General features: G+C 38.7%; 3 protein-coding genes across 4 annotated transcripts; 1 reads left to right on the forward strand and 2 right to left on the reverse strand.

The window, feature by feature from the left end:
- Window positions 1-18,854: 18,854 nt before the first annotated feature.
- GLIPR1 (GLI pathogenesis related 1) lies at window positions 18,855-43,766 on the forward strand. Of its 2 annotated transcripts, XM_043968050.1 has the most exons (9): window positions 18,855-18,947; window positions 25,371-25,494; window positions 27,534-27,656; window positions 28,054-28,167; window positions 30,441-30,550; window positions 34,159-34,247; window positions 42,343-42,369; window positions 42,464-42,641; window positions 43,629-43,766. In XM_043968050.1, exons 2-9 carry the CDS (start codon window positions 25,483-25,485, stop codon window positions 43,639-43,641), a joined length of 666 nt encoding a protein of 221 aa, XP_043823985.1. In that variant the 5' UTR covers window positions 18,855-18,947; window positions 25,371-25,482; the 3' UTR covers window positions 43,642-43,766. The 2 variants fall into 2 exon arrangements, with proteins under 2 accessions (XP_043823985.1, XP_043823984.1); XM_043968049.1 differs by lacking the exon at window positions 18,855-18,947 and having other exon boundaries at window positions 25,243-25,494.
- Window positions 43,767-46,144: 2,378 nt separating this feature from the next.
- Window positions 46,145-62,979, reverse strand: KRR1 (KRR1 small subunit processome component homolog). Its single transcript, XM_043968048.1, has 10 exons — window positions 62,805-62,979; window positions 59,251-59,429; window positions 58,167-58,301; window positions 57,760-57,885; window positions 57,580-57,663; window positions 52,447-52,503; window positions 50,163-50,333; window positions 49,346-49,423; window positions 49,126-49,219; window positions 46,145-46,476 (listed from the first exon to the last, which is right to left on the reverse strand). The coding sequence occupies exons 1-10, from the start codon at window positions 62,887-62,889 to the stop codon at window positions 46,334-46,336; spliced, it is 1,152 nt and encodes a 383-aa protein (XP_043823983.1). The 5' UTR covers window positions 62,890-62,979; the 3' UTR covers window positions 46,145-46,333.
- Window positions 62,980-112,541: 49,562 nt separating this feature from the next.
- LOC122729111 (thioredoxin domain-containing protein 9-like) lies at window positions 112,542-113,307 on the reverse strand. The gene has a single exon (XM_043967786.1). The coding sequence runs from the start codon at window positions 113,270-113,272 to the stop codon at window positions 112,592-112,594; it is 681 nt and encodes a 226-aa protein (XP_043823721.1). The 5' UTR covers window positions 113,273-113,307; the 3' UTR covers window positions 112,542-112,591.
- Between the last annotated feature and the right edge of the window lie 30,872 nt (window positions 113,308-144,179).

A 144,179-nucleotide genomic window follows, 5' to 3' on the forward strand; every position in this document is an offset into this window, starting at 1 on the left:
AAAACTTAAGGAAGAAAATAATTCCTTGAAAACTAAAATTCATCAAGGCAAAAATAATGGCATTCTAAGATAACAATAAATCATAAAACAAACCCAAAAGAATGAAAAAAATAGAAGGGAAAGTGAAACATCTCATCAGAAAAACAATTGATCTGGAGAACAGATTGAGGAGAAATAATATAACTGGATTACCTAAAAATTATTATTAAAAAAAAGAATCTTGATATACCACTACAAGTAATTATCAAGGAAAATTGCCCTGAACAAGTAGGAAAAGCAGAAATAGAAAAAAAATTTATCAGAAATTATAATGCCTCTATTAAAATGTCATTTTCACTGATGAAATCATTTTTTATAATATTGAACTATTAACAGAGCCAAGGACTTTGTTAGAATAACTTTCTCCTCTCTATCTTCAGTAGCTGTGGCTGCAGCACCTGTAGGAGCAGTTGCCAGGTTCCATCTTCATCAGGGTCACTTCCCAAGATAATGACTCAGGGCACTGGTTTGGAAACATTGCCATTCTCTAGGCTCTTGGGTTCAAGGTTTTGGGCTATTCCATTGGGATCTGAGGGAAGATCATGGTGGTGGTTTAACTTGTCTGGCACTTGCTACCTTTTGTCTCTCCCTCAGGATGCTTCTATGCTTCAGTTAGTCTGCCTTACCTGTCCTGTATGTGGCAGTTGGTCGGCATTTGTTTGAAATGTCTTAACAGGGGGTAGCTAGGTGGCACAGTGGATAAAGCACTGGCCCTGGATTGAGGAGGACCTGAGTTCAAATCCAGCCTCAGACACTTGACACTTACTAGCTGTGTGACCCTGGGCAAGTCACTTAACCCTCATTGCCTTGCAAAAACAACAACAACAAAAAACCAACCAAACAAAAAGAAATGTCTTAACAGGAATTGTTTCCCTTTATGGTGATTGTCAGAGCTAGGCCAGTAGCAGATTTTGCGGGGCTGGGGGTGCGAAAGGGAAATGCTTCCACTCCCAAGACCATTATACTTACCTGCCTATTGGTCAGCAGTTTTTGCTAATGGTGATGCAGAAGATAGGCCCCCTCTCCACAATGATTTCTCCCCTAAGTGATGGCTGTAGGAACTGGAAGCAAGTCTAGTGATTTGGGGGAGGGAGGAGGCATTGCTATTTCCAAGGCTCTTGACCTCAGGATCCTGGGCTGTCTCCAACAGAGTTTGAGAAAATGGAGGTCAAGATGCTGGTGAAAGGGATGTGGCTTCTTTGGCACACCACTCTCAAGGTGCCCTGCTACTTCAGCTAGGCTGGCTTCTCTGTTTGTGTTTATGTAATGGAGTGTTTATGAAAATTGACTATTCAAAGATATCCAGTCCAAGCAAGGGGAGAGCCAGATCTAATCCTTCTGTATTTGTCCTTAAATAAGAAGGGGAAATCATAGCTCTCAATTTACCCCAAATTCAATTCCTAGTAGTTACTTTGAAGATCAACTGAGCTCTAAAGAGATTCTCTTACTTGAACTTGGAGGAGGCTTAGATTATCTGGCTGGAAGATGCAAGAACAATATAGATAAAAGATTAACTTCATCATACATTTCTTAAAGACCCCAGGAAAACTAATGCCAGCTTTTCTAATTTCTCTATTCCAAATGGACACAGATCATTGACATTCCAGTCTCCCAGGTGTAAAGGGAGTGGGGGTCACTTCACAGTAACAATCACCATCTCTGGAGGCATCACCAAAAGGATCTTTAGAACCATGGGCTCCCCAGCTTCTGCACTGTGGATCCCCCACTTCCACAAGCTCTTTGTGTTCCAAACCCATAAGACTACAACAATTGTTCTTGGCTGGGTCTGCCTCATGTCAACTATCTTGCTAGTCCAATTTCTATATTAGAACAAAATGGGAAACTCAGAGATCATTCAACAGTTAACAAAAGGAGATTCACTTAATCATAGAAGTAAAAAAGAATATCTAACAAAAGAAGCCCTCTTGCATTTTATTTTCCCTCAACCAAGAATCACATTGCTCCTAGAACTTTTTGTAGCTGCTTTGTAATTGGGCAAATGGGAAGTGGTATTAACAGTCTGAGGCTTTAGTCAGCTGAGCCAACCACTTGTCAAAGTTGTAAGGATAAACAAGCCTAACTTTCATAATAAGAGCAGTTAAGATATTGTTCCTGCCGTATCTATGGTATCTAGAACTGAATTTGGCACTTAGTGCTTAATAAATGTGTGTTTCCTTGTTTCTTCCCTATAGAAGTTAAAGATCAGGACTGAAGAAAGGCCATTGGATTTGGTTATTATATGGTTGTAGGTTATTGGAAAGAACAACTTCAGTAGATTGGTTATGGAAGAGAAGCAGACTACAAAGGATTAAAATAAAATGGAAGCCGTAATCTGACACCCACCTCCATCTTCAACTTCAGTTCACAATATTCTTCATGAATTTCATGTTTTATCCTAACTGGACTATTTCATATTTCCCCAACCTCATCCTGACTTCATTCATTAGGACAGGACATCTCTCATCATCCCTGCCTATGGAAAAATATCTCCTTTTCAGGCTTAGTTAAGCACCCATCTCTTTTATGAAACTCATCTCACCCTCATCATCCCTGTTGAAATATCCATGGAAATAGTTTATCTGTCAGATTAATGGACAGAGGAAGAATTTAGGACCAAAGAAGATATAGAGAGCAATACCAAATGTAAAATAGATAATTTTGACTATATAGAATTAATAAACTTTTGTACAAACAAAATTAATGTAACCAAGAGTATAAGGAAAATGAAAAACTGGGAAAGAATTTTTGAAACAAATTACTGATAAAGGCTCCATTTCTCAAACATATAGAGAACTGAGTCACATTTATAAAAAATACAAGCCATTCCCCAACTGATAAGTGGTAAAAGGATATGAACAGGCAGTTTTCAGACCAAAAAAAATATATTTATAGTCATATAAAAATGTCTAAATCACTACTGATCAGACAAATGCAAATTAAAACAACTCTGAGAAATGGGTCAAAGGATATGAGCAGGCAGTTTTTAGATAAAGAAATCAAAGCTAGGCTAAACAAGTTGTGGTATATGGATGTAATGGAATACTAATGTGCTGTGAGAAATGATGAGCAGGAAGAGTTTGGAGAAAACTGGAAGGACTTACATGAACTAATGCTGACTGAGAGGAGCAGAACCAGGAGAACATTGTACATAGTAACAGCAACACTGTGTGATGAACAATGGTGATAGATTTGGCTCTTAGCAATGCAATGATCCAAAACAGTTTCAAGGAACTCATGATAGAAAATGGTCTCAACATCCAGAAAAAAGAATTATGAATGCAGATTGAACCATACTGTTTCTACTTTGGGACTGTTCTTTTTCCTTCTTTTTTGAGGTTTTTCCCTTGTGCTCTGATTCTTCTTTCACAAGAGGACTAATGTAGAAATATGTTTAATATGATTGTACATATTGGACTGCTTTCTGTCTTAGGGAAGAGGGAGGGAAGGGAGGGTGGGAGAAAAATTTGGAAATAAAAATCCTGTGAAAACAAATGTTGAAAACTATCCTTATATGTAACTGGAAAATAGTAAAATACTTTTAAAAAGAAAGTTAAAAAAAAGAAATCAAAGCTATCTATTACCATATGAAAAAATGTTCTAAATTGCTATTAATTAGAGAAATGCAAATTAAAACAACTCTGAGGTACCACCTCACACCTATTAAATTGGCTAATATGACAAAAAAGGAAAATAATAAATGTTGGAGAAGCTGTGGAAAAATTGGAACACTAATGTATTGTTGATGGAGTTGTGAACTGATCCAACCATTCTGGAGAGCAATTTGGAACTATGCCCAAAGGGCTATGGGACTTACTGTGCATGTCCTTTGACCCAGTAATACCAGTACTTGGTCTGTATCCCAAAGAGATCATAAAAAAGGGAAAAGAAACCACATGTACAAAAATATAGCAGCTCTCTTTGTGGTGGCAAAGAATTGGAAATTGAGGGAATGCCCATCAATTAGGGAATGGCTGAACAAGTTGTGGTATATGAATGTAATGGAATACTATTGTGCTGTAAGAAATGATGAGCAAGCAGATTTCAGAAAAACCTGTAAAGACTTAAGTGGACTGATGCTGAGTGAAGTGAGCAGAACCAGGAGAACACTGTGTGATGATCAACTGTGATAGACTTGGCTCTTCTCAGCAATACAATTGATCCAAGACAATTCCAAAGAACTCATGATGGAAAATGTTCTCCACATCCAGAAAAAAGAACTGTGGATTCTGAATGCAGATTGAACCATAATGTTTCTACTTTTTTTGAGGTTTTTCTCTTGTGTTTTGATTCTTCTTTCAAAATACGACTAATGCAGAAATATGTTTAATGTGATTGTTTGTATATAACCTATATCAGATTGCTTTCTGTCTTGGGGAGAGGAGAAGGAAGGGAGTCAAGGAGAAAAATTTGGAACTAAAAATCCTGTGAAAACAAATGCTGAAAACTATCTTTACATGTAACTGGATAATAATAAAGTACTTTTATGATTCAATTTAAAAAACATTTCTGAGGTATCACCTCATACCTATCAGAGCAGCTAACATGAAAAAAAGGAAAATGTTGGATACTGGAGGGGATGTGGGAAAACTGGGATGCTAATGCACTATTGGTGGAGTTGTGAATGGATCCAACCATTCTGAAGAACAATTTGGAACTATGCCTAAAGAGCTATCAAACTGTGAATAGCCATTTTTTTTTTGGTGGGACAATGAGGGTTAAGTGACTTGCCTAGGATCACACAGCTAGTAAGTGTCAACTGTCTGAGGCTGGATTTGAACTCAGATCCTCCTGAATCCAGGGCTGGTGCTTTATTCTCTGTGCCATCTAGCTGCCCCCATAAACTGTGTATACCCTTTGATCTAGTAATACCACTGCTAGATTTATAGCCCAAAGACATCCCCAAAAAGAGCAAAATAACTTCATACTTCTATCATTCTATTATATGTATTTGCATATATTATAAACTCTTATCTCCAGAACCTAGTATAGTGCTTTTTCTGTAATAGGCACTCACTTCCTAAATATTTGTTGAAATTGAATTTGTTTTAGATAATCTTTTCCAAAAATTTGACAATGAAGTAAAGGAGACAGATGAGACAGTAGATAGATAGAGGTAGAATAAATATAAGGAAAACTTTTTTAAGAACCAAATATATTTGGGCGCAGTGGATAAAGCACTGGCCTTGGATTTAGGAGGAACTGAGTTCAAATCCAACCTCAGACACTTGACACTTACTAGCTGTGTGACCCTGAGCAAGTCACTTAACCCTCATTGCCCTGCAGGAAAAAAAAAGAAGAATCAAGGATATTTGAGTGTGCTGTTTGTTAGGGAAGAAACCAATTGGAGGTCAGAGGAAAGATGCATGAGAAAGAAGGAAAACTGTTGGAGCAAAGTCCTAGAAGGAGCAGAAGAAGATAGCATCAGAGAAGAGAACTTGGTTTTTGTAATTTCATAGAGCAAAGATTGATTATTAGAGTCCCTCCCTTGGACAGCGAATCAATATTAGTGGTGGCCATGACTAACTAGGCCCATTTTCAAAGAAAAAAACAAACCACTCTCCCTGAAGGAAGGAACTTAGGGAATAGTTGGTTAAGGGAAAACCACACCTCCAAAAAAGAGTGTTCTGTGTCACATCATAGTGGGGACAAGTAAGAGCAACTGAGTTTTGATTCCCTGGTCCATCTCAGCATACTGGGACCACACCACAGTTAAGTACTTTTTTCCCCAGTTCTGACCAGATTTGGTAAACACCCAGGTCCAAAACAGTGCCAGAAATAATTCTTTACTGGCATGTTCAGTAGTAGAAGTGATGCATAGAGGCATATGTTGTGTCTGTGAACATGTAAATGACAAATTAATATTAAAATTTTCTTTGGAGGGGGCAGCTAGATGGCACAGTGGATAGAGCACCAGCCCTGGAGTCAGGAGTACCTGAGTTCAAATCCGGCCTCAGACACTTAACACTTACTAGCTGTGTGACCCTGGGCAAGTCACTTAACCCCAATTGCCTCATTTAAAATTTAAAAAAATTTTTTCTTTGGAGTCTTTTTCACGTTCATATTATTTAGATGAAAAAAGGAATTATATCACACAGCAAATATATAAATGTGTGTGGTATATTACATATACATATTATACATACATTTATGTATATATAATCATTTAAAATATGCTATGCCATAAAAAAGGGACTGATATAAAGGTCATGGTTTTACTTTAAGAAATATTTCTAATATAAAATGCTTTATAAAATTTCTCACAACTTCCTTATCTTGTGACTTTTTTTAGTGGTACTCAAAAGTCTAATACCTATTATTATGTTTGATGCTCAGCTGAATAGTTCCCATATGAATTAATTCTTCACTTTCCTAATTTTAGGAACAATGAATCACTGTATCACCCTATGCATACTTTGTAATTAGATTTTTGAAGGTTTTAGATGAAAGAGCTATAGAATGGCACATTATTATCCAGACATAGTTAAGATTAAAGAGATGTCCTCACTGATGGATGTATTCATCTCCTCAAGAGTATTAAAGGAGACCAAGGAGACTTGGCATTATCTAAAGTTATTATGCCAAAATATATTTCTGATGACATGCTTTAGGCAGAATTGATTTATAATTGTTCTCTTTTCTGTGCCCAGAAGTAAAATTGCTTTTAAAAAGTTGTTTTTTGAAAGCAGTTTTGCAAAATTGGTTTCAAGTTTAGCATCTCTTCCTCCTTCTCCTCCTCCTTCTCCTCCTCCATAACCCATTCAGCTTGGTGATCCTGAGGACTTTGACCCAGGCATGGGAGTAATGTTCTATACCATGGGAAAACTTGGCACAAGCCTCCACAATGACGTTTCCAACCCTGACCTTGCTTCTGAGCTTGAGACTCTTATCTTCATCTTACTCACAGGATGTCTCCATCTCACAATAGCCCTCCAGTTCTTCAAAATGAAAATGTTCAAAGCTAAAGAATAAGATAATACATATTCCCCTTTTTTCCTACAAAATTTTCTGTGATACAACCTAGATCTTAGAATTGACTTTTCCCTTTTTCTTTCTTCTTTTTTTGCTTTTGGTTTGGGTTTTTTTTGCGAGGCCATGGGGCTTAACTGACTTGCCCAGGGTCACACAGCTAGTAAGTGTCAAGTGTCTGAGGCTGGATTTGAACTCAGGTCCTCCTGAATCCAGGGCCCGTGCTTTATCTGCTGTGCCACCTAGCTGCCCCAACTTTTCCCTTTTTCTTGCCCCGAGTCATAACCGTTCTCTCGTTTCTACTTCTGTTGCCACCACTCTGTTGTAAATTCTTATTGTCACCCACCTGGACTATTGCAGTAACCCCCTAATGTGGAGTTTGAAATTGTCCAATCTGCAAGAACAGCCACTGAAGTAGAGCCCCGAGCCAATGGCACCTTATTAAAGTGTCTATGACCCCCTCTAATAAAGTGGACCTCAAACCTTCCTCATGATCCGAGATGTCCCCTTTCTCCAGGGCCTGAGTTTTATAGTGCTTGATATCCAGACAATACAGGTGGAGCAAATCAAAAATACACCCAGATTGGTGGCTGGTCCTTACTCTTGGCCTTCCAGGAGGTGCTACACAAAATACAGAATCCTATTGGTTGACAAACCAACTAATGAGCAGACCTTGACAGACCTATCTTGACCTTTCAGGAGGTACTACCAAGCATACCCATTGGCTGGTGGAAATGTAGGCCAAGTACTCGTAGTCATCTCCCCATGTTGGATAATAGAGGGATGACAAGGGATGGAGGGGCAACAAAATTAGTTCAGGGACTTTCCATGTAATTGAGTCACCTCTGCCATGCTGGGCTTGGTCACCTTAACAAGGAAAAACAAGAGTGGAAGTCCTCTAGTTAACTTCCTATGACTAAGCAAGTGAATTTACATACAATCTGCTCACAGCTCTGAGGACTAATATATAGAATTTACAATCACCATCCCTATGGAATCACATCAAACTGATTAATATTGATTGGAATAGAATAGGGGTCCAATGAATCATCTATCACACTAATAGACCTTTCTCTTTCCATTCTTTTCCTGCTTCAACATTGTCGTTCAACACTTTTGCTCTCTAAATAAAGACTGAATATCTTGTCTGGCACTTAAAACTCTCCACCATTTGAAATCACTCTCCTCTGACAGCATTTCTCATACTATTACTCTCCATATACTCTACACTTTAACTGGACTAGCCGGCTCACTGTCTCCCAAACATATCTCCAGCCTCCATGCTTTTGCTCATACTGTTCACTATGTTATGTGTGATGTTTAAAATCTAATGTGTGGGGGGCAGCTAGATGGCACAGTGGATAAAGCACCGGCCCTGGATTCAGGAGGACCTGAGTTTAAATCCAGCCTCAGACAGTTGACACTTACTAGCTGTGTGACCCCAGGCAAGTCACATAACCCTCATTGCCCCCCCGCATAAACAAAAACAAAACAAAATTCTAATATGTGTCTTTACCTGCCCCATCCCAGTTTTTTGGGGGGAAACTAGCTAAGATTTACTGATAAATTCAGCAAGAGTTTAGGCTTTTAAGCATTTATTAAAGAGTAAAGATAACATATGGAGTACAGTAAAGCAAGAAAAGCCTACCTCTTTCTCTGCCACCAACCCAAAGTCTCAGAACAAAAAAAATGGATCCTCAGTGGCTCCTCCCAGAAGCCCCTGTGAAACAGGAAGCAGGGCAGTTCCCACACACCGCTCCAAGCATATGTCTTCAGTGTCCTTAGCCTACTCTCCCCGCCTGCCAAGGATTTCTGATCCTTTTTTTTTTTTTCCAGGAAATCAGGGTTAAGTAACTTGCCAAGGGTCTCACAGATACTAAGTGTCTGAGGTCAGATTTGAACTCAGGTCCTCCTGACTCCAGGGAAATAGCTTAAGAAGATCCAAACCTCCCACTACATCTAGAGCCATCTCTAGGCATCCTGATCTATATCTTGCCACCGAACCCAAATGGCTCCAGAGGAGAAAGTGAAGCTGGTAACCTTGCACAGCCCTCCCTCACTTCAATCCATTTCACTTGCAAGTCAGGACATCTCCTTCCTGATGTCATAGTCCTCTTAGAGAACAAAGGACAAACAACAATCTCTCCACAGTGCCACCTCACTGCCCCAGATTTCCAATCTCTTAAGATCTGACTGAAATGTCAACTCCTTCAAGAATATATTTTTTCTGATTTTTCTGATTAGTAATGACATTTCCCCCCTTGGATCTCTAGTAGCATTTGTTGCCTCTCTCTAATGAACTTCTCATGTACTGCTATGTGTTATAGTTAGTTTGTGTATGTGTCACATTTGCATAATCAACTGCAAGTTCTATCAGAGGAAGAACTGTGTCTTTTTTCCCTTCCCCCATTATCTTGTACAGTTCTCAATAAAAGTTTGTGTAATTGAATTAATAACAATTCAAGTTTATATAATGCCTAGTTTCTTAATTATATATAATTATTATATAAATAATATTAACTTATTTTGTTCTGAACTTAATATTTTCAAACAAGCATTTCCATAACATAGTATAATAAAAAAGATAATTGCACATGAAACAGTAAATCTATTGTGCACAATTTGCTATTCCTTTTAAATAACTTTATAATAATAATTTTATTATAAAAGTTATCATGCAACTTTCTTTTTTTCTGTTTTTCTTCCGTCCCCCCCCTCATTTTAGAGATAGCTACCAATAAACCCAAGTATAGATGTAAAATCATTCTCTACATACTTACATTTATCCGTTCTTTCAAAATTTAATGCCTTAAAGGGCTTCTTTATAAAAATCATGTGTAATAGGGATGATAGTACATATATTATTATCCACATTTTACAGATGAAACAATGAAAGTCTGAGAAGCTAAAAAGATTTCCCCATGTCCATACATGGACATCTAAGGTGGAATTTGAATCTGGGTCTCAAGATACCTGGCAGGTTTAACACATTCCAGTCCACATTGTTGCCTTCTTATTGAATTGAATACCTCCACTGAGGAAATCACATCTTCTGAAGTACTGAAAAAGTCTTTTGTATCTAAGTAGTATTATTGTTGACAGTTCAATATACGGGATATTTAAGAAATTGGTTTTGAGTGAGTGATTCAATATCTCTGCAGAATGCCTGTGCTACACATGTTGTAGGATGACCCTGATACAGGTAGGTCTGAGCCTTCAGGAAGAAGATAAGATACTCTCAAACCATTTAATAGGGCTTTTTTAAATTTGGGGGGATTTTTTGTTTGGTTAGTTTTTTTTGTTTTGTTTTGTTTTGTTTTTTTTGTTGTTGTTGTTTCTTTGTTTTTCCCAGGGCAATGAGGGTTGTGACTTGCCTAGGGTCACACAGCTAGTAAGTTTCAAGTGTCTGAGGCCAGATTTGAACTAAGGTCCTCCTGAATCCAGGGTTGGTACTTTATCCACTGCATCACCTAGCTGCCCCAGTTTTCACAGCTTTTAAAGAAAAACAAGCCCAGCCTCACATAATATATTTTGCTCCTACCACATCTTCCTTCCTATTCCTCATTCTTCTTAGCTCCTCTCTACCCATACCCTCTTTACTTAAGGAAGAGAGAGAGTAGACAGAGCTCCTTTACAGTGTCTGTTTCCCTCTAGGTCTTCTGACTTCTGCCCTTATAACTCCAGGACTACAGTTGAGTTCCTTGTTTTGGTGGTCGAACTATAGCTGAAGCCATCATTTGACTGGCACTATCACAGTTGCAAAGCTGGCTCTGGAGATAGGCATCTGGGCTAAGAGGAAACATACTTCTTCCTTCTTCCCTCCCCCTACCCCCTTGCAAGACTGAAAGAGGCCAAGCAGCAAGAAGTAATTTCAAAACAAAATAAAACAGAATACAGCAATGGAACGGAAATGTTTCAGTTACTGAAGCTCAATGGATTCTAACATCTCATGTCAGAAATACTCTAAGTGCCTCCTAACTGGGCTCTCTCTATAGATGACAATTCCCCCTGCCCTTTAATCCATACTGCCTACCCACTGCTGCTAGGGCAATCTTCCTCAAGTACTGCTTTTATGGTACACATTGCACGGAAAACCTTCAATGGTTCCCAAATCTACAGTATAAAGTAGGGCTTCATTAGCTTTTTTTGTTCAGTGTCCCTACAACCCGGCCTCAATCTAAAACAACTAAAAGCAACAATAAATCAGCATAGTTCTCCTCCTTCTCTGGTGGGTCCCACTTAGACATCTAAAAAGTTTTTCCCAGACACTCAGTGCCATCCCATAGTTTGTATGATCACAGAAGGGAAACACTTTGGGACTACTTTCTATCACACCCTCTCCATCAGAGTAAGTCCTGGAAAGAGCAGAGAACAAAATCTAGTTCTTTGGAATCCCCATATTCTGGTTTTAATCCCTCACCAACAACTATATACACAAAAGATGTATATAGTGTAAATAGGAAGTAAAATCAGAGAGAAGGGCAGGAGTGGGAAGGTGAGAGTTGAGCTGAGTCCTGAAAGAAGCCAGAAAGTGAAGGTGAAGAGGGCATGGGGGAGAGCCAGTGAAAGGCATGGAGTTAGTAGATGTCAGGGGTGGGGCAGGTCATGTTCAAGTAACAGAAAGGATGTCTGTATTGTAGACTTCAGTGAGGAGTAAGGTATGAAAAGACTAGAAAGGTAGAAGTGGGTTATCGAGGGCTTTAAATGACAAACATGACATTTTATATTTGACCCTGGAGATAATAGGGAGTCACTGGCATTTAGTGAAAAGGGGTCTGGGGTGTCAAACCCAGCTGACTAAAGCTGACCTTGTCCCCATTTCCAGACCCATGAATTTCCTGAGGCTGACCAGACACTAGTTATCAGTCTCTGATTATTCTGCAAACATTCCAAACTCTCCCCTCCTAGATTCCCAAGCTTTCTCTATGGGCTTGCAGAAAGTAGTTTTGTAAACTCCTCTTCTTTTATGCACAAATGAGAAAGAATGGGACTTATTTCTTTTTATCCTTCCTGAATTTGGGGAGTTTAATTTTCCAACCACTTCACAGTTGACTAACCACTGAGAAAGTCCACTTTGACCCACAATCTGACAAGAGTCTGAATGTTCACGATGGTGGGCTCACCCAGTGATAGCCACACAAGCAAAGGGTCTCTTCGTGTTTGCTAAAATAGTTAAAAAAGAAAATCCTGGGGCAGCTAGGTGATGCAGTGGATAAGGCACTGGCCCCTGGACTCAGGAGGACCTGAGTTCAAATCCGGCCTCAGACACTTGACATTTACTATCTGTGTAACCCTGGGCAAGTCACTTAACCTTCATTGCCCTGCCAAAGAAAAAAAAGAAAAGAAAAGAAAAGAAAAGAAAAGAAAAGAAAAGAAAAGAAAAGAAAAGAAAAGAAAAGAAAAGAAAATCCTGATTTGGGTCTCATCTTGATCAGTTAAAAGCAAACTCAGGAAATAAGACAAAAGGAAGATATTGGCACTCCAAGGCATCAGGCAGTTGGAATGGGGCTAGCCCCACTTGTCTTCTTTCCTGAGTTTTCCTTTAAATGACACGCGTGACCCAAACCAGGATTTTCTTTTCATAGGTCATTAGGTTTGGCAATTAAGAGATCCTGGTTAACTTTGGAGGGAATCATTTCAGTTGAATGATAAGATCAGAAATCAGATTGCAGAGGATTTAGATGGGAGTGAGATGAGAGGATGAAGATACCTTTCCCAAGGAGCTCAGCCAAAAAGGAGGAGAGATATAGGATGACAGCTAACAGAGATGGTAAGACTCAGTGAGGGATTTTTACTGATAGAGACATGGGAGTATTTACAGAGACCTATGAAGTAGCTAGGAGAGTAGTAAAGATTATTCATAAAGTGGGCATCATAAAGTGGACAACCTACTGGATCACATGAGCACATGGGGGGAAAGGGTGCCTTGGCAAAAATAAGAGGCCCATGTTCATGGAAGACAGGAGGAAAGAAGAGAGAGTAGTGAGAGGGAAAACATGTGAATTATGTAAGATATTTTCCCTTCCTCCATTCTTTTCCTCTTTGAGTTATTGAAGAAAAGAAAATATACTTGCCTCAATGGGATTATTAACTGAAAGAATAAGCTGTGGCAACCAGAATGAAGAGAAGGGCCCTGATGGTGAGAGATATTCTCCTCATATTGACTAGGGAAGGCAGTGCGGAAAAATGAGACTCACCTGCACTTTGCCAGAAGAACTGTGCTGGGGAGTGGGAAGGAGCGGGGGTTCAGGTCTTGATACTACAGGACAAGAAGTATCATGATGAGCGGTAGGAGGTTGGAGAAAGAGAATAAAAACAGCGAGATGTCTCTTCCCTTCCACTGGCTGGGAGCAAGCATGCCAAGAGAGGACAAGACGGGGAGTCTCTTCCAGAAGACCTGTCACACTTGTAACTGACTCAGGATTTGAACACATCTCCAGGATTTTGGTTTTGCTTTCCTCCTTTTAACATGTAAAGAATTAATTATTATTTGAGGTTTTTATGACCCCATCTTTTGGCTAGAATTTTTTTTTTAAACCTCGGCTTGCACACTGGCCTCTGGGGCTCCGCAAATGGCATGGTGCTCCACCCACTGGTTGTAGCCATTGCCATGGCGCTGGCACCTTACGTCATCACCACTCGCTGACGCCTACATGGGCCTGGCAAAATTATAATGATTGGAAGCCTAGTGAGGGCAGTCATGTGACTGTCAGAGTGGCCAGCCAATTGGCTGGGGGCTGTGTGTGGTCAGCCTGGGGTCTGCTGGGAAGAAGGGAGGAGATTCGCCATTCTAGCTTGAAGATGGAAGGTGACAGGACACTGCTGTGTTTTCTCAGCTGATTCCTGGGTGGTGGTGTTGTTCAGGTTGTATAATTTCCCTTTCCCCATTTTATTTCCTTTCCCTTGATCCTACTGATCCTGTTTGTGTTTTTTTAAGTTTGTTCTTGTTAAATAAATCCTGCTCTGTTTTGAGGGAGGCTGCTGGTCTCCTTCCTTGACCCAATATTGTGGCAAGCCGCGTAGCTAACACTCCCCAATTAAAAATTGGTGCCCAGAGGTTCAAATAAAACTTTCCTTTGTGTTATTGCTGAATTCATACTTGCAAGTATGGAGTGTGTCTCAGAATACTTGGAAGTACTATGGGTACAGGCTAAGAGTTGAATGAGAAAAATTATCGAAAACACACTGAGTCCTCTGTACCATGAGAAAACATCTAATATAAATTTTGCTTGCATATAAAGTCCTAAAGGGCTGGGACCATGTATAACATTTTCATACAAATTTACTCATAATAATTGGTATAATAACTGATATATAGAAGGTAGTCAATAAATATTTGCTGATCCAATTAAATTGAAGAGATCTGACTGCTCTAAAGCCAGTAAAGTTGGAAGTAGATTGGTGGAAATTTTGCCAAATGGAAAAATGAAATTTTATTATGAACATATGTTGATATGTTAACTAAATAACCAAAATACCTTATCAAATTTACATACTGCTTAGATGCTTAGAATTAGAACTAATAGAACTAATTAATACATTAATAAATTTATTCCCGATAGGCTTATTTCCAAAGCACAGAGAACACTAACATTTTTCTTCCATGAATGTATGTATATATGACATAAATACTAGTTGGAATTACACTGTGAACCAGTTGCCCCACAATAGATACACTGCAGATGGATATAGTCCAAAAAAAGAGTAAAGGAGTGTTTTAAAGGCATTCAGGTTCACCCAAAACAGGGGGCAGCTAGGTAGTGCAGTGGATAAAGCACCAGCCCTGGATTCAGGAGGACTTGAGTTCAAATATGGCCTCAGACACTTGACCCTTACTAGCTGTGTGACCCTGGACAAGTCACTTAACCCTCATTGCCCTACAAAACAAACAAACAAATAATAAAGGCATTCAGAAAATCTCTCATTTTGTAGAGGAAAGAGGAAGAGGAGGCACATTTCCTTTTTAATTACATGGCTGAATTGAAAATGAAACATTTTATTTGGCTTAACTAGACTTTTATGTTATAAAGGAGGGTTTCTACAGAAAACTGAAGCAAATGCTCTCTCTCTCTCTCTCTCTCTCTCTCTCTCTCTCTCTCTCTCTCTCTCTTTTTTGCAGGGCAATGGGGGTTAAGTGACTTGCCCAGGGTCACACAGCTAGTAAGTGTCAAGTGTCTGAGGACAGATTTGAACTCAGGTCCTCCTGAATCCAGGGCCAGTGCTTTATCCACTGCACCACCTAGCTGCCCCCAGCAAATACTCTCTTAAGGGAATTTAGATTTCTCTTTATCCAAAAGGGGAAGATGACCAAAGAGTGCAAAGGCCACTTTTTGAGATTTAAATTCCTCTTTTTCTTAAAGGGAAGGAAACCAGAGGAAGAGGATGCCTGTGAGTTATTTTTAAGAAGTTTTATTAAGCAGGGAAGAAAAAAAAAACATGCACATGGGTACTATACAGCCTATGCTGAATAGTATGCCAGGTAACAAAGTTCCTTTAAACAAAGTAATGTAAGGAGTTTGCAGGGAAAGGTGGGCTTAGAAAGGAATCAGTCAGTGGACCCCATTCTCAAGGGGAGGGGGAGTGAGGAATTCCAGGTGTCAGGGATGTGGCCTTTGATACACAAATCAGACGCCATCCTTTATGATGAGTAATTCATAGTCCAAGGCTGGATAAGGAGATGTCTCCAAAAACAGGATAATTCTTAGATCACCATAACCAAAGTTAGTTGCTGGAGATAAGGCTGTCTCCAAAAAGACCATAAACAAGATATATCCATAGTCTCATAACCTGTAGTCAGGTAAGTCTTTGGACATAAGGATGTCTCTTGAAGGTCCATAAAACACCAAAAGGCTCAGGGTCTGCTTCAAAGCTGGTATGAATAACTGCAAAGGATTGTTGATATGTCAGCCAATGTAGCAAGTCATCTTACAATTCTCATTACCTAGATAACTGGAGGGGCTCACTGAAATCAAGGTGGCCATTTTTACACTACTCAGGGAGGGAAGAGAAATGGGCTAGGAGGTAGTAATGGACTTAGAATAAAAGAGCATCAATAAAATATTTTTAATGCAGCAAGGCAGGAGAGGGTCAGAAGGAGATTCAAATAGGACAATTTTGTTACTCTATTAAACTATCTATCTAGGGGCAGCTACTTGGCACAGTGGATAAAGCACTGGCCTTGTATTTAGGAGGACCTAAGTTCAAATCCAGCCTCAGACACTTAACACTTACTAGCTGTGTGGCCCTGGGCAAGTCACTTAACCCTCATTACCCCTAAAAAAAACCAAAAAAACCAAAAACTATCTATCTATCCACACAGATATATATACACACATATACACATGTATGTGTATAGATGTGTGTGTCTGTGGGTATATACATATATACATATGTATGTGTGTATGTATATGTATTTGTTTTTTAAAATAAATATATGAAAGAAATTATCTATAAGTAACAGAAGTTTAAAACAGAAGTTATTTTGTCTATAAGTCTCTTTCCCATTCTCCTTTGTGTTTTGAAATGTTTGTGTTGATAACTTTTAAATTCAAGTTAAAAATAATTTTGAAAAATTAAGCCTTATTCAGAAGTTGTAAAAACAGCTAATAAAAATGCATACCAATTCAATTAAATAAACATTTATTTAACACTAGGAGACCTTAGTAAGTCTTCATTTAAAGGAATCATGATTCCCCCTCAACCCCAACAACTAAACTTACCTTGTATTTATTTGTATCTATTTTGTTTTACTAATACATGTATATATTGTTTTCCCTAATAAAATGTAAGCTCCAAGAGAGCAAAGGACTATTTCATTTTTTAATTTGTATCCTTACTGACTAGCGTAGTGCCTCAGACATAATAAATGTTTAATAATTGCTTGTTTGTTTGGTTGGTGTTTTTTTATTGCTTGATTGGTGTGTGTGTATGTGTGTATGTGTGTATGTATGTGTTTGTGCATGTGCGTGTGTATGTGTGTATGTATGTGTGTGTGTTCGAGTGCAGAAGTCAGGGAGGAGAATCTGGGAAAGCTCTGCTTCAAGGTACCACCAAAGTTGGGTTTGGAGGCGGGGGAGGTTCAGTAGGTGAGAAGGGGTAAACAAAGTCATTCAAGAGAGCAGAACTAGAAGGTAAGATGGTGACTGTATCCAATTTGATTGAAAATAGAGTATGTGAAAGACATCAAGGAGACAGGTGACTGGAAAGTTAGGTTGGAACAATATTATACAGCGTTTTCAATGCCAATGTAAGGGGCTTATAGGAAGCTGTCTCTGGTTGTCCAGTCTTATGTCTTGTCACTGGACCCAGACAGCTCCAGAAGAGAGAGTGAGCAGCTGGTGACCTTTCACAGCCCTGCCTCACTTAAATCGACTCACTTGCAAAACATCACCTTCCTGATGACATCGGTCCTTTTGGAGAAGGAAGGACAAACAACACAACTGGAACCTCTTGAGGGGAGAAGGGTGAAGTCATCATTGCTATCCTTTGGGAGATGATTCTGCCAGAGGTATGGGCTAGGTAGATTAGAGATGGAATACTCTAGAGGTAAGAAGACCACTCTGGACACTATTACAATAGCATAGGTTAAAAAAAAAAGAGGCAATGAGAACCTGATCTAGGGTGGCTGTATTAGGAGTGAAAATATGGGGATAACTGCTAAGGATTGCACACAGTCCTGAAATCAACAGGAATTAGCAACCAATTAACTGTTGTGTTAAAGAGAAGGGTGAGTCAAAGTTGGAGCCCATGAGAGGATTGTGGTTTCCTTCCACAGAGAGTCAAAAAGAGAAGTAAAGGAGTGTTTTTAAGGTGTTGCAAATTTCTCTTCCTGTCAAAGACGAAGTAGAGAAGAGGTGCATTTCCTTTCTAGTTCAACAAACCCTCTTAATAATGAAGCATTTTGTTTAGCTTGACTAGACTTAGTTGTTATAAAGGAGGGCTTCTATTCAGGGTAGGAAGGGAGATGGGTTAGTAGGTAGTAATGGACATAGAAAAAGAGCATCAATAAACTTTTTTTAATGCAACAAAGGGAAAAAAAGAATACCAAAGTATGTGGGAAGGGGAAACTTTTAAGGGAAAGAAAATTTAGTTTTGGACATGCTAAGTTTGAATAGTTGAATTGCTTGCAGGATATGAAGGTAGAAGTTTCCATCAGGCTCTGGGGTGAGGGTAGGGGGTCAAGATTATATAACATAAAGTTTACAAGTATTTATTAAGCATTTACTATGTGCTAGGCACTGTGCTAAATCCTGAGGATGCAAAGAAAGACAAAAACAGTCCCTGACTTCAAGGAGCTCAGAGTGTAATAGAGAAGATAACATGAAAACAATTATGAACAAAAAACATACACTCCTGTGTGTGTGTGTGTGTGTGTGTGTGTGTGTGTGTGTGTGAGTGATTAGAGATAATCAGAGAAGGAAGTCAATAGCACACAAAAAAAAGAAGTTGGTTTAGGGCAGAACCTTGGGAGATACGGTTAGTGGGTATGACCCAGTTGAAGAAGAACAACAAAAATGAATGGAGTGGTCAGGAAGAGAACCAGGAGAGATCAGTGTTTTGAAAACTTAGGACAGAATGTGAAGGAGAAAAGAGTGATTGACAGTGTCAAAGGCTGAGAATAAGAATGAGAACTGAGAAAACGCCATTAGAATTGGTATTTAAAAGATCATTGGGAAAAAAAAAATCATTGGTAACTTTGGAGAAAGGAACTTCATAATTATATGAATAATGAGAGAATGAAATCAGAATAAGGAGAGCAGAAGCCAGATTGAAGAGTTTAGAAGAAGTAAAGGCACCTATTATATTTGACTTTCTTAAGGAGTTTACCCACAAAAGGAAAAGATATAGTAGGGGGTTAGCACTGGTGAAGAAAAGGGCTGCTTTTTGATGTGAGACACATTTGAAGGAGGAGATAAGGAAGGAAGACATCTGAGTAATGTGAGGTAATGACAAGAGGTAGATTAGAAGCTTTATGTGAATGGCAACAATTTTTCCAATGAAGTATGAGACAAGATTCTCAGCTGAGAAATGGGTAAAGGGGGGGGGGGGAGTTTGGAAAGTTTGAGGAGGAATGAAATGGTTTCAAGAGGCTGCTCTGAGTGAGTATGGGTAGTGAATTAATTAGGGTGGTATAAAAAGATTATCTTACTGCAGTGAGGGTCCAGCTGAGATTATATAACACAAATTTGTCATGAACATGGTCAACACACTTTTGTGATTTTCTCCAGTTGTGTTCAATGATTCAAAAGTATGTGAATAGGAGAATACGCAGACCATGGTAGGAGTCAAATCAAAAAATCAACAAGCCTACTTTCAGGCACTGTTTTAAGTGCTAGTGATGCAAAGAAAGACAAAAGACAGTTCCCTTTTTTTTTTTTTTTTGCAGGGCAATGAGGGTTAAGTGACTTGCCCAGGGTCACACAGCTAGTAAGTGTCAAGTGTCTGAGTCCAGATTTGAACTCAGGTCCTCCTGATTCTAGGGCCAGTGCTTTATCCACTGTGCCACCTAGCTGCCCCTACAGTTCCTATTCTTAAGGAGCTCACACTCTAATGGGAGAGACAACGTGTAAATAGCAATTTGTCAGCAAGATACTTGCAGAAGAAATTGAAGATAATCAACAGAAAGAAGGCACAAGCATTAAAGAGGAGTTCAGGAAAGTCTTCCTATGGAATGTAGTATTTTATCTGGAATTTGGAAAAAAAACAGGGATGTCAAGAAGTAAAGATGAAGAAGGAGAATGTTCCAGGCACAGGTGACAACTAATGAAATACACAAGGTAACAAGATAGAATATTTTGTGCAAGGAACAGGAAGGGGATGATTGTCAATGCATCACAGACTATGAAGGGGGTACTAAGAACACTTAGAAGGGTAGGGAGGGGCCGGGGTATAAAGGGCTTTATAAATCCCAAAGAGAGGATTTTAGATTTGATTCTGGAGGTAAAAGGAAGCCATTGAAGGGTTTTTGTTTTGTTTTTGTTTGTTTTTCAGGGCAATTAGGGTTAAGTGATGTGCCCAGGATCACACAGCTAGTAAGTGTCTGAGGCTGGATTTGAACTCAGGTCCTCCTGAATCCAGGGCCAGTGCTTTATCCACTCTGCCACCTAGCTGCCCCCCCCCCGCATTGAAGTGTATTGAAATGGAAGTAATGATATAGTAAAATCTGTTTTTTTAAGACGAATAATTTGAACAAAAGTAGAGGATAGATAGAGGAAGGAGGGACTTTAAGCAGAGAGACCAACATCTCGAGGCAATTCAATGGTCCAGGTGTGAGGAGATGAGGGCTGCACCAGGGTGGTGGCAGTGTCACAAGTGAAGAAAAACAAGTGATCCAAAGTTAGAGCTTGGCAAGGCATGAACAGTGATAGTATGCGGTTCAATTTGTTCACCAAGGAGTTGAGATTAGATTAGAACAGCAAATGGTAGTTGGAATTGAGTGAAACACATTGATTCCATTTTGTAACTCAATACTGAAGCTAGCTCAGTTCCCTTTTTCTATTCAATTATGGGTCTAGTACATTTTGTATTTTGGCAGAAAACTTTACCCAATTATGGGAATTGTGAGAGGATTTTGTGAGAGCATGTTTGTACCTAGCTTTGCATGACCTGGAAACTGGACCACCTCTACCTATTTCTTAGAGATCCTTAACTTAGGACCTAGGTTATGGTATCCAACAACCCAGCCAGATCTGATGATGGATGCAAGAAGTCTTCTTACAATTATACATCTCAAGCAACCCATATGTCTTATCTGAAAACTGGCCCTAGACTGATAAATCAGTTATTATTTGCATGTTCTTTTGATTGAATACTTGAGGGCAGTAGGACACCTCTTTTATGATTTCAGAGAATTGTACCTGTTCACTCTTCTGCGTCCAATTTGTAAAGTCCCTTATCTTTCCCCCATTAAGAAATCAGATTACCGCATTTTGTATCTTTGTTCATTGTTTTCCATGATGAGTTGAGAGACCCTAAGAAACTTATGAGACTTTAAATTTTAGCAGAAGTGAAAAATAATCCTTCAACTTTGGATACTGAAACCAAATATTTCAGAAATAAAGAACAGTTCTTGTTTCCCACATCAGGAATGTAATTTTGCCAAGACCAGGGGATGCAGACCCTGGGATATTTACAGACATTTCCATCTATGATATAAACACTGATAAGCATATCAAGGTCTGCAAGGAACATAGATGATATGCAAGTTCCTTACTTGAACATCAGAAAGATGTGTACATCACTTGACCCACAAAACACCCCCTCCCTAGTTATTTTGTGATCTCCTTACTTGGTACAAAGCCTTCTTTGTCTGTAACTGTATAAAATGTCAGCTCTCCTTCCATTCAGAGAGACAGTCTCCATCATGACTCTTATCTCTCTATTTTACAAGATCTGATGTGAGCCTGCCAATTCTTTGGATAAGCCAACACCCAGAACCAATGCACATGCCATTTTCTTTTAATTAAATGGTTTGATTAATTGTCTTAAAACATAAAATCCTGTTTCCCCCTATATTTAGGATCCAGTGTTAAATCAGGAGAGCCTGGAAGTATTTTTTTTTTTTTTGCAAAATTGGCATGCATTGCTTAGATAACATTTAGAAACATTCACAAGACATAGTTTTTGGGTAATTTGATCATTTTATCAATAAGACCAGCAGGTTCTTAATAAAATGATGGTCATTTGTACATCTCTCTTAGACCAAAGACCATCATGATGGTGGACTCAGTTTATATACCTTCTGAAAGAGTAGGTGGTCAATGAGGGACTGAGAGTGGTCCTTGGACAGAGAAATTATCTCTACTCAGACCACTCTCAGCCTTGGGCTATCTAGACAAAAGAATCTATCTCCACCCAAGCTTGAGTAGAACACAATGGACTTCCCCATCTCAAATTAAATTCCTTGTAATGTTGTGTAGGGTCTGACCAATGTAGAGGAGAGTTAATGCAATCTCATTATCGGTAATGTCCTTCACAAAACTGAACTTGTTAAAATGAGGAATTTAGAAGAAGGGGAGAGCTCCAAATCTCCCTAAAATACTGGTTATTAATAAAAATTACTCTCAATAAATCTATATGCTTGAAAGTTTGAACCTTTGTTTCCTCAGTAATTTCATCTTTCACCTGCCACAATAGGAAAAAAAGAGGAGTGTAACTAGTACACAGAACATGGCTTGGGAAAGAACTCAAGGCTAGAGGTACTGGAGGTCACTATAAGGACCAAAAGTAGTTTTTAGGAGTCTTAAAACAGAGGGAAAGATGGAATAACAAAAGATCACAATCAGATAAGGGAATTTCTGAATTAACGAACATGGGAAGTGGAACACTTGTGAGTACCAACAAAATCAAGTATATGTCCATCTCTTTGTGTATGGCTGAGATGTACTGGAAAAGTAGGTCATGGGAATAAAACAAACTGAGGAACTGGGAAGTTACGGTGATAATACAAATGTTGAAATCCCCTGTTATGAAACTGGGTTAGAGAGGAAAGATTTAATGCAAGCAAAGCACATTAAGGAAAGAAGGTTGAAAACTGAAGGCAGGTATATAACTACTACCAGAATCTTGATTTGGTGATAAATATGGCTTGAATAACCCTAGAAAAAGAGGTTCCTGAGGGTGTTGGTAGAAGGAGGGCCTGGAATTAGTAATGAGGGTGGAGATAAAGATTTCACCTTTCTTGGGTTTCATTAAAAGAGCTCAAAAACTATAAACAAAGTTTGACCTAGAATCATGGGATCATAGATTTGTCTTAGAAATCATCTAGTTCAAGCCTCTCATTTTACAGATGAGGAAATGATGCCCCAGATTTTTTAATCTTGTGACCTTAATTAAATGAAGCTACTAAGCTGCAGAGCATGATTCAAAAAGCTATCTGCTTTGTGGAAGGGGTTTCTTTGCAAGGAACTACTGGAAAAAAAGTGTTGAGAGAAATGATTATTAATAACCAATGATTTGAAGAAATCCAGTTTCTCCTTTTTCTATAGTCCTCATTTCAAAGTTTAGTCTCTTAAAACAGGGCTTCTTAATTTTTTTTCACTTGGGACCCCTTTATGCCTGAGAAATTCTTTTTTTTAAATCATATAAGTATTTTATTATTGTCCAGTTATATGTAAAGATAGTTTTCAACATTTGTTTTCATAAGATTTTTTTCCAAATTTTTCTCCCTCCCTCACTTCCCTTCCCCCCTCTTTAAGACAGAAAGCAATCTGATATAGGTTATATATGTACAATAACATCAAATATATTTCTGCGTTAGTCATGTTGTGAAAGAAGAATCAGAACAAAAAGGAAAAACCTCAAAAAACAAAAAAGCAAAAACAAAAGTAGTACTTGTATGGTTGAATCTGCATTCAGAATCCTCAGTTCTTTTTCCTGGATGTGGAGAACATTTTCCATCATGAGTTCTTTGGAATTGTCTTGGATCATTGTACTGCTGAGAAGAGCCAAGTCTATCACAGTTCATCATCACACAATGTTGCTGTTACTGTGTGCAATGTTCTCCTGGTTCTGCTCACTTCACTCAGCATCAGTCCAGTTAAGTTTTTCCAGGTTTTTCTGAAATCTGCCTGCTCATCATTTCTTACAGCACAATAGTATTCCATTACATTCATGTACCACAACTTGTTCAGCCATTCCCCAGTTGATGGGCGTTCCCTCGATTTCCAATTCTTTGCTACCACAAAGAGAGCTGCTATAAATATTTTTGTACATGTGGGTTCTTTTCCCTTTTTTATGATCTCTTTGGGATATAGACCTAGTACTGGTATTACTGGATTAAAGGGTATGCATAGTCCCATAGCCCTTTGGGCATAGTTCCTAATTGCTCTCCAGAATGGTTGAATCAGTTTACAGCTCCACCAACAAGGCATTAGTGTTCCAACTTTTCCATAGTTTTTCCAGTACTTATTATTTTCCTTTTTTGTCATATTAGCCAATCTAATAGGTGTGAGGTGGTACCTCAGAGTTGTTATAATTTGCATTTTTCTAATCAATATTGATTTAGAGCATTTTTTCATATGACAATAGTTAGCTTTGATTTCTTCATCTGAAAACTGCCTGTTCACATCCTTTGACCATTTTTCTATTGGGGAATGACTTGCATTCTTATAAATTTGATTTAGTTCCCTATATATTTTAGAAATGAGGCCTTTGGGATAGCTAGGTGAAGCAGTGGATAAAGCACAGACCCTGGATTCAGGAGGACCTGAGTTCAAATCCAGTTTGAGACATTTGACACTTACTACCTGTGTGACCCTGGGCAAGTCACTTAACCCTCATTGTCCTGAAAAAAAAAAAAGAAAGAAAAAGAAATGAGGCCTTTATCAGAAAATGGCTGTAAAAATTGTTTTTCAGTTTTCTGTTTCCCTTCTAATTTTTTGCCTGAGAAATTCTTACATGGCCCCCATGTATATAGGTATATGAAATAGGTACACAACTTTTTACTGTTGCAAAATTTTTTGCAACCCCCACATTCAGTTATGAGACCCCCATATAGAGTTACAACCCTAAGAAGCTAGGTCTTAAAGGATATTACTGATAATGATACTGAATTAACTCTCCTCAATCTTGATCAGATCCCAGCCAACTTTCCAAGGAATTTAATCCCATTTAATTCCAATTTAAGGTACTCAGGTTCAGGTGGGGATACATTTTTTTATTAGATTGCCCAAGGTGTGTGTGTGTGGGTGGGGGAGAAGAGATTTAATTTAGAAGTAAATGACATAGGGCCAGCTAGGTGGTGCAGTGGATAAAGCACTGACCCTAGATTCAGGAGGACATAAGTTCAAGTCTAGCCTCAGACACTTGAAACTTACTAAGCTGTGTGACCCTGGGCAAGTCACTTAACCCTCATTGCCCTGCAAAAAAAAAAAAAAAGGTAAATTACATTATCAGAGTTTATTAGAATAGGTCCAGCCCCTCATTATAATATTCATTCTCTCTTATTGCTTGTTAACCAGTTGATTGCCATCCTCTGAGGGTCTTTGGCACACAAAAGTGCCACTGACCTCTTTCATTAAAATGCTAGCATTATTAATAAAATGACTAATTACTCAGAAATTATTTCTCTCAAACTTTTTAAACATCAAAGTGTTAAAAGTAAAAAGAAAAAAGAAAAAAAGGGAATTATATCCTTTTATACCATGTAGAGGAGTAACCACAGTTACCACTAACCTCAGATTTAGCTCCTGTTAATGCTCTTTTGCTTTCTGTTGCTTCACAATTGAAGACAGGACACACCCTACAAAGATCAACCAAAGGTCTGATGCCTCATTTCTCACAAAGTTTATTAGACACACAGGAACTGAATGGGCCATGGACTCTTGGCTTGGGATAATAATATTTTCAGTTTTTTTCATCTGCAGTTGGGCATATACAAAGGAAAATGTGCCCGATATCTATAATGAAGCTTTCATCAAAAAGTATATTGATGCCCATAACAAGTTTCGGTCAGAAGTGAACCCCGAAGCCAGTAACATGAGACGGATGGTAAGGAGGAAAATCAATTCATGGCATGTACAAAAGAAACAGGGGTGGGTTCTTGTTTCGGTGGCAGATTCCTGGCAACTAGGTTTCACTAAGTCATTGTGGCTAATATGGAGGGTCATTTTTCAAGACTGAGCTTTATGGGTGGGGGTAGGAGAGGAAGGAAGCTACCATTTATATAACATTTCAGGGTTTTCAACATCCTTTTTATAGCTATTACCAGGCACTATTATAAACCCCATTTAATAAATAGAGAAACTAAGGTTCAGAGAGGTTAAGTGACTTGTCCAGTGATATTTAGTTAGCAAGTGTCTGAGGCAGGATTCCATCTCGGGTGGTCTTGCAAACTGCCTGACACAAACCTCACAGTGGGAATGACCGGGAATGGCCCTGATATCAAGGCTTCAAGAACACTGTTTCATTACCCTGAGAATTTTCTTCTCTTTGCTCAGTGTTGTTATTCATAGGGTTTTTTAAACTTTTATAATTTTTTGTTTATAGGATTTTCACTAATTGAGTTGATATTTTCCACGTGTATTGTACTGTCTGTCCTTTAGCTTGTGATCTCTGTGACACTATGGACAACTGTTTTTTTTTTTCCCATATGGCCAAAGATAATTCAGTTGCAATGTTTCTTTGTTTTTCTAAAATGAAATTTTATTGGTATATTTTGTTTTCACATCACTTACATTTCCCAGTGTTTACTGCATCCTCTCCCTTCCCTAGATATTCCTTAAAATGGAGAGAGACAGAAACAGAGACAAAGAGACAGACAGGTACAAACAGAAAGAGAGAGAGAGACAGAGAGAGAGACAGAGAGAGACAGAGAGAATCAGGAAAATTAATCAACACATTTAAAAATTATATTATATACAGTGTTCCATAGTCATGGACCTCAAGCTCTACAAAGAAAAAAGGGGATGTACCTTACATGTTTTCTTTAGGGCTCAGCTGCTTCTTTATCATCCATTGACATTTATATTCAATTGTTTAGAATTGAGAAACTTATCAGAGATCTTTGATGAAAATTAACTGACAGTGTTTTGTATGTAACCCTAGGCTCAAAGGGTCATTGGTGGAGACTGATTACTCAATGTCCCATTGCTTGTGTTAGAGACAGGTAGAATTAGTGAGAGATAGAGAGAAGAGAGATCCATACCCTTCTGGCTTCCAGTGTCAATAAGGAAGATATACCATTCCAACCTTTCTTCAGGACTCTAGAGGGAGAATGACTCTGGGAAGAAGCAGACATGTAGAGGAACTGGCTGACTCTATCATGTTCCTATTCCTACTTTACTAAACTAGAAGCTTTGGGTGAGATCTCTCTTGTAGGCTAAGATCTGGGACTCTTTATCTTGGTTGAGCTGAGTTTTTTCACTCCCACAGGAAAAGCTCATGGAATCTGTAACACTGGTCATATATTCTTGTGTATACACTCTCTCTGATTTTTGTGTTGCTATCAATTTAGATAAATAGGTTTATCTGCTATTTGTTATGTGTATTCATTGTGGAACTGGTATCTGGTAGGAAGGAAACCAAGTCTTGGATCTGCAGCTTGGGCACCCCTTTATTAAGGGATAGTGACCAGAAGTAAAGCTTGAACATAGAAAAAATATTTCCCTTAGACTAACAATATTTAAGAGAACAAATAGATATAAATCTATACTTGTCTCTGAGGAAAGCAGAGTGGCCAAGCTCTGGTCCCAGCTTCCCGCTTTTCCTCCTGGCAGGAATCACAACCTTCTTCAGAATAGGGTGAGAGGAAGAGATGCTAGAGATGCCTCTTCTTGCTTCCCCATGAACCCTCTCTAGACACACTCATATGGGCAAATACAACCTACAAAAGCAAAAACAAAACAGCACCCACATACACCACAAAACCCTCTTACACACAGAAGATGTTCTAAGGTGTGGCAGGCCCTTCCCATGCTCCCATGAACCCAATCTCTCTACATCAAATTCTCATTCATTTACCCAACGAACCTATGAGTGACAGGTTCCTTGTGATTATCATTTACTGGAGCTTCTCTTTTCTTTTATAGAGCTGGGATCCACACTTAGCAAAGCTTGCTAAATCGTGGGCAGAAACATGCCCATCTGGCCATAATCCCCGGAGGATTCACCCTTCCTTCAGTGCAGTGGGAGAGAATATCTGGTTTGGACCTGTGGGTATATATATATATATATATATTTTTTATTTCTGATATATAATTAAATTTTATACTTATATCAAACAGATATAATATACACATACACACATATATGACAGATACAATATATATTTTCTACATTATTACATTTAGATATACCTCAATATATTCTAGTACATTTAACTTAGTATTTTAAATCCCTTCCCTTCCTTTTGTTTTTTATAAACAAGCAGTTTTCTTTTTATATATATATGTATATACAGATACAGATAAATAACTGTTTTATAAATAACTTATACATATCCATTTATATAAAAATATATGACAAATTTGTTTAAATATAATTACTATATAAATAAGACCTAAATAACTCACATATGTACAACATATATATTTATGTGTGTGTATATAGATATTTATATTTTTTGAAGATGCCGCTGTCAAGTTGTGGTATGATGAGTTCAGAAACTTTAACTTCGAGACTCAAGAATGTGCTCAAAAGAAAATGTGTCTCCACTATACCCAGGTAATTTTCTCATTTGACTTGAAATGACCCCAAACAATCAGTAAATATTTGTTGTCTGTTATGTGTACCAGGCACTAGGTTAAGGCACTAGGGGTTCAAAGGTACTAAAGAAAGAAGCCCTGTCCTCAGGAAGCTGATGCTCTATCTGGGAGACAGAATGGATATGTGTGAAGATTTAAAAGACTAGCTAGCAGCTGCAGGGACCAGGAAAAGTGTCTCATAGGAGGTCTTCCTAAAGCAGAGCTGGAATGAAAACTAAGGCATCTCAGAGGTGAAGGCAAAGAAGGCGTTTGTTACATACAAACATGAGGAAAGAGAAGATGCCAAGTCATGGATGAAGAACAGCAAAGAAAGATAGTTTGGCTTGACTATAGATTGCATAAAGGGGAATTACATATATATATATATGTATGTGTATATGTATATATGTGTATATGTGTATGTATATGTATGCATGTATATGTGTGTGCATGTATGTATGATCATTCTGTAAAGCATATATATACATATACATACATACATACACACACACACACACACATATATATATACCCCTCATTAGGTACAAAGACAGATTTTGTGCAGATTTTTATACATTAAAAGAAAATAATAAACAGACGAAATGAGATGCAGGATTAAGTGATCCGATTTTTTTTCTTTTCTTTTCTTTTCTTTCTGGGGGTGGGAAGCAAGTGAGTAGAATTTTCCCAAATCAGGTCATTTATAGGAAAACAACAAAATATTGTTCACAAAGTGGAGTCAGTGTTTCAAAGTTGGAGTCAGTTTGGTTGCCACAGGAGCCACTGATATTTATTGAACAGGAGAATTTATTGGATAAGTGACTATTGGACAGGTGAAATGTGTTAAATGATTACTGTTGTATTCAACTATATATCTATATAGATAGATTAACCTATATAGATCTATATAGATAGATAATGTATATAGATAAAGGTAGTAATATAATAGTAATGTATATATAGTAATAATAGATAGTAATATAGAATATAATCGTTGTCTAGTAATCTATATATAAATAGATATATAACAATAATGTTAATATAGACAGATATATTTAGATAGCACCAAGTGTTAGTTATTATTAAATGACGACATTAATCTAAGCTAATGCTTTAAAGAGAAGAGTCAAAGGAAGATTGCCAGGCCTTTAGAGTTTTTGACATAGAGAATATTTGAGCTGTAAGGGACTCTACATATCATGGTTGGCATCTAGTCCAGCCCCTTGATTTTAGAGATGAAGAAATGGAAGCCCAGAGAGTTGATATGATTTGTCTAAGGTCACACAGCTAATTAGTGGGACAGCTGGGAATTAAACTTAGGTCTCCATTCCTAGTCCATTGCTTAGTATAATTTAATTAGATATTAGATGGAGAGTTTGGGGTTCAGAAAATATAAACACAAAAATAAATCAGTCCCTGCCTTCAAGATGCTTGGGGGCAAGGGGAGGGGGGAGGGAAGAGGAAACTTGTACACAGAAAAATAAACACAGATGATTTTGATTTGCCAAAAAAAAGGTAAAAAAATTTCTGAGGTGGGGCAGGGCAAGATGTTGAAGACACTACTTATCTGAGGGAATGGAGAAAGACCTCTTTTGTAGTAGTTGGTAGCACTTGGGATGAACCTTCAGTAGAGTTGGGGATTCCAAGAGACAGAAATGCGGAAAGACAACACTCCTAGAATAGGGACTATCTTAGGCAAGGGGATGGAGGCAGGGGATGGAATGCCATGGATGGGGAATAGCAAATGAGTCAGTCTGACTGGAATATATAGTGAGTGAAGGGGAAGAATAGGAAATGTTTGAAAATTCCTACCCAATTCTATACCTACCAACAAAGAGAAGGCTGCTTCAGCAACTTGGAAAAAGCATATTGAGATCTTTGGGAAAAAAATGCCAAATGTAAAATAAATAATTTAAATGTAGTTTGGCTTCAACATCAAAGAGCTATGTGCTTGTCGGGCTCCAGGGAATACTCAGGCATACAAAAATGTTCTTAAGAAGGTCCAGTTAGACTCATAATAGTGATAACAAGGATTTATATAGTGATTAAAGTTTAGAAAACTCGACATGCATTATCCAACAACAATCTCTGGAGTATGGTATTATTATTTGCATTTTACAGGTGAGGAAAATGAGACAAGTAAAGGTCAAATGATATATTCAGTGTCATATAGGTAGCATTCCAGCTTATGTCTTCCTTATGGAATATTCTCTGCTATTACCTTTGTGAATCAAAGTCCTTATTTTCTTTCAGGTTGTTTGGGCACATACTTTCAAGGTTGGTTGTGCTCTTCACTATTGCACCAAAATTAAAGGTTATCCCAGTGACCACGGAGCACTTTTTATATGCAACTATGCACCAGCGTAAGTTCTTTTTGTTAATCTGTCTGAAAGTTATTTATTTTGATCCCTGAGGGTGGGTTTTAAGAAATCTATGAACCTCTATGAAATAATGCTGACAGCAGAAGTGGCACATCTTGAATGGAGAGCTACCCGTCTGAAAAGTAGAGGAGAATTACTATGTATGGATAGAAAACACACACACACACACACACACACACACACACACACACACACACACACACCCCACTAGGAGTTAGTGGCCAAAGTTCTAATCATATTGAAAGTAATTTAGTTGAGCTATGTATATGTGTCTAATTCTAATTCACTTTGTTTTTCTTCAAAATTACAATAAAAGAAAAGTGTGTGGCATAATTTATAGGATGTTCTATGAAGCACCAGTTCAAATTTCTCCTCTGACACACTTATGTGGAGTTTAAAATTGTCCAACCTACAATAACAAAAACAAAAACAAACCCAAGCCAGAACTCTGAGCCAATGACACTTCATTAAAGGGTCCATGGTCCCCTCTAATGAAGTGGACCCACAATCTTCCTCATGATCTGAGATGCCCATGGTCTCCAGGACGTTGTTTTTATAGGGTTTGGTACCCACATATGCAAAACAGGCATGGTAAAATACAGGATCTCATTGATTGCTAGACCTTGCTCTTGAGAGCCAAAAATTATGTATCAGCCAAAAAATTATATATCAATAGGAAGGTCTTAGGTTGGGTGAAGCACAGGGCATTTCCACAGATTAAGTGGTCATAAGATGGTCACCTACTCATGTTGGACAAGAGAGAATGGTCCAGAGGTAGAAAAATAAGTTGGGTAACTTTCCGGAGAATCAAGGGATCCCACCCATTGCTGAGGTTAGACATGGAAACTTGAGCAAAAAAGGATGAAGATATCTTTGTCAGCATTCTTGTGGTTGGGCAAGTAACTTTCATAAACAAGTTGCTAACATTACATTAAAGTTTGAGGCCTATTATACTATGAAATATCCTATCTTATCTAATCCTCCCTATATTATTTCTGTAAAAGACCAAACTGATTAATACTGATTGGAAACAGAGTAGCTGTTCTAATGAATCATATCTCACATTCACTTAGCGATACGATACAAGTAAATCATAGGATCATAGACTTAGAGCTAGGAAAGACCTTAGAGACCATCAATCAAATCCAACCTACTCTCTTTTTACAAATGAGAAAACCGAGTCACAACATCTCAGAGACTCAAGTAGTTTCCTGAGTTATAAATGAGTTTCAGATGGAGGGTGTAGCCAGTCTGGGAATTCCCAGACCAATTGAATCATGTGCGTCTTTGGCACTTAGGTATACACAGAGTGAGAAACAAAGCATAATCTGTGGGGCTATCTTAATTAATTCTACAAAGTATGGAATGTTGCTATGAAACAATGTGGCTGACTTTAAATAATTATAAGGATTTAAATAAATAATTAAATTTTACTAAAATATTTTTAAAATTAAAATAAGAGGAATATCGTTCACTGGAAAGCAGTCATCCCTTTAGGGCATTAGATGGTTGTTTTGATGGAGATTCCATCATTCAAATTGGTGGGGAAATTTCCTTTGATGTTGCTCCCTGAATCTGATGCAGTCCTTCCTTGTCACATTGACAGCGGTGGCAATTCTTCACCTTTAAAAGGGTTGGGCACCCTTTTGGGGCAATTACTAAAGTTTGATTTTCCTCAATTTCCTCAACTATGAAATGGGGATAATAATAGCATCTACTTCCCAGAATTGTTGTGAGGATTAAATGAAATACCATTTGTAAAGTGCTTAACATAGGTTCTAGCACATGTGGGTGCTCAATATAGGATTGTTCTCATTCCCGCCTTCTCTTCCTTGAAGGCAGGGACCATTTTTTTCTTTGTTCCTTGTTTTCCCCAGTGCCTGAGACATGGTAGACACTTCACTCATGCTTTTTTGATAAATGAAATGAAAAGTTAACCCTATGTTCCAGATTAAAAACAAAGAAACAAATGAAGCTCTGAAAAGTTGTGATTTGTCCACATGGGGGTGGATTTTGAACTTAGAAAGTCTTACACTTAATATGGCTCACTGAGCCCCTCAAGAAACATAGATAGATAGGAGGAAGCTACAAAGTCATCTAGTCTGATGACTTTATTTTACAAGTCAGCAAAAAAAAAAAAAATAAAAAAGGTCCAGGATATTGTGACTCACTCAAAACCACACAGGATGCTAAGTGACAGAGCCTCTTTCAACTCAGATCCTCTGACTCCAAATTCGGCATTTGTTCCCTGCACCACATACCTCAAGAGACTGGGTAGTTTTGATAAACTAAAGTGGCCCAACTACCAGTGATCTGAATAAAATAAAATTTCATCTGATTCCTCTCTGTGGAAAACAAACCATCCCTACAGAGACTGACTTGGCAGTGATGATACTCACTTCTTGTTTGTGATCAACCATGCTTTTGATTGGAAAGTTGGCAATATTATGGAGAGGAAGTCCTCAAATACAGATTTATATCAGACGTATTTGATGGCAGAAAAAAAAAGCAGGGAGGGAAATATCATCTTTCTATGCTTCCCCACCATCTTCTTTCCAGTCTTTACTCCTACAGATGTTAGGAAGTATCTTTGCCCCACACTCAACCCTGCTCCTTTAGCATATGACAAATCAGTCACCCTTCTCCTAGTTTTTGTTGTTGTTTGTCCTGTGTTTTTCAAGAGGACTCAGGACATCTTGGGGTGATCACTTGCACATGAATTATACTGAAGTGAGGCAGAGTGGTGCACTGCCTCACCCTCTGACTTCTGTCTCCCAGTTAAGTAAATCAGAGAAAGGATGGAGGAGGGAACTTCTGCACTGGTGTTCATGTTTCTCCCCTTGTATGAATGGACTATAAAAGGATAAAGTATCTTGTCCATTCAGGAGGGAAAGGGCTAAAACTAACTGCTTCAATTCCACTAACTTTTAATTCTTTTTTTTTAATTCCACTAACTTTTGAAAGTGTCTCCCTTCCCCCCAAAGTACAAGGGCCTCTAAGTATCTATCTAGAGAAACTACTAGATGGAAAATTGGGAATATAGACCAACTTTGCTTTTATGACTCATGAATTTGTTCTGAAGATATTTTCAGAAGAGTGGGTCCCAAACTGGTTTAAGCAATGGCAGCATAATAAAAAGTATATGGTGTCCCAAGGTGAATACATAGAAGGGAATGATATTCGCTTACACTTCAGAGTTCTGGCCAGCAGATTTTAAAAGCCTAAAAAACTATCTTACTTTTTGAATACATTGTGTTTAGAGGCAAAGAGGTTAGGCTCAAATGTTCCTATCTCATGAGCCCTTTTCATTTGGTAGGAGCTTTCTAACTAGTAGGATCAAGAAGAGTTTTCCACAACACGATAAATGAGCCTGGACCACAGGGATGGTTCAGTGTTGAGACTGGCTCACCTAGTGATGTTGGGTCTGGTAGTAAATATGCTCTAGTTTTCCAGGAGACACTGATCCCTCCCTGTCCTTCCTTCTATACTCCAGGCCTTTCACCCTCTTGTCCCTTTGAATTAGCTCAGGGGCTCATAGTACATTGAAACTATATGTTTCAATTAATCAACATTGTTTATCTACTCCATAGAGGAAATTATTTTCCATTGAAACCCTATATGAAGGGAAAATCCTGTGCTGCCTGCCCAAGTGGGGATACATGTGAGGACCGGTTGTGTGGTAAGTCAATCAATATATTCAGATATTCCTGACTCTAGGCCCAGTGCCCCAAATATAGTAGGAAATATAGCAATAAAAAATACCCATAAACATGCAGCATATTCTGCCATGAATATACAATATAATATTAGTAGATAAAGCTACTCTTTTTTTTTTCAGGGCAATGAAGGTTAAGTGACTTGCCCAGGGTCACATAGCTAGTAAGTGTTAAGTGTTTGAGGTCAGATTTGAACTCAGGTCCTCCAGAATCCAGGGCTGGTGCTTTATCCACTGTGCCACTTAGCTGCCCCCAATAAAGCCAATCTTGAAATACTATTTTTTTTTTTAGGCAATGAGGGTTAAATGACTCGCCCAAGGTCACACAGCTAGTAAGTGTCAAGTGACTGAGGCCAGATTTGAACTTAGGTACTCCTGAATCCAGGGCCAGTGCTTTATATATTGCACCACCTAGCTGCCCCCTCCATAAAGCTACTCTTAATGATTGATGATGATAATGGTGATGGTGGAGGAAGAAAGGGAGGGAGGGAAGGAAGGAAGGAAGAGAGGGGAGGGGAGAGAGGAAGCAAGGAAGAGAAGGGAATCTATAATACACTATCTGAACATATCACTGACAAACTGTTGGCTTTAAAAAATTAAGTAAAGGGGCAGCTAGATGGCGCAGTGGATATAGACCACCGGCCCTGGAGTCAGGAGTACGTGAGTTCAAATCCAGCCTCAGACACTTAACACTTACTAGCTGTGTGACCCTGGGCAAGTCACTTAACCCCAATTGCCTCACTAAAAAAAAAATTAAGTACAAGTTTAAAAAGTAAGTTAAAAGTTAATTATAAAAATCTCTTTGTACATTTTTTCCTATTTGTATTTCCTATATTTCTTCACTCAATGTATAGCTTTCTGTTTCCTGTACACAGCATGTTCCATTCATTTTCCTCATCTCCTCTTTTTTTATTTAAATATATAGAATTTTTATTTTTCCTAAATTACACGTAAAAACAAATTTTGACATCAATTTTTAAAACCTCGTGTTCCAAATTCTCTTCCTCCCTCCCTCCCTACCCCCCCAATGCCAAGAACTCAAGCAATTCAATATGTTATATATGAGTAGTCATGCAAAACATTTCCACATTGGCCAGGCTGTGAAGGAAAACAGACATAAACAAAACTTCAAATAAAGGAACTAACAAAAAAGTTATGCTTCAATCTATATTCAGATACCATACCATCAGTTCTTTCTCTGTAGATGGATTGCATTTTTCATAAGTCCTTCAGAGTTGTCATGGATCATTGCATTGCTGAAAATAAACAAGTCATTCACAGCAGATCATCTTACAATATTGCTGTTATTTTGTATACAGTACATTTCACTTTGTATCAGCTCATGTAGGTCTTTCCGGGTTTTTCTGATAGCATGCTGCTCATAGTAAACTGCATAGCATTCTGCTTATAGTAAACTACATTTATATGGTACTTTAAAGAGAGATTTCCTTACAATAAACCCATGAGGTTGATTATTGCAAAAACAGTAATAGATAACATTTATATAATACCTTATAACTGACAAAAAGTTTTCTTCACAATAGCCCAGCAAATTACCATTATATTTTATCATCAATCAATACTCATCAATCCTCATCTTCATCCAATTATCAATCTATCCACCAATCATCACCCTCATCCTTATCTTACCTCTTGCCTCTGCTTCAAAAAATTTTTTAGTTACTATTGTTAACTGTTTTCCTCAATCCTATTCCCTCCCCATGATATTGACACTATTTTCTATCTTCTTTCACATTATCCCTCCACAAAAGCATTTTGCTTCTGACTGCCCCCCTCCCACAATCTGCCCTCCCTTCTTTCACCACTCCCTCCTTTATCCCCTTCCCTTCCTGCAGGGTTAAATACATTATTCTACCCAATTTAGTGTGTATGTTATTCCCTCTTTGAACCAATTCTTTTTTTGGGGGGGGCAGGGCAATGAGGGTTAAGTGACTTGCCCAGGGTCACACAGCTAGTATGTGTCAACTGTCTGAGGCTGGATTTGAACTCAGGTACTCCTGAATACAGGGCCGGTGCTTTATCCAATGTGCCACCTAGCCGCCCCCTCTTTGAACCAATTATGATGAGAGTAAGGCTCACTCACTCCCTAGCACTTCCCCCATATTCCCCTCTACTCCATAAACTTTTTCTTTTTTCTTTTATGTAAGATACTTTACCCTATTCCACCTCTCCCTTTCCTTTTCTCCCAGTGCATTCCTCTCTCACCCTTTAATTTAATTTTTTTTTCTTTTTAGTGGGCAATTAAGGTTAAGTGACTTGCCCAGGGTCACACAGCTAGTAAGTGTTAAGTGTCTGAGGCCAGATTTGAACTCAGGTACTCCTGACTCCAGGGCAGGTGCTCTATCCACTGCACCACCTAGCTGCCCCAATTTTAAATTTTTTAAAGATATCATTCTTTCATATTCAACTCACACCTGTGCCCTCTATCTAAATATACTCCATCCACCTGTCCTAATAATTAGAAAGTTCTTATGAGTTACAAGTATCATCTTCCCATATAGGAATGTAAACAGTTTAATTTTTTAACTTCCCTCATAATTTCCTTTTCCTGTTTACCTTTTTATGCTTCTCCTAGGATCTTGTATTTGAAAGTCAAATTTTATATTAAGCTCAGGTCTTTTCATCATGAATGCCTGAAAGTTCTCTCTTTCATTGAATTCCCATTTTTTTCTCCTGAAAGATTATACAGTTCTGCTGGGGAGGTGATTTTTGGTTGTAATCCCAATGCTTTTGCCCTCTGGAATATCATCCTCCAAGCCCTCTGATCCTTTCATGTAGAAGTGGCTAGATCTTGTGTTATCCTGACTGTGGCTCTAAAGTACTTGAATTGTTTCTTTCTGGCTGCTTGTAATATTTTCTCCTTCACCTGGGAATTCTGGAATTTGACAATAATATTCCTGGAGGTTTTCATTTTGGGGCCTCTTTCAGGAGGCGATCTGTGGATTCTTTCAATTTCTTTTCTGCCTTCTACTTCTAGAATATCGGGGCAATTTTCCCTGATAATGTCTTGGATGATGATGTCTAAGCTCTCTTTTTTTTTTTTGATCATGGTTTTCAGGTAGTCCAATAATTTTCAAATTATCTCTCCTGGATCAATTTTCCAGGTCAGCTGTTTTTCCAAGAAGATATTTGCAATTTCCCTCTATTTTTTTTTCTTTTGATTTTTCTTTTTTTGTGTTTTGATTTCTCATAAAGTCCTTAGCTTCCATTTGCTAAATCCTAATTCTTATGCAATTATTTTCTTCAGAGAGCTTTTGTATCTCCTTTTCCATTTGGCTTTTCAAGCTGTGGACTTTTTTTTTTAATGACCCTTCTGCATCACTCTCATTTCTCTTTCCATTTTTCCCCTACCTCTCTTACCTTTTCTTCAAAGTCCTTTTTGAGTGCTTCCATGACCTGAGACCAATTCATATTTTTCTTGGAAGCTTTGGAGTAAGGATCTTTGACTTTGTTATCTTCTGAGGGTGTATTTTGATCTTTGATTTGGTGATCTGTCACCAAAGAAACTTTCTAGTGTCCACATTTTTTTCTGTCTGCTCATTTTGCCAGCCTATTTTTTTTAACTTTTAACTCCTTCTTAAAGTGGAACACTGTTTCTAGGATGGACTGTCCCAAGCTTCAGGTGGTCCCAGGTCGTATGATTTAAAGAGAGGCACATTCTATACTCCTCTGGCCTGTGCTCTGGTCTGTAAGTAACCACAGGCCTGTTTGCTCTTTAACCCAGGAACAGAATTCTATTTCACTGTGGTTGCAAGCTTGGGCATGCTTGCACCCCTCCCCCATCTGGGTTGCCACTCAGGACTGCTTCATGGTTCCAAGCATGGGCAAATCAACAGAGTTCTGCCTCAGTGCCAGCAGAGATCCCTGAAATCTCCCCCCAGGCAACCACTTGACCCCCTTACCAATCTGTGAGCTGAGTTTCAGAAGTAGCTGCTTCCTCAGCTTATTCCAAGGCTCCAGAGGCCTGATTCTCTGGGGCTGAGTCTTCATGGTGTGGCCTGAATCTGCACTCCACTCTCACCCCGGTAGAACAGACCTTTCCTGCTGACCTTCTAAGTCATCTTTAGCTATAAAATCATCTCACCCCATCCTTTTATGGGTTCTACTGCTCCATGAATTGTCTTATGGCATTATTTGAAGGGATTTGGAGGGATTTGGGGGAGTGCTCTGAGGAGTCACTGCCTGTCCTCTGCCATCTTGACTCTGCTCAGGAAGTCCCACCCCTCATTTCCTTTTTTTTTTTTTTTAGTGAGGCAATTGGGGTTAAATGACTTGCCTAAGGTCACACAGCTAGTAAGTGTTAAGTGTCTGAGGCCGGATTTGAACTCAGGTACTCCTGACTCCAGGGCCAGTGCTGCTCTATCCACTGCGCCACCTAGCGGCCCCCATCATTTCCTCTTAAGCAAAGACATGTACTATCTCGCATATGATAGCACAATGTGAAGAGGCCATATTGTGTGTGTGTGTGCGCACGAGCGCACGCGTGTGTACGTGTTCATGTGTGTGTGTGTGTGTGTGTGTTTTAATAGCAGTGATATTTGCACAGTTAATCACACTCTTTCTCAGTAGCTCCTCTTGAGCCCACAGCCTGTTTCTGGAATGGTCAGTAGCCTGGATTTAGAAATGGAAGGGGCATGACTAGTCCAATTACTCATTTTACAGGTGAAAAAAAACTAAGATTGGAGAAAGTGACTTGCCCAAAGTCACATGAATAGAAGAGACAAACTAGCTTTGAACCCAGATCCTTTGAGTTCAAACGTAGAGTTCTTTATACCATGTTGCACCCCCTGTGCTAAAACAGGGCACTGCACATAGTAGGTGCTTAATAATCTATTCAGCTAAAGTTCAGTAAGATTAGATAGACAGACAGACAGGCACGTAAGCAGGCAAATGGATGGACAGTGTATTTAGTAACCAATTAGTATGTGCCAAGCACTGTTGCCAAATGCCAGACATACAATTCTATGCCCTTAAGAACTTAAATTCTGTTTTTTTGTTTGTTTTATTTTGTTTTTGTGGGGTTTTTTGGTGGGCAATGAGGGTTAAGTGACTTGGCCAGGGTCACACAGCTAGTAAGTGTCAAGTGTCTGAGGTCACATTTGAACTCAGGTCCTCCTGAATGCAGGGCTGGTGCTTTATCCACTGCGCCACCTCGCTGCCCCAAGAGCTTAAATTCTAATGGGAGTGGACTGAGGTGGAGAGATGAGACATAAAAGAGAACTTGAAATGGAGCATGAAGATGGGACTGGGGAAGGAAGGGGTAGTAGGAAGAGTATTTCAACCTGGCATCCCAGGGTCATAGACCCATGTTCCATCAGGGGAAGAATCTGAGGGTTGTCCACCAGGGTTTTGAAACTGTAGCCATGGATTTCTGGAGCGGAGCCAAGATGCCAGAGGAAAGGCAGTAAACTTTCAGAACTGCCCACATTATCGCTCCCAAAACCTCCAAATAATGCCAGAGGACAGTTCCTGGAGCAGCAGAACCCACAAAAGAATGGGCTGAGATTATTTTCCAGCCAAAGATGGCTAGGAAGGTCAGCAGGAGGGGACTGCAGTGCCAGGGCAGGAGTGGAACCCAACCTCGAGGTCATGCTGACACAGATCCAATCCCAGGCAGGCCTCGCCAGAGAAAGAGACGCCCAAAGCCTCTGAATCAGCTGCAGTGCCGGTGTCTTCTGGACCTAAGCTCACGGTCTGGTGAAAGGGCTGAGAGGTTGACCAGGAGGAGATTACAGGGGTCTTTGCTGGCACTGAGGTAGAACTTGGGTGTTTCACCCCTGATGAGAACCGGGAAGTAGGCTTAAGTGGCAGTGGCCCAGGTTGGGTAGGGGAGAGGCTTGTTGGAGCAAACAACCACAGTACAGAAAAGTTTGCTGCCTGGTTAATTAGCAAGTAGGCCTGGGGTTATCTATGAATCAGAGAACAGGCCAGGCGAGTGAAGAACCTACCCCTCCTTATATACCACCTTAGGTCCCCTGAAGCTTGGGACAGCACATCCTGAAAGTAGTGGCCCACTTTAAGGAGTTAAAATTCAAGTAAAAGAGGGGCAAGATGAACAGAGAAAGATGCAGACCATAGGAAATTTCTTTAGTGACAAGGAAGATCTAGGTAAACCCTTAGAAGAGGATAGCAGGGGCAGCTAGGTGGCGCAGTGGATAAAGCACTGGCCCTGGAGTCAGGAGTACCTGAGTTCAAATCCGGCCTCAGACACTTAACACTTACTAGCTGTGTGACCCTGGGCAAGTCACTTAACCCCAATTGCCTCACTAAAAAAAAAAAAAAAAGAAGAGGATAGCAACATTAGGGTTCCTACATCCAAAGCTTCCAAGAAAAATATGAATTGTTCTCAGGCCATAGAAGCGCTCAAAAAGGATTTTGAAGATAAAGTAAGAGGAAGAGGGAAAAGTAAGAGAGGTAGAAGAAAAAATGGAAAGAGAATTGAGAGTGATGAAGGACGGTTGTGGAAAAAAAAATCAACAACTCGAAAAGCCAAACTGACCAAATGGAAAAGGAGGTACAAAAGTTCTCTGAAGAAAATCATTCCTTAAAAATTAGGATTGTGAAAATAGAAGCAAATGATGTTATGAGAAATCAAGACGCAATAAAGCAAATCCAAATGAGTAAAAAAAAATTTTAAAAAGAGAGCAATGTGAAACTGTAGCCACCTAAGTGATGTGGAAGGCCTAGTTCCACCCAAAGGGCAAAAGTCAATTGTGTCCTAAGAGAAGAGTCCAAGATGTTGATGAGAGAGTGTTTGGGGGAAGGGGATATGGGAATGATCACTGGAGTGGAGGCATTGTGCCTGAGAAGCAGTGTTTGGACATCATGCTCTTGTATGGTATGGTAGAAATAATCATGGATTAGAAGTCAGGAAACCTGGATTGACATCTGTGGTGTGCTGGGTAAAATAAACAGCTTTCCTAATTAATCTGCATTATTAACATTTTCTTAAGTCCAGGTGATCAACAAAATACAAGTCTGATCATTAGCGTTGGCTAATGAGCACACTAATTTAACAGGCCCCCTAATCCCGATTCTGCCATTAGCTTCTTGTTGTGACCATATGTATGTCACCAGCCTCTCCAGTGTTTATCAGTGAATAAGGAGCATTCTATCTTCTAAGGTTCCTTCTGCTTCATAATTTGTGATTCTGAATTTTTCCCAAACCTAAAAAACTGTAGCTTTTCCCACTTCTCATTGGCATACCATATTCCATAGTGGTTCAATTTTCCCTTGTATTCATCTTCACATTTTTCCTGTCCTACATTCAAAAGCAGGAACTCCTTCCTGAAAATGTCTTTTTAGAAGATTTTGGAAACCATGGTTCTCTTGTCACTGAATAATCATCACAACTCTATAGCCCCAGAGTGAACCACAGGATGCTAAAGATTGCAAAAGAGCCTTGGGAATGGGAAGTGCCTTGCTCAAGGTTATATAATCTGCGGGCTTCAGAGGCAGGATTTGAACCCAGTGCTTTTCTGCCTTCTCATCATACCAATGTCCTATTCACAAAACAATCATTTCCCTAATTTTAGGCAATCCTCAAGTTACTTTAAGACTACATTCTAGGGGCAGCTAGGTGGCGCAGTGGATAAGCACCGGCCCTGGAGTCAGGAGTACCTGAGTTCAAATCCGGCCTCAGACACTTAACACTTACTAGCTGTGTGACCCTGGGCAAGTCACTTAACCCCAATTGCCTCACCAAAAAAAAAAAAAGAAAAAAGACTACATTCTAAGGGTGTTGTGTTTATTAAAAGAATTTTAATTTTCAATGGGAAATGCCATATTTTTCTAAATGTGAATAACAGTCTACTATTACCTAAAATGGTGAAAATGAGGATATTATACATAATCTAGGACAAAGGAGACAAATCTCCGCACCAATAATTCTTTCTTGTCTGCTATCTTTTTAATGACCTATAGATAGCATATGTGCGATGTATACAAAGCAAATATCTGGAGAGTGAGTTAGCTTATAAAACAATGGAAATGCCAGTCATGCTGATCACACTCACCTGTTTACATTTCTCCCCCACAGCAAATCCAAAACGTGATACAGTTCTAGGTATGTACAACAAATATTATTTCAATAAAACCAGAATGAATGACACTGCCATACCATAAGAAACAGTGACTAACAAATGATGTCTGTTTTACAGCTATACCTTCCAAGCCTACTTCGAAGCCTATTTCCAATCTTATTTCCAATCCTAATTTCAATCATAAGGAGTCTACAGTCAAACATGAAGAAAACATTTCTGTTGTTCTCATCCTGCTGCCAATTTTTACTATACTCTCCATCATCTTGGCCATTGTGATAAAGTGTTATTACCCAAGGTAAATAATTTCTGAATACCTTTAATCAAAAAGGAATATGGGATAATATCCTAAAAAATGTCTGAAGCACAAAAGATTTAAAATTCAGAAAGGGAAATCCATTTTTGAATAATTTTAAAAATCTGAAAATGGGAGAAATATTTAAACTAAGTTTTAAATTATTTTCTTTCCTACCACTTGGTGTTGGAAGAGAAACCCAATACCTCAGGGGAAATGGGATGAAATGTCCAACCCAGGAAAAGTTTTGATAGAGCTTTAACCTTCCTTAACAAAAAAACAAAAACAAAAACAAAAACATATGGACTGTCTGGCTGCAGAAACCTTCGTACATTCATGTATTAATTTCCATAAAATGAAAGACATTAGAATTATTTTCCAATAGACTCTAACCTCCATGAGGGAAGGGACTGTCTTTTACCAATTTTTTTTTTATATACTCCATGCTCAGTGCAGTGCCTGACACAAGATAGGCACTTAATAAATGTTTACTGTTAATCAGATGTTGTTTACCATGCCTTTTACCATTAAACATCAATAGCTGATAATCTGTTTGCATTGACTAAGACTTATTTATAAAATGGGTATTGTATTTGAGACCCCTAGTTTCCTTTTGAAATATATGTTGCTCACTTTTGTCACATCCTTCATAATAGTCAATTTGAAGTATAAGAGTAGGAAAAAAAATTAGACATGTGGACTTAGAAACTATGTTGTTTTATACAATTTTATTTTATGGTTGAGAAAATGGACACCTAGACCATAAGGTAACTTTGCAAACTTTAAATCGGTCTATAAATGGGAGTGATTATCAGTTACTTTTCCAAAGTCTCACAAGAAATTGGAAGCAGAGCTGCAAGCAGAATCCTGGTCTTTGGCTTTCCAGTGAGGTGTTCTTTCCACTACTTTTTGCTGTCTGTACTCTGTAATGTTTTCACACATAGCCAAATATATCTGATTCTCTGGGAATTCATTTTATCTTACAATTAGGAATCCAGTGTAAGAAAATAATGGGCTTTTGCCAACGCCCAAAGGCCCCAGATTGATTTGGACTGATTGGATTGACTGAGGGTGATTGACTTTGCTGATTAACCCACTTAAAGTTAATTCAATTGAAGCCACACCTGCCTGACTCTGAATAGGGTATGTTCTCAGCTCACCTCAACACCGGAACCAATGGATTTGGGTGATGCTAGCCAATTAGCTTGAAGCAGTATGTAAGGATTACCTCTTCCAGGGACACAGGAAGAGCTTTCTGTCAGTTTGTCTCTTGAAAAGCTGGTGGTGGGAGAATTGAAGTCGCTGGGCTAGATGGATTTTTTTTTCTTGGCTTTCTGACCCAGGTGTACTCTCTTTCTTCTAATAAATGCTTAATACCCAAAAACTGGTGCTAAAGTTTCTAATTTATAAGTAAACCCTCGCTAGCTTTCCCTACACTTGGGATAGGAATAAGGCGACCACACATTTAGTTTTACTATTCACAATACAGAAAATGTTCATCAGGGGGAACTAAAAGTGTTGTGGAGTGGAAAGAATGCTTAATTTGGGAGTCACACTGAGTTTGAATCCCCTATCTATTACTTATTACTGAGTGATAATGTACCTAATCTCTTCCGGCCTGTTTCATCATCTATTAAAAAAAAATTGAGAGGACTGAAGAACTCCAAATGGATATAAGACTAGGAGTCATTCCCTAATCGATAATGGGTCAAAGAATATAATCAGTTTTTAAAGGCAAAAACTCAAACTATCAATAGTCATATGAAAAAATGTTCCACATCATTTATCAGAGAAATTAAATTTTAAGCAACAATGAGGTTTCTCTTCACACTTAGATTGGAAGAGTTGACAAAAAAGAAAAATGGCAACCGGTGTAGGGACTTTTGGAAAATATGAACATTCATGAAGTGTTGATGATGCAGTGACTTGGTCCAGACATTTGTTTTGTTTTGTTTTTTTGGCATGGGGTAATGGGGGTTAAGTGACTTGCCCAGGGTCACACAGCTAGAGGTCCAGACTTTTGAAAAGCAATTTGGAGCCAGGGCCAGAAAGTGATTGAACTGGGCAAACCCTTTCATCAGGCTAAGCCATTGTGATGTCTATGCCCATAAGATCAATGAAAAATGAAAAGGACTCAAGTATAAAAATAATTACAACAGTTCTTTGGTAGTGGCAAAGAACTAAAAATGAAGAAGGTATCTACTAACTGGAAAATGGTGGAACAAATTATGATATATTAATGTAATCAGGGGTGTGTTGGTAAATGTTTAAGAAATGGCTCTTTAAAAAAATAGCTGAGAATGACATACTTTTAAGTTTAATCTATATTTTTACTATTTTCTCTATCACAATCAACAAAACAATAAATTATGGCCCTGATTTGTAGCATTTGCTAATTTCTAAGTTGTAAATGCTCAGTGAAAATGTAACAATCACCTCTTGGGAACAGTTCAAAGCTGTCTCAAGCACAATCTTGAATGTAATGTAATACTGCTGTGCCATAAGAAATAATGAAAGGGATAGTTTCAGAGAAAGCAGTATGAACTGATGAAGAAATGAGCAGAACCAGGAAACACAATTTATGCAATTAGCAATACGGTGAAGACAGTGGCTTTGAAAGATGTTTAAGAATTCTCACAAATGCAACAATTAATGAAGACTCCAGAGGACAAATGATGAGGAAAGCTACCCCCTACTTGACGGAGATGTGAAAGACTAAAGATGCAAAATAAGATGTACATTTTTGGACATCGCTATTATTTTGCTTGTTTATGCATATCTATTGTGTCCCCACCTCCAGTGGCTGGGAGGGGGGGAGAAATGTGGAATGGGAAAATAAAACAAATTAATTAAAATTGAAAAAAAATGTAAATGAGAGGATTGGATTAAGACTTCTAATGGTCCCACACTTAATTCACCTTCCTTCCTCAGTTTCCTATGGCTGGAAAGCATTACCTTTCCAAACAACTTTTTCTATCTTTTAGTTTTCAATCTTTTAAGTTTCAAATACTAGGCTAGAAAGCTAGGGAAAGAGTTAAGACTAAAAGGGCTTCCCTTATTTCTCCTACATTATAAAATGTATCTGAGGAAAAGTAAAGAGACAGCAATTGTGTCAACAAAGAAATTAAGCAGAGTAAACAGTAAATTTAAAATATGATTTGCTATGGTTATGCCAAAAATGCAATTGATGACTTTTTTTTTTTTTGGTAAGGAAAATAGAAGTTTTTGATACTCAGAAAGTATAACATATCTTCCCCTAAAGCTAAGCAATAGTATGAGATAGGAAAACAAGTAGCAACAAATTAATTTTCTTTTACGAGGCAAGTTTGATAGCAAAACACATTAGCACATTTCAGATGTTTTTTGCTCTACCTGATATAAAACTGAATGGAAACTCATTTTCATCTAAACCTTCTCAGAATAGAACTGCCTTAAAAAATCTGTAAATTAAAAAAAACATGCTCTTTTTTCTTAGTTCATAATTTATTTTCTTAGCAAATACGTAAATGATAGTAACAGTTTGTATTATATTATAGAACTCCCTGTTCCATGAAAGGAGATTCATTTAAATTATCCAAGTGTGTCCCATTGCACAGCCTCACTTTTCAGATGAGGAAACAAAGGTCAAAACCTAAAAATCCTTTACAAAAGGAAAGATACACCAATCCTGTTCTAGCAAGTCCTTTTCTTGCTTCTCACTTTTTCTTCTTCTGTTTCTTTTCATCAGCTTCCATCTTCAGCTTTACTTCCTCGGCAGTCAGGGCTCCCAGTTTCTTTTTCTTTGCCTTCTTCACTTTTTCTTTGAGAGCAGCTATATCAATCTTTGTTTCAGCAGAAACTTCATGAATGGAAAGAATAAGATGAGTCAGTTATTCTGTGCAATTAACTGGAGCTCTAATAATTAGCACCACACCTGGCATTTCTGTGATCCTTAACAAAGCCTATGCCACTGATTAGGGTAGTAGAATCATTCTCATTTAATAGAATAGGACACTATGGTTGGGGAAGTTAGGTGGCCTGTAAGCTCACAGATCTAAGAAGAGCCAGAGCCAGGACTGCAACCCTGATGTTTGGAGCTTGAGCTTGGCATTCTTCCTAAAGGCTGCCCCTCATGCCCATTTCAATGTAGTTATGCTACAACAGTGCTGCTAGGCGGCTTCCTGGAAAGATGAGAAACAAGTCCTAGTGACCACTGCAACCTCCTTTCCTCTAGTTTTCTTAAGACAAGAACAACTTTTCATTATCTAAAGGCGCAAGTTTCTGTCTCAGTGGCCAATCAATACAATGAGCTGTTAGAGATAAGGCCCTTTATTCTCCTCTAAACTCACTTAAGAACTGTATTTTTCCCATCAAATTAAAGGGCCAAAACAGCATCAAAAAGCTTGCCTTGGAATTAGGAGGACCTCAGTTCTAATCCTACCTGTAAGACTGGACAAAAATGCTTAACCCAAAAGTGACCCAAGACAACTGTTGGAGTGAAGATGTGGCAGAGAAAGGGGGAAGAAGTGCATTGCTGAGGGCTTCTCCACTAGAGGACTTGAGACTAAAATATACTCTCCTTCCCATAACCATTAACATTCTTTTAGCATTTTCCCCAAAAGTACAAGTGCCAGTAGCATCTGAATCTTAAATAAATTTTAAAATTACAGAATCTCACAATCAGAGGGGACAAGACTCTCCCCTTTACGCTGATCTTGATGGTTTGAACCTTTCCAGTGACTGTTTTAACTTGTGAGTTGTTCTTGTTTATACTGAGCTGAAATCTTCCTCTTTACTTCAAATGGTCCTGGATCCATCCTCCAGAAAGAGAAGATCGATACTATCTTTCCTAGAAGACAGCCCTCACTGTCTGAAGGCAACTATGATATTCCCCAATTGTCTTCTTTCTAGACTCAAAATGACCAGTTTCTTTAAGAAATTCTAACTACAAAGTTTTGTTAAAAGCCAAGTTAATGAAAAATGCAATGCATTCCTTGGGGGCCTATGAATGAAGGTTATAAAGAACTGGCTCTTCAAGGTTCCTCAATTACCAAGCACTAAGCAAGGATGATACTGGTCAAATTCCATTTCACCCAAAAACAAAACAAACAAAAAACCCCTCAACCTTTAAAGCAAGGTTTCCAGGCAGCAGCCCAACTGTCCACTTATTTCAGCCCAAATTTTCATTGAACAAATTCCAGAGTGCCCCCCCCAAATTCCAGAGTAGAAATTTCAGAGCATTGTAAGAGTAATTAAAAAAAAATTCAAATTTACACACACAAAAATCCTACTGAATAAAATCACTTCTAAGTAAGAAGAAAGCAAGAGATTTAAGAGATGCTTTGCTAAAATAGGCAGCTTATGACAAGGTTTGAAGAGGGTGCAGGAATTAAGCCAAACAACTAACCAAATGCCTGATTAGAAAACCAGTGATCTGTATACAGGGTAATTTCAAAGCTGTTACTTTCACAACGAGTAATAACCTAAGAGGATTTTTGTTTTTTAATTATCAATTTATGTCACTGGACTACTGGTTTTTAAATCTCTGACATTCAAATTATAGCAGAGAGAAAAAAGATCCCAAAAGAGGAATACCAATGAAAACAGCATATACTTTCTATTCCTTTATCAAGGAATAAGGAGAAAAAAGCACCAGAAGTCAAAAAAGGGAAGAGCCAAAGGATATCTGAAACCATTAGAAAAGACTGTAAGAAACCAAAGAGAAACAAAAGAAATCCCCACTGCCATGTTTTAGATAGCTTCCTTTGTTGTCACAGTGTGGGGGGTAGGGAAGAAAGGAAGGTGAAGAAGAAATTCTGGACAAAGCATTAAAAAATAAGAAAAAAATTATTCAGTAAGTCCACAAGTATTTATTAAGTCCTTCACAACGTTCCAGGTACTGTGCTAAGCGTGGGGTGAAAACAGGGTCTTCACCCTCACAGAGCTCCTATACTAACAGGGGAAATGCCACTTGAATAACTATGTACAAATGAGATATATCCAAAGTAAATGGAAGGTATTCTCAGAAGCAAAAGAATAAAAGATGAGGGATCTGGGAATTTAAGCTGAGTCCTGAAGGAAGCAGAAAAGAAAGGGGGCAGTGGCAGTGAAGAGGGAGAGCATTCCCAGCACAGGTGACAGGAAAACAAGAAAATCAATCATACTCTGTTTTTTAACTATGGTCTTAAGATCTGCACTAGTGGGGCTTGGGTAACTTCCTGCCCATCTCTGTTAGCTGGGGTCCTGCTCTTCTAGCTTGTGTCTTATACAGTGAGCATTTTTTTGAAGGCATAGGTTTAGGGGTCAAACCAGGGCTGACCACAACCAATTCTCTGATCCCCTAAATCACGCACAAAGAAATCAAATCAATCACAAACAATAAAACACTCCGGCGTCACACATGGCCCATTATACTTTATGACAAATGTGAGAGGGCAGGCTGCTCAGGAACATTATCAGAGTTTACCTTTGTATCAAAAGTGGAAAAACAACATCCAAAAGACATTACCTTTCTTAGGTTTCACAGCTGGTTTTTCTTTGGGTGGGATAAAAGCCTTGTTTCTTTCCGCTTGTCTCTTACTGACCGCTTCAGCTTGTTTAGCCTACATTTGGAATATAGAAAAGTAGCCTTTTTACTACCATAAACATTGTTAAAATAAAGAGTTAAATAAAGAATAATTTTACTGACTCTCCTTTTAACAAGTAAGAATAAATATATAAAGGCTTACCTTTATTTGCTCCATTCTTTGTTGCTTCTTCTGACTTTCTTTCAAAAAGTATTCACCACTAGCCAATTCTTTATCAATCTGTTAAAAAAATTTTATATATATGTGAGGTTTCTACAGACAATGAGAAATGGATGATACTGCAGACACAGACATAAAAAAGTGTAAAAGGAACTGGGAAAGCAGGGAGAATGGTCTTGCTATAGCAGGGAGTTGGTACAGCTGAGAAGTGGGTGGTAGAGCTGAGAAGGTAGTCAAGGAGTGGACTGGAGAAAGCCTTTAATGCCAGGGCAAAGAGTCTGGAATTTATCCTGTTGTTAACAAGGAGCCAGAGAAGGTCTCTCAGTAGCCTAGTCACAGGAGAGCTTCAATGTTTTATGAAGCTTGATCTGGAGAGAAACCAGTTATGAGGTGAGCAACAATCTAGGCTTGTGGGAATAAGGGCATGAGGATGAAAAAAGATGAGATGGAGGTGAAGAGTCATGAAGGAAAAACGAGCAGAACAGGTGGACATCCACACGGGGATGTCCACCGATCACCTAGTGAGCCTAATCACCTTAACGAAATTTATCAAAGTCAGAAACTGCTTTCAGCCACCAAAGCAGCGGCAAGGTCTGCTATCACTTTCATCCTTTTCTCAAGCAAAAAATTAAAAAGTAATTCATTCAATAAAGACTTTTTAAAGTATCTGCTAGTTGCAAAGCACTTTGTAAATTTGTTTGTCCACAATAACCTCAATGAACCCTTTAGAACTGAAGTCCAGGAAGTTGCCTTTTTTTTCCCCCTCCTCCTTACGAAATAAATTAAGAACTGAACTCACCCGACTTTCTGGCTGAGGAGGTGGGAATGGTGTATACTCCTTCTTAACAGTTTTTTTCTTTGGTTCCTTGCGTTTATTCAAATTTTTGTGCTTGAACTGCGGCAAAAATCTTTCCCAATTTTGTGATCTTAATTCAGCATCCTTTGAGAGCTCTCGTTTAATCATCAATGTCTTCAATCATAGCAACACATGAAAAACATAAAAATTTTAAAAGCACACACTTCTCAAATGAGCCATAAAAAGAAAGGCATCCTATTAACAAAATTAGACACAATTAAAAAAAGTCTTGATTCTAAAAATGAAAGGAAAAAGATTTCTGAAACAACCAAATGACCAGAAAACTGTGGATAGCAAGGAATGGCAAAATGAACTGAGATGAAAAAGCAACTATTATGTTGCTTTGCATTCATTACATCAAAAACTAAAATAATGAAATCAAGAAGGAAAGCACTTAAATCAGCCCTATGTTCCTTGCAAGCAGGCAACTTTCAGTAACAGAGATGTTCTAGGGAATGAAATAAAGGGCATGGGGCTTCCTTGTTATGGCTGAAACAATCAGTCCAGTCACCTCATCCCTCTGTTTTTTTCTTCCAACTTCAGTGCTACAAATACTGGGAATAGCAAGAACAGCCAATAGAGGTCACCAAACTTTCTTTTTGTACCTTTCGTAACACAATCCTCTACTCCCACTCACCCATCTAATGATTAGATTTTTAGTATCATTTACTTCATGTAGAGTTCCTAAGAGTATCCGGTACTCAACAGTAATTCCCTATACTAGAGGGAGTCACATACACTGGTAGCAGGGAGCTGTAATAGGATTCAGATGTGGAGTCACAGGGCCTGGGTTCAAAACCCACTCCCCTATTTACTAGTTACTCTACCTTTCTGGGTCAGCTTCCTTATCTGTGAAATGAGATTGGATTAGGATCCGTCTAAGTTCATTTCTGACTGAATCTATAATTTTATGACCACAAAACTAGACTGAGAGAATATAGGCACAATGCCTTATAACCCTAAAGAACTATTATTACTGCCATGCTTCTACTAGGCTTTACCTAAGTGTGTATGAATCAACAACTTTTTTTTTTTATATAGCAATGAGGATTAAGCACTTTTTTCTTTCAGGTCAATGAGGGTTAAGTGACTTGCCCAGGGTCACACAGCTAAGTGTCAAGTATCTGAGGCCAGATTTGAACTCAGGTCCTCCTGAATCCAGGGCTGGTGCTTTATCCACTGAGCCACCTAGCTGCCCCCCAACAAAACATTTCTTGAGCATGGCACTAAGTGCTGGAATACAACTATAAAAATAGAGTAGTCCCTGTCCACAAGGAGCTTCTATTATAACAGGGGAAGATAGCACTTGTAGGGAGGAGGTGACAGCTAAGGGAGTATTGCTCTAGGGAGTCAAAGACATAGAGAGTTGGTGCTTAATGGAACATGTCATAAATAATGAACCTTTTCAGAAATCACCATCCTACAGAAGCAGAAAGTTTTAAGATTGGGGGGAAGGGGTTGAGTACATGGCTGGCAGCAGGAAGATGGTAAGATTGACATGTTCAGGGCCCAGCTAGCAGAAACAACAGGTTAAAAAGACTAGTCTGAACTTACTCAGTTATTCACCAACTAGGCTAGGCCCAAGTTCTGGAGCTCCAGAGACAAACAGATTAACTGCCCCCAGGGCTGGGAGCCTGGATTTTAGGAGTCCAGATCTAGTGTGTGGGATACTGGTCAAAATGCCATAGTAGATGTAATGTTGAGCTTATAGTTATTGTTATAGTTTTTTAACTGGGGTTAAAATCCTGTCTTTGACACTTACTAGCTCTGTAACCCTGAGCAAGTTATATAACTTCTATGGGCCTCGGCCAACATTCTAAGACATATAGGAATTTACAGATGAGTTGTGATCTATATTGATAGATAGAATTTCCACTCCAGGAATTGCTATGCTGACTAAATCATAAATCTTTGCATATTTGTGCTTATACTCATACTATAAATGTAACTTATCTGCTTTGTACCACCACTGATGCAGTATGTGAAAGCCTATGCATTAAATGTTGTCCTTATAAAAATATTATGAGGAGGTTACTCTATGTGCTTATGTATGTGTAAATATGTCTATATCACAGTTTTACATTAACCTGGAAATAAGAGATTCCTCTAAAATACTGCATCTTCATATATGGAGTCAGAGTAGGAGGAAAATTCATCAACCAGATAGTTACGCATGAAGGCCTTCGTGAATTTCATTTTTTAGTAAAAAAGTTATGTTGATACTCACTTTGATGTTATAGATTGGATGAATATTTTTCATAGTATCTAGGACTACTTTTCGAACCTAAAATTAAGGGGAAAAAGTTCACATTTTAATAAAATCTTTTCAATCTGTAACTTAAAAAAGTGACTTAAAAAATAAAGGCCCTTCCTTATTAGATAAGTGTTCAACAGAGATGACTAGTTCTCAAAAAAGAATTGCAAACTATCAACAACCATGTCAAAGAATGCTTAAAATCACCGTTAAGAGAAATGCAGAGCAACACAACCTTAAGGTTTCACCATCCACCCTCCAAACCGGCAAAGATGACAAAAGGTGGGAATAATCAACAATGGGGAGGGGGTATAGGAAGATAGACACGCTAGCACACTGCTGATGGGTCATTCTGCCGTTAAAATGATGTTAATAAAAACCCAAAATGGCACCAACAAAAACTTATTTTCAAAGAGGGAGTGGTAGTAGCATAATGAATAGAGGGTTGGCCCTGATGTCCTACTTCTGACACAACTGGCTGTGTGAACCCAGACATATCACCTCCATATGTGGTAACTCCATGCAACCCGATGACTATAACTTGCAGAGAAGGTCTAAGTTACTGGAATGCTTTGGGAGTCAGTCAACAAGCACAATTACTATTAAGTGTTTACTAAGTAGTGTTTACTAGGGACTGTGCTAAGTGCTGGAGATATAAAGAAAGGCAACAACAATCCTTGCCCTCAAGAAGCCCACATTCTAAATGGGGAGACAACATGCAAACAGCTCTGCATGTATAAGACAGAGACGGTGTAAGCTGGAGGGAATCTCTTCTTGCAGAAGGTAGGATCGGAGGGAAGTCATTAAATCCGGGGAAGACACGAAGTGGAGAGGAAGGAGAACACCCCAGGAATGGGAAACAGGCAGTGGAAAAGGCATGAGTGTCACATGTGAGAAACAGAAAGAAGATCAAGAAGTCCAATGTCCTGGATCGTAAGAGCGCATGAAAGGGAGTAAATGTAAAGACTGGAGAGGTAGGGAGAGGCCAAGGTATGAAGTACCTCGTACTTCACAGTAGAAGATTTTCTATTTGATCCTTGACTTAGCAATAGACTGGACATGTGGGGTGAGTGCAAACGAGTTCGGGACACATGGGTGTCGGGGAGGAGAGAAGGGGAAGTGGAAAAAGGGGAGACTTGAGGCACAGAGACCAAGTAGGCGTTTGTAATAGTCCTTGAGAGAGAAAAGGGATGGGAGTCCTGTGCTATGGATGGAAAGAAGAGGACAAATGAAAGATGTTGTAAAGGTAGGAACAAGATTTGACAACTGGCTGCGTGGGTTAAGTGAGAATGAGAACAGGATGATGCTGAGATTGCAAACCTCACTCAAGAGGAAAACAGCGGTGCCCTCCACAGTAATAGCAAAGATTGGAAGAGGGGAGGGTTCTGAGAAAAGGACGAGAAGTTCTACTTTTAGCACATTCCTTATTGGAGTCCTCTACACTGATGAAATCACACAAGTTTGGCAAAAAAAAAAAAAAAAAAACAGCACTAAAATGATGGACAGATTTCAGACAATGAATTAGGTATGGTATGGTATGGTACAAAGCCAATAATTCAGTTCAAACACTAGTTAAGTCCTCACCCTGTAAAAATCACTGAGCTATACATGAGGAATACAAAATAAAAATAAAATAAAATAAATAAAGTCCCTGTCCTCAAAGTATTTACATTTTACTGAGGGTGGGGATATGGGTACTAATCACAAGGATCTTTTTAAATGATTACTGGCAGGTAAATTTGCTAAAGTGAATAATAAGGTAAAGATTTTAATTAAGTTGGAATATGTAAAGGTGACAAGGTAAAGGGAGCTCAGTTGTGTAAATACTTATATAGAGCCTAGTTTCTTAAACTGTGGATCTCGATCCCATATGGGGTTAGTATACCTGAATGTGGGGGTCGTGAAAAATTTGCTAACAATAAAAGGTTATACATACCTATTTTATATACCTATATACCCAGGGTTGCATAAAAATTTCTTGGGCGAAAAGGGGTCATGAGTGGAAAAAGTTTTTGCCCATACAGATCACGATCTCTAAATAGAAACTGAAAACCTTGGTGGTAGTGGAAGTCTCAGAATTCATCTTGTTTAATCTGTCCCAATGCAGTAATCTCTTCTACAACTTTCCTGAAGGTAGTCTTCGGCCTCTCTGCCTAAATATTTTCAAAGGAGAGGGGTATGGAGTGGGGAGGAGAAACGTACTATTTTTTTGAAGGTAATGCCATTCTTTTGCTAGACTGCCTGAATTAATACACAATTCTTCCTGATACTCAGCAGATATCTGCCCTCAAATTTCCATCCCAGAACCAGTCCTTTAATCTTCATATTGGCATGGAGCTAAAGTATATCTGGATTTCAACAAGAATTTTGGCAAAGTTTCTTATCATAAGCGTGTTGAGAAGATGGAGAAATGTGGGTCGGATGAAAGAATAACAAGTTGAATGCAGGAACGGGCTGAATGAACAAATACAAGGAATGATAAGTAAAAGAATGTCAACTTGGTAGAAATCTCTAGTGATGTGCCCCACGACTTTGATTCTATTTTTATTAAAAATCTGGATAAAAGCCCTTTATCCAATTCTAGTGCCTCATTATGGTGATGATGTTACCCCCAGTTACTGAAGACTATGGTACAACAGAGTATGTTTAGACAGGATAGATAGATATATAAGTAGAAAGATAGATATAGATATAGATGATATATAGATATCTATCAAGCTGGAAAAGCCTCAAGTACAATCCCAGTTAAAAGCTGAGTTTGATATCCAAAGACCAAGTTAAATATGGAAAAAATCAGCATTAGACTTGTCAATAACAATGAATTCTTTGCCACAGAAACATATGAAACAAAGAAAATACAAAATAACTTAGTCCTCTCCTTTTCTACTTTTGCAGGGATTGTGATACAAGTGGCAGAAAAGTGGGTAGAAGAGGTTAAGAATGACAATTTTTTAAACATCTGCGAACAGTAATATAACTATTGTCAATCTATGACAGAAAATAAAGCATATCATCCATCCTCTTCTCTCTACTCACGTGGCCTACTCATATCTTAGTTCAGGGCCTCTTGCTATCTTGCTAGTCAATAGCCTACTAACTGGTCTCCCAGTTTTGAGTTTCTCTTCTCCAATTCATTCCTTTAAAAATTTTTTATTATTTTTATTTTTCAATTTTGAATTTAATACCTCTATAAAGATCTATTTCTATATAGACAGAACACAAAAAGATTGTTTACAAAACTTAGAATCTCCATTTCATAAGATTTTTAAAAAGCATATAATCATTATGTTATCTTTAAAACTGTTCTTGTTTGTGCTTCCTTCTCAACTTCCTGCTCTGGTCTGTGCATTAAAGACAACAACTTTCCAATGGCTCTCGTTATATTACTGTGACCTCTCCCTCCCACCTCAGTCCCTGGCTCCCAACTGAAAGCCCAGAGAAAAGGCAAGGGGGTAGGGGGGAATGAAAAACAAAGAAACAAAAATCCATACAGCAGCCATGTACAAAAATGCATGTCTCTTTTTGTCCTCTGGGTCCATCATCCATACAACTGGAGGTGGGTAGGTGCTTCAGGAAATGGTTGGCCACTGCACTGATCAGTTCGGTATTTCCCAGTTTTTTCTTCACAATATTGTATTTGTATAAACTGTTCTGGTTCCACTCATTTCATTTTCTATCAGTTCATACTATACGGGATTCTGTGAAACCATCTCTTTTGTTATTTCTTTGGTCTAATTTGATAGCATGTTTACATTTATGCATGGCAATCTGTTTAGCCATTCCCCAACTGATGGGTACACGTGAGTCTACTTCTTTTCTTTTATTCCCCCTTTCAGGATCAGGCAATTGGCTTTGCTTGAGGTTACTCCTTCTCCAGTATTATCATCCCTCAAACTAGCCTACTCTCCATATGTACTCCAAGCTCTGCAAGTGTGTTCAACCCTCCTTTGTTTCAGATAGGAGTGATGTTTGGTCCCTCATTAATTCCTTCATGTTTTCATGCTCTTCTTACGTAACTCAGTTATGAGAAATTGCTAGACTAGAGAGGATCCAGTATGAGGCTGTAGGCAAATCGCCTGAAAGAGCTGGGGATGCTGGGCCAGAAGAAGAGAAGACTTCAGAGGATCTGTTAGTTGCCTTTTAAATGTGGGAATGGATTTCACCCTCACCCAAAAGACGGGTTGAATCTGTTTTGCCTGGCTCAGGAGCAGAACAAGAAGCAGTAAGTGGAGAAGCAGATTTCTGCTAAAACCACAGAAACACATCCAAATAATGGTAAGCGGCTGCTACCAGAGGTAGCACATTCTTTAAAGGGCTGGAGTAAAAGCTACAAGCCTACTTGTCAGGGACACAGAGATCTCTGTCCTGGAGTATGTCCCTAGAGTTCCCTAAGTTCCACCTCAGATGTCCTATGGCACCCTTCCACAGATCTGTCTTTCAAACACTGGAAGACTGCCGTCCTGCTTTTCTAGTCCTTTTTCCCTTGGCCTACCTGCATCCAGTTAACCAAAGGACAACATTTTAGAGATGGAAGAAAACTCAGACGATAGCAAGTTCTGGCCTCCATTCTCAGTTTATAGGATAAGAAGTTAAGGACCAGAAAAAGTAAATGATTTCTGCAAAGTCATATGAGGCAGATGCAGAAAATGAACACACATCCAGGAACATTTTCTTAAAACTGTTATATAATTGTAATTGTCAGAAAGTTCTTTCTTTTAACTTCAAATCTTCTGACTGCCTCCTGATTCTGTCTTCTAGAAATACAAAGAAAAGTCTACTCACTTTTTCACATGACAGCTTAGTGCCAAACCGAAGATGAGTAAATAATTAGAAAAATAGCTTTCTAAGGGCTTAAGGGTTAAGTTACCTGCTATTTATTCAGCTTCACATGTGATAAAAGGATCCCAAATAACAAGGAGTAAAATATTTTTTAATTGATTTGAGCCAATTTAAGTAAAGAAGGCACAAAAAGAACATAATTTTCAGTGGGTGATATTTGCATTTAAAATATATCACAATGTTCCAACCAAATGTTAAATTACAATTTAATTTAATTTTTAAAAAACATGACAATTAAAAGTTAAATTAAAGAAGTTTTTTACTTACTTCTTTTAAACCATTAAATGGTCCAAGAGCTGAAACAGTGTTTCCCTGAACCATGATGTAACAGTTTGTTAACAGTTCCAATGCCTATACCACGGGAAAAAAGATGTGTGAAAATTAACTCTGTGTATAAAAATTAACACCAGAGAAAAATATACTTAAGTTTATGTTACTGAAAGTTACCTTTAGAGTAGATCCTTTTGGCCCAATAAGCCGCTGTCTTCTTTTTACAAATCTCTCTTTGTTTCTTACTAAAGAACCAATTTTGATGATGTCACATGCAGTGTCATCCTGAAGAATTCGTATTGCCTTTAAAAGAAAATAAGCATTTTCAATTAAAAAAAAAAAACACTTCCAAATTTAGAATAAAAAACTTCACATAAACATGAAACCAGCCTTGTGTTGCTTCAAAAATAGATGTAATATTTTTAACGTAAAGACAGTTTCTACTTTTAATTAACTTAATAATTTAGTCGACCTAATTTAGTTTTAATAAAAGTTTATAATTACAGAAGGAATATATAATTTCATAATATCTAATGTCACTAAGATCAATCTTTCTTTAATTTCTGGATTTCCTGTTTACCTACCTGTTCAAATGGGACACTTCTTGCTAAAAGCTTTATTAAGTCCCTGGCTCTGATGATGATGTAAGGATCAAAAGTCTTCTTACTTGTGCAAACAGTCATGCTACCCTCAATTAGGTCCAACGTTGCATTTATGTGCTGCAAAAATGGTTGAACAAAACATATTGGGAAATTATTAGTTAGGTCTTCATATGGAATTAGCTCTAATTGCCTCAAAGTCTCATTGCTTTTAAATCCATAAACAATTAACCCTTAATTAATCATACAAAGATTCAAATTCTTATCAACCCAGGCTGATTTGACCCTACAAGGTGTTTTTTTCTTACTGAATGTTGACCAGGATAAGGCTGAAGTTAGGAAAATGTCTATCAGACACCATACTGTGAAGCCTTGACTTGTGAAGCGAGCTGTCTTGTTTCCTCCTCCTGTACACTCCCCATCACCATACTCCTTTCCTGTTTTCTCTACAATCTATTACAGTATCGGACTAGATTTTCTCTCCTAAATTGCCCTCCAGTAGGGGTTTAAATGCAAAAGGGGAAAATATACAATAAGGAAGGTGTAATTGAGATTTATAAGGATTCCTTCATAACTCTACATACCTATTTATCTATCTATTAAAAATCCATTTAGTTACTGATTTTCCATACCCCAATGGATAAAATTTGGAAAATGCCAGTGATAGGCAAACATCTCCTCACAAGATTGATTTTCCTGTAGTCAAAGGGGCCATGTCAGTTCCCAACTATGACCTGAGAATACTCATGGCTTACTGGGTCACCCCACATAGGCCCCAGAGAATCCAATCCTTGTACCCAAACCCAAAATTCAGGGAACAGATTACTAACATATGTGAGTAACAAGCTACAGCAAGCAAGAATTAAAATATTACAACAGTGAGCCTTTATAGACCACTGGTCTACAAGATGTTTCTATGTTTCTGGCACTAGGTCGCTTGAGGTCACTAAAGAAGACAAATTGTACACATCATGTCAGCAAATTTAACTTAAAAACATATAAACATTTTAAGGTAAAGTCATGAGCAAGAGCAATAGTCTCATGAAAGAAATTCAGGAGTTATCCGTACATGTTCATGCAAAGCTTTTTGAACCAAAGGCCAACATTCCTTCAGGTAGGCTTCTCTGTATTTGGGAAACAAAGTTGCAAAACTGCTCTCTTCTAAAAGTCCTCTGGGGTTGTCATCCTTTGTAAATGGGGGTTCTTTCCACCCATCAGGAACAGTGAGGAGTTCTGATTCATCCACACCTATAAAATAATTTATTCATAAGCATTTTAAATCTAATCCAACAAACATTTATTAAGTACATCTCAAATTTGCTAGATCTAAAAGTGAATCCATCATCTTTCTCTCCCCAAACCCTAACTATCCTTCTTCTGACCTACCTATTTCTTCCAATGTGGTACACACCACATTTCCAGTTACTCAGGTCTGGTACTCAGCCTCAATTTTTCACTTTCCCCCAACATATCCACTTAGTTGCCAAATCTTGTCAAGCCCAGCTCCACGATACCTCCACCCTCTTTTCTCTACTCAAAAAGCTACCAGGGTCCTTTGTTCACCTATCACCTTAGACTACTGCAATGGTCTTCCTCTTTTCCAATCCATCTCCCATACAAATGCCAAAGTTAGTTTTCTCAAAGCCAGGTCTGACCATGTTGTTTGCTCTCTATTACTGTCAGGATCAAATATAAATATCTCTTGAATCTGAAGCCCTTGACAACCTGGCTACATCTTACTTTACCAGTCACATCACACATTATTCCACTCTAAGGACACTATCTGACAGACTAACCTTCTTACTGTTCCCCATAAACAGCACCTCATCTCTCACTGCTATTACTGTACTAGCTGTCTCTCATGCCTGGAACACATTCCCTTCTCACCTCCAATTACAGAATTCCCAGTCTCCTTCAAGGCTCAATTCAAATGCCATCTTCTACATGAGGCCTTTCCTGATCTCCCCCAGCAGCTAGGGCCTTCTCTCCCAAATCATTTTTGTATTTACTCTACAACTGCATATGTTGTTACCCCTGGCTAGACCATAAATTCTATGAGTGCAGGGATTGTTTTCAGCTGTGTCTTTCTAACCTCAGCACCCAGAAGTATGCACGGCACAGTAGGCACTTAATAAACACTGTGTTTAATGGACTGATTACTATGTACAGAGCAATATGTCGATCCATGTGCTCTCACCTGTTAACCTATGTAATCTTACAAGTGCTTGGCCTCTCTGGGCCTCAATTTCCTCATGTGCAAAATGAGTATTGGATTAAATGACCTTTAAGGTCTCTTCTATCTTTAAAGTAACCAATCTATCAACATAGGGCCTTTGATTTCACTGGCACAGGGAGCTCTTCCCAACAGATGTCAGGACCTTCTCTAAAACTAAGTCTCAAAAGGTTACCTAGAACCACCTCACACCTATCAGATTGGCTAATATCACAAAAAAGGAAAATAATAAATGTTGGAGAAGCTGTGGAAAAATTGGAACACTAATGCACTGTTGGTGGAGCTGTGAACTGATCCAACCATTCTGGAGAGCAATTTGGAACTATGCCCAAAGGGCTAAGGGACTATGCCTACTCTTTGACCCAGCAATACTACTATTAGGTCTTTATCCCAAAAAAGATCACAAAAAAGGTAAAAGGACCCACATGTACAAAAATATTTATAGCTGCTCTTTTTGTGGTGGCAAAGAATTGGAAATTGAGGGAATGCCCATCAATTGGGGAATGGCTGAACAAGTTGTGGTATATGAATGTAATGGAATACTATTGTGCTATAAGAAATGGTGAGCAGGAAAATTTCAGAAAAACCTGGAAGGACTTACATGAACTGATGCTGAATGAGAGAACAGAACCAGAACATAGTACACAGAATCAACAACATTGTGAGAGAATCAACTCTGACTGACTTGGCTCTTCTCAGCAATACAGTCATATAAGATAATTCCAAAAGACTCATGATGGAAAATGCTCTCTACATCCAGAAAAAAGAACTGTGGAATCTAGATGCAGATTGAACCATACTGTTTCTACTTTTTTTGGTTTTGCTTTTTGAGGTTTTTCCCTTTTGTTCTGATTCTTCTTTCACAGCATGACTAATGCAGAAATATGTTTAATGTGATTGTACATATATAACCTATATCAAATTGCTTTCTGTCTTGGGGAGGGGGGAGGGAAGAAAAAATTGGAACTAGAAATCTTATAAAAACAAATGTTGAAAACTATTTCTCCATGTAACTAGAAAATAATAAAATACTTTTATGATTAAAAAAAAAGGTTACCTTAGAATACTTAAAGGTGAAAAGATTTGCCCTGGGTCACACAGCTAATATGTCAGAGACCTGAACTAAGGTCTTCTTGGACAGAGGCCAATTCTCTATCCACTAAGCTTTACCTGAACTGTACAAAGATTAAATATGGCTCCTATTCTCATGAAACTTCCAGATTACAGAGATGTCTCTCATCATATGCCTCAACTGCAAAAGCCTGAAATTGTCCAAGTACTGCTGTCAGCAATCTTAGAAAGCAACTTTCATCAGCATGGAAACCAAAGGGTTCACAAGCCCGTGTCTTAAAAAGCTTACTGGGGTGCAGCTAGTGGCACTGTGGATAAAGCACTGGCCCTGGATTCAGGAGGACCTGAGTTCAAATCCGACCTCAGACGCTTAATAGCTGTGACCCTGGGCAAGTCACTTAACCCTCACTGCTCCACCAAAAAAAAAAAAAGAAAGAAAGAAAACAGAAAGCTTACTGAAGCTCAAAGGGTTAAGCAACTTGCCAAGGTCAGAGCAAGAAACCGTCAGAGACAGGACATGAACTCAGGTTTTGCACTTATGAGAATGTAAACTGGTTGGAGACAAACACTGTGCTTTTGCCTTTCTTTGTATCCCCAGAGCTAAGCACACAGCCTGATACATAAGAGACACTTAGTAAATACTCGCTGATCTTTATAATCACAAAAATTCCTTTGTATCCCCAGAGCTAAGCACACAGCTTGATACATAAGAGACACTTAGTAAATACTCGCTGATCTTTATAATCACAAAAACTGGCATTTATAGGGCTTTAGAAATAGCAAGCTGCTTTACAGGCATCATCTTATTTGATGTTCATAATAAAATTCAACCCCATAAGGTTATAATAACAAAAATAGCTAACATTTATATAGCGCCTATTACCTGCCAAGCACTTTACAATTATTAACTCACTGATCCTCAATTAAATTAACATTTATTAAATGCTTACTACATTCCAGGCACTAGATAGTGCAGTGGATAGGGCACTGAGCTTAGAGTCGGGAAGATCTGAGTTCAAATTCGACCTCAGACGCTTAATAGCTGTGACCCTGGGAAAGTCACTTAACCCCTACTTGCCTCAGCTCCTCATCTGTAGGACAAGGACACCATGGGGAAGGAAATGGCAGCAAACTACTCCAGCATTTTTGCCAAGAAAAGAGGCTTCTCCATTGCTAGCCTGGGCGCTCCCGGGCATGCGCAAAAACACCCGCGTCTCCAGACCCCCTAGTACCCGTCCGCCACCCCCAACCTCACCCCGCCGGGCGAGCACTTAAAGGTCGGACCACTGTCTTAAGGACAGACTCTGCCTTGGTCTTACCGCGGTTCCCTCGCTTCTGGTTCCGAAAGCCATTCTCCGGTGTTGTGGAATCGTTCTCCGCCCGTGAGGGAAGAGACGCAGCCATAGCAAGAATTTCCGACTTCCGGAAGTGCGGCACTCTGAACCGCTCCGGCTAAGGTACTCATCCCATACGAGATCAGTTCCGTGGAATCCCAAGTCGGAGAGACTTGCGCAGCCTCAGTGAAGGCGGAGACTTACGGTGCCCTTCCGGTTACTTACACCAATGAAGTGAAGAGCGTCCCGCATGGACTTCTGGGTAGGGTTTCTTGTGAGGAAGGAATAACCCGGAAAAACAAAAAACAAAACAGGGAAGCAACCGGAGCATGCTGGGAATTGTAGTTTAGATATGAGGTGCACGTGGGATCATCTGCTCTGCTGTTTAGCTAGCGAGTGTCTGCTTGGGCTCTCAAGTTATTGAAATTCGCAATTTAATCTCCACGCGACTCTGATATAATATAGTCCCCCAAGTTATTGATGTATTATTTTAAAGTTGCAGCATTGTAAATTTTACTCAAATATGGATAAAGTATTTGCATATTTACTATTTTAACCAAGTATAAGATTATTTTAAAAATCCTTTAATTGTGGCATTATTGGTAGGAAAATTGTCCGTGCAAGAGTTTAATAAATGCTTGTGGACTGAATGCTCGAATTCCTCCTTGCCTCTGCTTCTTAGAAACCCTAGCCTTCAAAGCTCAAGTTCTACATGATTTCCTGATCCCCGCAGCTGCTTCTACCCCTTCGCCAATTATCTATCTCCAATTATATTTATTATTAATAATTATATTTATCGTATCACCAACTGTGTTATTATTTTATTAATGTTATTTGTAATCCTATTTATTTTGTCATCCGATTATATTTTATTAATATTATATTTATTTTATCTTGTCATCCCCAATTATATTCATTTTGGAAATATTTATGGGAGAATATAGGAGCATAAATCAAGAGGTGGCAGGTAAGTATGAAGCCATTTAGACCAAAGCTTCTTAAACTGTGGGTCACAACTCCATATGGGTTCATGTAACTGAATTTGGGGGTCGTTAAAAAGTTGGCAGTACATTATGTTTGATTTGTATACCTATTTTGTATATATCTATACCTGGCAGAGAGTAAAAATTCCTCGGAGGAAAAGGGGTCAGGAGTGGAAAAAGTTTTAAGTCCTGATCTAGACCAACCCTCTCATTTTACAGATAAGCAGTCTCAGACTGAGAAAAGTAAAGAGACTTGCCTAATTTTGTTGTTCTCCCCCACCCCCCATACAAGTAGCCAGATGACACAGTGGATGGCAGTACCTGGAGTAAGAAAGACCTGAGTTGAAATCCTATCGGGAGACACCCTTCATTGGGTGTCTAAGCAAGTCATTTAACTTCTTCTAGCCTCAGTTTCCTCATTTGTAAAATAGAGATAATGATGCCTATCTCAGAGGTTTATTGTGAGAATCAAAAGAGTTAAACAGGTAAAGAGCCTTGCAAATTTTAAAGTGCTATGTAGGTGCTTATAATTATTGGTGTTAAACAGTCCTTGCCTTAATAATAACAGCTAGTATTTATATAGCCGATCTCTCTGCTAGGCATTGCTCTGCTCATTTCTTCAGGGTCAGCAGAGATATCTCAGCCACAACTTGCTAGAGTTTAGCTAAAATCTCTTACTGTTAAGAACAAGCTGCTAGCTCTTTAATCATAGCCACTATACAAAGCTAAGAAAAGTCTGGCAAAGTGCCTCTAGTCTAAGATTAGGTTTTGCCTTTTGAACCCCTATATTGAGTCAGAGATCTAACTAAGGGTTCTTAAAATCTTCTACCCCTCCCCCCAACATCTTCTCTGGCTTAGTTGAAAATTAGTTTAAACGTGGCAGGGGGCAGGGAAGCTAAAGAATATTTTCCCACTTAGCTAAAAACCAGGGTGTGTTAAAGCCAGCTCTAACTGGCTTACTGAGAGCCGACAGTTAAATTTTCAAGATGAGTGTATCAGTAAACAGCACAAATCAGTATTTGATTTATTGGTTTGTCAGTTATCTAGATTTAAGGAAGTGATGGAGTAAATGTTAATAATGCAGTGAATCCATATGCAAAATGGTTGTGAGGTTTTTTTGGTATTTGTTTTGTTTTGGTTTTTTTGTTTGTTTGGGATTTTTTTGGGGGGGAGGTGAGGCAGTTGGGGTTAATTGACTTGCCCAGGGTCACACAGCTAGTAAGTGTGCAGTGTCTGAGGCTGGATTTGAACTCAGGTCCTCCTGACTCCAGGGTCAGTGCTCTATCCACTTCACCACCTAGCTGTCCTCTAATATGCATACTGTTAAGGACTGTTTAAGGGGAACCCTGAACTTGTTTGCTTGTCTGTTTTTGAATTGATGTTTTTTCTAGATATTCTGGACCCAGAGCATGTGGGAAGCCCTCAATGTATAAAGGACCAACCTCCCCCGCTCTCAACCCAGCTGACATACTTTGTTGTTTGCATCCTGAATTGGACTCCCTCTATGTCTTTGGGAGTGCAGCAGGACCCTTGTAGATAAGGAGATCATCATATTTTCATGGTCTAGCAGTTCCTAAGGGAAAAGAATGTGGCTTTTGCTGTCACCTTGCTCCTCCCCACCTTTACTGCATCTTTTCCCTCCCATGCCACACCCCTTTACATAGAGATTATGGTATTGCTTCTTTCTTCTGTCTCACTTTCATAAATATGCAAACTTCTGTAAGGACTGTGGACTTTTTGGGTTCCCCATGCATGTTCATTTCTCTTGTAATAAACCTAGTTTACACATATAAGTTTCATGAAGTTGTGATTGCCTTTTTTCTCTTGTGTGGGGCAATGAGGGTTAAGTGACTTGCCCAGTGTCACACAGCTAGTAAGTGTCAAGTGTCTGAGGCTGGATTTGAACTCAGGTCCTCCTGAATCCAGGGCCGGTGCTTTATCCACTGTGCCACCTAGCTGCCTCCTGTGATTGCCTTTTAACAACACCAGACATCATTTTGATCTTCATTTAGTTCCAACAAAAATAGATCTAATATACAAAATCTAATACTCACTTATATTGGGTTTTTGTCATCATTATTTTATTGATTAATGGATCTAATGTTAAACTACTGTCATATGGTGGTTTACAAATATGTTTGATATATCAAAGGGGACCCTATACATAAACTTTTTGAGAATAAATGACATAGACAATTGGAGAAAGATATTCAAGACCATCCAATTGATTTAATTTTGACAATTAAGAAGTCAGCTGAGGGTGATTGAGCATTCCCAGAAGATTTAAATATTCCTTCCCTTTTAAAATCACCTTAGGTGACCATTAAAAGTAAGTTTAGGGGAGGCTAGGTGGCGCAGTGGATAAAGCACCAGCCCTGAATTCAGGAGTACCTGAGTTCAAATCCAGCCTCAGACACTAGACACTTACTAGCTGTGTGACCCTGGGCAAGTCACTTAACCCCAATTGCCTCACCAAAAAAAAAAAAAAAAAAGTAAGTTTAGTAGTCCAGTCAATCTAGGTTAGGATCCAGCAATAGAGGAAAAAACAGTTCTCTGAGAGGCTTGGGTTAGAGTTGCTAGAGCTACTCACCCAATAGGACATTAGAGTTAAAGAATCATATCAAAATCCTGTCATTTCAAGGGTCATTTCTATTTGAGGCACAGTTGAGAGAAGGGAAACATACAAACTCTTTAGAAAGATACAGAACCATTCACTTGGGGACAGCATTCAAGCAACTTTGAAAAGTAAGACCTCTGGCAGCAAAGAAAAGAGCTGGCTTGACCTCAAAATCAATGTAGCCCTGGCAGTATAGAGTCAAGCTAGGCAAAAGAGCAGATCCTGAGATCACAGCTGAGCAATAGTCCAGGAGAGAGATGCCGAGTCCAGAGGACTCCAAAAGAGTACTTGAGGAACAAGTAGCCTTGACCACGAGTTCCCTACCTGTGTTTCTCACCACCATTACATTTTAAGTTTGTGCCTAATTTTCTCATTAATGCTGAATGTGTGTACCCCAGATTTCTGGGGAAAGGATATTTTGTAGCTACAGCTCTCACCATGACATTTAAATAAATAAGGGTAATGAGTTAGGGGGATTTCTACCTCAAGTTTGTGAAGCCCTCCCCCAGTGGAATGGACAGATGAGAACAATTTATACCAAGGCAATGAAGGGGGTTGAAGCAGTCACTGTGGGTGGTTAGAGCTCAGTCAAACCTTGAAAATGCCAAGGTCATATACTCTATCCAGGGTCATCTCCAGTCTTCTTGACTTTTGTCCTGCCACTGGACTTCCATGACTCTGGAAGAGAGAATGAGGTTGATAATTTTGCACAAATCTGCCTCAATGAAGTCCATTTCATTTCCAAGTCAAGACATTACCCATCATCACATTGTGTTGTCAATGGTCCTCTTTGAAATACAAAGGACAAACAACAATAACAAGTAAAGGTCTGTTTTTTTATCTGATTTTATCTACTGGCTTATTGCTAATGGAAATCCCACTGGTGGGGGATTGTGAGTGACACTTACAGATCTTGGGAGTACCAGCCAATCTCTAGGGATTGTTAAGGGTTAAAATTCTAGCTAAACTGTCTAAAATATCTAATGAGTGGTCGCCAATAAATTATAAGCTTTAGCAAGAGTTAGACTTTTAAGCATTTATTAAGGAGAATAAGAATTTGGTAAAGAGAGAGAAAAAGGCCTAGATTCCTATCTATTAAAGGGAGAGCACATTTTTAGCTCCCGTCTCCGCCAGAGTCCAGAGGAAAGAGCGCGAGACTGAGCGCCAGTCTCTTCCTTCCTCCTCCCACTAGTCCGCGTCACTTCCTGACTCCTGAAGAAAAGACTCCTGGTCTTGCCCTCAAAGACCTTCGCCTCATGGGCAGAACTCTTCTACAGTAAGTATCCAGCAGGTGGCGTTATTCCAATCGTTACAGTCCCCCCTGTTGTTCCTCAAGAAACAAAATGTTTCCTTGACGGAACAGTAAAAAGAATATAATAACTATTGCTAACTAATAATATGTGAACAACAATATAGAAAAGGAAGAGAGGAAAGTTTTGTTCAGAGGGGCGATTTTTTTTTTTTTTTTTGTCCTCATGAACCGACGCTTTGACATTAGTCTTGCAAAGGGAGGGCCTCTGCAGAGAGTACATGTTACAGATGGTGTATATTATAACAGAAAGAGAAAAAAACCAACAAAAAGAACAAATCAAAACTGTTCATTTAAAGTCTCTGAAAGTCTTTTCTCAGATGTCCTCTAGGTGTAGTCGTGGAATGGAAGTCTTTTCAGGGGTTGATGTGTGGATGCTGGTAATCAGCCAGGAAAATTTCCTACAAAATTGAGCTTAACACAACTTTAAAATAGCTTTGTCAATAATCAAATCAAACAATGAAAGTTCTCAAAAACATGTCTAAGGGAATTCAGAATCTTAGTTGTTACACATGAAACATATAATAAAACAAAAATTGAACCATTCTTTAAAATTATAATATTACTATAGTCCCCCCCTTATGGAGGGTAATTGAGAAGACAATTGCTGCGATATTAATTATTAAAAATAATTTTTTATCTTTGTTTCATCACTTTTTGCATCATCTGCCTAATTATCCTCATGCCATTATGAGAAATTAAAAAATCTAATATAATTGGTAACAGGTGTCAAGGCCAAATTCAACACTGTATTTATCATGACACCTGAGATAATTATGGGGGTTACCATAAAAGAAGAGAAATGATGGGATATGAGCATTCCCACACTTGAGCAATATGTACTGCCCATACAGTATGCCAGGCTTAAAATAGGTGGATGGAATATATGTCCATGCCACCAAACATATTGGAAGAAACTGAGTCAGACTTAATCAGATGCATGGGATTGAGATGTCCATGGCATCAGGCATATAGGAGGGAGCATAGAAGCCAGGTGTAGAAGTGAGATGGGTGGGATGAATACTTCCAGCCATCTGTACAATATTGTGGGGAAAAATAAAATAAAATATTAAACCAAGAGAATCCAACCTCAACATTTGTCAAAAGCCGTTCCCTCGGCCATACCTTGACTTCATGCATGTCTCCCCTCATGTGACAGTTCAGTGTCTGCTCTTGCATGTATTCCTCTTGTGATTGGATGGCACCTTGGCCAACTGGCATCTGATAACTCAGAATAAAGGTAATTAGTGTCTTAAATGATAAGTTCCCATAATCCAAGTCTCATATGGATTTAAAAATTGAGGATAATAAATGATTGCAAAAAATGTGAATACATCTTGACTCAGAATATAATATATAATTATGCAACAATTTCAAATAATACCTTTTTTTTTACTTAGCATACAATTACTTTTTTGAAAAATCTGAACATATTTAAATACAAGTTAAAGCACAACACAATCTCAAAGACAACTTTTACAAATGTTCCCCTCTTTTTTTTTTTTTTTTGGAATATGCTTATCAAAAATAATACTTCTAGAATCAATTTACACTTGCCATGGCAACCAATTTGCCACGGAAATGCTTTAAAGAGTTTGATCAAATAATCAGTTGAGAAAAAATAACAAAAACAAACAACTCAGAATATGGGAGCACAATACTCCCAGAATTAACATTGTATAATAAAATCAAAACCATCTTGCAATGTTTCAAAATTAGATAGACAAATGAATAGAAGAAAATACACATGGAACAATAAAAGACAATGAAATTCAAACTAGGACTAAATGAATGTGAACTTAATATTAATAAGAGTATTATAAAATATAAACTTGATCACATGACTATAAAAAGCTTTTACAAATATTCTCCTTGTTTTAAAAACTAAGTATAAGACACAATCTCAAAAGCATGAAAATCTCTATGAAAATAAACCCATTACCATTAATTTCAAAATGTAGATGTAATAGCATAGAAATCCTATGTAACCTCTGAACTGATACAATTACTCTGAGTGAATTCAGAACACTTTTGATTCCGATATCTAAAATCCCCAATACTCATATCAATACCTTGCTGCTTACTTCTACATTTCTGTAAAATATGTACCCTTCCATGGCAAAAGAAGCGGAGTCTTGAACTATGGTGATGATTGTCATTCTTATTCAGCTTAAGTTTTTCTTCTTTAACCCCTCTATATTGTCTGTCGGGCTTTTCACCATACAAACGCTTTATAAGATTACTAATTAAAGACAAAAGCAGGTTAGCAAAATTATGAACAAAACGAGCATATCTGGAATTTAAAGAGTTTTCTAAGATTGTCTCAAAAGCACAGCCAGGCTGGGGAAGGGCTGAGCCTGAAGCTGCAAATGTAGTTAGAGAAAGTTGCGCATGAGCATTAGATCTTTGGACTTCCCGGGCTGGGGAAGCAATGGGCTTGGCCATGGGAGGAGTAGAGGGTGGGGTCTGGAGAGGAGGGGAGGGACCAGCGCAATTTGAATCAGACTTGATTTTGAACTCAGGCCTGGATTCCTCTTCCCCCACTTTGCCTCCAGGTGCTAGGGGATTAAAAGCTTCTAGAGGGTGGGTCATTGCCTCCAGGCATGCAAAATTAGAGCAACAATTAGTGTTAGAACTGGGAAAAGCTGCAGGAATCTCTTCAGGTTTCTCTGAAAAAGCATGGTTGGGAGAGGGAGAGATATTTCCTTGTGTGAGTAAGTTGCTGGCTCTTTTAACAAAAATAAAAAGAAAAATAGAAAATCCACAAAAACAAAGCATTAACATGATCTTATCCCCCATTTGTCTGGTTAAACAGACTAAAATCAAAAATAGGGTAATTAGGGAGTTTAAAAGGTCCATTCGAAAAAATTTAAAGGAAAACACAGCCAGTACGCCAGTACTTAGCAGTTAAAGGGAGAGGGAGGGGAAATTTCTTACCCAACCAGAAGATCAGAAGACTGAAGTTTAGCTTTCCTCTTCGTGGTCAGCCATCTGTTAAGGGTTAAAATTCTAGCTAAACTGTCTAAAATATCTAATGAGTGGTCGCCAATAAATTATAAGCTTTAGCAAGAGTTAGACTTTTAAGCATTTATTAAGGAGAATAAGAATTTGGTAAAGAGAGAGAAAAAGGCCTAGATTCCTATCTATTAAAGGGAGAGCACATTTTTAGCTCCCGTCTCCGCCAGAGTCCAGAGGAAAGAGCGCGAGACTGAGCGCCAGTCTCTTCCTTCCTCCTCCCACTAGTCCGCGTCACTTCCTGACTCCTGAAGAAAAGACTCCTGGTCTTGCCCTCAAAGACCTTCGCCTCATGGGCAGAACTCTTCTACAGTAAGTATCCAGCAGGTGGCGTTATTCCAATCGTTACAGGATGGAATCTGTGAGTGTCAGTGTGAATTAGAGAAGTAACCCATAGGGCATGCTACTCATATATGCCATCCAGAAGATCCTGGTACTTCTTGAAATTCATATTATTTAAAAAAATAATTGATAATTTTAAACTAATAATTAAATTAATATATGTTGACTAGTGTTCTGTTCTGAGGCTTCATGATATTACGGAGTGTAAACTCCATCAGGTCAAATGAACATGGTAAAGTTGCCAGAATGGGGTTGGTACTGGACTACGTTTGTTGATCAAAAACCAGCCTAAGAGGGCAGCTAGGTGGTGCAGTAGATAGAGCACCTGCCCTGGATTCAGGAGGACCTGAGTTCAAATCTATCCTCAGACACTTGACACTCACTAGCTGTGTGACCCTGTACAAGTCATTTAACCCTCATTGCCCTTCAAAACAAACAAACAAACAAACAAACCTAGTCTAGCTCATTTCATAGATGTTCATAACCCGGTGGTCTGTAGCATATCAGCTTTACTTTTACTATCTAAGTTTTCTTTTAGTATTATAAACTTAACAGACATCAACAAACATCCAAAGAACAGAAAAAGAGAATTACATATGAAACAGTAAACTTTTATTAGGTATAGTTTATTTTAAAATGCCTATTCATTTTAACATAATCCTCACAAAAGAACCCTGCTTTCCTGTATTCTCTTCTATACTTCTTTCTACTTTCTTCTGTGCATTTTAAAAATCATTAATGTTTACTCATTGATCTTTTCCTTCTTTTCTTCTTTTTTTGTATCCCTATCAGTACCCACCAAATATGTCCCCTATACAATTCTCAACCCCATTTCCCCCAGTAGGAACCTTTCCTTGGAACATAATTAAGGAAAACAAATGTACCCATTGGTTGTGTCTGAAAGTGTTTATCTCATTCTCTCCTCCATCTCCCCCTCTGTTGAGAGGTGAGGTTCAACATGAGTCTTCTGGAGAAATGACCACACATTGGGCAGATTGGGATTCTGAAGTCTTTCAAAGTGCTGCTCCTTTAAATGATTGTAAGGATGCTAACTTTTTTTCAGCCACAAAACCCTTAGAAAATCATCTCTGGCATAACAAAACTACCTGAATAGAAGAAACAAATAGTGAAGGGAGGGAAAGAAAATTTTAATTGCACCTTATATCCATGTGTTCCTTTATGTTCTGCTAAGCAGCCTCACTTCTCTTTATCTCATTTGATTCTTATAATACTTACCTAAGAAGGAGGCAGGACAGAGATTAATGTCTCCACTTTACAAATATGGAAACTGAGGCTGCTTTAGGTGCAGAGAAATGAAATAACATGATGAAAAAACCATTGCATTTGGTTTTTAGTTGTCCTGATTTAGGATCTCCCATTTTCAATAACTGCCTTTGTGACCTTGGGCAAGTCACTTGATTCCCTGTGGACCTCAGTTTTCTCATCTGTAAAACAAGGGAGTTGAACTAGATGATTTCCAAATTCCCTTTCAGCTCTAATGGAAGATCGAAATGGTTAAATAGCATAACCAAGAACAGAAGTCCTCTCTATCATGCAAAAACTCAAGCAATAATTTTTCAGTGATAACAGCTTCTACTAACATATGGAGAGAACAGAATAAGGATGTGGGCATGAGCTTCCTTTTGTAAACTTCATTAACTCTTTGCACTGGAATGTGGGTGTAAGACAAATAAATTCCATCCATGCTGGGTTTACTAGGCGGGTGTTTAGAGTATTGGGAGAGCCCTTGAGTTTCTTTCCCTTACCATCAGATGTGCAAAATGGGAAGTTTACCCAACAGGTCATAGAGCAAATTCCATTTACTTTCTGTGTTATTCCAATGATTTCTTTCCACATCATTGAAATCTAATTTCATACACAGATAATAATCCAGAGTAACACTAGACAAGAGTATATTTTTGAAGTATAAAATTTTGAGCCTCTCCTAGTAGTCTTGTCCCTGAATAAATGCCTCCTTAAGTTCTTTCGCATACCACTACATCCTGAAGACAATGTTTTGTTAGCCTCTGAAAGGGTCAATCATTCCACTTAAAAGGGTTAAACATTCTATTGCCTGTGCTTATAGGGAAGTACAGATGATCCAAAAATAATTCCTTTTTTTGTTCTGGAGCTTATATTCTCCTTGAAGAGAGAAGGACAACACACATGGAATAATCAACAAGCTGCTGCAATAATACTCCCTCAGCTACCCATGTCTAGCACAGTGTTTGTTAACAGTAAGCACTGAAAATGCTTGCTGAACTGAATTAGGTTGCATGCATCAAATCAAGTCAAAGCTTGACATTATGTGGAAGTGGTTCTGGGTTGTCAAAAGCTATGTTAATGGCAAATACATGTGTTTTCTAAAGTTGGGTCTAACTAAATTCAGAAAGACTCATCATCGTGTTGGCTACAGAATGGTGGAATTTTTGGTCACAGCATCTCTCTCTCTCTCTCTCTGGTGAGGCAATTGGGGTTAAGTGACTTACCAAGGGTCACACAGCTAGTGTCTGAGGCTGGATTTGAACTCAGGTCCTCCAGACTCCAGGGCCAGTGCTCTATCCACTTCACCATCTAGCTGCCCCTCACAGCTACTCTCAAAGACCATCTACTCAAGTTGTGGGAGGATGTTGATCTATACCAATGGAAGGAGCAGAGCTATTGGCTGAGAACATTGGTGCCCAGAGGAAGCTCAGTGGAGATGGACACCCAGAAGCTGGCAAACTACTGCCATAGTTATTGATCCCAAGGTCTTACATATGAGAATACCAGTTTCCATTGTTTGTGGGCAAACTGCCAGGGTCAGATCCAGTCATGTTATTGTGGGGAATAGAGAGATGGGCCCTTAGAGAATGGAGTATGACAACTGAACCTCTCAAGGTTTGGTCTTCCTCCTCTTCAAGTGAGATTCCTCTTTTCAAAATATCTACATCTGTGAAGGTGTATGTCTCCTTGTCTCAGTCTAAGGTTTTCCCCTAGCCCCATGACATCTGATATGACCTAATAAGGAAAGCTGGTTCCCTGAATATCAGAGTTCTGGGGGAAAACCTTGTTTGATTACCTCATTGGGAAGGAGTTAACCCACTGAAGAAACCACAGATCCTTGAGATATTGACAAGATATTTGGTGATGGTATATTTTTGTTCTAATTTTAAAATAATGAAATAATGAACTTTTAATAATTTAACTTTATAATTTTTATGCTTTATTTAATAATGGACTTTTAAAAATGAAGTAATGAAGCCATATCATGAAAACCAAATTTAAGAGGTGTTAGAAATCTGTCTAGATTTTCAATTTTGTTCAACAGCAGAAAAAGTATGGGTAGCCCTAAAGAAATCTGTGTCTCAGAAGGTTGCTCCAGCTCTATTCATCTGAGCTACACAGAAATTAGCCCCCGGTTCAGTTCAGCAGATACGTACCATCTCAGCAAGGGGTGGCTTTTAATCCTGGAGCTAAGCAAAGAGTTATTCAGATGGTGGAAATATAAAACAATCAACCAGAGCCAAAAAAAAAAGTATTAAGAAATTCAAAAGTATTAAGAAATCCTTCTGGTTCCTCACCCAATCCTAGAGTGAAACAAATTGGAGTGATGTAATGCATTACCCTGAAGAAAACTGTCCTAATTTTCTCCTGTTTTCTCTTCATCTCATACCTCTGAAATGTTTTGTTTTAAAAGACCTGTCATATCCAGCTATCACTAAATTAGAAACTGAATGAAGAAGAGAAAGCAGATGTGGTGATGGATAAAAAGAATTAAGTAGAAAATATAGGTGCTACTGTCAACAAGTATCTAGAAAGAGCCTTTGCTGTAGATAATCTAGATGATTTTGCTATATATACACGATATAAAATTTCTGCCCATCGGAATCCTAGCCTACTTATTTTTATACAAAGCCCCAAGTGGTTTTCATCAACTCAGTTAAAAGCTTAATTTAAAAAAAAAAGATGTTCTCTCACCAAGAATATGAACTCAAATTCTGAATACAAACTCAGCATTCAGATGGCATCCAATCTTTTTTATGATCTCTTGAAACTGTCCAAGTGAAAGTGATCCTGACATTGGCAGCCAATTTTCAGACAGCTCAATCAGTAGAAGGTAATTGGACAATTGGATGCTTTATAGTCTTTCCTTATGCAAGAGGTAATTACTTTTCAGCATCAGGGCAGTGCTGCATTTAGAATAATTAAGAAATTTTATACTTCATTTCAGTCTGTATATCTGTTCCCTTTCCATTCAACCTCTCTACAAAGCAATTTGCAGTGTCTCACAAGATATTTAATTTTACTGCAAGAGCCAACAAATGATTCAGAATCTGAATTGCTTGCCTCAGGTGTCAAGATTAATTGATGTTCTGGTTTTAATTGTTTGATAACTATTTCTTCAGTCAAATTCTATGATTGAGAATTCACTGAGGGACTCAAGCTAAAAGGAAATCTATTGGGGCAGCTAAGTGGCGCAGTGGATAGAGCACCGGCCCTGGATTCAGGAGGACCTGAGTTCAAATCCGGCCTCAGACACTTAACACTTACTAGCTGTGTGACCCTGGGCAAGTTGCTTAACCCCAATTGCCTCACTAAAAAAAAAAAAAAAAAAAAAAAAAAAAAAAAAAAGGAAATCTATTAGTGAATCAGGATTCATGAAAAGTCTCAGTGATAATATCCACCAGAGAGTGTTGGAATTCTTAAAAACAAACAAACAAACAAACAAAAAACAACCCAAAACTCAAACATTGCTGGCTTTATCAGTGACTTTTTTTGTTAAAGAAAAAGGAGAGTCAATAGCTTATTTATATAGATGTCAGGTTGTAACAACTGCGATTATACAATCTCATCTTTTCTGTTTTTCTAATTTGGCATTTATTTTGACCTTGCTTTAGCCACTAGATAACCTGAATCACATGGTTTATTTTGAAATGAAAGATAAGTCCACAACAAATTAAAATATATCCAGTTTCACTTTTTTGGTCATGCTGTTGAGCATTCACTATATTCTGGTGCCTTCTGATTGCCATTTTGAAGAAAATATTTATGATGAACAGGTGTGAGACTTCTGAATAGGTCAATGGAAAGCCATTACTGGGTTGAAGGAGGTCATAGCCTATTACCAGTGACAACATTTGATAAGTAACATAAAAAGATCATTGACAATTGACATTGACAAAAATAGACATTGGTAACAAGGAGACAAAATCATTCCAGTTTTGATAAGTGAACTTTTACCCAATGCTGTATGGTCAAGGCATCCATACTGTTTCTCTACCATCTCTTTTCTATTATTCCACTCTCCCACCTCCTGTCCACTGGAAACTTGGATGCTGCCCCTGGGTCTTCTGGCTCTGGGTTGATAGGTTACACTTTATGTAGCAGGGGACCAGGCCTTCACACTACTCCCCAGCTGTCATTTCACCATGCCCCAGTGGGGCTATTCTCCCTACTCCTCCCTACCCATTTCCAACTCTTGTCTCAGTGGTGTATTCCCCAGTTAGAATTGTAAGGTCCTTGAGGGCACGTAATCTATCTATCTATCTATCTATCTATCTATCTATCTATCTATCTATCTATCTATCTATCTATCTATCTATCTATCCCTTTCCCTCCTTATTAAGTACTGGTTAAAAATAGAAAAGTTGATGAATAGAGCAGAAAAAAAAATAAAGTCCACTTGGAAGTTCATATATCAGTCTAGTGCTTGATAAGCAAATAACATGAACTGCTTGGGGAAGACCCTCTTTTCAACAAGAACTACTGAAAAAAGTGAATCACAATTTGACGGGAACTAGGTGTAGACCAGCATCCTATACCATATGCCACAATAAACCCTAAATGAACATGTGAATTACAGATAACAGATCACAACATAAACACTAATTAGAAGAAATAAGGGGATACTTTTCACGGGAATGACTGTGAGAAGAACTCTTAACAAAACAAGAATCAGAGGTGAAAAGGGAGTGGTTCTGTACTCCTGCAACTCACCCAACCCTCTGTGGGTCCAATAGTGATTCTTCAATGTTAGACTGTTACAAGGAAGGGTTCAGTGTAGAGAGGAATGGTAAAGGGATATGGTTAAGGGACAGTGACTGTGATATACAAACAGAAGGCAAAAATAAAACTTTTAAAAAATAAAATTAATTGAATCATAAAAATATGTCTTGAAGGACATATCTAACTATAATTGGATCCAGTTTTAGGGAAAGTAAGAGAAATGGACACCTTGATTGCCATGCTGATCTAATTTATGACAGAAGACTGTATGTAGAGTATGGACAAGGAGCACACCAGTAAAGGAGACAAGGTGAGGGCATGATATGTACCAATTGAGGGAGTAACTGTAACTAGATTAAAAATCTCTATTTCTAACCCTAACTCTATTTCTAACTATCAGGTTTCAGTCTCAGACATCCAATTGTCTTCTGGACATTCCATTTGGATATCCCATTGTGACCATAGCATATGCAAAACCCAAACCCATAGCCTTCCCTTAAAAACAATTTTCCTTCCCAACTTCCCTATTTATGTCAATGGAACTATCATTTTCTTGGTCATCTAAATTCAAAACTTTGGAAGTCACATGAAACTTTTCCCTCTCCCTCATCTCTAGTCCTCAATTAGTCAATAAGCACTGTGTTTTGTTCTCTTTGTTTCTCAAATTTGTTCCTTATTTTTCATTCCCACTGCCACCCTCATAGCCTATTGACACCGATTTCCATAACATATAGAATCTGTGAGTCAGGAAGCTCTGAATTCAAATCCTGCTTCAGATACATACATATATATATATAATATTCCTCTCCTCCTCTCCCCCTCCCTTCTTTCATCATTAAACCTCAAATGCCTAGTGTTCCAGACTATCATGGGTCTGAAAAGGAAGACCTCATAAGAAAGAACTTGACGTGATATCTAGATATCTGAAAGTATATGAACCTGGCACAAGTGACTTGAAGAACTAGCCAGAGCATGTCTTGAGAAGGGAAGGGCAATCCTCAGACTGTGGGAAAGGAAGACGATTTTTTTTTTTTTTGGTGAGGCAATTGGGGTTAAGTGACTTGCCCAGGGTCACACAGTTAGTAATTGTTAAGTGTCTGAGTCTGGATTTGAACTCAGGTCCTCCTGAATCCAGGGCCAGTGCTCAAGGAAGATGATTAATGAACACACAGGAGAGAAGACGCCGATGAGGAATCCAACAAAGAGCTGGATCTTGTATTTCTCTCTGAGGTGCCTAATGAATCAGCAATATTGATCTAGAACTGCCTCTTGGATCTTTCACTCATCGTCATTTATTCAGCAGGAGCAAAGCTGGTTTCTACCAAAAGCTGTCTTGGCACCATGGGACCAGAGCGTGAGTGGTCTCAAAAGTCAGATGCTTCACTTGCTATCACTCCCTAGTTGCTATTTTCTTTCCCTTCCTCCTCAATCACAAATTGGAATGTGGTATGACTCCCAAATCTTTCCCAAAAAAGGGAAAGGGATCTTTCTTTGCATGAATAATAAATGTGAGAGGCACAACTGGGAATTTTCTCACTTTAGTTAGGGTGGTTGGGGGCCACAATAGTGGCAAAGGGGACAATTGGAGAATGGAGTCAGGTAATAGCAGCGATAGCACAACAAATGTTGGTTCTCTACTGGGGCCACTGCCCTTTCTCTGTACTCTCTTGTGACCTTTTCAGTTCTGATGAGTTTAATTATGATCTCTAGGTATATAACTCCCACATCTACTTTTTTTAGCCCTAATCTCTCTCTCCTGGCCTCCAGCCCTACATCACCGTCTTTATTTTTGGACGATTCCAGGAGAATACCCTATAGGCACCTCAAGCTCAACATATTCTATACTGAATTCATTATCACTTCCCCAAACCCATCCCTCTTCCAACTTTCCCTACTTTTGTCAAGTGTATCACCATCTTTCAAATTACTCTGATTCGCAACCTCGGAGAGGCATCCCAAATTCCTTCCTCTACTTCACTCCACAAATCCAGTCAGTTGCCAAGTCATGTTGATTTAATCTCCATAGGATCTCTCATAACCATCCCCTTCTCTCAACTCACATAACTATTGAATTTGTTCAAACCCACATCATTTCTCACTTGGACTACTGCTACCACCTTCTAATTAGTTTTTCCGCCATAAATCTCTCCTCTCTCTAATCTATCCTCCACATGGCTGCTAAGGACACATTCCTAAAACATAGTTTTAACCTTGTCACTTTTCTACTCAGTAACTTCCAGTGACTTCCTTTTGACTCTCAGTTTAAATGCCAACACTCTTTTGCTGTTTAAAGTCCTTCCCAACCTGACTCCAATCTATCTTTTCTAGCCATATTACTTACTCTGTGGTTTAGACAAAATGCACTTCTTGCAATCCTTTCACATGATAATCTATCTCTTGCCTCCATGGTTTTACAAGCTGTTGTCCAAATCTGAGAAGCACTCTCTTATCACACTTACCTCTTGGAATACTTTTTTTCCCTTCAAATTAAGGAATTCACCTGATTTCCCCAGCTGCTAGTGCCTCCTTCCTTCTCTTCATAACCCCAGTATCTTGTATATACTTGTACATGTTATCTCTCCTGATAGACTTTAAGCTCCTGATGGACAGAATTTATGTCATTTTTTGTCTTTGCGACTAACCCAGGACCCAGTATACAGTAGATGCTTAATAAATGCTTGTGGGTTAGTCGATCAAATGGCAGGTTGGTCCCAGTGCCTACAGCAGTCTCACTGATTGGGGTTGAGTTGGTGAGGTGTATGGCTGGCAGTCTCTGCATTACCAGAAAGAGGAAGTACTACCCTTTTGCGTAGACGTCTGCTCTAATTTGGCACTTTGCTGTTGCCGCACCCTAGATGTGTATCCAGTGAATGTTCTCCATGGGATCTAGATACTGTGTATGGCTAGCTGTCTAAGGTCCCAAGCCCATCAGATGGCTAGGAATCCAATCTAGTCTTTCCCAGGATAGATACAGAGCCATCGTTCTTCTTTTTTAAGCATTCTGGTGATAAGCAATAGCTTTGATTCAATTTTCAGTTATAACATCCTCCTCCGGAGGTGAAAAATGGAACACATTTCACGGTATTAGGTTCCACCATAGCAACAGGAAAGGTTTACTAAGGCATGCATGAATATTCAAGATTTGATCTCTGATGTGTGAAATTTGCTGATACTACTGAGAATTATTTTATGCAAACAGAACAAGCCAACTACTGTCCTCTATTTATATGCGCAACACAAGAGGAATATTTGAGTTTTTCTAGAGGCCCATCTTCCGTCCTTTGTTAAATCCATATGCTTCTTTTGAGCTTGGTGATGCCTAGGGACCACAGACATGTATAACAGTGCAATGAATTATTCAGGGAAAATATTTCAAACATGTTAATGGGTTTATATTTCAACAAATTATCTTGAGATGCTAATTAGATATGGTGACATTAGATACTTCATTGTTGCAAATTCTCTAATTAAAAAGGGAATTAGTTTAGCTCTTTTTCACACTGGGGACATCAGATTTCAGGGCTTAACTTTATACCTTTCTCTTGGTGTATCTTGGGAGTAGCTTATGCCCATATGGCTAACCACAAACTACAGAGGATTTTGGAGAATTTTTGTTTTTGTTTTTAGAAATGTAATTTCCCTGTGTGCAGAATACATTATTGTCGTTGTTGTTGTTAAGTCATTTTTCATTCATTTCTGACTTTCCATTACCCCACTGGGGGTCTTCTTGGCAGAGATGCTAAAGTGGTTTGCCCTTTCCTTGTACAGCTCATTTTTAGATGAGGAACTGAGGCAAACAGGGTTAAGTGACCTGTCTAGAGTCACACAGCTAGTAATTGTCAAGGTGGATTTGAACTCATGAAGATGAGTCTTCCTGCTTCCAAGCCCTATGTTCTATCCACTATGCCGCCTAGATGCCCAAAATTCATTACATAATTCTTGTTTAGTATGCACTACAAAGTTACCAAAGGGAACCATAGATAGTCATCATGTGAAAAAGTAGCAATAAATTGTGGTTGAAAGACTGGGCACCCAACTGGGAGTTAGGAGACTTGGGTTCAAATCATGAATTTTCTGTTAACCCTGCACTACATTGGACAAGTCACTAAAGACAGCTAGAAGGATCATTGGATAGAGTGCTGGACCTGGAGTCAGGAAGACCTGAGTTCAAATCTAGCTTCAGAAACCTATTAGTTGTGTGACACTGGGCAAGTCACTTGACCTCTGTCTACCTTGGTTTTCTCAGCTGTAAAATAAGAATCATAATAACACCTACTTCCTCGAAATGTTATAAGGATCAAATGAAATCATATTTGCAAAGTTCTTCACACAGTGCTTGGAACATAGTATGCCCTTAAGAAATGCTTATTTCCTTCCTCCTTTCTTTCTCTTTTTGGGCATCAGTTTCCTTACCTATAAATTGAAGGAGTTGGATTAGAAGATCATTTAGTTCTCTTATAGTTTCACATTATTGTGTGTTCTAAATATGTATAGGAGCAGCACCATTTAAGAAGACAATCGGTTAATTTAAAACCCATTTCATCTGATATACATGGGCTGCATCATTCATGAAAAATGCTCTGCATTGGTAGGAATTTCCTGTCTCTACCAATAAAATCAGAAGTCCATTGCTTCTCGTTAAATTCCCCTTTAAAATCTGTTCTTTCATCTTTTTTCTCTCTCTATTGGGAGCACTAGTCACTCAGGCTCAAATGTTTGAAGTCATCATCCCTGCCCTTTGACCCAAAGATTCTGCTAAAATACATATACTCCAGAGAGGACACTAAGAAGAAAAACATTCCCATGTATACAAAAAAATGTCTATAGCAGCAGTTTTGTGGAAGAAAAGAATTGAACAGAAAAAGAAATTGTCATACATGGATATGATGGAATATTAGCGTGCTGTAAGAAATTATGAACCTGATGAATATGATGGAAAATGCTCTCCACATGCAGAGAAATAACTATGGAGTCTGAAGTCAGATAGAAGCATATTAGTTTCACTTTTTTGTTGTTGTTTTTTTTTCTTTCTCATTGTTTTTCCCTTTTGTTCTGATTCGCCATCTCGTAACATGACTAATGTGGACATTTATTTAACATGATGGTACATGTATAACATGTCAAATTGCTTGCTGACTTAAGATAGGCAGGTGGGGAGGGAGGGAGAAAAATCTGGAACTCAAAATCTTATAAAAATGAATATTGAAAACTATCTTTACATGTAATTGGAAAAAATACCATTAAATAATAATTTTTAAATGAACCTGATGAATATAGAGAAACATGAAAAGAACTACATGAACTGATATAGAATAAAGTAAGCAGAGCCAAGAAAACAATATAGGTAATTGTTGCAACAATGTAATTGGAAAGAAAAAACAACAATTAAAAGTGAATGTTATGGGGCAGCTAGGTGGCACAGTGGATAAAGCACCGGCCCTGAATTCAGGAGTACCTGAGTTCAAATCTGGCCGCAGACACTTGACACTTACTAGCTGTGTGACTCTGGGCAAGTCACTTAACCTCCATTCCCTGCAAAAAAAAAAAAAAAAGGTGAATGTTACCAAAAAAACCAAACAAACAAGTATTGTTCCAAAGAAGAGAAGATGTTTTCACTCTGCTCCTTTGCAGAGGTGGATAGTAAACAGGTTTGGTACACAGCATATATTTTCAGACTTTTTTTTTTGATATATTGATTGGTATTGCTGACACTTACTAGCTGTGTGACGCTGGGCAAGTCACTTAACCCTCATTGCCCTGCAATAATAATAATAATAATAATATCAATAATAATAATAACAATATCAATAATTATAATAATAATAATCTTGGCAAGGGAAAAGAGAAGGGCTATCTGGAGAAATTTTTGCAATGTAAAACAAAAGATATCAATAAAATTATATATTTTTTTTAAATTTAGAGAATTGCCTTTGGCAATTTGCATAGTGCTATCAATGATCCCAAACTCCTAATTCTACCAAATCTTTTTTTCTTTTAATCTTTTCCTTCTGATACTATAAGACTGTGAATCATGAAATGTTGCAGAGTGGAGGGCTAGGGGAATTATTTTTTATCCTATAGACAACAGGGTGTCAAAGAAGATTTTCAAACAGGGAAATGTCATAGTAAATTAGAGTCAATCACAGAAGTAATTGGAATAATGAGGGTTCCCTGAGTATGAGAAATTTGGAAATGAGGGCAGGACTTGATTAGTTTTTCTTACTCATTCCAATTTCTTCATTTGGCAGCAAATGCCTCTCTAAATGAGGGATTATGCAGTCACCCAAGCATCCTCATTAGGGAGAGGAAAAGGAAACACATGCATAAGATTTACTTGTCCAAAGGAGAACTATTAAAGGATATTCTTTATGGCCAGCTGGAGATGGGAGTAGGACATCACATGCCTCTAAATCTGAATCCATATTGGACTAGTGGTATGGTGGTTCGATTGTGGTGAGACAGCACTTCCCAAGATGGGCCCTTCAACTTTCCATCTCTAATGTGGGAGATTGTTTTTTTTTCCTTTTGGGGGGGTTTTCAAGATGGTGACTGGTGGAACAGTATTATCTGCTACCTCTATTTACACATCTTTGCTTTGGGATCTTTAAGGGCAGGGAATGGTTTAGGGGGATGCAAGTAGGAAAGTGGGAAATTTCCTCAATTACTCAAAGTTGGCTAATACTGGGAATATGGAGGATCTTATCTATGCTATCAAGTGCTATGGGGCTTTGGGGGATCAAATTCTCTTTGTCCATAAGATTGCCTCCAATTGGGGCAGCTAGGTGGCGCAGTGGATAAAGCACCGGCACTGGATTCAGGAGTACCTGAGTTCAAATCCAGTCTCAGACACTTGACACTTACTAGCAGTGCGACCCTGGGCAAGTCACTTAAACCCCATTGCCCCACACACACAAAAAAAAGATTGCCTCCAATTTACCCTATATATATATATATATATATATATATGGCAATCTTAATAGTTCTCCTTTGGACAAGTAAATCTTATGCATATATATATGTGTGTGTGTGTGTATACATATATATATGTGTGTGTGTATACATATACATATACATACATATATATATATATAAAATTTTTTTTTTGGGTGAGGCAATTGGGGTTAAATGACTTGTCCAGGGTCACACAGCTAGTAAGTGTTAAGTGTCTGAGTCTGGATTTGAACTCAGGTCCTCCTGAATCCAGGGCCAGGGCTCTATCCACTGTAACACCTAGCTGCCCTTCCTGTATATATCTTTATGCATGTGATTTTATATACAAAAGTTTGCATGTTATCTTCTCCAAAAGAATTTTTTTCTTCCTGAGGGCAAGGACTATTTTTGCCTTTCTTTGTATATTCAGTGCTTAGCACAGTGCCTTCCATATAGTAATTGCTGAATAAATGCTCATTGATTTGAATTGACTTCACCTATCTTACTTGTGAGAACGATTTCCTGTTCTCCCCCTCACTACATTTAGAAGTGACAAAGTCACTTTTCAATATTCATTTATAGAATATGTGTCTTACGGATCACCTATGACTATTTCTTTCATTCCTGTAGAATAATTTCCCATCACTGAACAAGTTTATCTAGTTGAGTGTTTGTGGAGTTCAGTCTAATTGTAAGATTAATCATTATATAGCAAAATTAGAAAGATAAACCTAGTGCTTCTTTTGCTGCTGCTTTAAGCTGTGCTAAGCTATTTTTTTTTGTAGGACAATGGGGGTTAAGTGACTTACCAAGGGTGACACAGCTAGTAAGTGTTAAGTGTCTGAGGCTGGATTTGAACTCAGGTACTCCTGAATCCAGGGCCGATGCTTCATCCACTGCACCACCTAGCTGCTCCTACCTATAATCTATTTAGAGGATCACAGAATAACAGAACATGAGAAATGGGAAGGACAGCAGTGGCTGTCTAGGCCAACTCATACAAGAAGGCAATTCTCACTGATATCAGGCAGGTAGCCATATGCCTCTGCAAGTCCTCCAGGGAGGAGAGGGATTTCACCACCCCCAAGGCAGCCCATCCTGCCTCTGGACAAGTCTAATTGTTGGGAAGTTTTTTCTGACATCAAGCCTAAATGTGCTTCTTTCCAACTTCAGTCCATTGTTCCTGGAAGTTCCACATGAATAAATTCCTTCAGGATTATCTTCAATTTTCATAGTTCCTCAGAGACAGTATAGTGCAGTAGCCAGAGGTCTCCTGTTAAAATTTTAGATTTGTCATTGATCGTCAGTGTAATCTAGGGTAAGTCACCTCTCTGGCACTCAGTAAAATGAGGGAGATTAGTCTAGTTGGACTGCAAATTCACCTCCGAATCAAAAAATCAATGTTTGCTTATCTCTTTCTTTGAGATCTTAAAAGTTCTTTTGTGTTCAAGAATTATCTTCATAGCCCTGACTCCTAAAAGAGTTATTCCATCCCTAAACCCTCTCCTTAATTACAGTCATTCACAATCAATTCCCTGCTGGATAGGTCCCCCTAAATGTCCCAAACAGGACTTATTATTTATATAGTTACATACATACATATATTCTTCTCAATATTTTCCTATTTCATTGGAGAGTAGAACAATCTTCTGTTCATCCAGGTTCATAATTTTAGAATCAACCTTTACTCTTCCATCTTATTCCCCCTACCCCCGAATCAATCAATTGTTATTCAGTCTTGTCAATTCACTTTCATAACATCTCTCTTATCTGTACCCTTCTCTCTACCCATTTTTTTTTTAGTGAGGCAATTGGGGTTAAATGACTTGCCCAGGGTCACACAGCTAGTAAGTGTTGTGTCTGAGGCTGGATTTGAACTCAGGTACTCCTGACTCCAGGGCTGGTGCTCTATTCACTGCGCCACCTAGATGCCCCACTCTCTACCCATATTACCACCATCCTCTGTCAGGTCCTTATCACTTCTTACCTGAGTCAATGTAATAGTATCTTCCTAATTCCAGGCTCCCTATTCTCTAATCCATCCTTCACAAAATTGCTAAAATGATCTTCCTCAGAGCACACGTCTAACCATGTCATTCCCACTCCTCAAAAACTTTCAGTGGCCAGTGTTAAAACACTCCACAATTTGACTCCAAACCTTTCCTGTTTTACTTTACTTACTCCTATTTATGAAATCTATATTCTGCCCAAATTAGACATTCCAGAGTGTGATGCTGTAACTATTGGAGTGACACCACCTGCTGGAGATTTACTGTAGGAAAACTCCACCATGAGGAGAAGGCCTCTGAGGGCAAGGCCATGCAGCTTTTCTTTGGAGCCAGGAACTGACATTTGCTTGTGGGAGGAAGAGGGGGCAAAGCTGGCTCTCTGGCTCTCTTTCATCAGGGTGCTGGTGGAGAGTGGAGCTAGAAATGTGCTCTCCCTCTAGGCCTTTCTCTATCTCTTCACCAAATTCTCATTCTCCTTAATAAATGCTTAAGTCTAACTCTTGGGACAGCTAGATGGTGCAGTGGATAGAGGACTGGCCCTGGAGTCAGGAGGACCTGAGTTCAAATCCGGCCTCAGACACTTGACACTTACTAGTTGTGTGACCCTGGGAAAGTCACTTAACCCCAATTGCTTCACCAAAAAAAAAAAGCCTAATAACTCTTGCTAAAGCTTATAATTTATTGGTGACCACTCATTAGATATTTTAGACAGACTAGCTAGAATTTTAGCCCCTTACAATGCTTCATATTCTACCTTCACACATTGGTCCATGGATGGTCTGCATTTCCTACTAGTCTTTGCCTCTTCAAGATTCAAAAAAGGTTCTACCTCCCCCATGAAGCCTTCTCATCAGAAAAAAACAATTTCAGGGGAAGAGAGCACTAAGGAGTAACCCTAAGTCATTAGCACTCTCTTCCCCTGTAGTTTGTGTGTGCTGTCTATGGACCTATAGGGGATATTGTATCCAGTCACATGGTGCATTGGATAGAGTGCCAGGCCTTGCTAGAGCCAGAAAGACTTATCTTCCCGAGTTCAAATCTGTCCTCAGACACTTACTATCTCTGTGACCCTAGGCAAGTCATTTCACCCTGTTCACTTCAGTCTCCTCATCTGTAAAATGGTCTGGAGAAGGAAATGGCAAACCATTCCACCATCTTTGCCAAGAAAACCCCAAATGGGGTCATGAACAGTCTGAAAAGATGGAACAACAATAAATAAAAAGCCAGTGTTATCCACTCAACATTTTTTTTTTAAATCTTAGCACTTATGCATGTTAGCCAACACCAGAGGGCACTCCTGGGTTATGACAAGTCTGTCATTACCTCTTGGAGCTGTTTGCCTTTTCTCTTTTTCAGGGAAGATGCATCTCTCATGAGCCCAGGGAATTAGGAAGGCCTCTTCTAGGAGGCAGTGCCTGAACTGTGAATTGAAAAAAGCTCAGGATTCCAGGAGATAAGAGTAAGGAGGAAGACCTTTCCAAGTGAGGGGTTCTCGTTGTTGAGTTTTCTTCAGTCATGCTTGACACCACCATTTGGGCTTTTCTCCATAGAGGGTGGTTTGCTATTTCCTTCTCCAGCTCATTTTACAGATGAGGAAACTGAGGTAAACAGGGTGAAGTGACTTGCCCAGGGTCGCTTGGCCAGTAAGTGTCTAAGGCCTATTTGAACTCAGGTAGAGGAGTCTTCCTGATTCCAGCCTGGCACTCTATCCACTGCCTGTTCAAAGCCATAGGAAGAGATAGAACATCATATATAAAAAGAAATAGGTTATTTTGGTTGGAATGTAGAATATGTGAGGAAGAGGATTGGGAATTCAATATGAAAAAATAGACTGGAGGTGTGTTGCTGAAATGAATTGAATTAAATTTAATTAATGTTGAAGTCTCAAATGCCCATGTTTTCACCTTAATTAGTCTTTATGAGGGCATAATTAATGCAATTTGGTGGTCGGCTCTATCCACTTTATAAAAATCTGCCTGATCTGAATAAGTAGCTACAAACTTCCTTAGCATAAAAGGCTTATGCCATATCAGACAATAAGGAATGAAACCAATCTATGACAGCTCAAACACGCCAACAAACTGGACTGCGAGTTATATGTGCTGCTAGCTACATTACCTCTTGGTGGAGTCTAAACTTTTCTCATCTATAAAGTAAAGGGTTACATTATTCGATGATCCCTCGGTCCCTTATACCTCTAAAGTGCTATTACTCTTTATGTTCACCATTTGGCACTGTGAGAGAGGGGAAGAATTTGACACTGTCCCTGCCCACAAAAAAACTTACAGTTTTATTGAGGATTCAAGACATAAAGACTAATAATGGGGGTGGCTAGGTGGCGCAGTGGATAAAGCACTGGCCCTGGATTCAGGAGTACCTGAGTTCAAATCCAGCCTCAGACACTTGACACTTACTAGCTCTGTGACCCTGGGCAAGTCACTTGACCCCCATTGCCCTGCAAAAAAAAAAAAAAAAGACTAATAATGGTGTAGGGGAAAGAGGACTGGACTTCAAATCAGGACATCTGGATGGAAGCTCTATCACCCCTCTCCCTCCATTAGTGGTAACATTTGGAATGAGTCACCTTACAGTTCTGGGCATCAGTTTCCTCATATTAAAATGGGGGTGGATGAGTAAGTTTGAAGTAGATTAGAGATTCTTAACCTGGGATCTGTGAACTTAATTTTTTTTGCATAACTGTATTCAATATAATTGGTTTCCTTAATAATCCTATACATTTTATTTTGTGCATTTAAAAACATTTGGAGAAGGGATCCCTAGGTTTCACCAGACTGTCCAAAAGGTCTGTGACATAAACAGAAAGATTAAGAATGCCTGGACTTGGCCTACCTTAAGATTTTATGATGATATGACTTTCAAAATATTTCTGTGGTGTAGACATGAAATACACTAGCAAAGTAACTTTTTGCTTAGCTGGGTCTTTCTTTTTCTTTTGCCCCTAGAGGGCAGAGCTGTTACAAATAATGGATAAAATGTCTTGTGAATGGCCCAGTATTTCTTTTCAGCACATATTTAATGTACTATTTTATATTGACATTCAGACTCTTAAAAATAGGTGATATAGGAGGCAGCTATGTGGCGCAATGGATAAAGCACTGATCCTGGATTCAGGAGGACCTGAGTTCAAATCCAGCATCAGACACTTGACACTTACTAGCTGTGTGACCCTGGGCAAGTCACTTGACCCTCATTGCTCCACACACACACACAAAAAAAAAACAACCATAAAAAAATAGGTGATATAGATCAGAGCCCATTACAAACATCTTCAAGAAATTGTCTAACTTTTGGGGGGGGGAGGGCTGGAGTTTGGGAAGGGTGATAATGGAAATATTTTATTTAACTCTCTTATCTCATTCCTCACAGAAATTACTTCAAATCTTCTCTCCTCAAGCCTTCCACATCTCTCCCCTGCCCTCTCTCTTAGCTGTGGACCTTGCCTCATACTGACTTATAAAGTTAATGAAAGCCAAGAAAACTGAGTCTTCAAGACACAAGTCAAAGCCTTACTCTCTTGTTTTATTTCAAAACTCCCTGACGTCATCCCCCACTCCCTCTTCTCTATGTAATCTTCAATCTGTCTGTCTGTACTTCCTTCCTTACTGCTTTCAAACATTCCCAACTATCTTCCATTCCCAGAAATCCTTCACTTGCCCCTACTATCTTCTCAGCTTTGCCATTTTATTCTCTCTTTCCTTTCTCAGCCAAACTCGTAGAAAAAGCTATCAATGCTTGGTCCCTCCACTTTTCTCACTTATTCCTCCGTTCTTAGAAATCTAGCTTCTGACTTCATCGCTTCACTGAAACTACTTTTTCTAAAGTTACCAAAAGACCTCTTAATTGCTAAATCTGATGGCTTTTTCTCAATGCTTCTTGATTTGTTAGATACTTATTATATTTATTATTCTGTATTTCTATTAATATACTACTTTTTAGATAGAAACAGACCACATATTTATATATGTCATATTTATATTAACATACCACATATTTATGGAGAAGCATACAACATATGTACATAGAAACATACCACATATTTATATAAAAGTGCAGTATATTTATGCACGAATATACTACATTTATACATAACTATATTATTATATTTATTTATTATCATCTGTTTTTATTAGATACCATCAATACCCTCCCCTCCTGGATGCTTTCTTCTCTCTGAGGTTTATAGTTTCTCTTGGTGATTGCATTAAACTCCCTTGAATTTAATATCATTCTCTTCCCAGAAGGGACCACTAGGTGGCAGAGTGGATAGGGAAAAAAAAAAACCCACCTCCAGTGGTTCCCAAATGACTCAGATCAAACATTACTTCATCTTTATCTCATCTTTTGTAAATGTCTATTTTCAAATGTTTTATACTATGCATAATTATCAGTGCAGTAGTACATGTACATAATTTATAAATCATTACATTTACAAATATGGGGAGTTCAAGTTTAATTTTTTTTTAACTCATTAGGATGTACAAACAAAAAAGTTTAGTTAGTGTAACCTAATCCTTTCATTTAATAAGTGAAGAGCCTGAGGCTGAGAGGAATTAAGTGACATATAAAAAGGAGTGCTAGAGGTGAAATTTTCATCCAAATCCTCTGATTCCAAAGGTAACACTCTTTCTACTCAATATGTTTTTTTGTTTTGTTTTGTTTTGTTTTGCGGGGCAGTGGGGGTTAAGTGACTTGCCCAGGGTCACACAGCTAGTAAGTGTCAAGTGTCTGAAGGCAGATTTGAACTCAGGTACTCCTGAATCTAGGGTCAGTGCTTTATCCACTGTGCCACCTAGCTGCCCCCAATATGTTTTTTATATCAATCAATCAATAAGCATTGATTAGGTACCTACTATATGCCAGGCACTGTGCTACATGGTGAGGATAGATAAAAAAGAATGTACCACTCCTTACTCTCAATAAGCTTACATTCTAAATGGGCATAGGACAGGGAGGAACAGAGTAGGGACAGGGAATAACATAGGTCTGGCTTTGTTGGAGATAGAATCCATCTTTCCTTCCTGATTGATTGATCACATAACCCTTGGGGTCAGGTGTTGGCCTTGAGTGAAGTCTGGCTCCCACTTTGAAGATGACTTGACTAGATGACACCCAGTGACTTTCTAAGTTCTAAGTGAAAGTCAGTATTGTATAGTGGATAGGATACTGGGCTGAGAGTAGAGAAGTCTTGAGTTCAAATCCTACCCATGATACTAGCTGTGTGACTCTACACAAATTCCTTAACATTTCTTTGATTCTGCTTATTTATAAAATCATAGGACTGGATGTCATGGACTCTTAGGCCCATCCTAGTGCTGTCACTGATCTCCGACCTTGCCAAGCATTATTTCAATTACATTTTACCTATGCTACTTTTTTAAAGCTAAGAGATCTAGGGAGGGGCTCCAGCAGATTGGGTGGACCCCTCGTGGTAGATTTATAGAGGGACATGGACATGAATTTCACAGGCATGGATAACTTACTAACTGTATAGTTCGAGAGAATATCCACAAAGATGTTATGATAGATCCATTGTAATATGGAGCTAGCTTTGCAACAACCTTGGTAATAAAAAAGAATATTGGAGATGGAGGGGAAAAAACTCTTGCTTTCTTTACCCATTCCTCACTGACTAGCTCTGTGGTCCCAAGTTAGGTCCAGAGAACTTAATTTTGCTTTATTTCCCTTCACCTATAAAATGAGGCTAGCACCTCCCTCCCTCTAATCTCGGAGGGAGGCTAAGATGATTAATGAGGTAAAATTTATGGATCTCTCTTAGTTCCTCAGAAGACAGGTGCTAAATAGATTTGAAGTGTTATTGTGATGATAATAAGGCATATTCTAAAACAGATGGGCAAGTATGGGAGGGTAGCAGGTCAGCTGGACCTGGCACTGCACCAAAGGGATGAAATAGGTTTCAGCGATATCAGGTTTATATCAAGGTAATTGGGATACTAGCAGCCTCTATGTAATATTGCCAAACAGTAGAAGACATTTCTAAGTACCCCTTAAAGATCATAGAATCATTTATTTAGAGCAGTAAGGGATTTTGTAAATGATGCACCCATTCCATATAACTCATTAATCTATTGAAACTCAAATGACTTAGCCAAGGTCATGCAGGGTAATGAGAGCCTGGACTGTAACTTGGGTCATCTGAGGCTAAATCCAGTGGTTTTTCTGCTCTAGATTCCTGTATAACAAATGAATCTTCTTGATAAAAGGGTTTAATCAAAATCTACAAATATTTATTAAATGTTTGTTACATTTGATGTAGAGATGCCGAGGATCAAATGAAAAATAAATTGTGATAGTCCTTGCCCTCAAGATTACATTCTACTGGGGCAACTAGGTGGCACAGTGGATAAAGCACCGGCCCTGGATTTAGGATGACCTGGGTTCAAATCTGACCTCAGACACTCGACACTTACTAGCTGTGTGACCCTGGGCATGTCACTTAACCCTCATTGCCCTGCAAAAAAAAAAAAAAAAAGATTACATTCTACTGAAGGGTACGATCCATCAGTCAGTCAACAATCATTTATTAAGCACTTACAATGTTCAAGGCACCATACTAAGTGTTTTAAATAAAAAAAAGAAAGAAAAATTGCTTCTCTCAAGGAGCTCACATTCTAATGGGGGAAAAATGTGTAAGCAACCATGTACATATGAGATAAGTACAATGCGTATGGATGGTAATCTCAAAGGAAAGGCATTGAGGGGGTGAGGGGTAGAGGAAGGACAAGAGCATGAAAAAAAAAAAGTCCTTTACAGAACAAGGTGGGATTTGAGTTGCTTCTTGAAGGAAGAAGGCCAGGGAAACTAGGAGGCAGAGAGAGAGGAAGAGAGAATATTTCAGGTATGGAGTGTCAGGTGTGAGGAATAGCAGGGAAGCCGGTGTCCCTGGATTCTATAACAGACAGGGGAGTAAAGCATAAGACAATTAAAATTTTTTTTTTTATTTGTGGAGCACTGAGGGTTAAGTGACTTGCCCAGGGTCATATAGCTAGTAAGTATCAAGTGTCTGAGGCCAAATTTGAACTCAGGTCCTTCTGAATCCAAGGCCGGCACTTTATCCACTGTGCCGCCTAGCTGCCCCCATAAGACAATTGAAATGGTAAGATGAAGCCACACTGAAGGGCTTTCAAAGTCAGGCAAAGGACTTTATATTTGATCCTGGAGGAGATAGTGAGTCATTAGAGTTTCCTGAGTAGGGGGAGGGCCAGTTTGTAAAAGGGGGAAGAGTTTTAATACAGAGTATCCTGTGGAAAGAATGAGAAATTGGTTGCTAAAAGACAACTGGATTTATTCAATGCTGTTTCCATTTATATCAATTTACATCAATTATATATGTTATATATTTAGGTAAAGACTCATCTTCCTGAGTTTAAATCCAAGCCTCAGACACTTGCTAGCTGTGTGACCCTGGGAAGGTCACTTAACTGTGATTGCCTCTGTTTCCTCATCTGTAAAATGAGTTGGAGAAGGAAAAGACAAACCAATATCACTGTCAAGAAAACTCCAAATGGGGTCATGAAGAGTCAGACATTACTGAAAAATGATTAAACAATTCTCTCTCTGTCCCTCTCTATCTCTCTGTCTGTCTGTCTATCTCTCTGTCTCTGTCTCTGTCTCTGTCTCTGTCTCTGAAATGACTTAGCCTAGATCATATAACCCATATAGGATTGTGTGACCTAGGCTAAGTTATTTCACTTCTCTGGCCCTGAGCTTCCTGCATAAAGAGAGGCATGATGCTCAGGACTAAAGAAGTTGCACTTTTCTCTGGTCAGGCCACATTTGGTGTATTGTGTTTAGTTCTGGTTCCCCTTAGAAAGCACACTAATAATCTAGAGAGCATCCAGAGGAGAGAACCAAGATGACCATGGGCTTTGAGATCATGCCTTCTGTGTGTTAGATGAAGGATCCAGGGAAATTCAGCCTGGGGAAGAGAAGAGCCCCAGGAACACAAACCCCATCTCCATAACTTTGAAGCATTGTCAAGACAAGAGAGGGATCAGACTTGTTCTGTCTGCTACCAGAGGGCAGAACCAGGAGCAGTGGATACAATTTGCAAAGAGGTATACACAGATTTGATACAAAGAAAAACCTTTAACAAATCTCTCTCTCTCTCTCTCTCTCTCTCTCTCTCTCTCTCTCTCTCTCTCTCTCTCTCTCTCTCTCTCCCCCCTTCTCTCTGTCTCTCTATGTCTCTGTCTCTGTGTCTGTCTCTCTCTTTCTCTATCTCTCTCTCCTCTTTTCCTCCCTTCATTTCCTTTGTTTCCTTTCTTTCTTCTTTTGGAGGCAGAATTAAGTGACTTCCCCAGGGTCACACAGCTACTAAATGTCTGAGGTCAAATTTGAATTTAGTTCCTCCCGACTGCAGAACTGGTGTATCCACTTTGCCACCTAGCTGCCCCAAGGAAAAACTTTCTATTAGAGGGATATCAAAACAGAATATGATTCTGAGGTTGGGGAAGGGATAGAGCAGTCTTCTGGAGGCAGTCTGGTGTAATGGAAAAAACTTGGTGTCATGAGAGACCTGGGTTCAAATCCTGCCTTTGACACTTTTGGGTTGTGTGATGATGGGATGTTTGTTTCTTCTTCTGTAAATTTATAATAATAACACACTAGGTATTCTCTTCATGAGGTTGCCATGAGAATCAAATGAGATAATGTATACAAAACACCATAAAAATGTCAACTATAGTTATTATTATTCAAGTGACATTCGGGAGACCACTTGGAAAGTATATATGAGATTCTTATTCGGTTCCAAGGCTCTCATTTTACATATAAAAAAAAGTGACTCATCCAGGACCACACAGGTAGTAGTTAGCAGCAGAGCCAGGCCTCAAGCTTGGGTATCTGGTTTCAAAGTCAATTAATTGTCTTTCCACCACACCTTTGAGAGGAATTCTGCAGTGCCATAGCACAAGAGATTTACAGAGAATAAAATTAGGGACTGGAGAGTGAGTTTAAGAGCCAAAACCTAATTGTTTTAGGATGTGGCATTGCAGACAGCCAACAGCTAATACTCAGACTACAGGCTAATCTCCTGTGAAGCCGGGGAATAGGTGAGATTAAGGAGGATTTGACACTGCATTCACCAAACACTAAAGGGGACTTCACTGTGGGCCAGCAGAGAGGAAATGGGGTGACCTTGGTCATCTATAGCTGTTGGATTCCATGATTTTGCACTTTGGCCTCCAGGCTGTGTGAGGCAACATAAGTAGATGTAAAATTAAAGTGGCATTGACTATTCCCTGTACTCTATATAACTCATTTTCGTTTAGGAAGCTTTTCCTTAACAAATAACCTAATGGTTCTAGACAAGGGCAATCAGTTATGTCAGAAAAACACTCTAGATGCCACAGGCCTTCTGAGGCCTCTTCATTTGGAAGGAAATAAGAAACAGAAAGCAGGCCCTGTGACCTTCTATATTTAATTCAGTGTCTCTGGTAGCAAATGAATGAAAAACGTAGCAATATAAACTGATGGGGACTCAAGATAAGACAGCAAGATCCTCAGAGGAAACAAGAATAATGAAATAAATAAGCCTTTTTGTCCTTGCTATTCCTCAGAAATATGAGCACGCAAACACACACATAGCCATGCTATATATTTAAATAATACTGAACTAACATTTATACAGAGATTTAGTTTGCTAAGCTAATATTAAATTATTTAACGTAGTCCTCAAAACAGCCCTGTGAGATAGGTGCTATTATTATCCCCATCTTACAGATGAGGAAACTGAAGGTCAAAGAAGTTAAATCACAATCATTCAACTAGTAAATATCTGAGACAGCATGTGAACTCAGACCCTCATAATTCCCAAGTCAAATCCTGTACACTACACTTGACTTCACAACAATGTTTCCCCTACTGATTTCTTCCCTATTCTTTATACATATACACACGTATTCCATTATAAGCGCTGATATTTACATAGGCATTGAGGTTTGCATATAAAATATCTCATTTAATCCTTATAACAACCCTATGTTATAGGTGCTATTATTATCCCCTGCCCATTTTTTATATAGATGAAGAATCAGAGGCTCATCAAGGCTTCTTTTTCTTCTTTTTCTTTTCCCTCCCCTTTTCTCTCACCAAAAGATTCATCACCCTATGGCTAAACTGGTGATGAAACTGCTGAGACACTGAACTTACCTAGTTAGTTCTTCTAACATACATACAGTTTTCCATGGGGCCCATATTTGCAGCCTTCCCCACTTGTTAGGGCCCAATGAAGCTTGTACCATGCTGGCATAGTTTCCCAAAACTTAGGGCCATCTTTACATGATGAGAAGGTATTGGACATATGTATATTCATATATGCATGTATATGTATGTATAATTCAATTTAATAAACATATATTACCCTAAAGTTACATGTAATAATTCTCATGTTGAATAGATAGATGGATGGATGAATGGATGGATAGATAGATAGATAGATAGATAGATAGATAGATAGATAGATAGATAGATAGATAGATAGATAATCTCCCTCCTGTTGGATCGAAATCCTTACTGAGTTGAAAATCCAGATACTCTATCACTAATCCAAGCTTCACCTACAATTTCTAGAACTCTAGTCCCGCTAAGTCTTCTGATGGGTAATCATCGTTCCATTTATTTAGGGACATCTAAAAAAGTACAATTCACTTCTCCTCTGACAGCTGTTGGAGTGATCCTCAGTATTCTTTAGTGGATCTTTGTTCTTATTCCTTCCACTGTTTTTTTTTTTTTCTTTCCCCTCAAGGCTCCATCCTTGGATATCTTCTCTTCTCCTTCTGCATTATATGACTCAATGATCATATCAGCTCCCATGGGTTCAGTTATGATCTCTATGCAAATTATTCCCAGAGTTATATATCCAGCCCTAATCTCTCCCTCGAGCTAAAGTACCACATCACCAACTATCTTTTGGAAATTTGAAATTGGGCAGCATTTCAAATTCAACATGTCTAAAACAGAACACATTATCTTTCCCCCCAAGCCTCCCTCTCTTCTAAACTTCCCTATTACTGTTTAAATAAACTAGGTGATTTAGTTATTTATTAAATGCACTTTTATATTTTCATTTGTCAAACATTTATCTTTTTTCTCCCTCCCACCTTCCCTGCCCACTGAGAAAGGGAGAGGAAGGAAGGAAGGAGGGAGGAAAGCAAAGTGGGAGGAAGGGAGGAAGAAACATAAAAGCACAGAACCCTTGTTTTGTATAAGTATAGTCACAAAACAAATTTCCACTTTTACCACATCCCAAAATTCTACATATTAGTTTATCATATCTTTGTCATGAATAGGCCAGAGTTTTTCATGAGTCCTCCAGAATCATGGTTGGCTATTTACTTGATTAGAGTTTTCAAGTCTTTCAGAATTGTTTGTTTTTACGATGCTGATGTTAGTATAAATTGTTCTCATTTCTCTCACTTTACTCTGCCTTGGTTTATACATGAAAGGGAGATTACTATCTTCCTAATCACCCAGATTCACGAACTAGATGTCTTCCTTGATTCCTCATACAAACCCAATCTGTTATCAAATCTTGTCATTTCTTGGGCAGCGAGGTGGCGCAGTGGATAAAGCACTGGCCCTGGATTCAGGAGGATCTGAGTTCAAATCTGGCCTCAAACACTTGACACTTACTAGCTGTGTGACCCTGGGCAAGTCACTTAACCCCTATTGCCCTGTCCCCCCCAAATCTTGTCATTTCTGTCTTCACAGAATCTCTTGTGCTATTGTTTCCTCTTTACTCCCAAAATCACAACCTCACTACAAGCTCTGAGTACTTGACTCCTGGTGTACCATAGGAACCATTTAGTTTCTCCCCCTGACTCAAGTCTCTCCCCACTCCAATTCATGCTCCATTCAGCTGCCAAAGTGATTTTTCAAAGGAGCAAATTTGCCCATGTCATTCCCTATTTCCTATAACTCCAGTGGTGTTCCGCAAAATGGACCCTGATTTTCCATGGCTTCTCAAGATAAATATACATATGAATTCAAACAATAACCCTAGGGTTACTGTTAGAATGGAGGGGGGACACATTTCAAGACTAGAAATTGTCCTTGGGCTTGAGACCAGCTCTGACACTTTCTAGCTTTGTGACCATGATTAAGTCAAAGTCTTAGTGTCCTAGGCAACTCTCTGAGACATTAACACATAGGGCAGTCTCTGGTCTGTGATCAGGAAAGGAAAACTTGACATCAGCAAATTCACAGGTCTGTAGCATCCAAAAGAAAAAAAGCTCATCCACAATTCTTTGGAGTGAAATTACCTTGATTTTCTAATGACCTATATCTTGCAGGTGAAAGTTCTCTAGTAAGCTCAGCTAAGGATTCACACAATCCATCTATGTGTCAACAGGCACACTTGATGCAGGCACAGTCACAAAGACTAGTAAAGTCCTTGAGCTGTAACCCATTCTAATTTATTGATACTGTTTCGTGTACTTCATGCTGGAGAGCATAACTTAGGTTGAAAACATATGCTTGTAATTTACAAAGGAAAGCCAAATGAAAATTTCCCATTGATAGAGAAATTCTAATGAATTTACTTTGTTTTTCATTTTTCAAACTTTGATTTGCTGCTGGTTAGAACTTTTCTCTATTTTTTGAATGACATTTTTAATGGTGGTTTTCATTTTTACAGCAATTTTCACTCATTCATTTACCTGTTTATGCATATTCCGCACTTTTTCCATGGTAATATGAAAAGCAGAATAACTGTTGTAGCTTCAAACACCTTGTAAGGAGAAGTGGGAAAAGCTTTCAAAAACTGGACCAAATTAGAATCTATCAAATACTCATTTAGTGAAAATGTTTATATAGTTAAAAGTCACTTGTATTTTAGAATTATTATGGAAAATCACATCCTGAACATTCACTACTTCTTCCTGACTTTTTTTTTTTGTTGTTGTTTCCAGGTAAAGCTACTTTGTGGAGTTTGGTCTTTCTCTTCCCCCTCTTTTTTTAATTTTTTTTTTAATTTTTTTTATTTTTAAGTGAGGCAATTGGGGTTAAGTGACTTGCCCAAGGTCACACAGCCAGTAAGTGTTAAGTGTCTGAGGCCGGATTTGAACTCAGGTACTCCTGACTCCAGGGCCGGTGCTCTATCCACTGCGCCACCCAGCTGCCCCTCTTCCCTCTCTTTTTAAACTCACAACATCAAAAGTGGGATTTGATCTGGTGTCATAAAATATGGTGGGGTTCTCTAAGTATTCCACTGATCACTTATGAACATTTTAGAAGAATCAAGGATAGAGTACCTTAATGTGATTGATTTTTTTTATTCTTTTTTGTTTGTTTGTTGGTTGGTTTTCAGGGCAGTGAGGGTTAAGTGACTTGCCCAGGGTCACACAGCTAGTGGCAAGTGTCTGAGGTTGGATTTGAACTCAGGTCCTCCTGAATCCAAGACCAGTGCTTTATCCACTGTGCTACCTAGTTGCCCCAATGTGAATGATTTTTAAAAACAAATTATTTGATCCAGAAGAGAGTTCTTAGACTCCCACATCACTATTTTACCAATTTAGGAAATTGAGTCTAAAAAAAAGAGAAATGACTTGATCAAGGGTTCGCAGGTAGTTAGTGGCAGAGCCAGATCTAGAACCCGAATCTCTTAACACTTTATCCAAGGCTTATGGACCACAACATGCTACCTTTAGACACTTTACAAGGAATGATAAACTTGAAAGAATATTGAATCTAGTGACGAGGGGGAATAGCTTGCAACCCTTCTCTTCTATTCACTACTCATGTGATCCTGGGGACATGATGTCTCCCTGGACTTTAGCTTCCTAATCCATAAGATGTGGTGGCTGGAGGAGATAACCTCTGAGGATCTTTCCAGTTCTGGAAACACACTTATTCCAGCAAGGCTTCCAGGGCCAAAGCCTTATTATTATCCTTAGTGGTGGCAAATCTTTTCTCTTTGAGTATGGACTCCATTTGGGGCTTTCAGAGCCATTGGTGAACCTTTGCTCTTGGTTTCACTTCACTCATGCTATAATCCTGTAAGAGAAGGAGAACTTGGCCCTTTGCAATTGTTCTTTTTTTTTCTTTTCTTTGCTTTTTTTTTTTTTTTGCAGGGCAATGAAGGTTAAGTGACTTGTCCAGGGTCACACAGCTAGTAAGTGTCAAGTGTTTGAGGATGGATTTGAAGTCAGGTCCTCCTGAATCCAGAGCCAGTGCTTTGTCCACTGCATCACCTAGCTGCCTCACAATTGTTCTTTTGTATTAGATGAAGTTTAATCTGGAGTCTCTGATCTTGTAAATTTTGATACATCTGTAGAGTGCTCCTCTAGGAGTCCAGGGGCCCAGGATTTGGAGAATACAGGTCCATCTTGGATTGCACAACCAGTCTGGCATCAATGCTCCATGGGGTGACCTTTGGGGCCCTGCCCAACAATAGCTGAAACAGGGGCTCATCTGCCAGTGGTGCTGCCTTTAGATATGAACTTGATGGGACTAGTGTCAAGTCTAAGCCTACTCTCCACAGAGACAGAAATGGTGGAAGGAAGAGCAAGGTTCTGAAGTGTTAAGGGATTAGGTTTGTACTTTGCCATTTTTAAAGTAAATACCCCTTTTGTAAAAGGCAGCATTTTGAGGCAACTGGGTTGCACAATGGTTGAGTTCAAATCTAGCCTCAGATAGTAGCTATGTGAACCAGGCAAGTCGACTTCTGTCTGCCTCAGTTTTATCTATAAAAAGAAGTCAATAATAGTACCTACCTCTTGAGGTGATCATGAGGGGGAAAAATGACATAATATTTGTAAAGTGCGTTGTAAACCTTAAAGCATTACACCATGCTAATTTTTATTGTAAAAGCTAAAAAACAAACAAAAAAAACAAAACAAAAAACCCAACAACCAAACCCAACACTTTCAGAGCCAAGCCTATTGAATAAAGAGAGCAATCAAGCTGAGGATTTGAGTTAAAAACAAGGTGCAAGTATGAAAGCACTAGAAAATAATATCATGGTGTGGTTCATAAATTGCTCTGAAAGATTCTAAAACCTGCTTTAAAGAAAACCAACATGATTGGAATAATCCTCCCACCTTGTGATGTGGCTATTTTGAAGTAAACAACAGTCATTTAGACATAGATGTTCTGGTAGGCTGATTTAAGAATCAATTTTCTTACTTTTAGCTACACCTTGTATTTAGAGTAAAAGAGCCCAGTCCTACATGTGTTCAATTTATAAACTACGTGTCTTTGGAAGACACATGCAATCAAATGGCTTTTATGGGGGAGTGTGGGTGGGAAATGGGACCAAGGGGAATTGGCTCCAATGGAGAGAGTGAACCTGGATCACAGTACCCCTTTTGAGATGAAAAGTTCTGGGGCTGGACTGGCTGGAGGGAAATTAGTTGTGCTCCATCTAGTCTTCTGAGAATAGCTGATTCTTGACCTACTTTCTATATCCTGGGTCTTCCACCCTCTGTCCTTTTGGATTCATTCAAAGGTCCATAGCATATACATACACACATACATACATACATAACACACACACATACATAATACACACACATATACATGTACATATTCATATATATAAACACATTATTTCACATAATGATATAAGTATTCATCTGTTCTATAGAGGACATGTGCCAACTGTGGAAATTTATTTTGATTTGGGGACCCTACCTTTAGGCTGAGATTAGAAAGCCTTAGGCCCTCAGGGTCTCTCCCCCTCCTCCTCAGCTTCGGCTGAGTGAAAAAGCCACGTGGGCTATACAAGACACTAAGTTAGACAGCTGGGGGAAAAAAAGCCCCCAGCTCCCTCTGACCTGAGCGGAGCTATCTGAAAGATCCCGGATGGCCTGTGCTGAGGCATGAGGCTCGAGAGCACCCCCCCCCCCCACCAGCTGCAGCTCTGGCTGGCGGATTATCTTGGTCTGTGGGGGCGAAGGAAGCCCCGAGATTTGAGTGGAGAGAGAAAAGGTGTGTGTGTGTGTGTGTGTGTGTGTGTGTGTGTGTGTGTGTGTATCTATCTATCTATAGATAGATAGATAGATAGATAGATAGATAGAGAGATAGATAGATAGATAGATAGATGGGGGGGGACGGACTAGGAGAGGGGCTGACTAGAGGGGAGCATGGACAAGGACAGAGGAGAGTTAGGTTCGGAAAAGGAGAGATGGGCTGACAAGGTTACAGGCCTTAATACAAACCAGGGAAAATGTAAGGTGCCCTGAAGCCAGAGGCCGCTAAGGCCCTTATTGTATTCAAGAAGTTCAAAGCACAGCAGGTGAGAAAGAGACTCAGTGGAAAGAGACCACAGGAAAGCAGTCAGGTTGTACATTTTCTTTTCCTGTATTCTTAATTTTCAACAGTATCTCATAAATAAACTCTGCTTGGATTATTTAGTTAAGAGGCTTCTTAATCCTGTGCTCCACTTTGGGAGTAGAGCAGTGTGGTGGAACTTTATAAATGACCCATATTAAATTAAACGCAGTCAGATAGCCAAATAGTCAAAAGTCCCCAGATTAGTCCTCCAGTCAGATTAGCCCCCCAAATTAGGCCCAGTCATGTCAAAAATATTTCACATTTTAATGGCAACCATGGCAGGACTTACGGCCCAATTATAATTTTTCTAAATTTATCATTTTTCATATAATCATATTTTTCATAAATCCAATTATATTATAATTTTCCAGGTTAGTTATAGTTATTAATAATTATTTTTTTGTATGCAACCTAGCTTTACCATGCCAAAAGCAAAGGCATGTGTGAACTAGGTCTGCAAAAAAGCGAATATAAGTCCATGAAGGGGTTAAAAGGAAAACAATGAATAGATAATTTAAATTTTATGCGGATAACACTGAGAGCTGGTAGAGTATAGTGCAGGGCTTAAACTTTTACTACTCACAACCCCTTTTCTCCCAAGAAATTTTTTCAAATCCCTGGGTATATAGGTATATAAAATTGATAAACAAATCAAACATTTACTGTCAATTTTTTTGCGACTCCTGCATTTAGTTACATGACCCAATACGGGGTCATGACCCACAGTTTAAGAAGCTTTGGTTTCTTGGATAGAGAGCCAGCCCTAAGGTTAGAAGACCAGATTCAGGCCCCACCACTGACAATGCATATGTGAGCCTGGCAAATCACCCAACCTTTCAGTGCCTCAGGTGTGGTGCAACAGAATATAAATTACAGTTGCCAATCTGCAGTGCTGAGAGGAATTTGCATACTTGGAGTTCACTATGACAAGGAAATCACAGGTCCAAAAACAGGAAATCCTTGGAATTTCTATGTTGTTGTTTTCCATAGTATTCTCACATTCTCTCTCTCTCTCTCTCTCTCTCTCTCTCACTCACACACACACACACACACACACACACACACACACACACACACACACACACACACACACACATTGGGCCACAATCAAGCCTTTACTTCCAAACTGCTGTCAATGCTTACACCAATTTTTGAATAATGGCAGAACATTGCACCAGAAATTTATTTTTGCTATAAATGTAAAGAAAATACCTATTATTTTAACCAACTTTTATGTGGTCAAACAAAACTGACTGATCATGGGACAGCAGAACTGCTGGGTTGAAGTCCCTTCTCCACTATTTACTAGCTGTGTATCTTTGGGCAAAGTTGCTTTATCCATGCAGGTTAATATTTTAGCTTCAATTTATAGTCTCAGAGAGTTGCCTAGAGCATTGAGTGTCATGTGACTTGCCTAAGGCCAAACGTGAAAGAGGCAGGACTTCTACCCAGGTCTTACTGGATTCAAGTTTAGTTCTCTACTGGTACACATATTGCCTTTCAAGCATATCTATTATGTACAATTAATACTTTAAAAAATAATTCTAAACTTAAAATAGCAAGCATTTCCATATCATAGTAGAATAGATAAAAACATGATTACACATGAACCTGCAAATCTATTATGTACAACTTGCAATTCCTTTTAAATGTATAAGTTATGTAACTTTCTGGGGTTTTCCCCCTTTTTCCTCCCCCCTCCAGAGGCACAAATGTGTGTGTGTGTATGTATATATATATATATATGTATATATATATACACACATATATATATATATGCAAATATACATATATAAACACACATATATATGTAAAACCATTCTATACATACTTATATTTATCAGTTCTTTCTCTGGGTTCAGATAACATCTTCCTTCATATGTCCTTTGTAGTTAATTTGGGTATTTATAATGTCAAAATGATTTATTCACAAAAATTGTTTTTAAAACAATATTTTTGTTACTGTATACAACATTCTCTTGCTTCTGCTCATTTCACTCTTCAATTAATACTTAAGGGTTGGGGCAACTAGGTGGCACAGTGGATAGTGCACCAGCCCTAGATTCAGAAGGACCTGAGTTCAAATCCAACTTCAGACACTTGACACTTACTAGCTGTGTGACCCTGGGCAAGTTACTTAACCCTCATTGTCCCCCCAAAAAAAATACTTAAAGGGTCTGTGATTTCATGGGCCTGGGAATCCTCTCCATCAATGCAGATTGCAACCATTAAAAATAGTGTCTATGAGCTGCTGTAGCAAAACAAACAAAAAAACAGCTGGCAATGAGGCTCTCTGAAGACAGGTAGGCTGGTACTCAGATAAAAGGTACACTCTCTGTTTCTTGACCAATACTTCAAACCTTTCCATCTTCTCAGTTGGAAAGCCTTTTGAGAACCTGGGGTCTTCTTTGGGCCAAGATGCAGGATCAGGGAAGGACTTTAGTGGAAGAATACAAGTATTATTATGTCCATTTTATAGATCAGCCAACTGAGGGTCAGAGAAGTTAAAGGACTTGCCCATGGTCACTCAATTTATAAAGAACTGAGGCAGGAATCGAATCTAGATCTGACTTGAGTCCCAGTGTTCTTACTGCTGTGACATGCTGCCTTCATACAACGTCTGTGGTCCTGTCCAGCTCTGGAAAATTCTATCTTTCCAATTCTATGATTTCATTTTGCTAGAAACCATGGCTAAGATATTTATTTCTATATTGCAGCACAAAGGGGAATTCATGTCCTAAGTAAACTCAAATAAATTTTTATCTAAGTCCCCACAAGAGTTCCATACTGATGCCACCAAATGAAGCGTAAAGTGACTTGACGAAATAGGAAGCTTTTTGTAACTTCCCTTCCTTTTAAGTAGGGAAGAAGGGATTGGGAGAGGAGGGGAAGTTGACTCCTGGGCATCTTGTTCCACAGAGTTGAAACCAGGCAGGTTGGCAGACATAGAGAGGAGTGAGCTGAAAAGCCCAGTTTCTGCCCTATATAAAGGAAGTATTTAGAAGGAGTTAGCTACACAGAAGTGATCAGGAACTTAACCTAGGAGAAGCATCTTGTTCCACATAGTAAAAACCAAGGAGGGTAGATGGAGCATTGATTCCCACACTTGGACATCACTTATAGCAGGGCTTCTTAAATTTTTTTCCACTCACAACTCCTTTTCACCTGAGAAATTTTTACACGACACCAGGCATATAGGTATATAAAATAAGTATATATAACTTCTTACTGTTGCCAAATTTTTGCCACCCTCACATTGAATTATGTGACTCATATGGGGTCATGACCCACAGTTTAAGAAGCTTTGATTTATAGTCATGTTCAGCAAAGCAATGAAGAAAAAACACTTTTCGTTTAAATCATGGAGCTTACAGAGCTGCTGCTATCTGTTGGTCTGAAGAGGTTACTTTCTCCAGGGAACTTCAAATTACTGGCATCATCTATCCCATCTCACTGTGCACTCATTTACTGGTTTACTGCCCTTGGTATCATCTTTACTGAACTGCTGGCTCTCCAATGAATTGAAGTTTCCATCATGTTTCTTCTCTGCAGGGCAGGGTTGATTGCTCTTTTAACCTTTAGCTTAAAGGATTTTTCTGCTCTTTTGTGAGTAAAAACCACAGCCATACCTAACCAACACAGCTAAAGAAGCTAGATTAAATTTGTTTTCTGAACTGTGTTGCATCTTCCTTAATCTACCTGCTATTTGTGTTGGGGTGAGAAGATTGGTTTCCAACCCCTTGTCATAGGTCTAAAAATTGACACTGGAGATATAAATTACCCTAGAGTTTTGAGGTGGAGTGTGTGACCTGCATTGCACCCAAGTAGATGTTCTCACTATGGGAGTATTATTTTCTTTTTTCTTTTTCTTTTTTTCTTTTTATTTAGTGAGGCAATTGGGGTTAAGTGACTTGCCCAGGGTCACACAGCTAGTAAGTGTTAAGTGTCTGAGGCTGGATTTGAACTCAGGTACTCCTGACTCCAGGGCTGGTCCTCTATCCACTGCGCCACCTAGCTGCCCCCGAGAGTATTATTTTCTAAAGTGCTGTTCTCTCACTATGTCTACTACTGTTTTCATTCCCATTTTCTTGCTAAGTGCACTTCCTTGCCCCAAACCAGTTAAGTTTAACTCACAAATTATCATTCCAACTTATCTACTCTAAGAATGCATGTGGAGGAGAGGGAGGCCACTGTACAGATTGTCACTAGATCCCAACAGGGAAGGTTTGAAGCTACTGGAGCCTCAGTATTTTAATTTTAATTCAGCATGCACTATTTTTGCTTGTTTGCTTTTTTCAAAATATCCCAAGTGTCGGCTAGATTCTGCTCCTGAATCAAAAGTCATGAGTCTACATGATTTATAGCTATTTATAATACCACGACTAGGAAAGCAACTCAGCATTTTGGCTTATAAGGTCTTGCTAGAGAAATAAAACCAAAATGAATGTTGTTTGGCTATAATAATCAGACAGAGCCCCAGAGAAAAAAAGCCCTTATGAAAAAGAGTCACTCTTTCCCCCCACCCCCATACACACCCTTTATTCCTTAAGCAGGGGACTGTTGGTGTGGCATATCACCTATATTCTCAGATGTGATTGATATAATGTAAATGAATGAGATAGAAGATAATTCTAAGGATTTCCCCTTCCTAGTACTTTCTATTTCTACTTATCTTTCCTCCCTTGCTAGATTGTAAGTTTCTTGAGGGCAAGGGATATCTTATCCTTCTTTGTATGGATTTTATTGTCTAACATTATCCCTTGCTTTAATTAAACTCTCACTAAATGTTTGTTATTTATTATTATTTTTTATTAATTTTTTTTTTGGTAAGGCAATTGGGGTTAAGTGACTTGCCCAGAGTCACACAGCTAGTAAGTGTCAGTCGCCTGAGGTTGGATTTGAACTCAGGTCCTCCTGACTCTAGGACCAGTGCTCTATCCACTGCGCCATCTAGGTGCCCCCACTAAATGTTTGTTGAAGAAGTACCTAGAAGAAAATTCCATGTTTAAAAAAATGCATTTTAAGAGCATCTTCAGCTTAAACTACAATTTGTTCATGTAACAGAACAAAGCTAACAGGGCCAAATGAATACTGAACATATTATCTTGACATTGTATCACATTGTAATTGATTGGTCTAATCCACCACTGACTGAAGTTCTACTGGAATGGAAATACTTTTATTTGCATTTATTGAGATATGTATTTCTCAGCTTCTTATTTCACAGTCCTTGGAGGAAAATGGTTAGAAGTAGCAATCATATTTTATAATAAAGAGAATTTAATACAAAAGGAATACTCACAATTTCATCTAGCCCAGTGGATCTCAAAGTGTAGTCCAAGGACCCCTGAGAGTCTTTAAGGGGGTCTGCAAGGTCAAAACCACTTTCATAATATTGCTAAGACATTTTAATTTCTAATTTGATAAACATATATATATATATATATGTAATACACATAAACAAAAGCTCTTTGGGGGCCTTCAATAATTTTTAAGCATGTAAAAGGGTCCTGAGACCAAAGAGTTTGAGAACCACTGATCTAACCCATTGGCATATTGTAATCAAAGAGACCAGTCTGCATTCATAGGGTATAAGTAACCAGTTCATATTTTAATTTTTTCCTCCTTCTTCATGAGAAACTATCATTTACTTTAATGTATCTAGCTGGGCCAGGAATCAGGAAGACTTGAATTCAAATCCAGCCTCAAATACCTACTAGCTATATGACCCTGGGCAAGTCACTTAACTTCTATCTGCCTCAGTTTCCTTAACTGTAAAATGAGGATAATAATGATACTACCTTCACTCCCCCAAGGGTTGTTGTAAGGATCAAATGAGTAATATTTGTAAAGTGCTTAGCCTTGTTTCTGACACATAGTATATGCTTAATAAATGCCTGTTTGTTTCCTGCTATCATGTTCCTTTGTTATGTTTATTTTGTGAATATCATTATGGAAGATTACATATAGGGTATATTAGGAGATGGGTAGGTGGAATTAATAATATACTGATTATCACTTGAAGAAACATAGCAAGTGAGTTACTCAATTGTCATTTTCTTTTTCATTGAGTGTTCTCAAGCAAGGCACCTGAGAAATAATAGGAAATACACAGTATCATTTGTCACTTTGATTCTCAGCTCAAGTCTTTAAGAACAAAACCATCCAATGCCTTATCTAAACCCTCAGATAAGCACTAGATTCTTTAAAATAGTTGAGCTGTATGACTGATGTTAACCATGGGTGCAAAATGTAATTATATGTTCCATAGGGAAACTTGACAAGAAAGAACAGCTAAATACTTGTAAATGGTAACAGAAGCTTGACTGGCACTACACGGCATTGGAATAGCATACTCTTTGAGTATGAGAGTCTATGGCTCATCAGCTAGGAAGCTCTTCATACTAAACAATCTACTACATAGTAGTTAATCCCTAGGGAATTATCTGAAGCATATGTAAATCAAGTGACAGGCAAACAGTAAGTAGCAGAGGAAGGATTAAAAGCTAGATCCTCCTCAATCCTAGCCCAGAACACTAGCCATAAGGCAACATTGTTTCTAGTAAACAGTAACCTGTCAACAAGAGCCTATAGACATTCCCTTATGGTCCTCAAGTAATGTCATGTTTATGAAACTTTTCTCAATCTTCTTTCCATCCCTTTCTGGGTGAAAGTAATCTTTCCTCTCTCAAAATTTTATAGCGCTTTTAATAGACTTCTCTTATAGTTGACGCTCTTATTTCTGCACATTTTTCTTCCCTTACAAGGTCTTCTTGAGGTCAGGTATCACGTCAATCTTTTTGTAGCACCCTCTTAGTTGAGGAGTTGGTGACGATGGAAGGTTGTACATTAGGACAGAGATACCCAGGGTACCCTGAATCAAAGGGTAAAGAGACTTTGTGTTTGAAAAATACTGTCAACCCTTTAATCATTTAAAAATTCATTTTTATTGATATCTTTTGTTGTTTTCATCACCAGGATTTCTCCTAATAGCATTGCTCCCCACCACCCCAAGGCTGTGGAATATGGGGTTTTTTTAAGAAAAAAAGGGGAAAATCAATAGAAAAGATCAATACCACGAAAATATGTTCTACAGTCATGGTCCTCTCACCTTTGCAAAGAAGTAGAAAAAGTGTGTCTTCTCATGTTTCTTCTTTAGAGCCCATGCTTTTTCTTTATAGTTTTGCAACATTCACTTTTGATTTTTTTGTGGTCATTCTTTCCATTTACACTTGTGGAAATTTATTTTGATTTGGGAACCCTACCTTTAGGCTGAGATTAGAAAGCCTTAGGCCCTCAGGGTCTCTTCTGTGTGGGTGTTGCTGGTGTCCCTTCCCCTCTGCTTCAACAGAGCCAAAAAGCCCCGTGGGTTGTACAAGATGCCAGGTCAGACAGCTGGGGGAAAAAGCCCCCAGCTCCCTCCGACCTGAGTGGAGCTATCTGAGAGATCCTGGGCTCATCCAGGCTGGGCTCTGGCATAGCCTGAGGCATGTAAGGCTTGAGTGTACCGCCCCCCCAGCCCCACCAGCCACAGCCCTGGATGGAGGATTAGCTTGGTCTGTGGGGGTACAGGAAGCCCCAAGATTTGAGTGGAGAGAAGAAAAGGTATATATAGACCTGGCAGTTAGACTCAGTGGGGGAGAAGAGGTCAAGAGGAGGCTGACAAGATGGCAAAGGTTGGAGAAGACAGACGGGGGCTACAAGGACGCAGGGGAAGACGAGAAGGACTAGGAGCAGAGAAAAGAGAGGCTGAAGGGCAGACTGACAGAAGGTCGGTGAGAGAGAAACACAGGGGTTCAGCGGTGTCAGTAAGGAGAGGAAAGTTAGAAGCAAGAGGATTTACAAAGTGAAAGGGGCTCGGAGTTAGAATAAAGGACCTGAGTGCCCTAAGGCAAGAGGCAGCTAAGGCCTTTATTGTATTAAAAAAGTTCCAGGCACAGCAGGTGGGAAAGGGAGGCAGTGGAAAGAGACGCACCACAATGCAGTCAGGTTGTACATTTTATTTCCCTGTATTCTTAATTTTAAATAGTATCTCATAAATAAACTCTGCTTTGATTATTTAATTAAGAGGCTTCTTAATCTTTAGCTTATCAATTTGGGAGCAGTGTGGTGGAACTTTATAAACGGCCCATACTAAGTTAATAGCAGTCAGATAGCCAGTCAGTCAAAAGTCCCCAGATTAGTCCTCTAGTCAGCTTTAGCCACCCGATTAGTTCTAATCATGAAAAATATTTTCACACACTGTTGTAGTCATTATGTATATTGGTTTCTTGCTGCTGCTGATCTCACTTTACATCAGTTCATGTCTTTCCATGCTTCTCTGGATTCATTATACTTGTTGTTTCCTATGGCACAGTAATGTTCAATTACATTTATATACCACAATTTGTTTAGTTATCCCTCAGTTAAGAAGCATCTAGTTTGCTTGCAGCTCTTTGCTATTACGAAAAGTAGTAGCCAGTCAATATCTTGCAGCATGTGATACCTTTCTTCTAATCAAAGACTTCCTTGCCTCTTTTCCTTCTAAGGAGAAGGGAAAGGAAAGGAATACTGAAATATCATGAAAGGCGAAAAGTGAGCAAGCTAGGGAAGCTAGGTAGCTCAGTGGATAAAGCACCAGCCTTGGATTCAAGAGGATTCCAGGACCTGAATTCAAATCCAACCTCATACAGTTGACACTTACTAGCTATTTGCAGGTCTGGGTTCCTTCAACATTCCTCTCCAACTGAGGTTTTGTGGTTCTTAATTATGAATGACCTATCATTTCTTTTTTTTTTTTTTGCCTTTTTAAAGCTCAATTTATTTCCCATTAATTAGCAGAGAAAAAATGTGTGGCTACAGCATCAGTGGGCTTAAATAAAAGAACCTGTCTCTCCAGACAGGGCAGAGATCTGTGGTATGATGGGGTAATCTCAAGTGTTTATTAAAAGTGTCAGGCTGAGTTCCAGGGGCAGATTTGGACTTGTTTAGAGCTGCTTCTTGAATAGCTGTCAACAACCTACTCAACCTACAATCATACAGGATGACTGAGCATCTGAACTCCAGAGAAGTCAGTGTCTGGTTCCCAAAAGCTCCTTCAAGAAAGGCAACGTCTTGCTCTAAAAAGACGTTAAAAACCAAGACACTGAAAACTAGCATTCAGATTATTTTATTTCTCTTGCTAAGGTCAAAAAAGGTCCCAACTATTGATGTTAAGAGATGCCAAAGAATTTACCTAAGGTATTTTTTGAGAGGCAGTGGAAAGGACACTGGATTTGAAATCAAAGGATCTGGTTTCAAATCTCACCTCTTTCCAATACTATCTATGTGACCCGGGGCAAGTCACTTGTACTTTTGTTTTTTTCATCTATTACATGGGGGGGCAGGAGGCGGAGGGTTGAGGCTGGATGGGTTAGTGGCCCTTAAATTTTATGATCCTATCCTGAATTGTAGGGCTGCCCCGGGCACAGCCCTTCACTGCCCCCATGTCTCTCTGAATTCAGTCCAGGTGTAGTTATACTAGTGTTCTGTGAACAGGGATCAAAGGGTTGAAGGAGGCGGTTTGAGGGCTTCATTTCTTGAGGGGAATCCCATTCACTGCTCCTCAGGTGGTAATATGTTCTTGCCAAGTTGCCCCTCCCCCAATTTGCTGATTACCAAATTTATGTCTCAAAACATACAAAAGGAAGCTAGAATCATAAAATCTAATCTTTTGAATAAGGCAATATTTTTATAGTTTGGAATGGCTGACTTGTAATCAGTCAAATTCAACTTTACCACATAGTGTTCAGGGTTGGTCAACAGGCAGTTTTTAGATAGCTGATTTGGAACATCCCAGAAGTGAAAGACCCTTTATAAATGAAGAGTGCAGAGTGGTGACTCTAGTCAATGATGTGAATATGGCTCTACAAAGTAAAGGATGCTGTTCAAAAGCTACTCCTGGAAGTTTCCTGTGATGCTATTTTGAAATCAGTAAGTGAATGGTATAAACATGTTTAGATGGAGATTACAGAAAACTCATTTGGAAATAAATCTTAATCCGAGAAATCGAAAGAATTCAGTCATTTTCTACTATTAATTCAGAAGAGCTCAGATATTCTCTGCAACCTAAAAATGACCTCAAAACAGAAAATATTTAAGATGTCTTCTATGATTCAGTTGTATAAAACTGTATAGAAAATGAGCATCATGTTCAAATGTACTGAAAATAATAACTTTTAGAAAACATTCCTGGAATTGATGTATGCAGAAACAAAAGACGATTTACAAAGATTTCTAGCAGAACTCTAGTCATCATCAGAGTCAGAATCATATATTTTTCCTCGGATGGTTTTCTTTTCCAGTTTTGTGAAGTTGCTTCCAAATTTCTTTTGGGTTTGAAATGGGGGCTCCATCAAATTTCCACTGTAATTAAGAATATCAGAACAACCAAGTCTCCATTCTAAAGTTTCTGTGGTGAAGTCATCTGTATTTCCTAGATCGGTAAAACCTACTATATAATCTTGCGTTTTTCCATCTTTCACTAGAGCTAGGGTGGGAATAACTTTGATACGCAGTTTTTCACACAGGAAAGGTGCTTTCTCCACATTGAGCTTCAAGAATTTGGTCTCCAAATGTTTCTTGGACAATATTGCCAAATGTTTATCTAGTATTTTACATCTGAATATGGAATCTCTGTAGAAATGGCAAACCACTTTTTTACTTTCCTTGACTTCCTGAAAAAAGTCTCTTTCACTAGGTATTTCTCTGTATTCACCATGTCCTTTTGAAAGCCATTCTTGTTTCTGCTGTTGTGCTTTCTTTAGTGCTTCAAGTCTCTTTTCTTTGAGGCTCTCCAAGTCATCTTCATCCATCTGATCCAGTTTTTGTATCTCAGCATCCAGCTTCTGTTCCACAATATTGGTTGTCTGAAGCAACTGATTCTCCAGGACTTTAGCAAACATGTCAACAGATGCTTGAGCTTCCATTTTTGGGAATGTATTGTTCACTCCTTACAACTGAAATCGAGACGACTGCTGTGGTCCCCTCCCCCTCTCCCGAGCAGTGGCCATGACCTATCATTTCTGATGTGGTAGTTCCTGTGTGACCCTGGGCAAGTCACTTAACCCTCATTGCCCCGAAAAAAAAAATAAACAAACAAACAAATAAATAAAAACAAATAGAAAAACAAAAACAAAAAAAACAACTCCATCTAATCAGGAAGACAACATGAAAACAAGTATGTAGAAACAAGGTATTGTAAAGGGCTAAAATTCTAGCTATACTGTCTAAAATATCTAATGAGTGGTTGCCAATAAATTATAAGCTTTAGCAAGAGTTAGACTTTTAAGCATTCATTAAGGAGAATAAGAATTTGGTAAAGAGAGAGGCCTAGATTCATCTATCTTTTAAAGGGAGAACATATTTCTAGCTCCCTTCTCCACCTGAGTCCTGAGGAAAGAGAGTGAGAGCACCTGCCTCGCCCCCTCTTCCTCTCACCAGCAAACGTCACTTCCTGACGCCAAAGAGCCAGATCTGTTGCCCTCAGATGCCTTCTCCTCATAGAGGAGCTTTGCTACAGTAAGTCTCCAGCAGGTGGCATCATTCCAATTGTTATAGTATTTAAAGGTATATCGGGGTAATCTCAGTGAGAAAACACTAAAATAAAGAAAGATGGGGAAATGCTTCTTTCAGAAGGTGGGACTTCAGCTGAGACTTAAGGAAGCCAGGGAAGCTGGGATATGTTGAATAGTTTCTTTTATTATTCCCATTTTCTAGATGAGAAAACTGAGGCCGATCGGGGTTAGGTGCTATCCTTAATTCCATTCCACAGATGAGGAAACTAAGGGATACAGGGGTTAAGTGAGTCCTGACATAGCTATTAGTACCTGAAGTATGATTTAAACTAAGATCCTACTTAGTTCCTAACCTACCCTTATATCCACTATTTCATTGAAATTAGGGCTTTTAAAAATATTTCAGTTGTGATCGCTTTTTGCCCAATAAATTTTTACATAACCCTGGTAGATATGAATACAAAGTAGATATATATAACCTTTTATCGTTGCCAAATATTTTGCAACCCTCACATTTAGCTATATGACCTTACATAGGGGTAGCAACCCACAATTTAAGAAGCTTTGATCTAAATGCCTACTTTTATTTACAAAAATTCAGAATATCATTATATAGTCTATTTTCTTTTCATCTAATCTGCTAGTGGGGAATGAGCTCTTTTTGAAGTGAAGGAATACCACTTTCCTTCTATGGTAACTATAACACAAATACAAAACCAAGAGGCCAATTTTAATTAAAAATATTTATAGTGAGGAGAAGAGCAGCTGCCGATTCCCTTCACCATCTAGCAAATATATTTTGCAGCTGGCCATAGCTCTTTCTTGTTTCAGTCAGCTTCACCAATGAGAGCAGCTGTTCATTAGACCGGGAACATTTTATTGGTCCCTAGGTGATCAATGGTAACTGCCTGAACAGGTTTTCCTATGAAAGATTTTAAGGGAACTGAAGTTCATTGCCAGGTTTTTTGTTGTAGTTTTTTTTTTTTAAAGGATAACAATTCCTTAATGACCTAGATATCTGCACCATCCATCTGGCCCAGTTGTTTCAATGACTTTCTTAATTTCTTTAATTCAAATGCAAGGACATTCCATACAACTTAAAACATAACCGGAAGGGGAATTGGGAATGGGATGGTAATGGGGGTCTACAAATAGCAAAGACAATGAGACTGGGGTGACATCCAGGGTGTTTCCCCAGAGACCACATTCTTAGAGTCATTAGCAATCTGTTTTACTAATGTGAAGTCCCACTCAGTGCCAAATTACAGCTTTTTTGGGGGGGGGGGGGGCAGGGAGTAGCTCAACAGTTACATCACATTATGTTTGTTCTGTTTTTTTTCCTTTTTAGTAACACATAATGCCTTACACTAGTTCTACCTTCACAACATCTCTTTGCTCTTCTCTCCTCTGACACTGCTACAACCTTGGTCTGAGTCCTCATCCCCTCACACTTGGACTATCACAGTTGTCTGTGGGTTGGTCTCCTCTCAGTTCTCTCCCCATTCCAGTCCATTCCCTCCTTCTGCTATCAAAGTGATATCCACAAAGATCAGCTCTGATCATGTCACACTCCCCTCTACAATAAACTCTCCTGGTTCCCTATTACTATCATAATAAAAACCATTCTATTTGGCTTTGAAAGCCCTTCATAACCCAGTCCCCACCTATCTTTGCAGTCTTTTTGTACTTCACTATCTCCTATGTACTTTATGATCCACAACTACCTGCCTTCTTCCTTTTCTTCTCTGACTCTCTCTCTGTCTCTCTGTATCCATCTCTCTATCTCTCTTTCTCTGTACTTTCTCTCCCCCCCATCTTATGCGTTTAAATGGTTATTCCCCATGACTTCAATTCTCTCCCTCTTAACCTTTACTTCCTGTTTTTCTAGGTTTCCTTTAAGACTAAGCTCAAATCCAATCTTCTGCTTTAAAAATATCATTTTATTTTTAATTTTTTCCAATTACATGTAAAGATGTTTTTTTGATTTCCAAATTTTTCTCCCACTCTCCCTTCCCTCCCCACTCCTGAGGCCAGCAAGCAATCTGATATAGGTTATACATTACAATCATGTTAAACATATTTCCACATTAGTCATGCTGTATGAGAAAGATCAGAACAAAGAGAAAAAAATGGCAAAGATGTCTTCCAACCTCCCCACTCCTCACTTACCTTTTGGCTTACCTTCCATTTACTCTGTATATATCTTGTGTGTGTTTTATAAGTATGTGTGTATGTGTGTATGTATGTACTCATTAGGAGTACTGTGCTCAGATCTGAGTATCTGATTTTAGAAGGAGCATTGACAAGTTGGAGTGAGTCCAGAAAAGGAGAGTCACAATATTGAGGGAACTCACAACTATGCTATTGGGTGAAGGAAAAAAGAATGTTTAATCTGGAGAAGAAAAGGCTTAAGGATGGCATGATAGTCCTTGAAAAACTTGAGACTTTTTCTGCTTGTCCCCACTAGGAAGAACAATGGACAAAAATTAAAGGGGAAAAGAATTAACCTTGATTCAAGAAAATAAACCATAACTTCCTAAAAATTAGAACTATCCAAAAATGGAATGGACTAGGAAAGGGAGCTGTCTGTCATAGAAGGTCTTTAGGTAGGGGCCAGATGACCACTTGTTAGGGATACTTAGATTGGATGTATGAGGTATGGCATCTTAGGTAGCTCTCCAATTTTCTAATTCTATCATTCTAAATGAATTTGTAATTCTACTGACATAAGGAACATTAACCAGCAAATATCAAGGAAAACTTCACTGGCTTCCTCATTCTTATTCTTAGAATCAAGTCAGTCCCCAGTTTGGAAGGCACATCATTCCACTATTGCCCATGATTCCTTTGTCATACTTTTCAAAACTGTTCTACTTTTCCTTAGTGGACACTATCAACATGCAGGGCAAGTCCCCCCGAAAGGGAAGCCCCAAATTAAAAGTAATATATCTCTTGCTTTTTTGGCTCGAATTCAACATCCTGAAATCATTAGCTCACAAGCCCCTACTGTTGGGATTATCTGTAACCAAAAAATAAAATTATATCAATAGACATTTTAATGAAATGTCACTGCATCATAGGTGAACATAGAAAAAAATATAACAATGCAATATTTTTCCCATAAACCTGCAGAACACTTCCCCCCCAAAACAATATCATCAGTAGGAAGAGTAAATACATGTACGGAATTCATGGAGCAACACATATGGAAGAAATATGCAGACAACATGGTTGAAGGGGAAACTTACACCTTTGGTACTACAGAGTGATTGATGCTATCTGGTGATGTCATCACCAAGCCTGCTTCCTGTTGCCCTCCTCTGGGTAGTCTTTTCATAGTCCCACTGGGCGTGGAGCTGTCCAGCATCTCCTTGCTTCTAGGTGCAGGTGTCTGCTGAAGTCTTTGGCTACCTTTTTCCTCTCTCATGAGAACAGAAGGTTCTGTAATACTTTTTCAGTTCAAAAGTCAGAGGCTTTTAAAAATGGTTTTAAAGAAGAAAAGAAAGTATCTGCCTTAAGCCATGGACTCATCAAGAGTTGTGGGGGTAGGGTGTGTGCGTGTATGCATGCATGCATGTAAACCTCAGCTTTTTCTTTTCCCTTCCATACTGATTTATCTAGTTCTTTTCTGAATGTTAGCTTCAAGGTCTCTCATGTCCAGGAAGGTAATTTAAGCTTCAGAAATCAACATCTTTAAGAGCAAAGACCCTCCTTAGGAAGTAGCTAATGCCCTCAGGCTCAAGTCTGTCTTGCCTTTGAACTCAACTTTCTGGTGAAGGATCTTGGGTCTGTCAGATGGAGATTGACCTCCTAGATGATGGCAAAAATTCCCTATGCCTCTTGATTTTACTCTCTGAATCCTGGATTATTTCTATTCATTATACACATAAGTGACATTCACTCAATAACCGTCAAATGGGGGCAGCTGGGTGGCGCAGTGGATAAAGCACCAGCCCTGGATTCAGGAGTACCTGTCCGGCCTCAGACAGTTGACACTTACTAGCTGTGTGACCCTGGGCAAATCACTTAACCCCCATTGCCCACAAAAAAATGACCGTCAAATAGCTCTAGGATTTGGGATTTTTCAACTCTAAGCCTTGTCCATTCTCCCATGTAGCTCAGTGAATGTAGAAAAGGCAGAGAAGCAAAGCTAAGCCTAGGGAAGTGAAGTCAGTTTCTCTTTTACCTGCTTAACTATATTCTTGACTTTTCATATATACACCTGCCCAACAGGTGTATATTTGAATCCTAGAATAGGACTTTGACTCACTCTTTCAATTATGCAATTCAACAAGGTGAGTGAAATTAACTGAATAACTGGTTTTAGTTCTGAAGTTTCATATAAGATCAAAATAAATGATTGGATCATTGATTTAATTTTTTGAATTTGAATAGTTTTTTCTTCTTCCCTATGCTTTTTTTCTGTCAAAGGGGGAAGTAAATACACATTTATTAAGAACCTAATAAGTTTCAGACTCTGTGCTTATCACATTATCAATATAATTTCATTTGATCCTTACAAGGTAGGTGTTTTTATGATCCCTATTTTATAGTTATAGAAACTGAAAACAGAGATTAGATGACTTATCTAGAAAGTATCTGAAGCTGGTCTTGAGCATGGAGAATCAATTATCATGTTTTGAAATACATTTCTTTGGGCTGCCAAGTAAAATAGTGACCAATAAGTTATCTCCAAAATAAAATGATAAAAGGCCTATCTACATAAAGGAGGGCTTGAGGTTTATTTCTATTCTGTGACTTGGAGCAGATGAACTCTTTCTTCAGCTCCTTCTAACCATTGGAATTCCTGGGTGAAAAAGGTAAGCATTTTATGACAAATAAGTTATTCTTTTTCTGACTTCTAGTGTTTTTCTTCACTCCCTTTGGTGTTATTGTGTAGTAGTTGCCATTCATGTCCCTTTATTATTGAGAAAAACTAAAAAAAATTAAGCAACACACTTTTAAATACTGCCTTTCAAAGGTTTCAACCACCTGCATTTAAGTTGCTATTCACAACCTATTTACAAAAGCAGACCGTAAATTTTAAAATGGAGAAATATCTTGAACAATTAAAAAAAAAAGCTGATTTTAATTCTGAATGGGCCAGAAATTCCACTTAAAAATAGAAAAGAGTTGGCAGGAAAATCTTGATATTTGTCCAAAGCTATTTACTAAGGAAAGGAATATTCTGCTTTTTTAAATGAAAAGACAAAACAAAACAAAACAAAAAAACCCAATTAGCAGTAATGAGACAGAGTGTGATATTTCTGTTTTAAATATATATATATATACATATATATGCATATATATGTATATATATATATATTAAGCATAAGTGGATTGGTTGAAACAACTTGATTCAATCTATATTTAGATGAAAGCAGAAAGTACAATTAAGGGGTTTAGAGTTGGCAACTTTTCCAAGCAGAAATGAAAACAGCAGAATCCCATATCCTTTCTGCTCTGTTAGACTGGACATTTCCAGTGAGTGTACTTGGCTGCTTCTCTGTAATCCCTGTGTTTACACAAAGGACAAACTCATGAGGTCCAAATTGAACCAGGATAGAATAATTAATGTCTGAGATGTCCCAAGAACTGTCCTTTTAATTCCCTAAAACCTAGGGGAATTAACAATTAAAGATTGAGCTACTGCCCTGATTAGAAAATATTTTGTTTAGGGGCCTCATGCATAGTTGTTTTTTAGTCATTTTTCAATCATGTCCAAATATTTGTCACCCATTTGGGGTTTTCTTGGCAAAAATACTGGAGTGGTTTGCTATTTTCTTCCCTAGCTAATTTTACAGATGAGGAACTGAGGCAAACAGGGTTAAATAACTTGCCCAGGGTCATACAACCAGTAAATGTCTGAGGCCTGATTTGAACACTGGCAGATGACTCCAGGCCTGGCATTCTACCCACTAGCTGCCCTCTCATGCATAGTAGGTAGTTAATAAATATTTGTTGAATTGAAGGCAGTTAAATTTTAATTCCAACAAATTATCATTTTCTGCTGTTCTACACATTAAACCTTTCATGTGTTTGATAAGACAGGCAACAAATGTTTCATAGAATAATATGTTATAATACATTTACCACTTCAATTGTCTAATATTCAAGTTTAGTCCCTTTTCTATATGCACTTTTTTATTTCCTTTCTTTTCTTTTTTCTTTTTCTTTTTTTTTTGCAGGGCAGTTGGGGTTAAGTGACTTGCCCAGGGTCACCCAGCTAGTAAGTATCAAGTGTCTGAGGTCAGATTTGAACTCAGGTCCTCTTGAATCTAAGGCCGGTGCTCTATCTACTGTGCCACCTAGCTGCCCCTATATGCACTTTTAATGTAGTGTCCCTTCTCCCTCTCCTCCCTTCTTTCTCTTTGTCTCTCTCTCTCATCTGGCTTAGTCATCTATTGGGTTTCTAGGGGTACTTTGGTGTGGCGCAGGGTGGAGAGAAGTGCTTTGCTCCTATTAACAATGTAGATCCTGAGCCCCTATTGGTGTGTTTCCCATTAACAAAGCAACCAGTTGACTGAATTCTTAACAAAGGCATTTACTTAAAAAATAAAGTAAGAATAATACGCATATAACATTTTGTCCACAAACAGGGGCTAGGCTGGTTGCTCTTTTGTGAGGCTATGGCACTCTTTTGTTAGTCCAGGTTTCTTCTCTGTTGAGGTAGCAGCTCTCTTTTACAGCTAATTCTCTTAACCTGGGAATTTCAGAAGTTTCTCTATTTCTGTTCCTTTGACTGGGTTCTGAGAAGTTTCTACCTCCTAGGCAGCAGGTATCAGTGAAGAGAGCTATTGTCTCTTTTTTTTGCCAACCAACTAACTCTTCCAGGCAGCAAGAGGAAGTTCAGAGGGCTTTTGACTTTTTTCCACAATACTCTGAAATCTTTTATTAGACCAGTTTTTCCTGATCCACATCTGGGTCCCCTCAGTGAGAAAACTCACTCTATTTTATGGTGATTAGCCATCATATTACCATTATCTGTTAGCTAAACTCTAATCCTACAATACAAATGTGTCCAAAAATCACAAAGCAATTCTGAGTTTCAGGGTTCCCCAGTTATTAACTTTGAAGTTCTATTAGTCAGAAACAAATGAACAATTGGCAAACAAGTGACTGAGGTTAATCTTTTTCCTGGATAAGTGCACTGTTTCTATGGGCTTCTTTCTTTGTATTTGTTTTCATAAGCAAATCCTACATATCTTTTTGCCTTTGTCCCTTTACATCAGCAAAAATACCCAAGTCTGAAACAGACATGCATTAATGCATTTATTTTACAACAAAATCAAAACTAACAATTGTCTGCATGACTCTGTACATGAACTGCATGTCTAATTTGATAACGTTTATGCTTCAATACTTTGATACCTTGATGCATCTGTGATCTCACTGATGTGGTTCCTCCAGCAAATGATGCTGATCATAAAGCATTAATGCCTGGCTATCTTTTGTTATTTTCTCCCTGTCCTCTCATAAGTGTTTCACGAAGGGGTCCAGTCAACACCATGAGCACCTTCTCTAGTACTCTCAAACTATTTCTCCTCAGAAATTCCTTGTTTGTGATATTCTGGAAACTTTTCATATCCACTATGCATCAAACTATTCAAAGCCTCCTCAGTATGGTACATTGCCCCTGAAAAGAGCTTGCCCTAACTACCTACACAGGAAAAACCAATGGCTAAGTTTGCCTATGGTCCAGAATATTGGATGTCTTTGAATAGACAAGAAATATAAGTTATTGATAACCATAGGGAAAAATGCCCCATGTCACTAATCATGAGAGAAATGCAAATTAAAGCAAGCTTGATCTACCTCATACCTATCAGATTGGGAACAATGGCAACAAAGGAAAATGATGATTTGTTGAAGGGGCTGAAGGAAAACAGGTACATGAGTGCTTTGTTGATGGATTTGTGAATTGGTTTAGTCAGTTGTCAAACATCTATTAAGGGCTTACTGTATACTAGACAGTGTGCTAAATACCGAGAATACAAACAAGAGGCAAAAACATGTTCCCTGTCCTCAAGGAGCTGAGGTTCTAAAGGAGGAAAAATTATAGAAACAATTATGTACATTTCAGTTAGTCAGTCAATAAGTATTTATTAAACACTTACTGTGTGCTGGGCATTGTGTTAAATTCTGCAATTCAAAACAGAGAGAGTTTACATTCTAATGGGATTGTAACACAAAAAAAGGCAATAGAAGTAGTTTGGGCAGAAGGAAAGTACTTGTGGGGGGGTAGAGAAAATTATGTAGAAATGAGTCATCAGAGAAGCCTAAAGAGGAGATGAAGACATGGCAGGCCTGGTCTTCCTTCTTAAATTGGAGGTTTTAGGAAGAACCAATTAACTGGAAGTTGAGAACCCAACCTCCACTATCTCTCAGGCATGAGAGTTTCTAGACACATTCCAATCTCACAAGTATAAGAACTGTGTCTAGTGGATCTGGAAACAACCATCAACAGGAGTCAATAGGGCAAGGAAGACTCCAGAAAGGCAAGGAATTCCTACCTTAACAAGAAGACTTCAACAAGCCAATCCAACCAGCATTGATTAATCAATTACTATGTGTCAGGCTCTGCTAAGGGCTGGGAATCCAAATACAAGCAGAAAGAAAGACAGACCCTGCCTTAAAGATGTTTAAGTAATGAGGGAAGGCAACACATAAAAGGAAGCTGAAAAAGCGGGAGGGAGGAAGAAATTATTTGGAGAGTCAGTAGTGTAGCCTGGAGAGAAATGAAGAGAAAAGATGTAATTTCTATATCTATACTACATCTACTAGCAATTGTTTACCTCTACCTCTACCACTATCTCTACCACTACCTCTACCACTATCTCTACCACTACCTCTACCACTATCTCTACCTCTACCTCTACCATTACCTCTACCTCCACCTCTACTTCTACATCTACACCTACAGCTATACCTATACCTACACCTACATCTAGCTACCTAGCTATCATAAATAGGAGGTAATCACAAAGGGAAGGCACTAACACAGGGATGGAGATATAGAGGAATGAAATGAGAATGTCTTCTTGCAAAAGGGGGTATTGGAACCAAGATTAAAGTAAGCAAGAGAAAGCAGAAGGCAGAGGTGAGGAGGGAGAGAATGAGGGGGAAAAATGAAAAGGTATAGAATTGGGATGTGGAGTTTCATATGTAAGTAACAGTAACTAGGCTAATGTTTCTGGATGATAGCATATGGAGACTGGTGTGTGTGTGTGGGGGGGGATTTAAAGTGTAAGAAGACCAGAGTGGTCGGAAGTAGACAGGTTGTTGATGGCTTCTATTTGCTCTGGAAGGTTCTAGGGAGTCAGTGGAGTTTAAGCAGGGAGTAACATTGCTAGACATTCACTTTAGAAAGATACCTTTGGCAGCAATGTGGCAAATAAACTATATATAGTGGAGAGGGACTTGAGGAAGAGAGATCCAGCAGAAAACTTATTTCAGTAGTCCAAACATGAGGTGATGAGAACCTGTGCTAGGGATAGGGCTCTATGTTCATGGAGAGGAGGGAGGAGGGATACATACTAGAGATGTCATAAAAATAGAAAAGCAAAGACTTGGCAACAGATTGTATATTTGAAGTCAGTATCAATGTGGAGTCAATATTTTGAGTCTGCCTCATTGGGAGGATGGTGGCTTCTTCTATAAGTATAAGAAGCTGGAAAGATGGAGAAAAGATTCTGTTTGGGACATGTTTGAGTCTGACATATTTCTAGTCACCTGGAAAACAATTCAGAACTATGCCCCCAAATTCACTATCCATACCTTGGTTCCCAGTGATATCACCTTTAGGCCTGTAACAATTGGAATGATGCCACCTGCTGGAGACTTACTGTAGCAAAGCTCTACAATGAGGAGAAGGCATCTGAGGGCAAGACATGCTGCTCTTTGGTGTCAACAAGTGACGTTTGCTGGTGGGAGGAAGATGGGGTGAGGCTGGCGCTTTCGCTCTCTTTTGCCAGGACTCTCATGGAGAGAGGAGCAGGAGAACTGTAGCTCTCCGAGACAGATGAATCTAGGCCTTTCTCTCTCTCTTTACCAAATTCTTATTCTCCTTAATAAATGCTTAAAAGTCTAACTCTTGCTAAAACTTATGATTTATTGGTGACCACTCATTAGATATTTTAGACAGTATAGCTAGAATTTTAGCCCCTTTACAAGTCCATATCCCAAAGATCAAAGAAAGAAAAGGACATAAATATAGAAAAATATTTAAAGTAGCTCTTCCTGTTACAGCAAAGAACTGGAAACTAAAAGGGTTCTCATCAGAGCATGGCTGAATATATTATGGTATATGAATGTAATAGAATATTGTTACCTTGGAAGCAATGAGGAAAGTTCCAGACAAATCAGGCAAGATTGATATGAACTGATGCAGAGTGGTGTGATCAAAACCATAATAAAAATTCTTTACAATAACAATATTATAAGAAAAACAAATTTGAAAGTTTGAGGGACTGTGATCAATGTAATGACCAGTCTTTAGTGTAAGGGACCAATGATGAAGCTTGCTTCTCAAAGAGATGGTGGGTTCAAAGTGCAAAATAAGGTATTAATTTTTGGATAAAGCCAATGTATGGATTTTTTCTTGACTAGGAACATCACAAAGCTATTTTTAAAAATTGAAACATGGAAGATGGGAAGAAAAGGGAGTTAACAGTAGAGTTTCCCCCTCACCCAAAAAAGAAAAAGAAAAAGAGTCATTTTTAAAGAGTGAACAAGAGAAAATGGAAGGAAGGGTAAAAGGAAATAAATAAGATAGCTACATATTGAATTTATTATTATTATTATTTATTATTTTTTTTAGTGAGGAAATTGGGGTTAAGTGACTTGCCCAGGGTCACACAGCTAGTAAGTGTTAAGTGTCTGAGGCTGGATTTGAACTCAGGTACTCCTGACTCCAGGGCCGGTGCTCTATCCACTAGCTGCCCCTTGAATTTATTATAAGGAAAAGAAAATGCTACATGATAGAGATACAAAAGTTCATGTACAACCCAATTTTTCTCTTTAACTTTATATACAGAATTGTTCATTTCATTGGTGTTAAATTTAGAATTAAAAAAATAACATTTTTACAAAAGGATATACATTCCTTATGAACAAGATTTTCATTTTTTGGTTCTATATCCCCAATGCCTAGCCCATTCCTGGCAAATAACAGATGTTTACTAAATGGTTGTTGATTGATTCTTGACTGAGTTCACTGCAAATTCATATTGTCTAATTTCAACTGGGACTTCATTGTTGTGAGACTATCCTTTTATTCTTCCCTGATTGATCATCACTTTCCATAGCAGCTGTTTTTAATCCCTTCTTTCCTCAAGTCACTCATACCACCCACTACACCAGCCCCTAAGGACACTCTACCAAGAAATTAGAGACCATATGTCTTCAGCTCCTTCTTCCCAGTTTTATCCCTCACCATCACCCTCTATTGCCTCTTCCTTTGTTCTAGTCTCTGAGGAAGAGATGGACCTCCTCCTTGTCAAGGACAACCCCTCTCATTGTCTCCTTGATCTCATTCCTTCCTATATCATCCAGGATATTTCCCCTTTCATCACCCCCTCCACCCTCCTCTGCAGTTTCTCATTCGGTGCTTCCTACAGCTATGCCCAGATCTCCCTCCTTTCAAATCCTTCTCTTCACTATCATTCTTGACATAACCACTTTATATTCCACCTCTCTTTCATAGTCAACCATATAGAAACAGCTCTCTATACTCATTACCTCTGCTTCTTCATCTCTCACTCACTTTTTAGTTCCTTATAATCTGGCTTTCAGTTCAGGCCATTTCACAAATACTGCTCTCTAAGACTGAAAGTGATCTCTTCGTCACTATTAAATCAAGTGACCTTTCCTTAGTTTTCATCCTATTGACCTCTCTGCAATGTTTTTTTTCACTGTTGACCCAGCCCTCCTCCCAAATAGTTTCTCTTCCCTGTGATGGAAAGTGCTTTACAGATGTGAGTTATATTTACATTGGAATGAAAAGAGAATTATGTTTCTGAAGTCAGCTGGCCCATTCCTTTCTGGGCTGGAATCTTGGTCAAGCTCTTGATTTCTAGCTGATGGATTGGTTTAGCAAAAGGAGAAATGCCTCAGACCTTCTAGAGTCTGCACCACACTGAGCTCTTTCAGTGGCAATTCTAGGTATAATACAGGTATTTGGGGCATTATTTGTGTGCATGATGGTCTAACCAAGTAGAATATATGCTTCTCGAGGACAGGGACTGTTTTAGTTTTAGTTTTTTGGCATATTCTTGGCATTGCAATGGGCTTAGGAGTGTAGATGGCACATTTCTTCAGCTTCATATTTGTAAAGACCCTATGGTTACTGTCCTTAGCCTCTTTCACTGGTTATGGACCAGAAAAAATCCAAGAGGCAGCTAAGGGTGCAGTGGAGAGGGCTCTGGATCTGGAATCAGGAAGACCTGGGCTCAAATTTGGCCTCAGACCCTTACTAGCTATGTGACTCTGGGCTAGTCACTTAATTTCTGTTTGCCTCAGTATCCTCATCTGTAAAGTGGGGATAATGATAGCACCTCCCTCCCAGGATGGTTGTTAAGGATGAAATGAGATAATATAGTTATTCCTTCTACATTGCAGGGGTTAGGGGCATGGAGCCTCTGAGGTCTGAAAAATCCATATAAAAATTTTTGGCCCTCCCTTAGTACCAGAGAAGAAGTCTTAATTTTCTCTTTTTTTCTTTTATGGGGCATTTACAGTACCTTATTATTAAATTTGGGTTAAGTATCTTGGTTAAGTATAGACTCTGTGTCGTCTGCTGGCCTTCGTATGTCATCTGTGGCTTCTTCAAAACTCTAAAAAATTCCCATTTAATTTCTTATGCTGACATGATATATTGAAACCACAATGGGGAAAGTGGTGATATGGAAGGGTGAACTGTATGTGTAAAGTGCTTAGCACAGTGCCTGGCACGTAGTAAGCACTATATAAATATTAGCTAGCATCATCCTCATTATTACTGCTAATCCTGTCCTTGTCTGATCACTGTAAGGTTGAGAAGAACATTTTTTGGATATGGATTCCCAAGATATCTCCTCTGGACTTCAAAAAGCAAAAATGAAAAAAGAAATCCTTGCCTTCAAGGAGCTTAGATTGTACTGGGGCAAAGCAACGTGCAACTGCTAAATATATGCATAACAAACACAAAGTAATTAATTGTTGGGGAACCATTTACAACTGGGGGAATCAAGAAAAGACTAATGAAGGAGGTGATGAGACTAAGTTCCATGAGGCAGAGGTAAAGAGAGAGAGCCTTGTAGGCAAGGGAGAGAGCCATTGCAAAAGCAAGAGATGTAGCAAGTAGGTCAGTTTGGTTAGAACCATAGTTTCTTTTTGACATTTATTAAGCACTTACTATGTGGCAGACATTGTGCTAAGTGTTAGGGATAACAGTTCCTGCCCTCAAGGAACTCATAGTTTAATGGGAAAGACTATACAAACAATTATGCCCAACCAACTTATATACACAGTAAATTGGAGATGATCTCAGAGAGAAGGTAGTAGCATTAAAGGGGATGAGGAAACACTTTTTTTTTTTGGTAGAAGGTAGGAGTTTAGTTGAGACTTAAAGGAAGCCAAGAGCTCAATAGGGACTCCCACCATTTGATGCATTTGCTTCTAACATGTGCTGTTGAATGAAGGTGGAGAAAATCAGACAATCATTCAGAAAAGGTCCACTACAAATTTATGATACACAATCTCAACCGGTCCCTTACTGATGATAGCCAACCCTTCTATTCCTCCCTTATCAACTCACTTTCCCACTCTTTCAAACTTTTTCTTCCCTCCTCAAACTTCCTATTGGTCCCCCTCCTTCAGTGTATCAATTAAGAACTTTATATGATATATTATGGAAAAATTGAGTTTATTCACCCTGAGCTCCCTTTTCTTCTCATCTTCAATCACTCAGATGCCTTCTCCCATTATCTCCCCCTTTACCCTTTCTCACATGAAGAGGTAACCTTACTCTTTACCAAAGCCCACCTTTCTGCCTATACTAGTGATCCAATTTCAATCAATCTCCTCCAGCCCCTTCTGTCATCTGCACTTACCTTCAATCTTTTCCTGTCTACTAACTCCTTCCCTACTGTCTACAATCATTTTTATGTCTCCTCCATCTTCAAAAAACCCTCATTTGATCTTCCATCCCTGCTAACTCTCATACTCCTTGAACAATAATATCTATAACAGATGCCTCCACTTTGTCACTTTACCCTTATAATCTGGCTTCCAACTTCATTATTCCACTAAAACTGCTCTCTACCATTACCAATGACTTCTTTTTTTGGTGGGGAATGAGGGTTAAGTGACTTGCCCAGGGTCACACAGCTAGTTAAGTGTCAAGTGTCTGAGGCCAGATTTGAACAGGTCCTCCTGAATCCAGGGCCAGTGCTTTATCCACTGCACCACCTAGCTGCCCCCACCAATGACTTCTTAATTGACAAATCTAAGGGCCTTTTCTCAATCCTCATTCTTTTTTTAACCTTTCTGTAGTCATTGGCACTGTTGATCATCCTAAATAGAGTGAGTCTGGTTTAAACAAAACAAAACAGAACAGCCTTCTCAAGTTGTGACCTTATTCTCTTCAAATTCTAAGAAACTATAATTTGCTGAGACTACGACATTATTTATTTTTCTTTGTATTTTCCACTCTCTCTCCCTCAGCCTCCACCCCTGTTATCCTAACATCCCAATAAAATAAAATAAATACCATTTGGTCATTTTGCCATTTCCCAGATTTCCAACAATTATTCTGGGAAGAGTGAGTTCAGTTCTGACTCGGTCAGGATGATTAATGAGATTTAATTTAGGTCTGGCCTCTCTCATCCATCCTCTCCCAGCCCCGATTACTAATCCCTATTCTGCAGGCCCCAAACAAATGGCCATACTATCTGTTTTTATTTTTGGAAGAACCCTGTCAGCCAAGAAGCACATAACCTCTTTAGAGATAGCAGTTTCGACATTCCTCGCCAAGAAGCTTGCCCCAAATGGCCACACTTGATCCTTCTAGATGGTCTTGTTGACTGATCTCTCAAGATGGCACCACGCCAGCTCACAAGTTGTTCAGCTCTTTGAATATAGAATTCAGCACCAGGCTATGATAATTTTAGATGGGCAGCCTGTAAAACAACACAGCAAGGGTCATATCTTCTTCCGGAAGTGTCCCCATGCCAGCACTGAAGCATTAACACCACATGCCTTTTCTTACACTTGACATCTGTGGACGCTTAGAGTATGTGACAAAAGGAAAAAGCAGAATGAAAGTGGAAAAGAAGCCACGAGGGGGTTTATGGGAGTGGCCAGCAGCCAAGGGAAGGGGTGAATGGCATCTGGTGCCCAGGAAGCCCATTAAGAATCCTGACGGCATCATAGTCTGTTTCACATGAGTGCACTGTCCACAAGCAAGCCTCCTTTCAAGGCCAGAGCTTAACAGAGCAACCGAAGGACATATTCAGGAACAAGAGAGGCAGGCCAGTAAAATGCCTGTGACTGACTACTTAGCTAACACACAAAGGAGGCAGCCTGTCAAATGTGCCACCCAACGACCTGGTTAAACATCAGGGTGGGCGATTTTCACTTACAGGGCAGAGGCACAAAGAAAAGGATTTAAGAAATGTTCTGAGCCCAGACCACAGGTCTCCACAATGGAATTGAAAAGAACAGTTTGAATGCCAACTTACAACTTATGGCAAGCTTGACCTGCCTTGAAAAGATTCATTATGTAAAGAAAGATGGACTGATAAAAATGCCTGTAAGCATGAATGGACTTCAAATCAGGACAACTCAGCTTAAATTCCAGTTTATACTAGTCTAAAGGGGCTAAAAAGGATCCCAGTCAGTGAGTGAATAGCAGTGGATAGAGCGTTGGACTTTGAGTTAGAAAGACCAAAATTGAAATCATGCCTCAGATGCTTACTAGCTTTATGACCCTGAGCAAATTACCGAACCTCAGTATCCTCATCTGTATAATGGGTTTAATAATCAGCACTTACCTCTCAGGGTTGTTGTGAGGATCACATGAGATAGCATATGTAAATCACTTTGCAGGCCTTAAAAGACTGTATTGATGGGAGCTATTAGAGTTGCTGCTGTTGTCAAAAATGGAGATAAAGTAGGCTACATTAAGAGAGGTAGATTATAAGGTGGGGGGGTGATAGTTCATCTGTATTCTACCCTAGTTGGACTACACCTAAAGGATTGTGTTAAGTCCTTGGCATAACATTTGAAAAGGGATATCATAGGGGCAGCTAGGTGGCACAGTGGATAGAGCACCGGCCCTGGAGTCAGGAGGACCTGAGTTCAAATCCGACCTCAGACACTTAACACTTACTAGCTGTGTGACCCTGGGCAAGTCACTTAACCCCAATTGCCTCACTAAAAAAAAAAAAGGATATCATAGAACTGGAGAGCATCTAGGATATGGCAACCATGATGGTAAGGGCTCTTGGGTCCATATTATGTGCGGAAAGTTGAAATAACTGAGGATAAGTAAACCAAGGAAGAGACAATTCAGAGGCTCCAAGGTAGCTGTCTCCAAGTATTTGAAGGATTGTCACATGGTGGATGAATTAAACTCGTCCTTTCTGATCCCAGAAAGCAGAATTAGGAGCAATGGGTGGAATTTGAAGAGGCTACCTTGGGTTTAATGTCAGGAAAAGGTCCCAAACAATCCAACCTGTACAAAAATACTTTGGAAAACATCAGGTCTTCAACTAGAGACTGGATGACCACTTGTCAAATGCATTGTAGGGGAGATTCTTCTTTGGGTATGGAATGAACTCTATGGTATGCTGCTAATTGCTCTGATGAGAAACATAGAAGGATTATTATAGGATCATCCATTGAGAGGTAGAAAGGATCTTAGAGGTTAGCCAGGTCTATCCCCTCATTGCTCTCATGAGAAACAGTCCTTGAGAGATCATGTGCCTTGCCCAGGGGCATACTGGCAAAGGTAGAATTCAAATTCAGGTCCCAGGATTCCAAGTTCTGTTTTCTTTCTAATAGCTACTCAAATATAAAAGCACTGGAGCATATGTGATTGTGAAATAAGACCATTTTGTTTCATTTTATTTAATGAATATATCAGCACGCATACTTACAAATGTGTTGTCCTTCAAGATAGAAACTTTAGGATGGATAGACTGATAGATAGAAATTGTATAGACAGAGAAAAATAGAAATGATATAACTAGCTAGCTTGCTAGCTAGAAAGACAGAGATGGACAGGAATGATAGATGGGTAGATAGATAGATAGACATATAGATAGATAGACAGATGGACAGATAGATAGATACATAGATGCATTTCTAAACACTAATTAATTAAGTGTCAGGCTCTACACTAAGAGCTGGAGATACAAATACAAGTAATCAAGACAGTCCCTGCCATCAAGTTTTTTACACTTACATGATGAGGGAAGAACACATAAAAAAAAGCTAGAAAGAGCTGGAGAGACAGGGCAAAGAGGTTGTAGAGAAGGGGGTGGAGTAGAAGGAGGAAGAATAAAGGAAATAGTTCAGAGTTGAACCATAAGTGCATTGATTCTAGTGTTTAAGACATTAAAAAAAATCCTCTTTTGGAATTATCTTCAAAACCTGTTTATAAACCACTCAAGAAAAATGATCTTATTTTTTCTTACTAAAGATCCCCCAAATTTATCCTCATATCCTCATTCACCTGGCTCTGAATGCAATTCCAAGGGGAGGAATTCCAAAAATATTTTGAGCAACGACAGCACTATTGAAATAAGTGTTCAAATTTCAAAACTCAGTACTTTCAAAAATTGTATTATTTATTAAAAATCTATTTCTTGATCATATAGATATACTTCAAATTCCTAGTACAGGAATTTCCTCCACTAATGTAGAGAGCAGTCTGGTGATCTGTACAGGATCACAGAACTAGAAACTAAGCGAGACAGGATGGGAATCTAACTCTTCCTGACACCAAGCCTGGCATTCTATCCATCCACTATGTCACATAGATTCTTCTTTTTTTGAAATAGATTTACTATTCATACAATCTCTCTCTCTCTTTTTTTTTTTTTGGTGAGGCAATTGGGGTTAAGTGAGTTGCCCAGGGTCACACAGTTAGTAAGTGTCAAGTGTCTGAGGTCAGATTTGAACTCAGGTCCTCCTGACTCCAGGGCCACCTAGCTGCCCTGTCACATAGTTTCTGCTCACACAGTCACAGAAATATAGAATTCTATCAGTTTGTTGGGAACCTTCGGGCTCATCCAATTCTACCTTCTCATTTTATAAAGGAGGTATCTGAGGCTCATGGAGGTGGTGTCTTTTTCTAGGCAATTTGTGCAAGAATTAACAATAAGCATACCACTCCCCCCCATGTTATTAAAAATCAAGTGTACTTTGAAAGGGTTAAAAGAGTGAAAAATCGTCCCTCTGTGTGTTACAAAGCAAAGTATCAAATGTTCATTTATTTGAATGATATTCTGAGTAAATACTTCCCTATTTCAGACATTTTTTTATTTCAGCAAATTTTATTTTCCATAACTATTCTAATTTTGCCTCTCCTGCCAAACGCTAATTCCTAATCTAATCAAGTACCTAAAAGAAAGGTAGGGCATTTAAATACATCTCTAGCCTGAGCCCCCCAAAATCTTTACCCATTTACAATCTTCACTCCATCTCTACAGATGATATCTTCACAATGTCTGATCTGATTGTTTTTTCATGTTACTTAACCATGATGATGAAATTAGAAACCATCCCATGTGAAGATTCTGCAAAAGGATGGCATGGCTAATGGAGTGATTATCACTATCTAGGCATTTTAAAATCCTCTACAAAGTCCTATTCCAAAGACTTACTCCATGGAGGTGATCCTAGGTTATGTCAGAGCATAAGCTCTGGCAGGATCTACTATGTTCGAAAGGCTTTGAGTAAAGTTCTGACAACAGACTGGGTCTGTTTTCCAAGGACAAGCTTAGCTAAATATTCAACAATGTGATTCATCAAGGAAAGGCTGGCCACTTGGTGATGGATTCTTTGGCTATGGCAACCCAATGAAACAAAGAGAAATACAAAATGGCCCTTGGTCCTATGAAACCCCTTTTGTTTCTGAAGTGACTGTGACAGAGCAGTAGAAAATGGGGCAGAGATGCTAAGGACCACAAAGTTTTTAGGTTTTCAGTAAACATCAATTTGACTGTTGCTACTCTAAATGTAAGATCCTTGTGCAATCATAAACCATCCTCCTGCTAATAGAGAAGTTTATTCATATCAGTGTAGACATTCTCTCAATAAACAAAACCAGAATAAAGAAGGAAGTTAAATACATAAATGGAAGGATTGTTCATGGGCTTTTCCCCAGTGAGACAAATAAAGGAATTGGCAGAGTTGATTTTATTGTGCATCCACAGGCTGAAGGAGAAAGAATTTATGGGACATCTTTGTCATGGATTGCAGTGTTCATGATAAGTATTTACAAAGAGATCTTCTTGTAAATAATTGCCACTTACATGACCACATCTGTTGCAGTTGTTGAAAGCATAGAGATTCTGTAAAGGACTCTCTAAACTAAGTAAACAAACACTTTGATATTCAGGGGCTTCAAGCCAAGAATGGAATAGGTGAGGATGATTAGAAATAGATTGGAAAATACGGGTTAGGAAGAAGGAATGAGAGAGACCAAAGACTTTCAGAATTCTTATACCAACATATATCATCACTTCCAAAAAAAAAAACACATAAAAAGCACACGTAATGACCCTCAAACATATCCCTGAAGTGAAAGCTTATCTATTTAATACCAATATTTATCTGTTGCTGTTGGGTGTCTGGGAGAAATAGAAATGCCAGCCTGAACAAATGAAAATAAGTAGAACCTAGAGGGGCAATGGAGAGGTAAATGATGACTGTGTGTAGGCAACTCTGAAGAACCATAATACGAGAAGGCATCAGTATGATAAAAAAGGTGAGTTGGTCACATGACAAGGGAGAAAGCATGTCTGATAGACCCCCTATGGTTAACTTATGGGTGCACATTTACAAAATACTGGGGGGAAGGAGCACACATTTATTAAGCTCCTACTATGTGCTATGAATTGTGCTAAGCACTTTTAAAGTATTTCATTTGATCCTCACAACTACCCTGTAAGTGCTATCATATTCTTGTGTTATAGTTAAGGAAAATGAGACAAGGAGAGCTTAAGTGACTTACCCAGGGTAACATAGTTAAGTATTTGAGGTCGGATTTGAACTCAGATCTTTCTGACTCTAGCCCCAGTGCTCTATGCATTGTGCTACAGGCTTGAATGGGTCAGGATCTGCATTGTTAGAGGGGGCATCCAAACTGATGAGATCACATCCACTTGAGTATTTGAGTTATCTAATATGGTTCTTACAGGGAATTTAAAATGCTCATATTCTCTTAGGAAACTCCCCAATCCTGTGAGGTAAATAGAAATGAAAATTACTAATCTCATTTGACAGATAAGAAACCTAAATTACAGGAAACAATTCATTCATGTATTAGTTATAGTGTACAAACCTGTGATTTCATTTGTATAGGGTAGTGGTTCTCCAAGTGTTGTCCTCATACCTGTGGAGGTTACCAAGACTTCTTACTGGATCAACAAATTCAAAACTAATTTCTTAATAATACTAAAATATTTTTTTGCCTTTTAAAATAGTCCTCCTTTTTTGAACTACATATCTATGTGAAACCAATTTTCTTCATATATTTCAACCAAAACAGCATATCAAAACAGATTCAATTCAGAAGCAGATTTGACAATTCATTTATTTTCTATTAAGCTAAACATTAAAGAGATTTGCAGAAACATGTAAAACAATGGCACTCTTCTGAACACTCTCATTTGTTTTGGAAAATAGGTATTTTTCATAGAACATGTAGTGGTGTTATTGCTATTTTAAAATGAATTTAAAATTTTTTAAGCTTATTGGTTTTGATTTTTAATATGGTGAATGTTGAAAATGGTGAAATGGTGAAATGTTGAAAGATATAACCCACATAAACAAAAGTTCTTTGGAGGTCCTCAAAAATTCTAAGAATATAAATGGCTCCTGAGACTAAAAAGTTTGACATCTGCTAGAATAGGGGATTCCCAAGTGAGAGATTTCACTCTCTACCAATGCATATGGGCACGTTCTCTGCAACTTATAGTTTTATAGAGTTGTCTAGAGCCCTCAGACATTAAGTGACTGGCTCATGGTCGTACAGTCAGTAGGTGTGAGAGGCAAGACTTGCACCCGTCTTTCTGGATGATTCTCTATTAACTAAGCCTCAGTGAACTTAAGATAGGGATTTCTTGTTTGTTCTTCATTCCCAAATTGGGGAGGTGATGTGATGACTTGCACTAAATTGGATTTAAGTGACAGAGGGCTATGCGAGTTCACCAACCTCTCTTTCTCTCCTCCAGACTCTTATGGGTCCAGTGGTAACATCAGGATGACTGGAGATGGCTCTGGATGTTTTAAGGCAATTGGGATTAAGTAACTTGCCCAGGGTCAAAGAGCTAGTAAGTGTCTGAGGTGAGATTTTAACTCAGGTGCTCCCAACTTCCTGGCCAGTGATCTATCTACTACACCATCTCACTGTCCTTAAGATAGGGACTAAAGTCTTACAAAGCACTTCATATATGTTATCTCATTTTTTCTTCATAATGCCCTATACAGTTGGTTCTGTCACAACCAGGAAAGGTTTCCTATAAAAGGTAGGATTGAGCAGATTCTTGAAGAAGGCCAAAGAAAAGAAGACACAGTGCTGAGGAGACATTCCAGACATGAGGTTCAGCCAATACAATGACACGGAGGTGGGAAGTGGATTGTTGTGTCTGAAGAACAGCATGTAGACCAGCATAGCTGGCGTATAGACTAGATAGAGGGCAGTAAATGGGAAAGGCAAGATGAAGCTAGGCTGTGAAGGGCAGTTTCACAAAATGTCTCGCGTTTTCCAGTCTCAATGCCCGTGGGCTTTTTCTATGTAGTTCTAGAAGGTGCTAAACTATCTTGTCCACGTTGAAGACCTAAAATAAAGTTCTTTAACCACACATTCTAGACATGGCCCCCAGGGGAGGAAATAAAAACCTCAGAATGATGATGTTTTTGAGGACTTTGAGCTTAAATCATAGAACAAGATTAACATACCTTCAAGATGAGTCTAAAAAAAAAGATTATTTCTCCTACAGACACCCATCAACTGTTCTCAAGATGGAAAACATGGTTTATTTTCAACATTCAATCCATATGTAAGATGATACATGTGTTCATTGGGAGATTCTAAACTTAGCTGATCCTAAAACAATGAACGGTGCTTCGGATCTTCTAAATATCTCGGAAGTGAATTCATTCCATAAATAACCAAGGTGAATTTTCTGCCCATGGGTGGTATCGTTCTTGCTGATAAAAGGCCTTTTAAAAAGCTTCCTGTGGAATAGTGGAAAAAACTTGTATCTAGAGTCAGGAGCTAGATTAAAAAAAACCCTACTTCTGACATTGAGGGAGCTTTTAGTTTGCTCACTTGTAAAATGAAGGGACTGGACTGTTTGATCTATAAGGCCCTTTCCACCTCTCAATCTGTGGTCTTACATTGGGCCTCTAGACACAATGCCACAACTGCTTTTGGCAGTATTGAAAATAGAATCAAATCCCACCCAGAAATGAATTACTGGCCTAGAATAAACTAACCCATTATGAATCTGTATGAAAAAAAAAAACTGCTTTGTGGGAGTCTGTCTTGACTAATTCAGTCTTTGGTTTTAAGCAAGGAGGAGGCCTTCTGAGGTAATAGGCTATTTTGACTTTGTTTTTAAAGATGGAATTGCAGACCATCTCATGGATTCAGTGTCTGTGAACGTACCAGATCAATATAGCGGAGATGCGAAAGCCTTTGTTTACTTACAGATGAGGTTCAGCTCAGCCTTTCTTCATTCTGTTCTACCCTTATGGCCTCAAGGTCAGGGTTCTTAACCTTTTTTTGTCCCATGGACTCTTTTGCAGTATGGTAAAGCCTATGAACCCTTTCTCAGAATAACATTTTGTTGTCTGCATTTATAACTGAAGGAAGTACTGGATTTCAGTTGGAGATTAGTGAAAATAGAGAGGTCATCTTCCCCCCATCCAAGTTCACTGATTCCATGGATCCCCAGCTAAGAGGTCAGTTGTTGTTGAGTCATTTTTCAGTTGTGTCTGGCTCTTCATAACCCAATTTGGGATTTTCTTGGCAAGGATATTGGAGTGCTTTGCCATTTCCTTCTCCAGCTCATTTTACAGATAAGGAAACCAAGGCAAACAGGATTAAATGACTTGCCCAGGGTCACACAGTAAGTGTCTTAAGATAGATTTGAACTCAGATCTTCCTGACATCAGATCTGATGCTCTTTCTATTGTTGTTCAATTGTTTTCAGTCATAGACAACTCTTATTGACCCCATTTGGGGGTTTCTTGGCAAAGATAGTGGAGTGTTTCACCATTTCCTTCCCTAGCTCATTTTACAGATGAGCAAAACTGAAGCAACCATGGTTACTTCATCTATTCAGAGTCACACAGCTAGTAATTGTCTGAGCCCAGATTTGAATTCAGGAAGATGAATCTGCTTATTTCAAGTCCAGCACTCCATCCACTGTGCCATCTGGCTTCTCTAGAGTTGGAAGATACAAATGCTATTCTCTACTCCTTTGCCTCAACTTCACATGGATGTAAAATGCAGTGGTCTCATCTGAGAAGCTCTAGGTCTCCATCCAAGATCATGTCCTCCCTTCCTCTTTATGCAACTTTTCCTACTTGGTGCAAACATTAGCACACATCTTTTGAGAACTTGATTTGGTTTTCGTTCTTGCTTCTGCTCTGAAGCAGCCCAATTTCTCCAGTGAGCACTAATTGCTTCCTCTCTAACACTAATGGACACCCCTTCTTGCCTCAACAGGAATCTGAGCCTTGTTTAAGAGGGAAGGAGGAAAACAAAAGGGCTGAAATGGACTCTCAGGGACAGTTGGTGATGAAAAGCAGGGATCAGGTGGTGGCAGCTGCAGCTCCTTTCACAGAACAGTGAGCAAGCAATAAAGACCCGAGGGCACCTTTCAGGAAAAAGCAGTAGTGAGGGTTATGTCAAGGGCTTGGTTACCCTGATTGATCCATCAGCCATTGTTCTCTTGAAGAGCCATCTGCTGATGTGTGGCTAGCTGAGCTGATTGAAGGATGGATGAGTCTGTGGCAGAGAGGGGCTGGGCAACATGTTGAAACCTTGAAGGGCAGCATGTCTTATTGCAGGGCAATGAAAAAAATGACTTTGACATGGGTAAGCTCCCAAGGGAGCTTTCTCAGAAACACTCCCCTTTAAAACTACGTCCACGGTAAATACTTAACTAGGATGGAATTCAGGTCTCTATTTTGGGAACTGAGCAAGGGAACGGCAAACCTGGCCATATAGATGTTTGTAAGAATGCATGTTACAAGCAGCCACAAAATTCAGCCTTTTAAAGTAAGACAACACTTGATAACCACAGTCCTGTAAAGACATTTCAAATATATAATGCTGAGATCCCTGAAGCATAAATTCCCAGTGGGCTACATGCATCTTTGAGAAACATTTCCTTAAATTCATAGGTTAAGCGACTTGCTCAGGGACACACAGCTAACAGAGTGTTTGAGGCTGGATTTGAACTCAGGTCTTCCCGACTCTAAGTCTAGAGCTATATTCACTGTACCATCTAGCTGCCTGAATAGAAACTGGACTAGTAAAGTGCCCCTAAACCATATATAATAACTGTTGCAGGCTGCATATTGACATGGAAAACTACATACTAACACTATATTATGTCCTGTTGTATTTTTTTTTCTTTTACTAAATATTTCTCAATTATTTTTTTGTTTGTTTTGTTTGTTTGTTTGTTTGTTTGTTTTTGCAGGGCAATGAGGGTTAAGTGACTTGCCCAGGGTCACACAGCTAGTTAAGTGTCAAGTGTCTAGTGTCTGAGGCTGGATTTGAACTCAAATCCTCCTGAATCCAAGGCCAGTGCTTTATCCACTGCACCACCTAGATGCCCCCCCAATTATTTTTTAATCTGTCTCTCTGTGCCCTGCCTGTCTCTGTTTCCTTTTCTCTGTCTCTCTCCTCTAAAACAGATGATCTATGTTACCAATGGTAAGTCACTTAACCTCTCGAAGTGATTTAGGAAACTCCCTAAGGTTCTAAGTCCAGGAAAAAAAGCAGATTTGCCATGGTAGAAGTACTTCAGTATGTCAATCACATCACAGGTCTAGGGCCTATCCCTCTGTATGTAAAGCGAGTAAAATTAGTGCAGCCATGGGAATCCCTGAGATCCTTGGGGGGAGGGGGAGTCAAAAGCAAAGGACATAATAATACTAAGATGTTATTAAAATACTTCTCTCTTTTCCAACTACAAAATTGCTTGAGACTCAATTTTCTTCATATACCTCAACCAAAACAACAGATTGCAACAGATTAAAGGCAGAAGCAGATATAGGAATCAAGCTCTAAAAAGCCAAAGAGGTTAAAAAACTAAAACAAGTCTATTCTTCTCACTAATTTTTTTTGGTTTTTGGAAAACTTTTTTTTTCATTAAGATATAATTTATGTTAACATGTACTGGGTTTGTTATTTCAAAGTGAATAAATTATATATTTGAAAATGTATCAGTTTTAATTTTGAAATGGTAAATATCAATTGATATTGATAATATAAATATTAACTATGTAAACAATAGCTCTTTGAGCTTTTTAATAATTTGGTTTTTTTGGTGGGCCAATGAGGATTAAGTGATTTGCCCAGGGTCACACAGCTAAGTGTCAAGTATCTGAGGTCACATTTGAACTCAGGTCCTCCTGAATCCAGGGTCAGTGCTATATGCACTGCACCAACTAGCTGCTCCCCTTTTTTAACAATTGTTAAGAATGAAAAGGGAGGGGGCAGCTACATGGCGTAGCGGATAAAGAAAGGCACTGGATTCAGGAGGACCTGAATTCAAATCCGGCCTCAGACACTTGACACTTACTAGCTGGGTGACCCTGGGCAAGTCACTTAACCCCCATTGCCCTGACCAAAAAAAAAAAAAAAAAAAGAACGAAAAGGGAACCTGAGATCAAAAAGCTTAAGAGACATTGGTATAGTGACTAGAATGTTTGATGTGGAAGCAGAACGACCTAGGTTCAAAACTCACATCAAATGCTGCTTGTGTGACCCTAGGCAAGTCACTTAACCTTTCTGTGCCTCATTTTCCTTATCTGTGAAAAATGGGGTCCCAAAGAGTCAGACACAACTTTGAAATGAGAAATGAGAATATTGGACTTGGAGTCTAAGATTTCTTCTAGCTCTAGATCTATGATCCTACCAGGTTTATTAGTGTGCAGGTGTCATAATCCACAATAGATTACAAGGTCAATGAGAGCAGAGCCTTGCTAATTAAACTTTGCAGGGCTTCACTTTCCGTAACTACTTAATTAGTCTTGGTTGAAATGCTGAATTGATTTGTATTTCATGTTTTTATTATTCCGTATTCTTGGTAGTCTCCACTAATGTCCATATGGATGTAGAGTAAGGGCAGTATACCTTTTGATTTTCCATTTTTATTGTTTTCATGGAAAAAATATCCCAGTATTACATTGGGAAAAGTTTGCAACATCTGCTTCAAAGTTTGATGGCTGTCTAAAAGTTTCAATCTACCTTTTGCCCACTAGAGGGCAGTGCTTGAAAGAATAACTTTCCTTGCCTACCTTGACTAGCCTTTAGAACAATCCTTTGCTTTGTTACTTCTGAAAACTTACCTCAATGCTGATAAAGATTTTATTTCTTATGGGGAAAACCAGGAAAATAAGTATAATTTTTCTAAAGTGAAATAAAAATCTATATCAATACATTTCTAACTTGCACTATATTAAAGGAGTAAAAACTAAACCACTATTCCCCATAACCAAATAATAAAATCCAACATCTTTGCAACTATGGATGAATTCCTATTATATCAAATAGTTTGTCAGAATAAAGACGTTTGGGAGCACTGGCTAAAGACTGAATCACAGTTCCACGTTGATCCCAGAAATTCACTACCAGAGGATGCTTTTCCCCATCAACCTTTGAATAATAATAACAACAATAATTGCTACCATTTGTATAGGGGTTTAAGGTTTGCAACTTGCTTTTACATATTTAACTCATTGGATCTGTGATCCTCTCTTTGTGATCCAACTCATTCACTCCACAGCTTAATCTGTGCCAAAATTCTCCTCTAACTCCTGCATAAAAGGTATACCGGGGAGGGGGGGGGCGCAGCTAGGTGACCCAGTAGATAAAGCAGGAGGACCTGAGTTCAGATTTGACCTCAGACGCTTGACACTAGCTGTGTGACCCTGGGCAAGTCACTTAACCCTCATTACCTCACCAAAAGAAATAAATAAATAAAGGTATACCCATCATGGTAGGGCCTTTCTACAGAGCTCAATATAATGAGGATACTAATGTAGCATATAGACTTTCCATTTATTTATTATCCTTTGTTCTTACCATATGAGCTGCTTACTTCTTCTGGCTATATGCTAATATCTTTGATGTTGCTTCTTGCTCACAGTTTGTTGTTGGTCATATACCATAGTCTATTTACATCCATTATACATCTTTCCATCGTCCTTTGGGTGAACTGCAATTGTAATCCCTCCAACTGTAATATTCCATGATTCACAGCACTGTCTCAGTAGAAAAAAATGGTTTAAAATATGTATATATGCATATGGGTGTGTGTTTGTGTGTTTCAGGAGAAAGCCTGGGCTAAGTGAAGGTGCTATACAATATCCTACATGGAATCCTTTCTCCTCCTCCTATTCAATTCTGGGCCCAGTTTTCTGTTCTGTTTATCTGCAATGTCTTTCTGAGATAAATATTCTTTCAACCAGCAAAATGAGTTGTTCTTTCAACTATATATCATTGTCTAGATAACAAATACACTTATCCATTAGGTTATTTTTTTCCTGTATGCATTGTTATATGAAGGTTGTATTGTTGTGTGTGGGTTTTTTTTTTTAATGGGCATTAAGAGACACTGCTATGTTTTAGAGTTTGATACAATCAAAAAATGTTATCCACAAACAGAATAAGCATCAAGAGAACCTTATCATTTATAGAGAGTCCTTCTTTCATTGGGATTCTGCATTGGATATCCTCCATTAAGGTAGCAAACACTGTAGGTAAGCCACTAAATGAAGCAGTGGTTAGAGCACTGGGCCTGGAGTCAGGAAGACCTGAGTTAAAATTTGGCCTGTGTGACTTTGGGGAAGCCCCTTAATCTCTATTTGCTTCAGTAGGCATAATAATAGCATGTATTTCCCTGCATTACCTTTCCATCAATCTTATTTGGTTTTTGCTATATACACGAGAGATGCTTTGTTGGAGGAAGCCTTTAAGGTACTGCCAAATCACAGTTTTTTAAGAGTAAACAACCACAGTTAGATATTTTATTCTCTATAGTTTTCTTCAAAGAGCTTATCCATTTGGCTTTTCAAGCTGTTGACTTTTTAAAAATGACTTTCTTGCATCACTCTCATTTCTTTTTCCATTTTTTCTTCTACCTCTCTTACTTTTCCATCTACCTCTCTTACTTTATCTTCAAAGTTCTTTTTGCATTCTTCTATGGCCTGAGACCAATTCATATTTTTCTTGGAAACTTTGGATGTAGGAGCTTTGACTTTGTTTTCTTCTTCTGAGGGTGTATTTTGATCTTCCTTGTCACCATAGAAACTTTCTAGGGTCCACATCATTTTTCATCTGTTCATTTTGCTAGTCTAAATCTCGAATTTTAACTCCTTCTTAAAATGGAGCACTGCTTCCAGGGCACACTGTCCCAAGCTTCAGGGAGTCCCAGTTGGTACAATGTAAGGAGAGGCACATTCTGTACTTGCCTGGCCTGTGCTCTGGTCTATAAATAACCCCAGGTCTACTTGCTCTTTAACCCAGAAACAAAAAATCTTTTTCACTGTGGTTGCTAGCTCCAGCGAGCCTGCTCCCCTCCCCTACCTGGGCCACCACTAAAGATTGCTTTCTGATTCCTAGCACAGGCAAAATAAGCAAGTTCCACCTCAGTGCCAGCAGAGACCCCTGTAATCTCCCCTCTGCCAGCCACTCAGCCCTCTCACCAGATCATGAGCTTCCAAAAGAAGCTGCCACTGTAGCCCACTCAGAGCTTCCCAGGGTCTGTTTCTCTGGCACAGCTTGCCTGGGGCAGGATCTGTGTCAGCCCATCCAGGGGGCTGGGCTCCATTCCCACCCTAGTACAACAAACCTTTCCCACCAACCTTCTAAGCTGTCTTTGGCTGGAAAATGATCTCACGCCATCCTTTTGTGGGTTCTGCTCCTCCAAAAATTGTCTCATGGCATTATTTGAAGGGTTTTTTCTTGATCATGTGGTGAGCTCAGAGAGTTTACTGCCTTTCCTCAAACATCACCTTGCTTATAGTTTTCAATGTATTATATCACTGTAAATATTCAGTCTGTTGTTCAAGAGACTACAGGAGCTTGCTTGCTCCCTTCTTCATTTATTTACTTCAAAGAATATATACAAATGTATGAAAATGGCTTTTATAAGGATTCTATAGAGATGAAGAGGTCAGAATAGGTGTCTTAGTCATCTCTGTTCTCTTGATCACTTCTTTGGTAAAATGCCTGGAATACACTTCCTTTTTACCTTCTCTTCAGGGATTCCATCTTTTTCTTTTTAGACACATCTCAATCATCACCTTTCACATGAACCCTTTCCTGATCCTCTCAAATTCTAGTATCCTTCCTCCCTGACATTGTTGTAGCTTACTATCTTGTATCTATTTATATTTATTCTATATAAACATATATACATTTGTCTCCATCTTAGAATGTGAGCCCTTTGAGAGTAGGAACTGTTTCATTCTTTTCATTTGTATCACATAGTACCTATCACAGGGCCTGGCATATTGTAGGCCTTGGATAAATCCTTGATTGAATAATAACTAATAAAACAAGGACATGAGGATGACAGGATGGGACAGTGTATACAAATGAAGGCATTGTCCTTGAAAAGGAGGGGGGAGGTGTTTACTCCTAAAATATAAGGGAAGGGAGAAATGTTTAAAGATGAGAAACACTATTGAGATAGACAGGATAAAAGTTAAGGGAATTAAAAATTGAATGGTCTTAATCCCAGTAAAGTAGTAGACAATAGTCATTGACAGTGATTGAAGAGTTCAGGACTTGTGTTGATGGCTTGAAGACAGTAAGAAATGTTTGGAATATCCAAGGTGGAAAATTCTTAGCATAATA

Source organism: Dromiciops gliroides, chromosome 5, assembly GCF_019393635.1.
Source record: "Dromiciops gliroides isolate mDroGli1 chromosome 5, mDroGli1.pri, whole genome shotgun sequence".
Classification (NCBI taxonomy): domain Eukaryota; kingdom Metazoa; phylum Chordata; class Mammalia; order Microbiotheria; family Microbiotheriidae; genus Dromiciops; species Dromiciops gliroides.

Excerpts from the sequence above, each read along its gene's own strand:
- LOC122729111 (XM_043967786.1), bottom strand. The coding sequence starts at position 113,272 with ATGGAAGCTCAAGCATCTGTTGACATGTTTGCTAAAGTCCTGGAGAAT.
- GLIPR1 (XM_043968049.1), top strand. The coding sequence starts at position 25,321 with ATGGACTCTTGGCTTGGGATAATAATATTTTCAGTTTTTTTCATCTGC. Across the intron at positions 25,495-27,533 it reads CCAGTAACATGAGACGGATG|AGCTGGGATCCACACTTAGC; the intron begins GTAAGGAGGAAA and ends TTTCTTTTATAG. Across the intron at positions 27,657-28,053 it reads AGAATATCTGGTTTGGACCT|ATATTTATATTTTTTGAAGA; the intron begins GTGGGTATATAT and ends GTGTGTATATAG.
- KRR1 (XM_043968048.1), bottom strand. The coding sequence starts at position 62,889 with ATGGCTGCGTCTCTTCCCTCACGGGCGGAGAACGATTCCACAACACCG. Across the intron at positions 57,664-57,759 it reads CAAAAGGATCTACTCTAAAG|GCATTGGAACTGTTAACAAA; the intron begins GTAACTTTCAGT and ends CCCGTGGTATAG. Across the intron at positions 49,424-50,162 it reads CTCCTCAGCCAGAAAGTCGG|ATTGATAAAGAATTGGCTAG; the intron begins GTGAGTTCAGTT and ends TTTTTTTAACAG.